This window comes from Elaeis guineensis, chromosome 14 (genome assembly GCF_000442705.2).
Source record: "Elaeis guineensis isolate ETL-2024a chromosome 14, EG11, whole genome shotgun sequence".
NCBI classification, from domain to species: domain Eukaryota; kingdom Viridiplantae; phylum Streptophyta; class Magnoliopsida; order Arecales; family Arecaceae; genus Elaeis; species Elaeis guineensis.
The window spans coordinates 64,894,835-65,039,013 of NC_026006.2; the positions used below are offsets into that span (position 1 = coordinate 64,894,835).

General features: G+C 40.0%; 6 protein-coding genes and 2 long non-coding RNA genes across 11 annotated transcripts; 6 read left to right on the forward strand and 2 right to left on the reverse strand.

Moving 5' to 3' along the window:
- Positions 1-9,438: 9,438 nt before the first annotated feature.
- Positions 9,439-24,592, forward strand: LOC105057357 (acyl-coenzyme A oxidase 4, peroxisomal). 2 transcript variants are annotated; one of them, XM_073248929.1, is made up of 12 exons: positions 9,439-9,458; positions 18,533-18,639; positions 20,066-20,143; positions 20,218-20,341; positions 20,467-20,540; positions 20,617-20,676; positions 20,826-20,935; positions 21,137-21,296; positions 22,194-22,270; positions 22,336-22,507; positions 22,597-22,689; positions 24,196-24,592. In XM_073248929.1, the coding sequence occupies exons 2-12, from the start codon at positions 18,607-18,609 to the stop codon at positions 24,325-24,327; spliced, it is 1,113 nt and encodes a 370-aa protein (XP_073105030.1). In that variant the 5' UTR covers positions 9,439-9,458; positions 18,533-18,606; the 3' UTR covers positions 24,328-24,592. The 2 variants fall into 2 exon arrangements, with proteins under 2 accessions (XP_073105030.1, XP_073105029.1); XM_073248928.1 differs by lacking the exon at positions 9,439-9,458 and adding an exon at positions 16,661-16,759.
- A 3,747-nt stretch (positions 24,593-28,339) lies between these two features.
- Positions 28,340-45,419, forward strand: LOC105057102 (arginine--tRNA ligase, cytoplasmic). Of its 2 annotated transcripts, none has more exons than XM_010939558.4 (18): positions 28,340-28,475; positions 28,789-28,908; positions 31,182-31,318; positions 31,562-31,637; positions 31,795-31,896; positions 31,987-32,202; positions 33,065-33,145; positions 35,363-35,446; positions 35,643-35,747; positions 37,372-37,550; positions 39,278-39,362; positions 39,626-39,827; positions 40,032-40,101; positions 40,559-40,628; positions 41,289-41,378; positions 41,510-41,578; positions 44,220-44,318; positions 45,146-45,419. In XM_010939558.4, the coding sequence occupies exons 2-18, from the start codon at positions 28,855-28,857 to the stop codon at positions 45,254-45,256; spliced, it is 1,830 nt and encodes a 609-aa protein (XP_010937860.1). In that variant the 5' UTR covers positions 28,340-28,475; positions 28,789-28,854; the 3' UTR covers positions 45,257-45,419. The 2 variants fall into 2 exon arrangements, with proteins under 2 accessions (XP_010937860.1, XP_010937859.1); XM_010939557.4 differs by having other exon boundaries at positions 28,346-28,475; positions 28,793-28,908.
- A 44-nt stretch (positions 45,420-45,463) lies between these two features.
- Positions 45,464-45,826, forward strand: LOC140853593 (uncharacterized). Its single transcript, XR_012136671.1, has 2 exons — positions 45,464-45,604; positions 45,706-45,826. It is a non-coding gene; the product is annotated as an uncharacterized lncRNA (long non-coding RNA).
- A 1,466-nt stretch (positions 45,827-47,292) lies between these two features.
- On the forward strand, positions 47,293-50,085 carry LOC105057100 (omega-3 fatty acid desaturase, chloroplastic). Its single transcript, XM_010939556.4, has 8 exons — positions 47,293-47,972; positions 48,072-48,161; positions 48,285-48,351; positions 48,451-48,543; positions 48,638-48,823; positions 48,926-49,006; positions 49,422-49,559; positions 49,665-50,085. Exons 1-8 carry the CDS (start codon positions 47,473-47,475, stop codon positions 49,830-49,832), a joined length of 1,323 nt encoding a protein of 440 aa, XP_010937858.1. The 5' UTR covers positions 47,293-47,472; the 3' UTR covers positions 49,833-50,085.
- A 14,417-nt stretch (positions 50,086-64,502) lies between these two features.
- LOC105057099 (uncharacterized) lies at positions 64,503-66,288 on the forward strand. The gene is made up of 2 exons (XM_010939554.4): positions 64,503-65,703; positions 65,791-66,288. Exons 1-2 carry the CDS (start codon positions 64,518-64,520, stop codon positions 66,147-66,149), a joined length of 1,545 nt encoding a protein of 514 aa, XP_010937856.2. The 5' UTR covers positions 64,503-64,517; the 3' UTR covers positions 66,150-66,288.
- A 2,895-nt stretch (positions 66,289-69,183) lies between these two features.
- Positions 69,184-71,780, reverse strand: LOC105057098 (zinc finger CCCH domain-containing protein 33). The gene has a single exon (XM_073248880.1). It carries the CDS (start codon positions 71,641-71,643, stop codon positions 69,601-69,603), a length of 2,043 nt encoding a protein of 680 aa, XP_073104981.1. The 5' UTR covers positions 71,644-71,780; the 3' UTR covers positions 69,184-69,600.
- Positions 71,781-114,073: 42,293 nt separating this feature from the next.
- On the reverse strand, positions 114,074-115,223 carry LOC105057097 (trihelix transcription factor GT-3b). The gene is made up of 2 exons (XM_010939552.4): positions 114,802-115,223; positions 114,074-114,706 (listed from the first exon to the last, which is right to left on the reverse strand). The coding sequence occupies exons 1-2, from the start codon at positions 115,096-115,098 to the stop codon at positions 114,200-114,202; spliced, it is 804 nt and encodes a 267-aa protein (XP_010937854.1). The 5' UTR covers positions 115,099-115,223; the 3' UTR covers positions 114,074-114,199.
- A 10,825-nt stretch (positions 115,224-126,048) lies between these two features.
- On the forward strand, positions 126,049-130,064 carry LOC105057096 (uncharacterized). 2 transcript variants are annotated; one of them, XR_012136924.1, is made up of 2 exons: positions 126,049-127,072; positions 129,314-130,064. It is a non-coding gene; the product is annotated as an uncharacterized lncRNA (long non-coding RNA). The 2 variants fall into 2 exon arrangements; XR_012136923.1 differs by having other exon boundaries at positions 129,655-130,064.
- The last annotated feature ends 14,115 nt before the right edge of the window (positions 130,065-144,179 follow it).

Below are 144,179 nucleotides of genomic sequence, written 5' to 3' on the forward strand. Positions count from 1 at the left end.
AAAATATAACACAAATAACATGAAGTAATTTTCGTAATCTTACCAAAAGATGTACAGTAGAACTCTCGCCCTCGTATCCAGAAACTGCATACTGAGACTGTCCAATGACTCGCACCGTAATGCTAAAAAACCAAGCCATGTAGTCATCAGTATATGAACGGCCTCTCAAAATAGGATCACCATGAACAATGTGATCTCGACGTGCATCCCAAATATCGATGTACTGTGCATGTCTGATACGCCAGTCGATACGAGCTCTCCCTCGTCGATCAATATGATGAAGTCCCTGGCTGGTATCAAACTGCTCTGGGATGCCCTGAGTCTGACCAAACTGCCGCAGGACACGATCGGAAAGATGCCACTCTACCACATCAAAACAAATAAGTGGCACCCTAACAGTCCATATGTCGTGTCCAACTGTACACATCTGCGGCAGTATAGCCAATATCCCATCTGTATATGGCTCCCACAAAAACTGATATAATATAGTTAAAATAAAAAAAATTAATAAAAAATTATAATAATTATGAATACTGTAAATTGATATTTGTAAAAAATTTAAAATTTATCCGTCTAGATGTATCAACTAATGTATCCAACTGGCACCTATAAACCCGTGCCACTCTTGTCGATACGTGATGAACGTTGAATGCAACGTTCCATCTGTTTCACAATGTACTAATATTAAATAAATTTAAAATAATAAAATTTAAATAAAAAAATAATATTTCGATACCTGTATCCTAATGGTCCGTCTAGTCTGAATGGAACATCAGGATCCTGCTGCTCTGATGGCATCTCGAGCAACTGTCGTCGTAATGGACTGATAGTCGGCATACGCTCCCATACCCAAATCTGCAAAATTTAAAAATTAAATAAATGATATATCGAATGTAAAATATAATTAAATATTAAAAATTAAAAATTTTAATTCACGTACCTGTAATAATACAAGATAACCGCCAATCTCGCTCTGATCAGCATAGGAACCCCGACACATAGCTCGGTATAGACAAGCTAGTACTCACTGCCCCAACTGAGTCGACGAGCGAAGTCTAAATCCTCTAATAATGGCAAAAACATCAACTTCATCTTATTCGATGAAGTATCAGGTAACAGGACACCACCTAACAATCGCAGCACCTGACCCCTAACATACTGCTGCACCATCTCCTCTGGTGCATCATCCGCAATATGAAAATGACGATAACGATCATCCAAACACTCAATCCTGAGTCGTGAATGATCGAAAAAATGTGCGTCGGGCTCAAACCCTAACAATCGCAAGCACAAAGCCTGCCACTCCGGAATGGTAAGTGTGGATCAACTCCGGTAACTGGATCTCCATCAACTGGTAGTCCAGTAAGGATGCTGACATCCTGTAAACTGATGGTCGCCTCACCAAATGGAAGATGAAATGTGTGTGTCTCTGGACGCCATCTCTCAAGCAAAGCAGTAATAAGACCAACGTCCATCTGTATACGACGATCCGATATACTCCATAAAATCTCAGATATCGTAAATAATCTAACACTCTATCTGGGATGTCCTCTGTCCTCCAGAAATCTGCATCGGATCGTCGTAGACGAAGATGTCTGGACTCCTGCAATAAAATATAATAATTAGATAAGTACATGATTTTTAAAATAAAAATTTAAAGAGTAAATAAGATTGTAATGCTTACGCCGCCATCTAAAATAGTCTGTGATCGATGGTGCTCCTGCAATGTAAGAATGCTGCTGTCTCGGGGACCGGGATATCGTGGATCGTAAGCCATAATACGCTGTCTCAAGCAATATTATCACAGATGTATTAAAAAAATAAGACAATATATTTTAATTTTTTTTTAAATACAATATTATCACACAATACAACTTAAACACAAAATTCAGTTCATCCAACATATTAAACACGAAAATTCAAATACAATCCCACAGTAATTCATAAAACAATGACAACAATAAATTGTCGAAGCTTTCAATTTCTTCCACTGCTTGAAGTTGAAGTATGTTGAAATATCCTAGGACAGCGACGACGATCATGACCCTGTTCCCTACAAATACCACAGTGGTTCTTATTTCTTATTTGCCTATCATCCATCTCATTTGTAGTCTCGTTGACTTTGGTCTACCTTTCTGCTTCGGTCTCAAACGATGATGATCAGGCATACATTTGAACATACGTGTATGCATCCAATAATCTTCATGTGGTAGTGGATTGAAATTACCGCTCCAAGCATTCATGTATGCTGTAATTGTATATGCATCATCCACAAAAGCACTAAAATGTACAGCAATTTCTTGACACACAGCTAAAACATGTGAACATGGATATTTGTACGTGCTCCACTTTCACAAGAACATTTTCTTTCAGCTAATGTAACAGTATGAGAATTTCTCCACCTCGTAATCCTCCGCTTGCTCTTCTCGTAAGCACTTCATATATACCTCTTTGAAGGTTGAATGCTGTTACTCGGTGCTGGTTAGCCTTAACTTGATCTTCAGCAATTTTAATTGCAACATGAGGAGTAAAAAGATTATTTTGATTCTCCTCTACATATCTCAAGGCTTGGGCATGCCTCGTATTGAAATATTTGACAAGACGATAAAATGTCAGTTGAACACAAGCTGTAATTGGCACATTTCTAGCTCCTCGTAAAACACTGTTAAAAACTCCGACAAATTTGTAGTTAAAACACCATAGCGTAGGCCATCATCATGTGCCAATGTCCACTTCTCCTTTTCTATCTCGGACAACCAGCTCCAAGCTTCTTCATTCACTGTTCTAATCCTACCCATGATAAAATTAAATTTACGAACTTGATGAGCACTTCCTGCTTGCCATACTGCTCTTTTCAGCTGCACATTTTTAAAATGAGTGTTGAAATTACTGCAGATATGTCTTAAACAGTATCGATGATAAGACGTGGTGGACTCCATCCAATAGACTCATCTGCGATGGATTTAATATACCTGGATGCCTGTCAGAAATTAAGCATATTCCATTTCTATCTTTAACGATATGTGTTCTGAGCTGGAAAAGAAACCAACTCCAACTTGCAGTCGTTTCCTCATCGACAATTGCATATGCTAATGGAAATATCCATTCTCTGCATCAATGCCTGTTGCAATTAACATCTTACCTTTAAATTTTCATACAAGTGCGTGCCATCAATGCTAATTACAGGACGGCAGTGCATAAAACCCTGAATAGATGGTTCGAAAGCCCAAAAAATATAATTTAAAACACGAACATTGGAATTCACAGCTTAAAAAAATTCATGAAACAACTGTACCAGGATTTGCATATTGAAGTGCAGCCATATAATAAGGTAATTTAGCATAAGATGGCTCCCATTCTCCATAAATATCAACCAATGCCTTATGCTTTCCACACCATGCTTTCCTGTATGATACTGTATATTGAAATTGATCATTAACGGCTGCCACTATAGCTTCAACTTTAACACCGGGATCTTTCTCAACAATATGTCGGACTAATGTGCTAATCATCTTTCCACTGACATGTTTGTGGTCTCGACTCAATCCCGTAAACAAACAAGTATGAGGACCCTCATATTTTGTGATTTAAAAATATCCATGTTTTTTCAACAATGCAGCACGAAGCCTCCATTTACAATGCTGAACATTATCTGATGATGCGCATCGTACGGACCATAATTTCGAATACGACTGAACTACATTGTATGTCCGATGCTTCATAATGTGATAAAGATCAACAGCTCTCCTTAATCATCTTTACTCTCAAACATTAAACCTTTAGAAAATTCAGTCATCGAAGAGTCCCAAAATTGATTGTCAGAATTCAATCTTCGACCAGCACTAACACAACCACCATCATCTAAATTTATATCATTAAAATATTATGGAGGTTCGTGCAAACGAGATTGAGATTCTTCACATTAATATTAGCTTGAACATCTTCATCATCATTCTCATCATCATCATCATCATCATTACTGCTACTGTCCTCATCCATCCAACTGTCTTCATCTTCATTTTCATCTGACTCAAAATCCAGACTATCAGAATTTATTCCACCGACTACCCAATCATCATTTCCTATATGAGTGTCGTCTCCCGCACTTACCACTACTTGTACCAAAGGAGAAGTCATCATAGCAGAAGACACAGGAGAAGTCACCACAGCACTTGGAATAATTGGACAGCTAGGACCGGCAGTAGTGGAATGTTGTTCTGCAAAACCGGCCTCAACACTATCGGTTTGTATCATAGGAGTTACGAAAGGTGAGGAAGGCCCAACATTATTATCCGCTTGAGTTAAAAACCGACTATGATATCCAAAGCTTGGTACATCTTCTTTTTCAATATATAATTCTAAAAATCGACATTCTGAATATTTCAAAGGAAAAGTCAGCATTTCTTCGACATCATCATCATCATCAATTGGAACCAAGATATATTTACTCTGCATTAACTGTCCCGACATATTAGGAGATCTCCATTTCAATTTTATTTCATATTTTTCTTTGTCTACAGGAATACTGCTGTATAAATGATCCAATAATTCTTGACGTGATAATGATGAAGATATTCTAATCATCCGATTTGCAGGGTGACTATACTGCACACCAGTTTGATCATTCTGTATCATGCCATCATAATACAATAAAACACGAACTCGTGTACTGGCCATTTTCTCAAAAAAATCTACAATAAAATCAAGATAAAAATATTTAATATTATTAATTATTTTATCATTACAAAAGATTTACATGATACATGCATCATATCATCAACAAATAGGTACAGATAGATCCTATCCCATTCGAAATTGCATTAATTCTATAGATTAATTACATTAATCAAACGATACGCAAAAAGGACCGAAAGAAATTTCGGCAGCATTTCTCCTTAGTTCTCCCCACACGACTCAAAATGTGTGAGGAAAACTAAAGAAAAATACTGTCCGAAATTTTTCTCGAACCCTCCGCATATCATTTGAATAATGTAATTATCTATAGAATTAAATGCAATTCCCAAACTGTCCAAATTGGACAATCAATTGACCAATGTATGTATTTTACGATATCCATATAAAAATATATATTTCATATATATTTTATATGGATAACATAGAATATTATACATTGATCAATTGACGGGTCTACATTTTCATGAAATGCAATATATTTAAAAATTTAAAATACAACTGGATCTAATTAGATAAAGATAAAAATAAAAATAAATTAATGAGATAAAAAAAAACGAGCGTCGGAACTCGTGGGCCCCACCGTCATCACAGCCCATCGCATCGAAGCCATCGCCATGCGGGGCCCACCGTCAGGCATGCGGCCCGACCAACCGTCTGGCCACCGTCGAGATGCGGGGCCCACCGCCGGGAGAGGCGGGGGCTGAGGACTGCCGTCGGGGCGCGGGCCCACCATCGGGATGCGGGGCTCGCCGTCGGGAAGCGCGGCCCGCCGCCGGCCGTCTGTGGCCGGCGGCCAAGGAGAAGGGAGAGAGAGGAAGAGAGAGAGGAGGGGGCCGGGGGCCAAGGACGGGACGCGGGACCCACCGTCGGGGCGCGCGGCCCGCCGCCGGCCGTCTGTGGCCTGCGGCCAAGGAGAAGGGAGAGAGAGAGGAAGAGAGAGAGAGAGGAAGAGAGAGAGGAGGGGGCCGGGGGCCACCGCCGGGACGCTGGACCCGCCACCGGGACGTGCTGCCCGCCGCCGGGACGCGCGGCCCGCCACTGGCCACAGACGGCCGGCGGCCAAGGAGAAGGGAAAGAGAGAGGAAGAGAGAGAGAGAGAGGAAGAGAGAGAGGAGGGGGCCGGGGGCCACCGTCGGGACGCGCGGCCCGCCGCCGGCCGTCTGGGCCGGCGGCCAAGGAGAAGAGAGAGAGAGGAAGAGAGAGAGAGAGGAGGGGGCCGGGGCCACCGTCGGGACGCGCGGCCCGCCGCCGGCCGACTGTGGGCGGCGGCCAAGGAGAAGGGAGAGAGAGAGGAAGATGAAGAGAGAGAGGAGGGGGCCGGGGGCCACCGTCGGGATGCGGGACCTGCCGCCGGGACGCGCGGCCCGCCGTCGGCCGTCTGTGGCCGGCGGCCAAGGAGAAGGGAGAGAGAGAGGAAGAGAGAGAGGAGGGGGCCGGGGGCCACCATCGGGATGCGGGACCCGCCGCCGGGGCGCGGCCCTCCGCCGGCCGTCTGTGGCCGGCGGCCACGGAGAAGGGAGAGAGAGAGGAAGAGAGAGAGAGAGGAAGAGAGAGAGGAGGGGGCCGGGGGCCACCGCTGGGACGCGGGACCCGCCGCCGGGACGCGCGGCCCGCCGCCGGCCGTCTGTGGCCGGCGGCCAAGGAGAAGGGAGAGAGAGAGAGAGGAAGAGAGAGAGGAGGGGCCGGGGGCCACCGCCGGGACGCGGGACCCGCCGCCGGGGCGCGCGGCCCGCCGTCGGCCGTCTGTGGCCGGCGGCCACGGAGAAGGGAGAGAGAGAGGAAGAGAGAGAGAGGAAGAGAGAGAGGAGGGGGTCGGGGGCCACCGTCGGGACGCGGGACCCGCCGCCGGGACGCGGGACCCGCCGCCGGGACGCGCGGCCCGCCACCGGCATGAGAAAAAAAGAGAGAGGGGAAGAGGGAGAGAGAAAGAGGAAGAGGGAGAGAGAGGGGAGAAGAGCTCACCGCCGCCGAGACCTCGCCGCCGTGCTGCCGGAGAGACGCCGGAGAAGATCGAGAAGGAGAAGAGAGAAGGGAGAAGGGAAGAGGGAGAAGGGAGAAGGAGGGGAGAAGGAAGAAGAGGGGAAAAAGGGTGTGGGAGGGGAAAACGCCATTCTCTATGGCGTTTTCTCCTTTTTTTTTATTTCTTTAATTATGTATTTGTAATCTTTTAATAAATAAATTAAATTAAATAATAAAAATAATAATTTAAATGATAATTTTTAATTTAAATTTAAATTAAATATCTTTAAAATTAATAATTACAATTCCTATTTTATTATTTTTTTATAATACTTTTTTTTATTTATTTTAAAATAGTTATCTTTTGAAATTATAATTTCAGTTTTCTTCCATTTTTTTCTTTTTAGCATTCTATTACGTATTCTTTTCTTTTAATTAAAAAAATATTATTTTTTTAAAGTTCAATTTACAAAATTTTTTTTCACATTTTTTCTCATTTTTTCTCATTTTTTAACTTTACACTGTATTTATTTTTTGATCAAAATTTAATTCAAATTAAATTTTAAATTTTCCTCCCATTTTTTTTCTTTATTTAAAATATTTTTTAAATAATAATGTTTAAATTAATTTAGTTATTTAAAATATTATTTTAAATTTCAATTATAATTTTAATTCTTATTTCTTAAAATTAAAAATTATAAACTTTGTTCTTCAATTACAATTATAATTTCTATTTTTTTTCAATTCTTTATCTTTTTATGAAATTTTTTTAAGATATTTTTAAATTTTATTTGAAATTTTTTTTAATTAAATTAATTTTAATTTTATAAATTACATTTAAAAAATATTTTTATTTCAATTAAACTTTAAATTTTTTTTTAATTTTTAATTTATAATTTTTATTTTTTGTGACTTTTTAAAAATTTTCACTTTTTAACTTTTTAACTTTTCCTCATTTTTTTAAACTTTTTAATGTATTTCTTTTTTTATCAAAATTTAATTCAAATCTAATTTTTTTAAGTCACATTTATAAAATACTCTAAAAAAAGAATTGTAATTAATTTAATTTTATTTTATTCTTTTATGATATATTTTTTCTAATCTAATTTAAAATTTTTATAATTTTAAATTTTAATTTTAATTTTTTTTTATTTTTATCTTTTTGATATTCTATTACGTATTTTTTTCTTTTATTTATAATATTTTTTAAAAATTTATATTTAAATTAATTTAGTTATTTAAAATATAATTTTTAATTTCATTTACAATTATAATTCTTATTTCTTAAAATTAAAAATTATAAAGTTTGTTATTCAATTACAATTATAATTTCTATTTTTTTTCAATTCTTTATATTTTTATAAAAAATTTTTAGCCTATTTTTCAAATTTTTTTGAATCTTTTTTAAATTAATTATTTTTTATTTGAGAAAGTAATTTGAAATAATATTTTAATTTCAATTAATCTTTAAAATTTTATTTTTTTAATTTTTACATTATAATTCTTTTTTTTTATTTTTTAAAAATTTAAAAATTTATAATTTTTTTAAAAATTTTTAGGACAAGTATTTCGAATGATGTTTTTAAATTAAATTTCAAATTTTTATTTCTTTCATATTTTTTTCTCTTTTTTTATTTTCTATGATAATTTTTTTTTTATTTCTTAAGATTTTTTTTGACATCTTTTAAAAAATATTTTAAATAAACATTCTAAATTAATTTTTTTAATGAATTACAAATTCAAATCTTTATATTTTAAATTTCAATCAAAATTACAATTTTAATTTATTAATTAATTTCAAATTTTAAAAAATCAATTTTCTCATTTTTTCACAATTTTTTCCCTTTTTTTTGTGAAAAATTTGAAAACGCCATTTTGAATGGCGTTTTTAAAAACGCCATTCAAAATGGCATTTTTAAAGACGCCATTCCAAATGGCGTTTCTTCTTTTTTTTTTTTTTTTTTTGGGACGATGCCACCGTGGAAATGGGGGGTGACGTGGAAGGGGAAAAAATGTCATTTTGAATGGCGTTTTTCTCTTCTGCATTAGTTTGGTAAATAAGTTTCGTTTTGATATATTTTGGTATTTAAGTTTTTTTTTTATATTATTCTGGAAAAGAGCTCCAGTATTATTGGTATCAGCATTAATAATGGGAATTTCTGTAGGAAGAATTGTTCAAAGTTCTCTGTTCTCCGGTGATATTAATCAAATTGGTATAAATGATGGTAGTTTCTACTCAATCGTCATTAAAATTAATTACATAGAATTTTAATTATTAAAATTTTTTATTAATTAGAATTTATTATGTAACTATAATATATTTATAAATAATAAAATATATATATATATATATATACGTGCGCGCATGCGCGTGTGTGTTGCGTGGGGTTGATAATAATAGCATCCATGTTTAATGGCGGGAGTTTCTTCGTCAAGATTTAATTGATGTAAATTTTTTTTTTTATCAGATAAATACTGATTTTAATGATAAGAATTTTTATTTGATTATTAGTAAAATTAATTACTTATTATGTAATAAAAATTTATTTATTTAAATTTTTATTTATTATAATTTATTTTATTATTATATTATGTTTTAAATATAATTTAAAAAAGAAATCAGAAGCTGTGCATCTGATATTTATTATTACAAAGTGGAAAGTGCCATGTACTAATTGATTTGACAATCTTTGGATAAAGTTGAAGCTTTAAAAAAAAAAAAAAATCGACCAGGTCTAAGTAAAGCCGTGCCCGAGGCCGTTGACACGTAAACTAGATCTCGGCCACCTCGACTCCAAACCAAGGTCAGGAGTACTTTACTTTCATACGAAGCATTCCTCAGTTCATTCCATGATGCTTTAGCCTTCATTTTCGATTTTGCTTGTGATTTTGATCCGATACTGTAAATAATTTAGTCGGCAGGTACAGATCATTTAATAGGGAAGTGGCAGTTACAGTTGGGTCTATGAGAGTTTTGTACTTTAGAACTGTAATAGTACGTTAAATAAGTAATTCGGGGAAGTCTTTGTCTAAGGAGACGGGCTTAATGGGTTTTTGGGGGGAAAAAAACGTGCAAAAGAATCGATTTTTATCGAAGACAAAGTTTCTTCCTGTGGGAAACATCATTGCAATAATAATAATAATAATAATAATAATAAACAGCGGCAACTTGTCGTTGCTCTTCAGGTCAAAGCAAAGCTAACCCTACTTTTGGTTGGGATCATGAGAGGGAGGATGGATGGTCTCCATCCTCTCCTTGGTTCAAAAAGTTCTAAATGATTTGAGGAACCATTTGTATACTTATGTTCTGGTTTATCAAGTGCTAAGATGGATTTCACCAAAACATGGGTAAAGATGATTGATAAGGAAAGGAGAATTCTTGTTGGAACACATAGTGGGATGTGGTGTTACGGTTGCTGGAGCAAGTTAAAGGGGAAGTCCTGTGGTGAAAGTCTGAAGCAGGACTGCAAGTTTCTTATCTGAGGTTTATTAATGAAAGGTTCAAACTGATTATGAAAGGGATTGCATTGGCACTAGGTATCTTTGGTTTCTGAGAACTGCTTGATTTCTTTTGATAAAAGTGAAATAGGTGATTGAGTCATGTCTACCATTTGACATTCAAAGGAATGCTATAGAGTTGGCAGTTGTACTTGTTAGAGAGGGGACAAAAAGGAGAAAATAACAGAAACATCTCTACCTCAAACATATATCTGCATATTTTCAAATTTAGGGAAATTTCCCTCTCATTGTTTATCTAAATTCAATTTAACCTTAGTTAGCTCCCCTCTCACTGCTATATGTTGGGGATATGCTGCAACTGGGACTCAGAGGAAGACTGGTAAACCTTCATGACCTGTGGACGAACTGGAGATCGAAGAGTTATCAAAAATTACACAAGAGAGCTGGAGATATGCTTCTCGCTGCTATATGTTGGGAAATATGGTGCGAGAGGAACGCACGCCTGTTCTTAAATAGGAAAGGTTCTATGGTCTCCACCGTCCAAAATAATTTGGCTTCCTTTCAGTGTTGGAAACATCTCTGTAACAGCAAAAGACAGAAACTGCATCAGAGTCTATGGCAAAGGCTTTATTCTTTGATGTGCCAATCCTCCTGAACCCATCCCTTGCAGTTCAAGGTGTGCACTACGTGGCCAAAGTTTTCAGATCTCTATAGCATCAGAAGGAAGACGGATCCTCTGGTTCTTGCTAATATCTGAACAGGGTTAAGAGTGCTGGTCTGTGAAGACCGTTCTTCTGCTTCTCATTTGTCTGGGAAGGTTACAATGTCTAGACACAGGAAATTACAGGATGCTGATGACCTTGTTTGCACCTCCGGGTCTTTCAGATGTTTTTTTTTGTTGTTTCCTGTTCATCAATGTAGTACCTCTCCTCACTTCTTGTTAGCCTGAATTAGCTCCCATCTCCTATCATAGGGACAACTTTTTATAAATTTATTCTCGAGATACAGACATGTTGGGTGGATGTCTGGTCTAGACACCATCTTCCAAGACCTTTTCAGTACCACGCGATGCAGCAGGAAGAAAGAAGAAATAAAACAAAACAATCACAATACATGGATCAGCCACAAAAGGGCTCGCCTCCACGGGGCATGCAAACTTCACTATGAAAAAGAAATTTTACAAGAGGAGACCTCACCCTCAACCTTTGTACACCCAATTCTCTCTCACTAGAAGTTCCCCTCACAAAAGCTCTCTTTATCTTGGAAGACCCCCTGAACCTCTGAAGTGGCTAGCGTCTGCTGTCCAGGAGCCCTGCTCCTTCTCTCACAGCAGCCTCACGCCTCTCGCTCTTCTTTCGGGTTTCTCCGTACGGTGTTTGCGGCTTCCTCAGCTAAAAATCAGAGCACCGTCCTCTCTCTGTTACCGATCAGCCCTATTTAAAGGGCTTAAATCCTGATTAGAGATGGATTAGGAGTCCCAAATAAAGCCAAATAACTCCTGGACCGTCGGATCAAGATCGAGACGTCTCTGGGCCCTCCGATCCTGCTCCGATTCATGGAATAGTGTCATGGACCGCGAGTAACGCCCACGCGGTCCACAGGTCCAGTTGTGGACCGCCCGGTCCACGGTGGATCGGGGCCCAAGGCCCAGGTAGGGCGCTTGGGCCTGGGCCGCACGCCTGGCTGGGCCGCGCGCCCGGCTGGGCCACCCGCCCGCCTGGGCCGCGGGCCTAGGTCACGCGTCCCGCGAGCCACCGCCGGCCACCGATGGTCCTCCGCTGTCTCGGGTCTCGTGCTGACTTCAAAAGCTCGTATCTCCTCCATCCGAGCTCCGTTTCGGGTGATCTTGATCTCGTTGGACTCCATTTTTCACCACGAATCACGCTGTAAGCTCAATATGGGCTGAATCTCGAGGCATCAAATCCTAACAATCTTCATCTCGACTCGATATTCAGCCTCCTCCAAACTCCGAGAGCTTCTGGATCTCCTCGCCCCCATGCCCTGGGACAATCGCCTGCTGATCATGGATGGGCAAACATGAGAGTCGAGCCAGGCTGCTCGATCCCATCTCTGTTGTATGCTGTGCTCCTCCTGACCTGAGACCTGCTCGAGGCATCGTCCTGCGGCAATAGGAATCTCACCTTGTGACATCGCATCTCATCCTCCCGAGTCTCTTGTCTCGTGCCCGATCCGCTTCTTGGAGCTCTAACTCGCTCTGGACTCCGTCTGACTCCCGAAGCTCCACCTCGCACTGGACTCCCCATCAGGTAATAATGTCCTCTGCTCCCCTTCTTCTCCTCCAGCACAATCCTATCGCCGCGTAGCACCCTCAGGATTCCTCCACCAGCTACCGTCCTGTAGCCTCTCGAATCTAGTCTGCTATGTGAAATAAGATTCCGTCTGAAATCGGGTATGTATCGGACCTCCCCCAATCTCCTCACTGCACCGTCATATATCCTCCAGCTGACCGTCCCAATGCCTCTGATCGCACAGCTCGTTCCATCCGACAGATATACAGTGTCCTCACTGTTCTCCATGGAGTCAAACTGCTCCTCTCTGCAACATACATGATAGGAGCATGCAGAATCTAATATCCACTATTGAAAAAAAGTAGATACCTCATCAGATATCTCCAGGACATCTCCATCTGAATCGCTGTCGGCCGTCGCTACAGCAGCCACCGTCCGATTTTTGAGTAAAGGACAATCTCTGGCTAGATGCCTCAACTCCTCACACCGGTAACACCTGATTTTGCTCAAGTCTCTCCTGGACTTGGACCGCCCTTTTTGCGATCTTCTGTCGCTCCGTCTACCGCCTCCTGTTCCTCTAGAAGCCACCAAAGCTGAGCTACCGCCACCTGAGCTCGAAGCTGGGTTCTCCCTTCTGAGAACCTCATTTTAGAGTATCACTGCGGTGACCTCGTCTATCTTGATGGTGCTCTTCCCTACTAGAAGAGCAGTTCGTACGAAGGGAGAAGCGACGCCAGTAAAACCAGTGCCCTGGTCTTCTCCTCAACATTCTTGCCAACGCTGAGTAGGTTGGTGAGGATCTTCTGGAAGTGGATTAGATGCTCCTGCACGCTCTGTCCCTCAGTTATCCGCAGTTGGTAGAACTGTCTTCAGAAGAAAAGAGTGTTGGTGAGAGACTTCGCCATACACAACTCCTCGAGCTTCGACCACAGCACCATCGAAAAAGTCTCGCTCAGCACATGGATCACCACCTCATCCGTCAGGTACATGCGGATGATACTCACCGCCTGCATCTGTAGCCGTTTTCAATCCTGCACCTCTATGATGGTCGGCTTCTCATCGCACAAGAGAGCATCGATCAATCTCTGTTGGATGAGTACGTCCTTCATCTTTGCCTGCCACAAAGAGAAATTTCTCTTACCATCAAACTTGTTGATCTCCATCTTGATTGTTCTTGTCTTCTCCATCTTCAGTTTTGCTCACCACCGCTGCAATCTGCGCCCTTGTACTGTCTTACTCTGATACCACTTGTTGGATGGATGTCTGGCCTGGACACCACCTTCCAAGACCTTTTCAGTACCACGCGATGCAGCAGGAAGAAAAAAGAAACAAAACAAAACAATCAAAATACATGGATCAGCCACAAAAGGACTTGCCTCCATGGGGTATGCAAACTTCACTATGAAAAAAAAAATTTACAAAAGGAGACCTCACCCTCAACCCTTGTACACCCAATTCTCTCTCACTAGAAGTTTTCCTCACAAAAGCTCTCTCTCTCTTGGAAGATCTCCTGAACCCCTGAAGCGCCTGGCGTCCGCTGTCCAGGAGCCCTGCTCCTTCTCTCACAGCAGCCTCATTTCTCTCGCTCTTCTCTCGAGTTCCTCCGTATGGTGTTTGCGGCTTCCTCAGCTAAAAATCAGAGCACCGTCCTCTCTCTGTTACCAATCAGTCCTATTTAAAGGGCTTAAACCCTGATTAGAGATGGATTATGAGTCTTAAACAAAGCCAAATAACCTCTGGACCGTCGGATCAAGATCGGGACATCTCTGGGCCCTCCGATCGTGCTCCGGTCTATGGAATAGTGCCGTGGACCGTAAGAAACGCGTGGAAAATGCCCATGCGGTCCACAGGTCCAGCCGTGGATCGCCCGGTCCACGGTGGACTGGGGCACAGGGCCCAGGCAGGGCGCTTGGGCCTGGGCCGGCCTGTGCCCGCCTGGGTTGCGGGCCTGGGTCACGCATCCCGCGCGTCGCCGCCGCAGGCCCGCCTGCGGCCGCGCCGCTGCCGCCCGCCGCCGGCCGCCGGCGGTCCTCCGCCGCCTCGGATCTCATGCCGACTTCAAAAGCTCGTATCTCCTCCATCCGAGCTCCGTTTCGGATGATCTTGATCTCATTGGACTCCATTTTTCATCGCGAATCACGCTGTGGGCTCAATGTGGGCTGAATCTCGAGGCGTCAAATTCTAACAAGACAAATGTGAGAAGCTGCTTGATGCCCATGGTTATTGTTACAGTCCGGTCAGCCAAGCTCGTAAGGAAGGACTGTCTCCCGGTATGCGCCTATAGCCCATGTCGGACACAAGATGGCCCCACCCGCCTATGAGGTATTGTCTGCTTTGGGTGTCTCCGTAGGGTCCTCGCACGGTTTTATCCCCGTGTGCCACTTTGCGGGCCAAAAGGTGCCTCACAAGGGGCTGGAGGGTTTCATAAGTCTTATAAGGCGAGGTGGCCTGACTGAACAGTCGATGTGAGACTAAATAGTTTGCTCCCCCTTCGCAACAGTGGATACCCCAATCAAGAGACCGAGCCTGTTAGGGGGAGACCTGTATGGACCACCACTGTTGCAGTTTGGTCAGCCAAGCTCATAAGGAATGACCGGCTCTCAGGATGCGCTCATAGCCTGTGTCGGGCGTAAGGCGGCCCCACCCGTCTGTGAGGTATTATCCACTTTAGGCGTCCCCGTAGGGTCTCTGTACGGCTTTCTCCGTGGGTCGTTTTGCAGACCAAAAGGCGCCTCACAAGGGACTTGAGGGTTTCACAAGCCTTATAAGGCGAGGTGGCCTGATTGAACAGCTGATGTGGGACTAAATAGTCCGCTCCATCTTCACAACAGTGGCTCTCCCAGTCAGGAGATTGAGCCTATTGGGGGAAGACCTGTATGGGCTACTAGTGTTGCGGTCTGGTCAGCCAGACTCATAAGGAAGGACCGGCTCCCGAGATGCGCTCGTAGCCTGTGTTGAGTGTAAAGTGGCCCCACTTGTCTGTGAGGTATTGCTAGCTTTGGACGTTCTCGTAGGATCCCGCACGGCTTTGTCCCTGTGGGCTGCTTTGCGGGCCAAAAGGCACCTCACAAGGGGCTGGAGGGTTTCACAAGATTTATAAGACGAGGTGGCCTGACTGAACAGCCGATGTGGGACTAAATAGTCCGCTCTCCCTCCACAATAGTGGTCCCCCCCAGTCAGGGGATCGAGCCTGTTGGGGAGAGACCTGTATGTGCCATTAGTGTTGCGGTCCGGTCAGCCAGGCTTATAAGAAAGGGCCGGCTCTTGAGATGCGCTCATAGCCCGTATCCAGCATAAGACGGCCCCATCCGTCTGTGAGATATTGTCCGTTTTGGGCGTCCCCATAGGGTCCTTGCACGATTTTATCCTCGTGGGCCGTTTTGGGAGCCAAAAGCACCTCACAAGAGGCTGGAGGGTTTCACAAGCCTTATAAGGCGAGATGGCCTGACTGAACAGTCGATGTGGGACTAAATAGTCCGCTCCCCCTCTGCAACAGTGGCCCCTCAAGTCAGAAGACCGAATCTGTTGGGGAGAGACCTGCATGGGCCACCAAAAATTGTTGCGGAGAGGGAGCGGACTATTTAGTCCCACATCAGCTGTTCAATCAGGCCACCTCGCCTTATAAGGCTTGTGAAACCCTCCCGCCCCTTGTGAGGCGCCTTTTGGCCCACAAAGCGGCCTATGGGGACAAAGCCGTGTGGGGACCTTACGGGGATGCCCAAAAAGGACAATACCTCATAGGCGGGTGGAGCCGTCTTACATCCGATATGGGCTATAGGCGCGTCTCGGGAGCCAGTCCTTTCTTATGAGCCTGGTTGACTGGACCGCAACACTGATAACCCATGCAGGTCTCCCCGCAACAGGCTCGGTCCCCTGATTGGGAGGGCCACAGGCAGGTGGGGCCGCCTTATGTCCAACACGGGCTATGGACGCATCCCGAGAGCCAGTCCTTCCTTATGAACCTGGCTGACCGGATCGCAATAGTTATCGTGTGTGCAAACATCAAGTGATTCCTGTGCGTGGTCATGAACATGACCTCTTCAATCATTTGATAGAAAATGTTATACATCATGCATGCTACATTGTGTTAGATTTTAGAACATCATAGCTAGCTGCTATGTGATTGCTTTATTTGCTATCACTATGTTTCTTTTTGTGGAAAGGTCAAATCCATGATGCTCAGTTTGGCAGTAGAATTATGATATTTTTGCATGATATAAATATTTGAATGATCAAGCTACTGATCCATGTATGATCGGTCACATAAAGAGTTTTTTCAACTCAAACATCAGGTAATTGTTCCAAGGAAGTTACAAGTTCACGTATTGGATTGCCAGCACTAGACATATCTGCTGCATTTCCTCAGGCAACACCTGCATCAATTTTTCCTCCGTCAGGTCAGATTTGTAATTATCAATAGCTTACACTAATTACTGAAAATTAAGATCTGCTACATCATCAACACAAAATAATTGATGCATGGGCTTTGGCATGACTCTCATTCTGCTATTCAATATTTCTTTGTGAATCCTACATGCAAGTTAAGTCCTATATCTTAAGATGCTCACATGAAATTCAAAAGGCATTTCATGGCGAAGGTCAAAAGTTGAATCTTTTTTGTGAATATCTTTACCCAATGAAATGGTAGGCGTAGGGGCCTTTTCTTTCTTTTTTTTTTTTTTTTTGTGTGTGTGTGTGTGTACCTATAATATTCTCTGCTGCTTCTTGCAATGTTTCAGACTATTGATGAAGATTCCATGAGATTTAATAATGCATCAACGGATTATTGACAATTGCATGTTGGGGTCCATTGCATTATTTAGCTGATCCATTAAAAAGGGGCTCTCTGTATTCTGTTATATATTTGTACAAACTCTTATCTGTATGTAAAATGCAATTTGAGCCTTCAACTCATTTGAGAGGGATGGAGGGGGAATTGAAAGAGGCTGCATAACCTGCACCACCAAGATTCCCAAATTACTTGAGATCACCTTCAGAAAAGAACTAGTTATCCTATGTATGCATACTGTTGGAGATCCCAAATTAAATACCATACTATGACCTGTCCTAAACATCCGATTTTGGTTGGAATAAACTCCTATTAAATTGGACCAACTGTTTGTTGTGATTGGATCTGAAACAGATTAAATTTATTAAAAAAATTGCCCATCACCCTGCTTAAATGGACTTTCATCCAATAAGTTCAGATAGGCACCAAAAAGCAGTATCTGTTTTGGTCTCATATTCAGTTCAGAATATATATATATATATATATATATATATATATTGGCCTATGTCTCCTTTTGGACAAAACCTGTGACCATGAATCATAATTGTCTACCTTCAATCAGTGACTTATTTTTCATGAAAGTTGATGTGGTTCGACCAAATCACAACCCACATTGCTGCTGTCTCTCGTTCTGTTACAGCTGTAATCCAAGTGAGACTTACATAATATGGGAGTTGGGAAAAATCAAAATCTTGCAATATTTTACCCCTTGGATTACATATGGCGACATACTAACCATGCTGATATAGTAATACCAACCTCCAATTTTTGCAGTAGAATGTGATAGCAGACATTATCCTCCTTATGAGAGACTAATTTCAATAATCAGCATATAGAATTTTCCCTCGCATAAATAGTCTGCTAGGTTTCATGATGGAGATCATTCTTTCCCAGAGTTGCCGGCCTAAAATCAGGCATTAGTTCATAGATGGTTGATGTCAAGAGGTAATAGCATGAGGTCGTCAAATTCAATACTCATTTAACAACCCATAAACTGAACTCATATATATGAGATAAGGACTGCTAAGTTAGGATTCTTATTATGCATTTTCCTGTTTTCCTTTGTAATATTTTCCTGTTTGCCTTATATTGGGGAATGATATAAGAATCGAAGGTCAACAAAATAAAATAAGTACTATACTAAAATACATTGATCTCAATGATTTTACAATAATTTATAGACCTATGTGACTTTTGATGCCATGCAAGATGTTTTGGATGACTTTACACTATACTAGATCACATGGGACAGCCACTATTCTGTACCTTATTTATCACTTATAAACTTCTCAATTGTAAATATATTTTCATCAACATTTAGTGCGCCACTTTCTTATTTAACTTCATGCTAACATATTGAGTTTTCATTCTGTTATTGCAGGATCAGATTATTACCAATTTGATGATTTGTTGAGTCCTAAAGAAAAGGCTTTGCGAAGAAAAGTCCGAGAGGTCATGGAAAAAGAAGTAGCTCCCATAATGGCACAAGTAGTTCTCTTCTTTTCACGCATTTTTCTCAATACCAAATGCTTTTTTCCTAGGACACCATTTATCTTAACTTATATGCTGGAGATATTTCAATTTCTAATGTTTTCTTCCTTCATCAAGGCTATTGTTTTCACACTATCTACATACGTGCATATGCACATGGATTTGAATGTCATCCATACAAACCTGCTTTTCTGAATCCTTATGTAGTACCTCATGGCAGTATTATTATTATTATTACTATTTTTGTTTCTGTAAAATAATATGCTCAAATCATGTGCATTATTTGAAATATAATTATAGCATGGTTCAATGTTTTTGAAACTTCTTTGTTTGGCCTATGAACTTTTAAGAACAGTTAAAAAGTGATTCTATCAGGTTATTTCATTCCATAAATAACTGAAGCCACCTAATTGAAGGAATTTCCATTATCCCAAGTATCATAGCCATTCCCATGGAAAATCTGCAAAAAAAGGATTAAAAAAAAAAAAATCCAGCACTCTAAACTACCTGAAGCTGTTAGCACGTCAACTTTTGACTGTCATTTCAATAACCTTGCTGCTTCAAACATCAAACAGGAAAAAGATTGCGATATACTGTTTTGCAAGATCACTGAATTCAGCTTGTGGATATGTAGTGATGCATCAACAATCATATTTTGCTGATATTGATTGCTTTTTTTCCTTCCTCATCCAACTAAGGCAGTCAACAGGTTGTGAACATAATTTTCTTATAAACATTCATTTAGTCCACGAGTTAGAAAATTATAATGATATCTTCTAGAAGAGCTTAAAAGATCAGTAGGAGACCAAGAATGACACTGATGACTGCGATGAAAAGATGCTGCCAAGTTTAGTTGAGAAAAGATGCTGCCAAGTTTAGTTGAGAATTCTTGAATTGGGTGCAGCTGGTTGGGAGTTTAATTCTTTCGACATATATTATTTTGCTCAGTTTAGTTTTATCTTGTAAAGGAGAAGGGTGTTTCACTCTGTTAAGTTATATCATGAGGGTTTTATAGTTTATATGTGAAGCTTATGTAATACTTCTCTCTCTTTTTTTTTTCAGCTATGCACAATAAACACAAACATAAGTTATGTAGTCTAGGCATGCTTCTTCCTACACCTAAAATTTGCCTGCCTTTTCACTTCATTAGAACTTTGCTTAAATTAGTTTTTTGAATGGAGCTCTTGATGTATTATGCATATTAAAGTAACCATAGTTGCCACTTTGACACCTTTCTGCAAGCTTCAGTTTCAGGTAATGCAGACTAGATCAAACTGTGAGTGCTAGTTTGCTTTTGTTGTTTGCTATATTAGTATTTCTTGCTTATTTGTTTATCTCAATATCTAAGCTCTTCAATGTAATACACCTGTATCTGGAGTTGGTGCTTCCATATTTGTGATTGGTGCAAACATTGTTACTTCAGTACTGGGAGAAGGCAGAGTTTCCTTTTCATGTAATTCCTAAGCTTGCTACCTTGAGTGTTGCTGGAGGAACTATAAAGGTACTGTTCCATGTTCATCCTAGACCAAGGTTTAAAACTGTGCAAAGAGGCATTTTAGACATTGTTCTCAACAGGGCTATGGATGCCCGGGGCTCTCTATTACTGGAAGTGCTCTTGCAATGGCAGAAATTGCCAGAGTAGATGCAAGCTGTTCAACCTTTATTTTGGCGCATTCTTCCTTGGCCATGCTTACAATTGGTAAAAATCCCAGTTGATATGTCCAGATTTTATGGCCATTTGTTAATTTCATGAGAATGCTGAGGAACAGATTTTTGAAAACTAAGTTTTGCCTTTGATATCTTGTTCCTTCCTGTCAAGAATAGCACTGTGTGGGTCAGAGGCACAAAAGCAGAAATACTTACCATCATTAGCTCAGTTGCATACTGTTGCTTGCTGGGTAAGTGTAAAATGCATATTTGATATGTTCAGTGAGAATCATTATGGTTTTTCATTAATCAAGTTATATATCACAGGCTTTGACTGAGCCAGACTATGGAAGTGATGCAAGCTCTCTGAAAACCATTGCAACAAAGGTTCGATACTTAAGTATTATATTGACTAGTTATACCATCTTATACCACATTCGATCATTTACTCAATACTTGCAAATTGCGTTCATTCCTTACGTGTTCAGTTTCAATTGCTTAGTATTTATGGTATGTCAATTATTGTGGTGGAACAGGTTGCAGGAGGTTGGATAATAGATGGCCCAAAGCGTTGGATAGCAAACAGTACTTTCGCTGATGTTTTCCTTGTTTTCGCTAGAAACATAAGCACAAACCAGATAAATGGGTAAATTTTGTACCATACTTTCTCTATATTTTTAAGTGCATATGAGTGCATTTGCAGTGAAAAAAAGGAGCTTTTGAATTAGTGTTTATGCAAAAAATTTTGGAGTGCAAACTCATTATCCTGGTATTGAGGAACTGAAACACTTTAAGATGCCAGATTTGTTTTAGTGAAATGTTTACAGCTTTTTTTTATTGCTTCCAGGTTCATTGTGAAGAAAGATGCTCCTGGATTGAGGGCCACAAAAATTGAAAATAAAATTGGTCTGAGGATTGTTCAGAATGGTGACATTCTCTTTAAGAAAGTTTTTGTTCCTGATGAAGACAGGTTGCCAGGTGTTAATTCTTTCCAGGATACAGCCAAGGTATTCTGGCACATGATTTATCTTTTGGCTTGTTTTGGTTGATCAATAAATGGTATGAAGAAAGACTGAATATCTTAACACCCCTCAGAAAATATGGACCTAAATCGAGTGGAATGGAGGAAAAGGATTCATGTAGCCATCCCTGACTAGTTAGGAGATGAGGAATGGTTAGGTATTATGATTTAATTTATATCTGAACTGAAAAGAAATTCTTGTTCTTCATATACTCATTAAAAAAAAACCTATTTGCTTCTCCTGCATTACTCATTATTTTTTATACATATAACTGAGGCCTTATTCAGAGCTTTTAGGTGATAGGCAATAAGCTTTGATCCCTGAGTCGATTGAAGCAGCAGATTTGCCTTTTGTAACAAATCTGGGTGGAGTTGAGTTCTTTGCCGGCTCTTTTCCCATCTCATGGAGTGAGATTTGGTAGTCATAGGGCATGCTTTAAGACAAATCGGATTCTGCGATCAACACTAAATGAAATATGAATGAGTTTTGCATGATGACTGATCAGAATCTGCTCTGACATACCAACATTCTTGTTTTCACTTTTTATCAAAATGATCTAAAGATTTGCATTCTAGGAAGGTGAACTTCATATGAATCATATCTAGAAAAAAGAGGCACGAGCTATGGAATATATGTCATGGAAAATCAAGAATTTAATAGGTGACGTATTTTATGATTTGAGCTGGTCAACATCAATGTTGTTTGTGCTGAAATTGCTTATCCCCACCTTGTCCTTACATAAAATTTTCTCTTGCTCTCCATGTATGTCACCTTTGTGCTCCTTTTTATATGCTATTTTGACCCAGAAATAGCAATTTTGCTTCCAGTATCCATACATAATTTTCACTACGTGGAGTGCTTATTTCTGCTTGCTTGAAGCAGGTCCTTTCTGTTTCACGTGTTATCGTTGCATGGCAACCTATTGGCATATCAATGGGCGTATTTGATATGTGCCACAGGTATAACAAATTCAATTCATATCTGCATATCTTGTATGCATGTTCTAAGAGATCAGATGACATAGGTACCTGAAAGAGAGGAAGCAATTTGGAGCTCCATTGGCGGCATTTCAGATTAACCAAGAGAAGCTTGTACGCATGCTGGGTAATATTCAAGCGATGCTTCTTGTTGGCTGGCGCTTATGCAAATTGTACGAATCGGGAAAGATGACTCCAGGTCATGCTAGCTTGGGAAAGGTTGTGTATGATCTAGGGACTTCTTTTTGCTTGTCATTTTTGTTAATAGAACCAATTTTCCATAGCAATCATGCACTTTTGTTCTTCAGGCATGGAATTCCTTGAAGGCAAGGGAGACTGTATCTCTTGGTCGAGAATTACTTGGTGGCAATGGAATCTTGGCTGATTTTCTAGTGGCAAAGGTACATCAGATTCTTGTCTATAGTTTTCTTCCCACCTTCCGATTCTGAATCTTATGTCATTATTGGTTCACACCAATTGATATAGCTTGTACTTTTTGTTCAGGGAAATTTAGTGCATGAAATGACTTGAGTTGAAGGAGAAATCAGGGAAAATTTTGAAAGAATATGTACAGCTTTCTGAAATCATGAAACCTTTTTAAAGTTATATAAACTGATCCATAATGCCTTTTTATCCCGTTATTCCCTTGTTCTAGGATAACATAATTTTTGGGAAACAAAAATATTCTAAATTAGATATAGTTATCTATATATTTTATTTCTTTTGAGGGATGTAATTTTTGATTGCAAAAATTTCATAACCAGTAAGTCTTGTCCCATTTACATAAATATCTTAATGATTTTTGCTCTCCATTTGCTCCTATGGAGTATTGGCATTCCATTTTAAAGATATGGTCTGGAATTATGTTTAGATACCTTCTTTTGTTTTCTGTTTAGTTCTTTAGGGGCAGTGCTCAATAAAATATGATGCTTTCATTTTTCTTTTACAAAAACAACTTAAAGGAACATAGTGTAGAAATTATACAGGGTGAATTTATTATGCTACATATCATTCTCCTTTGAAGGGATGATTCTTTATAAATCCATACCATGTGTCACTCATTATCAGATGATATGGACAGAGATAGGAATGGAGTTTTGTGACAAATGGACCAGTTGTATTGGCAGAATACAAGTCTAATTTAGATCGAGTGCATCATGTTCTAGTTAGTTTTTATTTGTATGAACTATGAAGTCCTGGCTTTCTCATCAACTCATAGAATCTTGCTATGCATGGTTTTTTATTGTCCTTTTGGTTGATTACACCTTCAGCAAAGCAGTTGAGAATAAATTCATGGGCAGGAATTTCACATGTGGAGGCTTTTCAAATCTATACATGGACTGCTCTTATAATTTTAGTTGGTTCCTAGCCATCTATCCAACAACATGTGGGCAACTCCTTTTGTTGCCACAACAATCTGGATCTTTCTTCCTTCAATGTCTATTGGAAGATAAAATTTCAGGGCTCGAATCCAAATTATGGATTTGATTCAGGTCTGTGAAGTCTGGTAAACATCTGCTTGCAGAGTTCCATGGATCTCCATGTGGTACCAAGCAATTTGATTTCTCAAATTCATTAGCAATAAGATTATGTCATTTCATCCGTAGAGCTCTATTTTTGCACCACTCTTGCTGTTAGCGTGATGTACGGATACGTCTGTGTCTGTGCTGCATTTTAGTCTTAATTTCAGGTTGGTGGTGAATTGAGCAAAATTAACAAGCCATGTAGTCTTTTATATGGAATCTTAAGTGCCTCAAGGAGAAAGTGATTCGTGAAAGTTTGTGTTCAACATTCGCTGTCTACAAATTGTTCTTTCATCGACACAGTTTCATTAACAACGATACAGCTTAGGTGCATGACATCTGAAGTCTGAACGTCATCTGACTCCCAGAATCTTGTCATTTCAGGCATTCTGTGATGCAGAGCCCGTTTTCTCATATGAAGGCACCTATGATATCAACTGTTTGGTGACAGGTAGAGAAATCACAGGGATTGCAAGCTTCAAACCTGCCGTGCTGGGAAAGGCAAGTCGCCTTTAATTTCAGTGGTATGAGCGCATACAAACCTTAATTTCAGTTAAATCCTGCGATCAGAGCATACTGGATATAATACAGGGTATGGTCTGTCGGACTGATGATGGTTTACTGAAGGTTTGAGGTGCAACTGGGTTCAACAACAACAGGATAATGTTGCCTGAATAGGCCAAAATCTATGTCATGTTTGAAGTTACAATGGATTATTCTGATATGTAAGACTGCTTATTTTAGACATATGCATCGAAAAAAGAACTTCGTATAACGTCCACGTACTGGTTTAATTAGAAGAATTTCTGCTCATTATTTCACTGAATCTTAAAAAAACATGGAATGCAAATTTGAGGTTGGATATATTGAAACAAATTTACACCATGTGTTAATAGTGGTGATTCTCCACAGGACAGCTCGCAAACTACCATTCTGCTAGGGACAGGGCTCCCCTACTGCATAATTATTTGGCCATGAAATGTAAATAAAGATCAAAATGGAGAGGATGGAATTGTTATCAGGACTTTTATACGGTGGACGAGTCACGGACGTGGATGTTATGGAATACCGAACAACATAAATATCCAGAATATCTGGATATGGCTAAATTTAGGTATGGAATCAAAGAACGTTGGCTATCTGTTTTAGCCCAAAGGAAGTTGAGCAATTAAAGTGTATAAATATTAACAAGTGTTGCTGTTTGCTCATCCTGTTATCCTCTGTTCACTTCAGATTTCAGCAGGAACTTAAATGCAAGTATTTAATTTTCCTTTTTGATCTTCTGGCATTTTAAATGATGGCTGGACTCTCTTTTTTGATCTTTTGTAGCTTGGATCTTCTTGCACTTTTTCTTTCCATACACATTCTGTAATTATTCTGTTCAATAAAAAGAGGGTGGCAGCTCACCTGCTTCTCTTTTCATCAAAAAAAAAAAAAAAAAAAAAAAAAAAAATCACTATTCTAACATCTCCCCATTTTTCTTTCACGTTTACCCCGCTCCGGACATTTCATTGATATCATTAAGTGTAACTTAACCATCAAAAAATTCAAAAGGTGATCAAACAAAATGCTATACAATTGACTATAATTCCTTATTTTACCGTACATAGACCAAATATTATTAAAATTAAAGCGTCCACTTCCTCTTTATTTCGTTTCACCAGCTCCTGGAACGCCCGCATGGAAGACCTCTTCCTCCATCCTTGCATCAGGCGGCAACCAGGGGCTCTGAGTTTATGGCTGCTCAAATGGACTTCCTACCTCCACCCCGCCCCACCCTGTGCTTGGGGTCGTGCTCTGGGTTCGCCCGTGGGTCGCTGTAGTCGTCGCCGCGAACTCTGAGAGACCGTCCCTCCCCTTCCGCTGTTCGCACCCCTTCCCCTGCGCAGCATTTTAACCAGAATCAAACACGTACGTCAAACACTTCCTGCGTCAAAATTAATTATGCTGCCCAGAAGATCCCACATTTGTTCTTGATGTGTGTGCCTGTCATCCATAACGCTGTCCTGACGATAAGACTCGATCGCCTACCACCATTCTCATGTGGCTAGCGTATGGCATAAAATCTTGATATGGTGTGGTTAATTCAGAAAAGAAGAAAAACCTGCTACCATCTTTATTGGAGGAACTCTTTACATAGTAATGTTTGGTAGTCAAAATGATATTTTTAAAATAAAAATATTAATATTTTAAAATATTTATTCATCATCTATATTTTAATTTTATATTTGATTGAAAATCCATGAGATTCATCAGAAATAAGATGATGTTATTCTCTAACGTAGAATAAAGTAAAATTTTTTGTAATGATGCAGATAGAATAAGCTATTTCATGATCCAATATGAAATAGTTTAAATCAGATAGTAGACAATAAGGTACAATTAACATATCTTTGATTGAAATTGCTAAATTTGTGAGTCCCATCATTATTTTATAGTATGTTTAAAAAATAAAATAAAATAAATTTTTATTTTATTTTATTTTTAATAATCAAACACTATCTAAAATAGTATGACCAACTATGATCTTGACGAGCAGGCTTCAGATCACGCCAGAGCAGCAAGGGATAGAAAAAAAAAAAAAAAAAAGAAGATGCCACTTACTTACCTGAAATCGGAATGGCGTTGCCTGCTAAAACAGCGAAGGCAAAGAAGAAGAAGAAGAAGAACCACAAAGTACGAAGGAAACAACGTAGCCCTGAATCCATCTTCCCACTTCGATGTCCACGATAGAAAGGAAGAGGTGGTGCACAATTTATAAAGGTACGGTAATGGGAACCACGTCGAAGCCACACGTCAATAGCGCATTAGAGGAAAAAGTTCACGGCATGGTACGTCCCCTTTTCCATCGGGCACGTACGTGCACCAAGGTCATCCATTTGGAGCCACTAATCGGTGGTCCACTGTACATCTCGTTTCGTCATTGACAGGATATCTTATCCAAAGATTTTAGTCGCAATCATAATATTCGAATTCGAGATCTCTACGTCCGGTGTGGCTGAGAACTGGAGCATTGCGTCCACTTTCTTCTAAACTCCTTGTTGCGTCCTGTTGTTTCTGGTCCAACGTATAATTAAAAAGTGATGCTTGAAAAATATCTGTGGATGACATGGGCTGCTCTCCACTTTGGAAGCTGGGGCTGTTACGAATCCATTTATGCCATTTATTGTAGTCATGCACGATCACTAACTAAAGTGGATTCTGATAGTTGTAAACCCATGCTACCCACCCATACTAGCGTGCTAATATTTTTAAGGCACTCGATATCATTGTCTAAAATATTATGTAATAAATTGATGAAACTTATCATGTTGTTTCTCAATCCAAAAGAAATTGCCTTGGAGACAACAAATTCATGCATGACCTCTGATATGGATTTTAAAATCTCCCTGACACGTTGCAATTCTAAACCTCCTCTCTGTGTTTATGGAATACTAGATCCTGGCAACATGCCACAAATATATGAGAACGATTTAGGATATTGAGCATAGAAGTTGAATGTTGCATGTCTTTTCTCTTCCCTCGGGTTGATAGCACTTCTCGAAAGGTCCTCAAATGTCCAATCTACATTTGAGGGAGTTCTCCTTATGTTATTAGTATTGATATTAAAAGTTAAAAAATAAAAATCAACCATAAGATCCTATAAGGCTAAGCATTGAATCTTTGTGTGAAGATTTTTTTTCCCCAATTATGTGTGGCTACAAACCAAAGATGTGTTCAATCCAAAGATATGCAAAAAATAATTATTGCACATTACAAAAGAACCAAAAAATATTAAAAGGTTCACTTCAGACTTTGCAGATATTGTTTTCCCTATCATTCTCAACTACAAGCGTATAGTTGCTTCAGACATATTTCTCCTTCACTAGTTTAAATGAAATTTATACACTGCAAGGCACAGGTAAAAAACTTAAATTTATATCTAGGATAGTTTGAATAATATATCCGAAGATATTCCATATTGTGATTACAAACCATTCCACCTACCATCATCAATATATGACTTCTAATAATTTATTATTTATCAAAAAAAATTATGAATAATTTTCTGTCGATGGTATTTATACGATGACCAGACAACCATTGTTGAGCCCCAGCACATCTCATCATTCCATTTGCTCTAAGGAATGGGTTTAACTTCAAATCGGTTTATTTCACCATTCAGCTTCCATAGTTTTTCTCCCTTTTTTTTTAAACATAATGATCGCTTCAAGCATCATAGCTAAAATCCAAATATTGAATTTAATTTGATTTTTATGAGATATCAGATTAATAGAACCTTAGCTACGTTTCAACACATGACTCACTTTCGATGCATCGACGTAAATTGTCCCTCGGTTGGTGGGCCGGGCTGCATTACCGTTCCATACGGATGGGCCGTTTCCGTCAATTAGTCCGCCTTATTAAAGTCTCAACCGGGCGTCTCAAAACCATTGGGCCCAGCGGGCGCTCGAACGTTACGGGCCACAAAACAATGGGAGGCCGTAGTAAGTTGGAAACCAAGAAAGACGAGAAACCTGATAAATAACGGAAACCCAAAAACCCTCCAGGATTAGGAGCGGTTAGGGTATATTTAACGATGACGGCACCATTCCACTCATCTTTCCCTTCCGCTTCCCGTTCCTTCCATTCTCTCCGCCGCCGCTGCCCCCACGCTCCCTCCGGTAAAAATGATTCTTTTTCCCGCTTTCCTCTCCTCTCCACCAAGAAAACACTCCTTCTTTTCCTCATCTTTTGCTGTCTTTTTTTCCTTGATCTTCTTGTTACTTCGCCCGCTTCTTGAGGAATTTTTTCGGAAATTAGAGGGAATGTGGATTTTTTGCTGAGTTAATTTTGGTCAGAATGCTTATTTTGGTGTCAATCTTACTTGGAGTGACGGGCGTTTGCTTCTCACTGTTGAATGCCCGAAATAAGATACAGATTGAATGGGTTTTGAGTTTTAATTGGATTCTTTTGGTCGTTTGTTTGTGGAACTAGACAGGTTACTACAGGGCGGCTTCTAAGAGATTTCTTGCAACAAAGAAGACGGAATTGCCATCAGCCATGAGCGGTGAGGCTACCAAATCTGCTCGTTTGGAAGGGCAAGCGGCAGAAGATGTGAGTGATTTGTGCTATCCGTGACTTACTTATGTTTCTTTTTCTTTTTCTTCTTCCGGTGGGCATTCGAGCTCAGATAATCCGATGGTGATGAAATTAGAAAACATGGATAACTGATAACTTATTTTGGTCTAGTTTAGAACTTTAAATTGGTAGCTTTCTACTTTTTTCGGAAGCAGTTTCTTTTGGACTCCTATTTTTTCTTTGTATGGGTTATTATTCGCCTGCAACTTTAGTTTCACTGGACAAAAGGAATCTACTTCAAATGTGATCAGTTCTTTCATCTAACAGCAAAAATGATAAACAAAATATGCTGGAAGACAAAGCCAATTCTGGGAAAAAGAAAATTTAAAAAAAAAATCAAGGTTGGTTGTTGGGGGGGGGGGGGGGGGGGAGTTATGAAGATGTTGTATCAAAACATAAAGCCCACCAGAAGATTGAAGCGTTCAGATAGCCGGTTGCAGCAACCCCTTTGCAAGAGATCTGGAATAAATTAGAACTTGTCAGCTTCGAACTGAATGATTTGGGGTTTGTGACCCTTCAATATTTTTTCTAATATTAACCGCCATGGATAAACCTTATGAGAGGGTACCTGCTACATGTTATCACAAGGTCTGATTTACATAGACAGAACACATTTCTGTTTCTGCAACACATAAAAACCACCAAAAGATTGAAGTGTTCAAATAGGCAGTTTTAGCAACTCCTTTTCAAGAAATCTGGAATAAATTAGAACTTGTCTGTTTCAAACTGAATGATTTTGGGACCCTTTAATATTTTTTTAATATTGACCACCGTGGATAAACCTTATTCAAGAGTACCTGCCACGTGTTATCTCAAGGTCTGATTTCTATCAATAGACCATTTTTCTGTTTCAAAGTGTTATTTTTCCCTATGTATTTATCTTTTTGCCCTTGTAATTTGCTTAAATTATTGTTGAAAGAAGAAGGAATCAAAGACTAGCTTGTCAAGGTAAGGAAATGATAAACACTCTTACTTAGATGAGTAAAAGAGAATTGAAAAAATCTTTGATAATTTGTTTAGCTAGGATGAAAACAATAAGCCTTTGTATAGTTGTGTGACTTGTGTCTCTAAATCTTAAGCAAGGAGAATCTCCTTTTGTGCCGTGAGCCTTTAATTTAGCTATAATAATTAATACAGATGAAATGTTGAGTTATGTCTACCTAATAATGGCTATAAATAGGTAAATCATAATCCTGGAATTGAACTTTTGATAAGTGAAGGATAGACAAACAGCCAGATATTATGAGAACTTGATTGAGAATTTTTGTTGTGCCACGAGGACTTGATAGACTCATGTATGAGTGAATTTGAGAAAAACGGCTCAGGCAAAAGCATTCACCATATTCTAGACAGCTAGTGCCAATTTTTCTTTTTACTAGCTAAAATCCTTGCTCAAGCTGTTCATTTCTTCTGCATCTGTTCAGGGACTAGATACCTCTCTCAAGGGAAAAGAAAGAAGAAAAAGAAAGCCAGCAAAACATGCTGGTGCATAGAGTTTTGAAGTTGCTTTGCAGTTAGCTTTTAGTTTCATTTTCCTGTTTGCTTTGAGAAAATAGCACATTATTAATCATTGTTAACTAGAGAGTAGATACTAATTGCATACCTATTGTTGTCAGTTATGTTAACTTGCTTTTAATTTTGTTTAATTTAATCTGATGGGGGCTGGTTTTAAGAATTCTCCATTCAAATTTCCAATCTACGAGCATGCCCTGGATTTATCTGTAGATTATGGATTTGGCAATATCAAGGCAAGATTTAAGTCACAATTGCAGAGTACAGGGTGTCACTCTGATTTGTTGATTAAAATTGCTGCTTGAAAGCATGAACACTGAGTGAACGATGCATATACCAGCATATGTAATTTTTCTATTTCTATTATTTGTCTGTTAGCTTGATTCTTTTCTTAGGGACTTTGGAAAGCAATGAACATTGGCTACTTGAAAGAATGAACGCTGAGTGAATGATGCACAATGCCAGCATATGTAATTTTTCTATTTCTATTTTTTGTCTGTTAGCTGGATTCTTTTCTTAGAGACTTTGCAAAGCGATGAACTTTGATTGCTTCTTATTGTCATCTGATGCTGAGTTTTGCATATAAAAGCTGTTAAATTCTTGATTAATGGGTCATGTAGGGAAACCTTGTAGATATTTGAAGTTCTTGAATTCATTTTGGAAGTACTTATGTAGACCACCTTTAAAGACCATGGCTTGCATTTATTTTCCACTTAGCTGGATCATGTATGTGACAGGGCGGAGATAGAGCTGGAAGTGTCAAACAGCAGCTGTCAAAATTATTCAAAGCATCCCTTAGTGCAACAGTCCCAGATGAGCCAAATATAGAGCCGTTGGTTGAAGTTTGCACAGCAAAGTTTGGTGACTATCAGTGGTACAGTTTTTAACCTTTGATCTTCACACCATTCAAGCTAAAGATATTCTCTTTTGATGTATCTGACAAAATATTTAATTAGAAAATGATTGAATTCACTGTTACTATACTAGTTATGATTAAAATTACTGCTCCATCATCGGTGGCATCATCACTGCAAGTAACATGGAATTTGTCAGTTTAATGCTTTGGGTTTACTTTTGATAAATAAATGATGGTAAATTGTTATTATCTCTGATGCAGTAATAATGCGATGGGCCTGTGGTCAAGAATAAAAGGAAAGTCAAAAGAATTCAGAAATCCCAATTCTGTTGGCCAGGTGCTTCATACATTGTTGAGCAGAATCGACATATGTGACTTATAAAATGATTATGTTTTATCATATGACTACAGCATAGCTTTTCTTTTTTCCCCTTTAATATTGGTGTTGGTTGTTCTGCTTTTGTTTCAGTTCTTTGTATATTATTTTTTTGCAGGCTCTTGCGAGAAATCTACCTCCATCAGATATTATTGAGTCCACCTCAGTTGCAGGACCTGGATTTGTGAATATAGTTTTGTCGGACAAATGGGTAGCTCAGGTTAGAAGGACAAAATTTGAAATAATCTGTACATATTTAGACCTTTATCTTTTATTATTTACCTTGATAAATCTAAATTTCTTGGTACAGAGTATACAAAAGATGTTGTTAAGTGGCATTGGGACATGGGCACCAATTCTATCAGTTCCCAAGGCAGTTGTGGACTTCTCATCACCAAATATTGCGAAGGAAATGCATGTGGGCCATTTAAGATCCACGATAATAGGTGATACTCTTTCTCGCATGTTGGAGTTCTCAAATGTTGAGGTTCTTCGACGAAACCATGTGGGTGACTGGGGTACACAGGTAAACCTTTTTAAGATTCAGTATGTTCATTCATGGAGATTAACTTGTTGTCTTTTAATTTGAAAAACATCTTTGATTAGTGGTCTTTTGCGTTGTCATCTTACTGACATCTCTCTCTGATGCAAATATATTTGTTCTGTGATGGTATCCATTTTGCACCAAAGGCTTAATCTTAAATCAGATTCTCATGTCTTTTGTTCTTCATGCTACGATTGTTTTGATTCCTTTTCTCTTACCTATAATAAATAAATTTTACTGCATATGCAAAATCAATTTGTATAAAGTATCTCCAGTTCAACAAGACCTTCCCCCTTGTTGTCAAACTGACCAGACTAATCATCAACACGAGACTGGATGTTATTGGATTCTTGCAATCCATCTCACCTTTTAATCTTTCCTTTTGTGTGTGTGTGTGTGTGTGTGTGTGTGTGTGTGTCTATATATAAAATCTTTATACTTTCATTGATAATCTTCTAAGTTGCTACTCATGGAATGGTAGGCTATGCTATCTTGTTGAAGACTTGGTTGGCATGTCTTGTGTGCATGCTGTTTAAGAACTGCAGGAAATATTAAAATACATGGCAAAATCAAGTGTTATTTTACATTTTGTAGCTTCTAGCATGTCATTTGGTTTTCTATATAATATTTGGAAACACATAGTTCCTTAAGTGTGATCACGAAATCAGCTATAAGTTTGAGATAGCTTCTTTACTTAACTTTGTCAGTAAGAAAACATGATTTATTTTTGCCATTTTGTCAACGTGATTTATGAATACCAGCATGCCACTCTTTAATTCATTTTCTAATCATAATTCTGAAATCATAATTGTTCTGATTGATTTGTCCATGTAATCTTCTACAGTTTGGCATGTTGATCGAACATTTATTTGATAAATTTCCAAACTGGGAGGAAGCTGGCGAGCAAGCCATTGGTGATCTCCAGGTGAGCTGGAAAATCATATGGATATAATAATAGTTTCACGTTCTGCAGGAAATTTTACTTTATATGGTTCTGGATATCTGATCATGCCTTAAAATCACATACTGCTGCAGACACCTGTATACTTTCTAAAGTACATCATCTATGAAATAGCTGTGATGCTTTTCATGGAATGCATGCTTTGGTTCAAATAGGAAAGTGATTTAGGATCTAGTTAGGAGGATGTAGAATGTTAAGCATGGTGGAACTGCATGAATTTTGTACTGCTTCCTTCTGATATTCAAGGTATTCTAATAAAAGCCACCAATAATGATAACCATATTGAGAAATTTCACTTCCAGTTCCATTGTTACTACACACTAATCTCATAATTTTTTGATACTTTAGTGGAGATTTTTAAATCATTTAAAGTTTATATGTATATTTAGTCTAATAATGATGTTAAAGAAAAATATAATCACATTCTTATGAGAAATTGAGATAAGTGAGATGTTCCTTTTTGCGAGAGAGAAAGACTTTATTTTTATTACAAAAATTCAAGTATTCTTACTGTTAGCGCTTCTCTCGAGACATCCTTCTGAGTTTTACGCCAACCATTGTGATTGCTATTTTAGCAGTGGGCTTTGATCTATATACGAGTGTTGTTTCTCCGCCCAAGCATATTAACATTCTAAGTAAATATTTATCAATATTTGGATTTGCTTAACTGATTTAACTAGTAGCTGAAAATATGGACAGTAAAACTACATATTATTGGCAATGTAGGTGTCACTCCTGTGATTTACCAACTTATATGTCTTACATGACATTTCTTAGCACCATGGCATTTATGACACATATGCAGTTAGAGAGCTGGTTCATCACATTTCTAGTTTGTAGAGCAATTCATCTCTGCATACATGTGAAATGGAAGAATAATAATTTGTGCCTGTCTTAATGCTGCATGGTTTCTAGATAAATTTAAATGCATCATTAGGGACAACAGACACTTTGTTCTTCAGCTAATTTCATTTTTATATTTTTGCTTCATTGGCCAAATTATATGGTATCACTTGCTGCTGTATATGTCCCGAATCTTAAGTTTTATGAATCTGTTATACCAAGCATTTTGATTGAGAAAATAACTTCTTTTGCTTCATACATAATTAGATTTATTAGGGTTATTTGGAAATGCTCCATCGAGTGATAAATATGAACTATATCTGATTCACCTAAGTTAATTGGTTGAAACTTTCTAATTTTATTTGTATGTGTTTGGGTGTTTATACTTCCTGATTATGCAGAGTATATTGAAAGCAACTTGTAGAGAAATTGGACCTTTGAAGATCCTTCCCCTCATACCGCCCTCTCCCCTCCCCTCCATGCCCCACAAAATGTTACAAATGATCTTGTGTTATCATCAAGGCTAGATACAGTAGATAATTGAAGCTGATTATGTGTATGCTGCCATACTTGGTCATTAAATGATGAACAAAGTCAGGGCTAATTGATGATTTTGGCACTTTCATTTATGGACTGATTTAGTGGCCAGTTGTTTAGAACAAGAGATACATAAAGAAATGGTATATAGCATCATCTTGGTTGAGACTCTTGTTATCTGCCCTACATAACATAATACCTTTCTGTTGTGCACAGTAGTAATATTTTATGACTGCACAATATGTATCACAGTTAACTTCGTCCAGTTTGCAAATGAGAGAGGTTGAGTGTAGAATGTCTGATTTGTTTTCTTTTCTACCTTCAATTGAGTTGTGTCAAATATTATTTGGTGCCCAAACTTTTTTTATAGTCTTGCTAGGTTAATTTTTGTGCATGCTAATTTTGATCCACCAGGTCCAAGTTTAGGTGCATAAAAGGTCAATAGTGGGTTGGTTTATTCATTTTGTAGTATTAGTGATGCCAAAGAGTTGGACCCACAAAATATTAACTCTTCTTATTTTGTGCTTCACAAAATATTGGAAAGAGATCCTTTCCTTTATTTTTTTTCCTTTGCACCACCTTTTTCTTGTAAAACTTGTTAGAGAAACAAAAAACTATGTAGCTAGTTTTAAAAGTCTACAATGATTAAGCAAACTGTTTGTTATACAAACATTGGCCCATATGTCTGGTTTTCATGACAGGATGCATACTCTACCGCTGTATCAATGTGCATTTTAAAAGTTTATATTTTAGAATCTTGATCTATGAATCCTCTGATTGTTCTTATCATTGGATGGTCAGGAATTCTATAAGGCATCAAAACGTAGGTTTGATGAAGATTCAACTTTCATGGAAAGAGCACAAAGAGCAGTGGTTCGATTGCAGGTGAACATTTTGCTTTTGTTGTGCGACATGATACTGCTTACCATATGAATTAGTAAGAAGGCATTGCATATTTCACAATTTGTTACATGAAGCTCTCTATTTTGAATTTTTCTTTGACAAAAAATATTATTCATTGAAGTTTGTTCCTTGTTCTATTGCAATTATCTTCTTGTTTGCTTGATCTGTTGTATCGCAGGGTGGGGAGGTCAGATATAGGGATGCTTGGCAAAAAATATGTGAAATAAGCAGGAAGGAATTTGACCTGGTGTATCAGCGCCTTGGGGTTCATTTGGAGGAAAAGGTATATTTATTTAGAAATGAACTACTTGTCTCATGGTCTGCCATACCATCTGGTAGGAGGCATACCATATCTACCACTACTGTATTAGTATGGTTTTCTGTATCGTATTGACATTTGGTATGCTATCTCATATTGTATTAAACCGCACATCGACTCTGTAATAGGATGTTACTGGTATGGAGTCTGGTACCGAGATTACAAACCTTGACTTGGCTTTATCTTTTGAGTGTATTTTGTTATTTAGGAATTTTTCATATCACACCCAGGATTTTATCAATATTACATATGACACCTCTTCTTATTCTTATTTTCACATCAACCCAGATAAACTTGTTTGTCGTTGCAAGAAACCCGTGGTTAGGTTAACTTTAACAGATGAATGGATGGCCATTTTCTACATCATTAGTGGAACTATTGCATATAAAATTTGAGTTTATCTGCATTAATTTGTGAATAGGGATAAGGGGAGATGTTATACCTAATCCTGATAAAATCTTGAGTGTAGTATGCACAAAAAAAAAAAAAAAAAAGGAGACACTCTTTTATTTAATGTTGCTTACCTTGAACTTAAGGAATTGTTTGTTTTTTTTTGGTGTAATTCTGGCTTGCTTTTGAAGTTTTGATAGTTGATTACGAAGAATATCAAAAGAATGGTTATTGATAATATGATTATTGGTTGTTGTGTATGAATGTTGATATTTATGAGTTCTTTGGAGTTTGGACCACATTTGTGCTTTTGGATTTGTACATGATTATTTGCATATAATCAATAGGTTTCTAATTGGAGCATATGTGACACTCAGGTGAAGAAGTTTGTGATCTTAAGATTTATGTTTAGGATGGACTTGCCATGTTGGAGGGGCCTTAGAGATATTTATTCAAAGGATGCCTTTTGTTTTTCAAAAATTACCTTGCCTTTTTGTGGAATTGTGAAGGAACATGCAGACCTGATGCATGAATTAAAAGGAATATTTAGTGCTACAAGAAACCAAGCCACTGATATAGGCTGAACTATTAATTGGAGTTTTTTAAGAGTACCAATTTCTTGATTTCCCACCTCTTGGATTTTGACATGTTTTGTCTTTTAGTCCACGCTCGTGATTGTTTTTGAATCTTATATTTTCTTTTGTTTTATTATATTGTGCTGGTGGCAAGCCTCATAAAAATGAAATTCATCATCATCAATATGGTAATATAATGTCCAGATGCTTGCTTAATTGATTAAATAAAATCAAAGATACATGGAGGCTCAAATAGAAATGGTGGTTTAATTTTCTCCTTCTGAAATCAGAAACATACTTGTTAAGTCTGGCATGAACATCGCTCTACCTTAATTGGCATGCCATTTACTTTTTCTGCCTGGATGTTCTGATACTACAAACAATACCCTTTACATGCACATTGCTTAATGTATTTCGCAATTGTTCCTCCCCATTCCCACAAACACTATTAAGGAGCTGAAATGAGTGTTATTTGACCCATTTACAAGCGCAGTCCTGTCGTTGATGTGTAAAAAGTTTAAATTCTTTTATGTCTCTGTTTTTCCAAGCTATGTTTCATTTGAATTATTTTTTTTCAGACTTGGACAATAAAGCAACATCTAAGATGTTAATTTTTTTTTCAGGGGGAAAGCTTTTATAATCCTTATATTCCAGGTGTTTTGGAGGAACTGTCTCATAAAGGGTTGATCGAGGAAAGTGATGGTGCGCGTGTGATATTTGTTGAAGGACATCAGATCCCTTTGATTGTTGTTAAGAGAGATGGAGGATACAACTATGCCTCAACTGATTTAGCTGCTCTTTGGTTAGTTTGTTTGAGAATCAGTTGCAATTGCTTTATGTTTGTACCTCTTCTTCTTATCTAGCCTAATAAATTATGGCTAGATGTTTGTTAGAATAATTTTTATAATTAAGATCAGAATATCAAACAAGTCAAAGAACAATGGATCATGTCCGTATCCATGAGCATTGTTATAAACACTTAATAAATTCTGTATTACCCATTAATGTTTGTTTAGTATACATCTTTTTGAGCATCATATGATTCCACTTAGTATTGTTAGGGCAGGTCTAGTAGCATACATCCTTGCAGTAGATTTTAATTTGTTCCAACACCTATTCCTTTGGTTGCATGGTAAATGAGCCTGGGGTTGTCTTCTTACAAACTTGAAGAAAATCTCAAAGATGTGTCATTAGAGGATGACTGCTTATTTGTGATTTTCTTTGATGAGTAATTTGGGTTTAAGCATTGTGGCTGTGTTTTCACCAAGTTAGACCATCACTTAGTTCCACTATGTTGCCACATAATTGTAATCACCTATTTGTAACAGTTGAAAGAAAATTGTTAAATTTAGCCTGACCTATATAGGGTTCTGAATGTTGTTTGGGAGATGATTTTATAATGGTATTGGTCATCAAATCCTTTATTGGCGCTAAATGTGTTCGTTGCCTGTCTCTATGGTGACTTGTGATCACTTTTTCTAGCCTCTGATAGTCACTAGCCACCAGTGGTCCTCAAGCTGATCTGAAGGGCTCTTAGGATTTCCTCTGCTGTCAAAAATTAGCATCATCATTGCTTCAGTTTCAATTTAGTTTCCCTGTACCCATTGGACATATCCTGTTGCGTTCTTGTCGTCCCATTTCTGTCAAATCTCACCACTCTTATCTAGCTCAAGTTATTCTAAAGATTTTTTTTCCTTGTCTCAAGGCTCCTATTTAGATTTTAATGTTTAATTATATTTTTAAATAGAAACAGTTGCACAAAATTGATTTGTATGATAACCTCTTTTGCTTTCAGATTGGGTTTTTTGTGCAGCCACCCCTTTGATGTCCATTTAGGATTTTTCCCCCCTCTGGATTTGGCCTTTGTGGGTGTTCATTCTTTTAGATATTTTGGTTGGTGAGTTTCTTTCTTTTTCTTATTTGCCCTTTTTGTTTTGTTTGGGGTGGGGGAGAGAAGGGTGAACTTTAAAATTGGTAGTTTACCAGTCATATCTTTTTTTCCAGTTATGTAATTGTCTTTAGTTTTTGTAGTATAGATGCATAGGTGTTTTTTGGTAATTGAAATGCATAGATGTTTAGCTCTTGGTGGTAATCCAGATTCTGGCACTATTTTTGGTTCCTATCATGGCAGAGAGTGCATGTCTCTATTTGTTGACTACTGTCTTTCTCGAATGACAGTTCTTGTGCGATATAACTTGTGGAGTACTTGTGATTGTTTTTTACCTTGTGCATCTGTTTGTTTGCCAGTTCATGTTAATTTCTGCCATATATTATTGTAACTTCTCTTACTGGATTGCTTTAATTCCTTGGTGAATTTCAATTGTGATTTGTCCATTTTACCTGAATTATCATGGACCGACATTTATTTGTATTGTTCTGATTCTCCATCTTTAATATGCTTTTGCATGAAAATGACAACTCTAATTTATGTCACACAACTTCCTAATTTTCTACTGATTCATGATGTGCATCTGAAGTTGTATATATGGTCAAGATGGCTCATTGATGTTGCTTTTTAACCTTTTGAAGGTATCGTCTTAACATTGAGAAAGCAAATTGGATGATATATGTAACAGATGTTGGTCAGTCACAGCACTTCGATATGCTTTTCAGTGTAAGTATTATGTACTACGTTCATTATTCTGTAGTCAGTGATAATATCCTTTTGTCCATCTTACTAATTTAATTCATCATCTTTTTATACTCCTCACTTGCAGCTTAGTACTGATAAGTAGCCTCAGTTAACTGTCTACTTTTAATGCTTAGCAGTGAACTTTAAGTTTCATTTTAGTTGTATAGTAATGATTATATTACTTTTTCCTGATAAGCTAAAATGAATGGTTGTCATGAGGCTTATGCTGTAGTCCTGTCTTTCAGGCTGCTAGACGAGCTGGTTGGCTTCCAGATTCCAATGGAAATTTGTATCCCAAAGTAAGTCATGTTGGGTTTGGTCTTGTTCTTGGATCAGATGGCAAGCGCTTTCGAACTCGCAGCTCAGAAGTTGTTCGATTAGTAGAGTTACTTGATGAAGCTAAAAGTCGCAGTAAAACTGAACTAAAGAAGCGTCTTGAGGAGAATGGTATTAAGATAGCCTGGCTTACTCTTTGGTTTGTTTTTTTGTGGCTTTGTTTTATGGATCCTCGCAAATCAGTTAGTTCTTTCCTGTATGAACCATCCTTTTCTTGGATGCTCAATTAAGAACAATGAAAGCATGTTAGGAATCTTCTAATTCTTTTACAAGTTATATATGAGTGTTATGTAACAATTCATTACCTTGGATCAGGTAAAATTGCAGATTGGACAGACGAGGAGCTTGAGAAAACTGCTGAAGCAATTGGCTATGGCGCTGTCAAGTATGCTCTCTATAACTTGTCTTTGCACATCTACCTTCAATTCTGGCAAAGGTTTTAGATTTTGCTACTCAATGTGTTTTCGCAGTTGTTGCATTTATACCCTGTTTAGTTTATGAATATGCACGTGATCTCTAAGCTTCGAACACATAATCTCAATAAAGCATCTTAAAAACTTCAGATGGTTGGCAAATTGCTTTGTTAATGTAAATATCACAGACCTATGTTTCAGTCATGATGCTAGATGTGGATTCTCCTTATTACCAATTTTTTGATATGAAAGGATATTTCTTTTTGGCTGGGAAAACGAGATTTAGAAACTAGTGTCTTTACCAGTTCTTTTTCAGCTGCCTACATTATTTTGGGTGGTGAGTAAAGTTTACCAGTCAGCACATCTTAATTCCTGTTGGTTTGAATTATCTTTACATGTTGATATTAGTGTAATTTCATCTTGAAACAGATATGCAGATCTGAAGAACAATCGGCTGACTAATTATACATTTAATTTTGATCAGATGCTAAATGATAAGGTACAGTTTTATCTCAGTATCTTTGATTATTTGGGCAGCTGTTAGATAACACTGAAATGGCATCGGATTTTTTTCCCCTCAACGTTCTTATCTGTGGATTGATGGCCATTATTTTTGATTCTTATTGGTGGTGGTTGTGTGCTCATTACATAGAACATCCAATGCATTTCAGTGTAAAATGTTCTATATACACTCACTTCCTGGGACGAAGCAGTTTGTGCATGTGTTGTCTTATGATCTTCTACACTAGAAACTGATGAAGATATGATGATATACTGAAACGCCATGCAGGCACAATCTCTCTCTCGCACAACCCCACAACCCCCCTCCCCCCCCCAAAAAAAAATAAGAAGAAAAAAGGAAAAAAGTGTCCCTCTCTCTCTTGCACGTGAGCTTATTGTCCAACATCCACCCAGAGTCGAGCTTACTGTCAAACGTCCACCCAGAGCCACACTCTTTTCTGTGGATTCCTGTACTACCATGAATTTGCTCTTGCTGCTTGATCTTATAAATAATTTGACTATTTCTTTGCTATTGTGTATTCCGATGAGTATATAATCCTTGGTTTATGAAGCAGATAACTATTAAATTTCATTGTTCTGGGAAATTACCTTCTTCTGTCTTGATTAATCCTTTACCTACGTATTCATCCTTGAACAGGGAAATACTGCTGTTTATCTCTTGTATGCACATGCACGTATTTGTTCCATTATAAGGAAATCTGGTAAAGATGTAGAAGAGCTAAAGAAAGTAAGTCTTCTGTTTAACTTGTGAAATAGTAACTATTGCTGCCCTCTCGTCCTTTAAAACTGTATTGGCAGATGGTTTTGATATGGTGTATATCTTGCAGATTTTTCTTATATGTTTACTGGTGCTTGCAGATGGGAAATATTGTGCTAGGTGAACCAGATGAACGCATCTTGGGACTTCATCTCATAAAATTTGCAGAGGTACAAATAGTGTGGACATGTGAATGGAATGATAAATTGTTTCGCAGTCCCTATAGTTTCATCAGTACTTGTTGGCCTTTTACATGCCATTGTTTGTTATCTTTAAATGAGCCAAAATAGTTGGAAGAACCTTAAATTTTGACCTATTAAGTGCCTTCTCATATAATCGTAATATTTATGTTGTACATATTTTAAAGTTATTTTTCTTTTTTAGGTAATATTTTTTGTTGATGACATATTTAAAATATTGCATATCATTTTTATTTGAGCCATGAGGGACAGGTCTTGGTGCAACTGTAAGGTGGTGCCATTGACCTACATGTCATGGGCTTGAAACATAGAAATAGTCCCTCTACACGTAGGTTAGGCTGTGTACATCTGACCCGCTCTAGACCCTGATATGGCAGGAGCTTCATGCACTGGGACCTCCACTTTTTTTATTTGTATTTGAGCCATGCTAAGTAAACATAATTTTTGGCTCACATGATAGGTTCATAATTTTTGAAGCCATTGGAAATGTTTTCAAGTATTATTTAGGGCCAACGTAGTTTACAACCAAAAAGAAAAGGAGGTCAATTTTTATGGTCGCATTGAAGCAGAGGAATAGGTGGCTTTTAAGCCCTATATTGATTGGAGATATATCTTCTTGTCATGGGCAGGTGAAAAAAAATAGTCCGATTAAGCCACGAGTAGTATGAACAACTTAGGTAAGCAAAGGGGGTTCTATGACGGGTGAATTGTCCATAGTATGGTTGGGTGAAGATGAGCATAGACACTTAGGATGGCGAAATAACATCAGGCTTTGTTTTGTTATATGCAATGTTCTAGCCTCTGTTAGGCAATAATGATTAATAATTTGTGGCAAAAATTGATGCAATTGTACTTTGCATGATCGAGGGAATGGCATTGCCAGCTAAATTCTCTTCCAAGCAACTGAGACAACATTCATTTCTGTTGTTCTTGATGTTTTATCATACATATTTACAACTTGGTTCATGTCATAAAAACAACATATTTTATATGTTTTTATTGATTCTTTTTATAAAAAAACCAATCTTTTTGCTATGATAAAGAAAAGAAATATTTCAGTTTATTCTTATGATATTTTCAAAAATATGTTGTTTAAAATATTTAAAAATATCAATACATATAACATCGATATATAATTTTGCGTACAAATTCTATATAAAATATATAATTGTTGATCATTTCTATATTCTATGTTTTTATATATAAGAAATTATTTTTATTATATGAAGCCAGACTCCATGGCTCTCTGCCCTATGTTCTGCAAAGATAGGGATCTGAGTAGGAGTTGTATGCATATTTAAGCTTCAGATATAAGATCAAATTTCCCTTTATGGTCAATGATGTTTGGCACATGTGATGCACATAGTATGAAGATGGGCAGCTATTAATCTCATTGAAGAGCATGATAAACTGAAAACAATTTATCCATATGTATAGAGAGAAAAACATGTTTCAAAAGGCAGGCAGAATGGTCCAGTTTGTAGGTGTTCTGGAGGAGGAAATGTAGGGATCTTGTTTTGTCCCATCCCTTAAGGAAAAGAGATCTTGCTTCTAGCTTTCCACAATATTTGGTAAAAATCCAGATTACATGGTAGATTGTGCCAGCTTAAAATATCCCGTAGCCCAACCTGACCTAAATTAGCTTACATGGAATTCGATTGGGTTTGGTTAGAGAAATCCCAAGCAAAGGTTTGGCTGTATTGTGTTGGGTTAGCCTTCGATTCAACCCAACAGCACAAGTTGCAACCCTACTGAGGCCCGGTAACCACTTGTGGAGCTAGAAAGAACTTCAAATGGTATCTGTGTGGAAGTGAACTCTCATTTAAAAACATATACTCCATGCTGTTATTTGTACAAATTCTTCTATTGACCTAGTGACAATGTCTAATTCTTCAAGGCCTCTGGGGAGAAAGGAAAAATTATTGATTTCCCCCTTAAGCAAAGTGTGGGCACCACCTCTGCATAAAACAGAGCCATTTGTGTCAGATTGTGCATGTGAGACTAACATCAATGCAGTCAGGGTTGTTCTATAATGAGTATCAGTTCAGTTGTGTCTGTGTATGACAAACATATCGACTGTGCTAAATTTACCATCATGCAGTAGCTGGTGTCAGTTTGCTAAAATTTACACAGGAGTGTGAAAATTGAAAGATGCCATTGTCTCTTGCCATTTCTGAACTGTTAGAAATTATAGAATAGAAACAGTTCATGATTAGTGGAGTTCATAAATCACCTTTCTTTCAGTTGCCAATAACATGCACTCTTTTCCTTTCTAGTTGGAGCACAACATAAAATCTCCATTGTCTATTCATTATAGAGGGGATAAACATCTAATTTAATGTTTAAACAAAGGCTTTCTCATGAACTCTCTTAAAACCATTATCATGATTAACTCTTTTTTGAATTCCATTTTCTTATTACTGCTGGTATATATGATCGTTTAAATAGTGCTCCATATTTATTAAATGATACCATAATGTCCAAGTTTGATGTTGCAGTTATGGATTTAACCCATCATAATGTGCTTATTTAACTTGCTTCTTCAATGTTACATTTTTATGACTGTTGGATGATATTTCAGCTTCTGATGGTTGCAAATATGATATCGCAGGTTGTTGAGGAGGCTTGCACCAATCTTCTGCCAAATGTTTTGTGCGAGTACCTGTACAACTTATCTGAAAAATTCACAGGATTTTATAGCAGATGTCCGGTATGTTTTCTTCTTTCGCTGTTTCTGACATGCATGCAGTAATGATTCCAACTATTGTTTAGATTCACGCAATCCACTTCCCCTCAAGAATTAGAACATATTTGTTTATTTTTTAGATGAAATAGAAAAGGAAAGCTTCAGCTTTCCTGTCGCATTTGAACAAAGTCTTTCTTGTTGAATGTATGCAAAATAGGATGACCTCGGTATCTCTAAAATGGTGATACATCTATTCCTCTATCCAATGAAAGTATCCACCTCAGCATTTGTTTAGATGCAGCATTATGCTCGTGATCAAAATATCAGTGAAGATATTTTTAGGTGTGCGAGGACTACTTTGAGGTACAATGCTTTATCCATAAGCTATTTGTGGAAGGTACCATCCTCTTGTAGACCTTGACGATCTCTTAACAGACATGGAGTAGGAGTTTAACCGGATAGGAAGAAGGTGATCAACGGTAAGAATGCAACTTAAGCAGAGACAATGGTGGAGGCAATATAAGATTGATTGTAGCTGAAAGAAGATGGTAAAAACAGGGAGAAGTCATGAAGTTATCCATACAATCAGTGAGATTGATTCAGATTGTATTGTTGGATGGCCTAAAAAATATTAATTAAAATCGTTCTTTAGAATAATTTTATTTCCTATGACAGAAAGCATTCTGATAAAAAAAGTAAAGGGCATTAGGAGCTGATTCTATTGGAAAGGCCCTAGTTCACCCTGTGTTGTACTTGCGGGTAAAAAATGACACTCATTGTGCATGTTAAGAATTTTATTTGTTATGAACTAGTATTCTTTGTAATAGCTGAGTTGTTGTGGAAATTTGCAGGTGGTTGGTTCAGCAGAAGAAACAAGCAGATTGTTGTTATGTGAGGCAACGGCTGTGGTCATGAGGAAGTGTTTTTATCTTCTTGGAATTACACCTGTTTACAAGATATGACATTGCCTATTATCAGTTTTGTCAGTTAGACAAAGGTCTGAGTCCTTAATTTATTGACCCATGGGCTATACAATTTTTTTTTTTGTTGTAGCCATCCACAAGTGAGGGAAATTTTATACGAGATAACAAAGTATTTTATTATGGAAATTGCATTCATCTTGTAGTTGTGCAGTTCTATTGAAGTTTTACAAGGACTTGGCCCATTCCTTGTGTTTCTGGGGCGTTGCTACTATGTGCAGCTGGCAGCCGAAGAGAGTGCTTCCTTTCGTTTGTCTGTAAAAGTACTCGACGTGGAGCCCAGAGTAGTCTTGCTTTTGGAGTGACAACATGAGAGAGAGAGCACCATAGGTTAGAACTTTAAAATAAGGTTGTGGGCATTGTATGTGGAGCCGTCTGGTAGGGTATTGCAAGGGAAGCCTGTTAATGCCGGTTGCTTTGTGGTTTTGCAGGATGTAGGCAGCAGGATGTTTGTTCTTGGCCTGGTCTATAATCGTGAGGTAAAAAGCCTCAGTTTAAGTTTCAGGATGACATTTGTTCTTAAAAGAATCATCATTGTGCGTTTTTTTGTCTCGTTCACACTCCCCAAATGTGCTTGGCAGCCTCAGGGCTTGTGAATTAAATATGTTGCCAAGGATCATGCGTCGACTTCTTTGGTCAAAGCTTCTGCTTACACCTGTTATTAAGGCATCTATGGGAAAAAATTGTTGATGACGATGGGTGACAGAGATTGATGGTGGTGGTTGATGACGATGGAAATTGGTAATGCGTGGTGATAAAGATTGTCAATGATGATACTGGTAGAGAATATCACACTGGTGTGTGGTATTGGAGGCTGTAGATCGTGGTGCGTGAGGGTAGAAATTATAGATGGTAGTGGATAATGGTGAAAATTGTTCGTGATGGTAGGTAGTAATGAAGATCTTTGGTGGCAATGGGTGGTAGAAATAGGTGGTGATGGTGAGTACTAATAGAGATCATAAATAATGGTAGGCAACGGTAGAGATTGAGGAAGGGGTGATTGATGATATATAGCAGTGGAGATTGCCGATGGTAGTGGATGATGACGGACATTACCGGGAGTACTGAATGGTAGTGAGGTGGCCGCTTGGTGAAGGTGCTCTTTCCCATTTTTCTCTTCTAAGATATCTTCTTTCCTGCATTTTATTTTCATATATGTTATATGTTATCATCCCACTATCCTTCGTATTCTTAGATGGCCTGATGGGTGATATTTCGATCATAATAAATTCAGGATGGTTTTTTTTTTTTCCTAAATAAAAAAAAAACAACGTATGCAAAAAAAAAAAAAAAAAAAAAAAGGTGAGGAAATGATTGTTTTTATAAAAATACTCTTAGTTGAGCATTCTCCCGCCAACTGTCAAATCATTTTCCTGGACAACTTAGCTCTTGGTTCTGGAGTGCATGATGCCAGTATCCTATGTGGTGCTGTTTGTTTTGTTTTGTTTAATTAGTACGACAAGATGAGGAATTTTTTTTCTTCCCACTAACTATTTCAAGCTACACGAGTACACTCTGGTTCTCCAGTCACCCTCGAGCCAGATCCAAAGCAGCCATCTTCACCTCATTATTTATGCCGCTTCGCTACATCGTACATCGCAGAAAAGAAATATTTCGTAGTCCGTCGGCGTCTCCGCGCGAATCTCCTCTTCACAACAATAAGCATTTGGTAGTCCCCTGGCGGTCCACGATCGCCGGAAAGCGCACGGAAATGAAGCGACCAAAATCTCACAGTACCCCTCCTCAAATCACCAAGAAACACCCGAAACGGACTCCGTCCCCAGTTTCGGACTCACGTGCGAAGCGTATGGCTTAAAGGACCAAAATCCATGGGGCTGGGGCGGCCGTTTCGCACGTGTCGGCGGTGCTGGGGAACGAGATTTAGCTCGTGCACGCACTTCTCCGTCATCTCCCCCTCCATTCCAATGCGCAAAGACTTATCTTATCATTTGATCATAAATCCACGAATCCGAAATCTCTCCTCCTCCCCTGCAACTTGTCACAGAGAGAGAGAGAGAGAGGCAAACGAGAGGCTCTCGGAAAAGAAGGACAAGTGGCCTCGAGAGTCGAGATTCTCATCTCCTCTCCTCCGAGCATTCTCCTTTGCCTCTTAAAAGCCGCGACGGGAAACACACTCAAACTCTGGGAAGGAAGGCACGGGAAGAGGGAAAGGAGCGTTTTTTATTTAGTTTTTTTGGATGGCGAGTTGGGTTCTATCTGAATGCCGTGGTATAAGACCGCTCCCGGCGGATAACGCCCGACCCAAATCCAGGCTCCAGCCACCGCGGCGGAGCCTCCCCTGTCCGCCTCCCCGCGGCGTGGATTTCCACCGTTCGATCTGCCTCCAAGGTCGGGCATTCCACCGGGACTGGGCGTGGAGGGTGAGTTCGCCGCTGAGGGTGGCGACGGTGGAGGAGGAGAGGGAAGGAGGGGTGGTAAATGGGAATGAGAAAGAGGAGCCGGAGTTCGATCCCGCGATGCCACCAACGTTCGGGCTGGCGGAGATCCGGGCGGCCATCCCCAAGCACTGCTGGGTGAAGGACCCTTGGAGATCTATGAGCTATGTGGTGCGGGATGTGGTCGTTGTGTTTGGGCTCGCGGCCGCCGCCGCCTTCCTCAATAACTGGATGGGGTGGCCCCTCTATTGGGTGGCTCAGGGCACCATGTTCTGGGCACTCTTCGTTCTTGGCCATGATTGGTGTGGATTTCTGTCACCAAGATCGCATTTTTAGTCTTTTTCCCTGAAACATGAAGCCAAATTAGTTTTGTTTTCGTATAAAGATCGAATCTTTTGCAGTGGGCACGGTAGCTTTTCAACCAATCCGAAGCTGAACAGTGTGGTTGGGCATTTGCTCCATTCGTCCATTCTCGTGCCTTACCATGGCTGGTATGTCCCCCATTTCCAATCCAATCTATAGAAGGCAGTTGGATTCCATCGAATCAGAAGAAATTGCTTCTTGTCCCTATGGCTGTCTTATTAATGTTGGATTAATACTGCTAAATTCTGCAGGAGGATTAGTCACAGGACTCATCACCAGAACCATGGGCATGTCGAGAACGACGAGTCGTGGCACCCTGTCAGTGGCTTGCTCCTACTTTGTCTTTTTAGAATGATTGCTGTTTTCCTCAAACATTTTAATTGATGATGGGTTTTTATCGCTTTGGATTATTTGCAGTTACCTGAGAAGTTATATAGGAGTCTGGAATCTGCAACTCGGATTCTGCGTTTCACAGTGCCTTTCCCAATGCTTGCGTATCCCTTGTACCTGGTCAGCACCCACACAGCCACACTTCAATGGGATAGACTTTGGACACTGAGGATTTCAGTTTAGCTAAATTCTTAATCTATATGTCCATTTACAGTGGAAAAGGAGTCCAGGGAAGACAGGTTCACACTTCCATCCAGATAGTGATCTATTTGTTCCAAATGAGAGGAAGGATGTGTTAACATCAACTGCTTGCTGGTCAGCAATGGTGGCGATGCTTGCAGGATTAACATGGAAATTTGGCCTTGTTCCAATGATTAAACTGTATGGAATTCCTTATTTGGTAGGTCTATTACCTCTTTTAATTATGTCTAATGTTAATGAAAGCATTCACGGATTTGTTGGTTGTGAATTTTGTAACAATTAATTGTGGTTTTGGATGCAGACTTTCGTTATGTGGTTGGATTTTGTGACATATTTGCATCATCATGGGCATGATGAGAAACTTCCCTGGTATCGCGGAAAGGTGTAAAATCATATATATGTCCTCCTTTCTAATGTGCATCTATCAATCATCAGCCATTAAAAAAAAAAAAAAAACCAACTGTAACCATCTGTAGTATACTACTGCATGAAATTCGTTTCTACACTTTCACATGGAAATAGCATTTTTTTTTAAAAAAAAAAAATGTTTTTAGGGCTTTTGCATTGCTTGTTTCTGTCAATTTGTTCCAAGCAAACTAATTCAAGCACTACAGATAAAACCATTGTTTTGTTATACACAGAAGATAAGTTAGTCTCCAATCCTAGTATATCTAGAAGACATGTTAGGCTGCCAAAGTTCTGATACTAGTTTGTGGGTGAATTTTTGTGCTGGGCTTCTTCATTCCTGCCTGCACATATGTTTATGAGGTAAAGAATTCGCTGTTCTTCTCCTCTAGGAATGGAGTTATCTCCGTGGAGGGCTGACAACACTAGATCGGGATTATGGATGGATCAACAACATCCACCATGATATTGGGACTCATGTGATCCATCACCTCTTCCCGCAGATACCACATTACCATCTAGTGGAAGCTGTGAGTAACACTGACTTTTTTTACCTCTTCTTCCACATTCTGCAGAAAGATGAATGAGAAAAATGCTACTTGTAATTACTCATAAACCTGGCATTGATGTATCAGACTGAGGCAGCAAAGCCGGTGCTCGGAAAGTACTACAGAGAGCCTGAGAAATCTGCTCCTTTGCCATTTCACCTATTTGGCATCCTAGCAAAGAGCTTGAGACATGATCACTATGTTGGTGATACTGGAGATGTTGTCTACTATCAGACCGACGGTCAAATGAAATAGTTTTCAACTGAAGTCAAGTTGAAACTTGGTTGACTGGCAAGGGAAGACAGCTGATACTCTCTCCAGCATTCCTCAAAGCCGGAATTTTTGTGCCCGGCTTCCACCTATTATCCATTCTTTTCTCTTCCAAGTAAAAGGGAAGAGATTGGGAAATTTGTCCTCAGTTGAATCTTTTATGATATATATCAAACACGAATTTGTATTTGTTAAGTTGCTTGGAAATATCATCATGTGGCAAAGCTTTTTCTTTTTCTTTTCGATGATAATCAGCAAAGCAAAGCTATAATTGTTTGATGTGAAACTTTCAAAGCAAAGAGGAAAGGGGGGTGAATGATGAGATGAGGCTTCTGTTGATTGAGTCTGATATGCTCCTAACCTCTTGTTTCTTGAGAGCGAGGAATTCCACTCCACTCATTTTCTGATCCCTACTTGACAGTATTCTCTTGAAGCTGATGGTTGACCAAACAAGTGGTAAAAGGAAGCATCAGTTTCCATCCATCTCTCTCAAGGGGCAAAGGTGGAACTGTTCTGATGATATCTTGATGAAAATAAACTTGTATTTGATTACTGATGTAATCTTGATCAGACTTGATGGACCAACTGGTGGGAAAAATAGCTACGGACATCAAAACCCTGTATGGTTCGTATGTTTTAACCAAATAACCTATTGGCTTTTACTCCAAAAAAAAAAAAAAAACTTATTGGCTGCTTCGTTGAGCTTTATCGCAACCTTTGTTTCTTTCTTTTTTTTTTTTTGGTAATTTCGGGCCAAGTCCTTAGGGAGTTAGATCTGATAGAAATGAACTTTTAACGGCAGAATTCATTTACAATAAATTCATGGTGACTTAAAAGTCTTTTGTATGTCAGCAGTAACTTTATTGATCAGTATAACAAAATGAAAGGGAGAGAAAAGTTACGGGGAAAATAAAATTAGAAGGAGAAGAATTATAGAAAATTTAGAGTCTAGACATCCTTGGCTTTAACTGTAACATCACGTTCTGCTGACGGAGGTGAAGTTACAAAAATAGGTTTACATGATTTATTTATGAACTTTGGGTAACGTCATTTGTCTTTTTTGGAGGGGGAATCACAACCAGCACATCCATTGTGAGTGCGAAGATGCCCTTAAGAATGGGGATTCATGATTTGACGCAAAGTTGGTTTCTCTGAACGATGATGCGACGCTTCTTATGAAAAAAAAAAAGGATCATGCGACCTTCTACAAAATTTCGAGGTGTGGAATCTAAAAACGGTTTGCGAGAAAAATTGTGTGACAGTTAACGTGTCCATGAGCTGCTGACAAATAAGTTTAAACCGGGCTCATGGTGTTACTGAACATAGAATTTTTTTAAAAATAAAATAAAAAAATATTTTATTATCATCCTCATCATCGCAATCATTATTATAATTATAATTATTATTATTATCATTATTGCCGTAAATCCACAGTGAGATCATCGGCTGCGAATCGAGATGGTATGCCTAATTATTGGATGGCGGGAAATCTACAAAATCAAATCTGTTTGTCGGAAGTTGTCCGACGGAAGATCCTTCAATGTCAAAGTCAGCTGGAGATGTGGAACAGGACAAAAGATCAAAATACGAGAGCAGAATGTTTAGCGATCAGAAAATTCTTATCTTAGTCTTCCTGCTGACTACTTTATATAAGATAGAAAATATTGTACACTACAAAAAATTAGATTATTAGTGACGACTAAAAGCCGTTGTTAATAATAAAAATGCTGTTGCTAATAGTATTAACAACAAACCCCATCGTTAAAAAATGTAACACTGAAGCTATGTATTAGCAACGACAATCTCACGGTCGCTAATAATGCCTATTAGAGATGGCTTTAGTGACGGCATTCTGTCGCTTATAATATTTTTTCAAATTTTAATTAAAAAATTAAAAAAAATTATTAGCAATGTATTTTGGTCTCTAATAGGCCATTATTAATAAGGTCTTTAACGACAGGGCTGCCATCGCTAATAGTACCTTTAGCGGCGGAGCTGCCGTCGCAACAGCCGTCGCTAATAAATTTTTTAAATTTTTTTAATAATTTTAAATATTAAAATTTGTTATAATTTAATTAAAAATAATATATATTTATGGATATTATAACAACTAACAATTAATTATCACTATCATAAATAAAAATTAATATTATATATTATATTAAAATTAAATTGTATAAATAATACTACTCAAATATCAAATATATTACATCAAAGCTGAAAAAAAAATCAACGGATATCCTCCTCTTCCTCCTGCTCCTGTACGTCCTCTACAGCAACAGGTGGATAAGACTTAGATATCCCAGCATCTTGTAATAAAAAAAATAAAATATTATTAATAATATAAAAATTTAATTAATTAAAACTGTAAAACTAAAGTAATTGATACGCATCAAGTCTAAATTTTTACTGAGAGATATATTTATATAAATGATACGATTCTCAAATGGATTATTTCTAGATATTCCATTCGATGATACGGAGCTATAGATACCCTCAGCTAGTATTTCATCAGACGGTTAAATTGAATTTTGTCCTTCTGGGTACTATCTCCCTCCCGCTTGAAGCCTAAACTAGCACGGAGGGATATATTTCAATATACTCTTCTAATTTTTGAATGGATTATTTGTACACGTTTTATGTGATGATACGGAGCTATAGATACCTCCGGTCCATCCATCGGATCGTTAGATTAAATTTTAACTCCCTGGGTATCCCTCCCTTCTGCCTTAAGCCTAAACCGGTAGGGAGGGATATATTTCGGTATACTCCTCTGATTCTCAAATAAATTTTTTCTACACGACCCATTCGATGATATGGACATATCTATGCCTCTATCCTATCCATCGAATGGGTATATTGACTTTTAACCCTTAGGTTTCCTTCTTCCGACTCAAGCTTAACTATGTGAAGTTTCTAAATATAAAAATTTAAGACAAGTAAACAAATTTATTAATACTGCTTAACTTACCTACTGTAATGGCTGTGATAACGAGCTCAGCTGATCGCGTAGATATGGATCTCAGAGAATCTTAACCACCATGTCGCAGATGACATTTCAGAAGCTTTGTGGTCGCTAGTGAAAAAGCCTCTGTATGACCTCCTCAACATGTGCATCACCCCACGTCTGAATCATTGAGGCATGAGAGGAGGACGTCGAAGACTAGCGAGCCATTGCAGGGTCGAAGCTATGTCCGAACTCTATGACCCAGCTTCTAGTAACCCTTCGATGGCCCTGAGCCATCCTTCGAGGTCAAGGAGGGGTTGAGAGGATGGGCCCTCATCGTGCCGTGCTATGACGTACTCCGCATAATCCGTCTATGTGGTGTAAAAATTCATTAGTGCTAATATACATATCACTACATATAAAAAATTAATAAATAATCTTTGAATTACTATGATTCTTTTGGTCCTAGAATCTAAGTAATCATCGATCTTCCTAGACTGATGTATGGCCTCCCACAACTACAGCTACCGTATCTATAATAAATAAAGAAATCAAGTTAATAAAAACTAACATATGACCAACTAATTATGAGATTAATATAAGTTGAAAATTTTTACCAATCTGTCTGTAATGACATGTGTGCCAATATAACCATTGGTATACTTGATCGGATTCTGTTGGGCGGCCCGATTCTGTCGGGACCTCTGTCGTCTATTGGAGTACTCCTCACTACTCCACTGATCACAGAGACCTTTCAAATATTCCCTCGCATCTAGTGATCCATGAAAGACTTTCAGTTCGATGGTGACTCAAAATTGAAGAACTCAATCACAGACTGCCTGAGATGGTATAGCCCATCATAGAGCAGATGTGTGGTGACCTCTTCGAAGGTCCGACGGTCAGCCTCTTCATCCTGAGGAGTCTCAAATTGGTAGTATGACTGCAAATAAAGGATGTTGTGTATCAATAATAGAATACAAACATACCATAAATTTAAAAATTAAATACTTTTGACTTATTAGGAATATCTCCCATACAGCGTCATGAGCTAGCCCTCGACGGCCAACTGGAGAACTCATTTACTGACCCCGGCATCAATCGTCGGACGATCCCGATAACGACATGAGACGTCCCAGGCTCCCTAAATATCCTACAAAATTGATTTTGAATAATAAATATTAATTTTAAAATGATAAAAAGTTTTTAAAAATATTGCTCGAGGATCTAGTACTTACGTGCAGCTCTGAATATATACTAGCTCTTTATCCTCCGATCGAGTCGGAGATGCCACGAGCCGGGTGGATTCTCTACCACGATGTTGAGGCTCAGAGCTGGCCACTGCTCTATGTGACTGTGGGGTTAATGGTGACATCATCCGAACCAAAGAGTAGCAAAAGATCATAAAGAATATTATATCAGATAGTAAAAAATAAAATAACCTAATGGAGAATTTCTAGTGTTAGATTTTAACTCATGGTGCGGGTGTTGTAAAACCATATGAGCTGCTTGCATGAGAGCTCTCTCCTCTGGAGCTCTATTCTTTGGTGCTCTCTTCTTAGCTAGCATGGCTCTATTCTCTAGGAGTGCTCATCCTGTAATCTCTGAAAATAAAAATAAATAGGTTCTCGGATTAATTATACAAATATGCCAAGCAATATAATAATTAAAAAGATGCAAGATAAGTATGAAAAGCAAATAAAATAATTAAAATTATTCAAAAACGGCTCTATCTATCCTGGGGCCGACTCCTGCTGCGTGCCAATCTTTTTCAGTGTGCCAGAGTTGACTTCTTTGTCCTTGAGATCGACTTCTTCCTTCCTTGAGGTCGACTACTCATCTTTCTCTTTAGATGTTTAGTACCCTTTAGATTCTTCTTCCAATTCCTCATCTTCAGATTTTTCTTCTACTTCTTTCTTTTCTTCATCTTTTTGAATAGGATGCTCCTTAAAAACAAACTTAGTATGATTTACCTCCTCATGTTGGCCATCATATAGGAGAATTTTTGGAGCATCCAACTTTGCATCTATTAAATATTGATGAACTCTTAATGTTTCATCCTTTTGAAAGTATTCTGGTAAATAGGTCTCTTCTTCTTCTTCAAGCTCATAATGAATGACTCGAGATATAACTTTACATACAGTCCACCAATCTTTTCTTCCTCTCTTCCTTGATGGAATAGGAGTATAATACACTTGAACAGCTTGTTGAGCTAGCATAAAGGGGTCGTCCCGTGCATGCAGACTTGGGGTGTGCCAAACGACTAGGCCGCATGAGTATATTAGTATGGCATCCAGGCAAATCTCACCTTGAAGGTTTCAAAGTACCGAGCGACATTGCAAATAAGGTTAGAAACGGGTCGGATCGGGCTACACCCCTCCTTGAGCCCAACTCAAAATTTTTTTCGAGCTTTGAGCCGGATCTAGGGTCTAAAATCCAATCATCGAGCTGCTCCGACCACTGTCAGAGTAGATGAGCGGGCTAAAGTCGGTCTGATGGTGGTCCGACCTCGAATCTCTGCTATCGAAGGTAGTAGGGCTACTCTCATTGAAGAGCTTCCTAAAGCAGTTTCACCTTTCGAGAATAATATTAATTTAAATAATATTATTAATATTTAAATATTATTAATATTTAAATTAATAATATTTAAATTTAAATATTATTAAATTAAATAAATAATATTTAAATTTAAATATTATTAAATTAAATAAATCAGATAAATCTAAATTTAAATATTTAAATTTTAAAGAGGAGGCAACAGGGTGCGCGACGGCTTCATTGCCGTTGCTGTCGCTGTCGCCACCGCTAATGCTCACCAAACAGGGAAGATTGGGGCACGGGTCCGGCGGTGCAGCTGGGGAAAAAGGGGGGAGGCCGTCCAAGTTCGACGGTGCGTCGCTCTGGCGATGCGATTGGGGAAGAAGATGGGAGGTGGGGGAAGAAGGGGGAGGTGGTGCACGACGAATCCGACGATGGGGAGGGTCGATCTAGCAGGGCACGATGGTGGGGGAACATGGAGGGAGGTCAAGAAGAAGGGGGAGGTCGGGGCGGTGGGATGGTGGCTTTGGGAGGCTGTCGGGAAGAAGGGGGAGCTTGGGGATGCGGGCTCGAGACTACATGATCCGATGGGGGGATGCCAGGTCCGAGGTGGCTCCGATGATGCAGGGGCTGGGGAGAGGAGTTCGAGGGCTTCGACGATGGGGCAGAAGAAAATGAAGATCAGAGGTGGGGGAGGATAGAGGAGGTGGGGGCCGATAGAATCGAGCCCATTGCAGACCTAGGGGATTTTTAGGACATATTATTAGCGATGATTAAATTACGTCGCTAAAGTCATTGCTAATAATAATTTAATTTTATAGCGACAGCATTCCATCGCTAATAACCGAAAATGCCATCGCTAATAAGTCTAATGATTTTAACGATGAGTATGATTTCTGTCGTAAATATCAGTCGATAAAACAGCTATTAGCAACAGCTTTTTTACTGTCGCTAATAGCTATCGCTAATAATCTTTTTTTTGTAGTGGTTACTATGTAACTTATGTTTGTTAGAATTCAAGATGAGGGACTTATTATCTTTAGTGGATAGTTACTTCATTAATCATCATTAAAATCGAGTAATGGGTCATTAGTGGACGATTATTGCATCCCATGACCCCAAGATCATGGATAGTTAGTACCTGTGCCGAATAACTGTTGCTTGACTGCTATTTTTTCGGGATCAAAATAGTTGGTAAAAAATCAATAAAGTTGTTAACCGGATAACGATAGTCGCATGCCAAACTTAGTCGTTGAAAACCGACTAAATCCTAGTCGACCATAGTCGATTGAACTTTGAATTGGATTGTCGGCTTATATAAAATTTGGCATGGTCCTCTTAATCGGTTGCACGCTCAGTCGATGGAGAGATGAGGATTTACACTTAATTGGTTGATAGACTAGGATTTACCCCAATTATTATTATTATTATTATTATTATTATTATTATTATTGAAAGAGAGATCAAAATTAGATGCCTGACATTTATTAGAAAATATAAACTATTTACATTAGAGGTAGGGATGGTAATTTTAGCCGATCCATCGAGTATCCAACCAGAATGGGATGAGTGTTATCCGATCCGATCAGAACCTAAAGTAGGTATGGGTTCTAGAAAAAATACTCATGGTGGGCTTGGATCAAATATGAGTAATGGTATATCCTGTCCCGAATGCGATCCAATATAACTTTAATATATATATCTTTTTTTCAAAATTATAAAAATTTTATATTATTTATATGTACCTAATCCGATATGGTTCAATCATTTTTATCTATTCGAGCTGATCCGACTCACATCTTTAATTGATTCGACTCGATTCGATTTGGGGTGCTACGAGATGGGTATGGATATAGGGTTTTTACTTATAGGGCAGATATAAGCATGGGCCAACCCAACCCAAACTCGACCCATTGCCATCCCTAATCAGAGGTGAACAATAGATGAGAGCAGGGAATTTAGGAAGATATCAGCACCAAATAGATGTAGAAATTTGCAAGCACAATGCCCAGCATCATGATTACTATTAGTCCACCCTGTGGTGTATCTAAGTCCGCAAGATCATCCTGATTACTATCATAATGAAACAAGCTGGCCGGCTTAGTACCACTGCAGCTACTAATTGCAAGATCAGATCCTGCAGTGTTTAGCGAACATCAAGTTTGATTATCCGAGTCCTCTTACAAACAGAACATAGCTTGGATGGGTACCAGCAGTAATGCGACAGCAACTTGAGGGAGAATTTCTTAAAAGGCAGGATATTTCAGTTGCGTCAAAGAAAATCTCTATGCATCAGGTAATTGTGAAGGGATATTCTTTATTTTGTCCCAGAATTTGGTAAATTCTAGGAGGAGGTTCTGACCACACAAAACTGACCAATCATTGAATAGAGTATGGCTTCTTGCTGTTGCTGATTGAATTGAACCACATTTGTTAAGGAAGATTCTTTCATTTATTTCTTTCCAACAACTTCAAATCATTGCGACAAAAATAACGTTAGAATCATGGATTGGGTAGATTTAGGAGGGCATTTATGCCTCTACAGGTCTTCGAAAGCTGATTGCACGAGAGGTACTCCAAAAGATAAGCAAACTGTTCTACCAATCGAAAAAAAAAAAGAGGATAAGCAAGCTGTCTTCCAGATGATGGAGAAAACGATGGCATGTTGAGGAGATGATCCACATATTCATATGGATGATTTGCAAAGACAAATCCATCCAAATGTTTACATGTCTTTCTCCCAAGGTTATCTCTAGTGTTTAGCCTTTTTTCCCTTTTTCCCACCGCAACCACAAAAAAACCTTATCTTTAAAGGGGTGGCGAGGTTCGAAAGTGAGCTAGCAAACCAGCATTTCATACCCTCTGGTATTGAGCCGGTGGAAGGAGGATGCAGTGGCAACTAACTTTTTGCTATTAAACTTCACATTAGCTGATCTGAATTTTGGTTGAGAGTATGCTAATGAAGGGCTGGTGAAGGTACTTCAATGAACAATCTAGGCCATGGAAGAAGCTTATTCAGGATGTCTACTATAAAAAGTCCACCCCAAGTCTTACCTCCATATCAAACTACAGACATTTTTTAGCCATCTGAAGCGCCAAAAGAATAGTTTTTTTTTTTTGGTTACAAGTGGGTGCTTACACTAATATAGTATGGGTGCATCCCATAAGATCAAAAAATAAAATATTCTGTAGGGCCCGTAGACAGACCTGATCCTGACATCAGGTCCAGTTGTCGGTATGCTCCGCCACGTAGGAAGCAATCAGTCGGTGGTGCTGTTTGCCTCCTGATAGACATGCTGAGCTGACGCCGCCATGCAGTCACGAACACATAGCCGAACGTCTCGGAGGAGCGGATAGTCATCCATGTGCATCATCTCATCTTGGATCCAGCCAATCATGATTGTAGAGTCACCCTCAATGATAATTCACTTTGCCCGCAACTCCTGCAGAGTACAGATGATGTCTGCCCAGACGGCATGGAGCTCCGCTCTTGAAACAATGGGTTCAAAGAAATGCATACCTCCTGCTGCAAGCAATCTAGCATCTAACCCTCGGATAACAAATCCTGTGCGACCCTTAAAGTTCGAGTTGAAAAATAGGAGACAAATAAAATTTTGAAATGATTCAATGAATAGCTCATTAAAAAATATATTTCCAATACTATACTCAACCTCGGCAAGAAAGAAAGCAACAATGGCAGATCTCCTCCCATTGTGCAGCACCAAAATGATAGTAATCTTATTTTGAACCAAAGGAAAGTTGAAGAATGAAGCCAGTTATCAAGAATTTTGCAAAATTATAACAACTCAGGACCTCACCCAAAAAGATTAGTCGGAAGGTATTCTATTGGTTCCTTGACTTCATATAAATATTCAAGATCGTCTCAATGAATAACCAATATAAGACTAAATATATGTTCGCACAGATTCTCATATACTCCTTCATTTAAACCCAAATATTTTCATCGGGTTAAGGATCTAAATTTATATTTTTATTCATAAATACTACAATTGGCCTGTGGTCGGTCCCAGTAAACCCGTACTGCAGTATCTCCTAGTCTATATAGATTATAGATTGAGTCGGGTCTAATACCATTTTGTAATAATCTAGGACCTCACTAAAAAAAACTGCTGAAAGATATTTTTTGGATTCTTTAACCCTATATAAACATCTCAGATCTTTCCAACGAACAATAGATGTGGGACTAAATATACACCTACATGATTCTCACAATAATATATCTCTAAATGATGATCATGATTGTATAATATGGAACTGGAATACATCCAAAGGTTTCTCAATTAGAGATAGCTATAGATTTTTCAGGCATGCAGGAATTATTTCATAGTTTATTTTAGTTGATTGGCATCTATCACTGTCAGAGAAAACTAAAGTATTCAACTGATTAGCCTTCCACAACAAAATCTTAACAAAAGCAAATATGAAGAAAAAAAAATAGTGTCACTCGATACCATGCACAATGTGCAGAGTAGATGAAACCATAGATCATATATTCTTCACTTGTGCTTACATGAGGATGATATGGCATCAAATCCAGAGATGTTTATGAATAAGGGCTCTCCTAGTTACATTGACTCAAATATGGAGCTCCTGGAGAACATGGGAACATGCCTTAAAACTGGATGAATGGGATTGCTTTCTCGCGGTTTTGACGTGGTCAATCTGAAAGGAAAGAAACAATAGAACTTTTAGATGGTAAGCTACCTCACCATGGAATATATTGGAGAAGGCAACCTTTCTACTTGAAAGCTGGACAGCAGTTTATCACGGAAAGCTGAAGTTGGAGAACTTAAAACTCATCCAGGCTCTCAAGGATTAACTATCACAAACATTATCTAAACAAAGAATCTTTCGAGTGCCATCTCCACTGAGCTGCAGTGCGAACTCAGTCACACCACTTCTAATTTTTTGTAGATAGCATCCTTGAATAACAGTTGATCTTCGGATTTTCGAGGAATTTTACTTATGTTGGGAAGAAATAGTTTCTTCCAGCATGAACCCCACGAAGGCCAGCAAATACCTCTACTGATTTACTTGTTTTACTACTATATAAATCATGGTGGTTGCTTTCAACCTCCCAGTCTTTCAAAAAAATTTTGGTTGAGAGTGACTGAGTTCAATAGAGCATGAAGCTGGTTATATTCTTCTTGTATGACCATGATCGGTGGCTGTGGCTTTTGAAATCTCCAAATCAATATTCTAGAATTGAGAAAATCACTCTTGTGCTTGCACAACAGTCTTCTTTTCAGATTAAAAAAAAAAAAAAAAGAAATTGGAAAAATCAGCAACCAGTCCATATTTCTTCCGGTTTACACTATAGCAACCCGCCCATTTTTCACTCTCTCTTTTTATAACTTTTATCTTTTATCATTATATTTTTCAATTTTTAATGGTTTAAAACTTTTAAATTACACAAATGGCAGGCAGCTCAGCTTTTCATTTCAGCTGTTCAGAATTCGATTGCGGGAAAAACTAGCATTTTCCAATCCTGAGCGCTGCACCTCTTCCTCTTGCGGCTAAGACTTCCCCTTTCTCCAATGATTAAGCATGATGCAAGCAGGTAGCACCCCAAATCCAATGACAATTTTATTGATGTGAATATTTTAAAAGAAAAATTACAGCAATGAAGAACAGTAGCGATGTTACCAAACAAAAAAAAAAAAGAAAAAAGAAAAAAGAAAAAAAGTAGCGACAACCCTCAAGGCTCTCGTAGGAAGAAATTTCAGGTGGCTGGCCCTGTGACTGTGATGCAAGTATTGCCTGTGAGGTTGATTCCCTTTGTTTACACCAAAAATGTTCTTTTATAAACATGCTTGGACCTGCATGGAATATGACATAGATACATCACAAGCATGTGCTAAAGCAAGTTTTATTATAGTAAATTGGAAGACAAAGGTAACGTGTCATTGTAGTAAACTTTTTCAAAGTTAAAAAAATAGCTTGAGATAGGTTAGGTGTAGCAATATTACTTTGATCATTTGTAAAGTGACAGATTGTTAGAGACTTTAACCCATAACCTTTCCTCGGTATCTGCAGAAACACCATAATTAGTTCTAAATCAGTCACTTGAGCAAATCATTTGAGTTCGCCATTAGAAGATTTTTTTTCACCTTCTAGATTTAAATTCAAAATAATCATGACACGCGATTTGAAATCTTTGGAAAGGATTTGCATCGAAATTATTAATAAATCTAAATTCAAATATAAACCTTACTCTTAAGGCAAAATGGTTCACAAACAGGAGAGCTGTACGAAGACCAAACCACCCAACACCAAAAACCCCCTGCTTCATAACACCCATAATGTGAAGAAAAGGCAGAAAATGTGGCATACAAGAAGTAAATCCAGCAATTACATACCAGAACTATGCGCCTAAGACTGTTCATTTTTCATTACTTTGCTCCATGGCTGAAGTCTTTTATTTTTCTTTAAGTAGAATCTAAGTATTCTCAAAAAAAATGTACGGAATGTAATCTAAATAGCATTGCATATATAGATGCAAGCTCACCTGACTGTTTCTCCCTACTCCCAGATAACATCATCCATATCTTATTTTTTGTCCCGAACATCTTACCAGAGGGGACCATCTGCTAATCTAACCCAAAACCAGGCCTGGGGCGAGATACATATGATGAGGCTGACAAGTCGGGCCTGTCTTACAATTAAAGCCCGACTTAGTTTCACCCAACGGTAAATTCTTCGTACACCGCCCGCTGCACAGAAAATCCGGCATGGAGCATATCATCTTGCCCGATTGAGCCACGTAGCCATCAATTTTCAATGCATATTTAATTTTCGTAGTTCTACATTTTCGTTTGAAATTTTGAATGATGAAAATACTTATTTTTTTTTTAAAAAAAATTGACATTTTATTTGATAGGAATATGTTCGTCATTTAAAAATTTTATAAATTTTTTAATGATGAAAATGTTCTTCTCTTTTTATGACATCTCGTAAAAAAATTATAACATCCTATCCAGAAAATCATAATTTCGATGCAGGATGCCATTATTTTTTTAGAAAAGAAGGAGCATTTTCGTCATTTAAAATTTCAAACGAAAAAATAGAACTAGCATTTTCGTCATTCAAAATTTCAAACGAAAAAGTAGAACTATGGACGTTAAATTCATATTAAAAAGCAGTGGCTACGTGGTCCAATCGGACGTGATGGTGTGCTCCACGTCAGATTTTCTATACCGCAGGTGGTGCACAAAGAATTTTTCTTCACTCGATAAAGGGAATGAGATTCGTGCAAACATGAATGAGGCCCAACAAGAATCTTATCCAGCCCAACAAAAAAGGCTAAATTGGGCCAGGGCCTGGCACGACCCTTCCAGGTCCATCGACAAAACTGTCGTCTTCCATATTACATATCGGTTGTTGTAACCCGTTGCCCTTTACACAGGCCCAAATCGGTGCATTGATCTAGCACTTGCATCAATATCACATTTATTACTGGTTTCGGGTAACCTTTGAAAAACCAAAATTCTTTCAAAAAAAAAAAAAAACTTCTCCAGTTGTTCGGGCAATGAGAAAAGTAAACAAAGATAAGAATAAAATTTCCAAACTTAATTACGTAAATTTTTCCTCTTCTTTGGAAGTGGCAGTGTCTTATTCCCTAGCACCTCATCCACAATGAAATCAGCTGCCGCAATTGTAGGAACGGATGGCAGCAAGTCTCCGGTGGACCATGTATCAGCTTCCAGGGATCCCACAAATCATTGTTTCGCTCAAATACTGGATGGTGCATACTTTTTATGAGATGGGAATGTCGGCCTAGTGCTCAGATTATGGTGGCTTATGGGCTGTCCACATCTTCTCAGCCCCCGTGGCCACGGGGGTTTGGTTCCATGGCATGCTCCGGCCCAGAATCCGATGGAAACACGGAAGCCTCGTACGCATGCTGTGAAGCCAACCATTCAGTGGGTTGGTCGGTGAGAATATATAGATAAGAACAGGTCACACTCCACACACCTCATGCAAGGGTTGGTTCATGAAACTGGAGAGTTCCTGATCAAGGGCCACTTGCTTAAGCTCTCTTCTGAACAATAGGCATGGTAATGGTTGCAAAACCAAAAGCAATATGATAAATATATCACAAAGGGGTTCGTAATATTAGCTTTGGTGTTGTTATTAACCGAAGTTGATGCACCATTTAGTATGTAATGTTGACAGAAATATAATATGGGGTTGTTATTGTTTAACAAATTAATCTAATTGGGGCAATATAAGAATTGAAAAGTTAGACAGTATTTTTGCTTTTCTACAATGTTAAAATTAAGATATATTGAATGTTTCTGACAAGACCTACTTCAGAATTATGTGCAACAACCATTTTCAAAATTAACAAAATAAAAAGGAGAATTTGATAAAAACCAGGTTCTCCATAATGATTAAATAGTTTTCCCATTCTCCTATTACAATATTTTTCTTTTCACCAAAGGTTTCATCCATGCTGACTCTACCAAATCGCCACTTCTCTACCATAGTTGATCATGTACATCTCACAAGCAAGATACTCATTATCTATAGTAAGATTTAGTTATGGGTACACTATTCATGCATTGCGTTAAGATTCCAACATATGAGGAACAATAAAAGGATGTAGATGTGTCTGACTAGCCTATTCGGGAATCTCCATCACTAATCTGAGCGATGGGCACGACCAGTATGGAGTGCAATATCATATTGTCCCTCTTCTTAAGATCAAGATATCTAACCTTGACCAGTAAATGGAATTTTCCTTTCTCATAAATTTTCACAATGTTCTCATAAATTTTCCTTTTCCATTGTGTGGTGCTAGCTGTTTGCAAGGATGCGTACGCTACACATACCATCAGTGAAAAATTCTCCACGTGCCCCCATTTCCATCCACAGAAAAAAAAAAAAAAAAAAAACCACTAAAACCCACAAGTTTCACGGTGACCCAGCACCATAAGTTTTGGTGACATCAGCCGAGTAAACAACGAGGCTCCCGTCGGTGACTGGTAAACTATTCAATTCATGAGTCGGTTCGGTGCTTTGACTGTACCACCACCAATGGGAGGCCCCCACCATTTCCACAAAAGTCAGAGACATCGGCTGGTGCCAGGCCCTTCTTTTTTGGATTCTTTCCCCTTTTTTGCCCCCAACCCAAATGTGAAACGGTGGACCAGATGGCAAGATAAATGGGAGACCAATGGGCCCCATACCTCAACCACTTTTCACACCACGAACAGAGACCACCACGGCACCGTCTCCTTCCCACCACCATTTTTCTGTTCAAAAACAGAGCCATCTCCTTCCCCTGCCTTTCCACCCACTCACATGTCGCCCTCTCCTTTTGCTCCCCTGCCTCACCCACCTCTTTCCCAAGTCAAATTCCACTCCAAATTCTCACTCTTTATCCATCATCAACTGATGCTAAATTCCACACACCCATCATTCCTCTGCCCCTTCTCCAAATTCCTCTCCTCATGAAGATCTCTTCCTCCTTCTACTTACCCTCAAATGACGCCGCTGCTGATGGCTGCTCTTCAGGAATTCTTCGTCGCTTTCTTTGCGGAAGTCTCCATAGAAACGATTGCAGAGAGAGCGAACAAAGCCATGGGATTAATGCTGCTTTTGGCCAAGAGTGGAAGGTGGAGCAGGAGACAATGCCGAGTCCTGGCATCGTGGCGCGCTTAATGGGCCTGGAGTCGATGCCAGTGTATCCATGTGCTGCTTCTGAGTTGGTGGCGAGAAGCCGGTCTACAAACTCGCTCGAGAGCTGGCCTGGGTTTCTTTCCAAGAGGAGCCATAGCCCGCAGTTCAAGACATTACAGTCTTTTCATGAAACACCGACGTACTTGAAGCAGGAGAACGACGATTTCTTGCTTCTGAGCTTCATGTCTGATGATAGAGAAGAGGCCATGGCATCCAATGGAATGAGAACTAGGATGGATTTTCGAGAAATGAAGGAAAAGAAAAAGGGTGGGCACAAGGCCAGAGTAGTGGAAAAGAAGAGCAGAACAGAGAGAAGAATCAGAGAAAAGAAGAACAAAAACAAGACAGTCGAGCAGCAGCACGGTCACAAGGAGAACTTGCCCGAGAGGAAACATGGTGAAGTTAAGGACTCGGCAGTCCGCCGTTCTCGAAAGAAGGATGTTCATAGTAAAGGCTGCCAAGGTACCAAAGCTGCGGATTCCATTCAGTCCATAGAACAAAGAGAAATGCCAATTATGTTGGACAGGTCCAACCTTAAAGAGAAGCTAGAAAATGCTCGAGGGAAAGTGGAACTGGAGTGCAGCTCTCAGAATTCCAGTCCTGTTTCAGTTTTGGATCTCGCATACATCGATTGTGACTACCGCAACAACACCAATTCTCCATCTACTGGTACTGTTATATTGCATGGTGAAATTAATATAGTTTCTAAAGTATAGTTTTTTTGTTAATTGTGGCTCGAATCTTTATATGATGCAGAAGAACAGAAGCAACCAATACGGCAGAGCTCAAGAAGAAAGCTGCCACCGAACTATGAGAATGTCAACTGCTCGACTCCAAACATTGGCCTTGTTACATTCTCCAGGGATGGAGGAATGAGTTCTCTTGATGAGGAAAGCAAGAGATCGAGGAATCAAGAACAGGCTTGTCCAGATTTTTCAGACATTTTGGGAAAGATTTGCAGGCTAGCGGAGGAGGATCTCAAGAACTCTACATGGATTTCAAAGGAAACTTCGAGAGCACAACATTTTGGAGAAATTGCAGCGGATCTTGGGGTAGAGATACTTGATCTACTTCTCTACGAGGCAGTATGCGAATTACCTAACTGCATTGCATAACGAAATTGTAGATAAGACTTCTTTTTTGCCCTGCATATTTCTTCCATGAACATGCGAACTAATGTAGAAGAGTTCATAGTCGAAGTCACAATCTCCAATTATCGTATCTTATTCAAAAGGACTGAGTTATTTATTTGCATACCTGATAAACATGACTGCCAGAGCAAAATGAATATGGTAGGTTAGAATCACACAAGCAAAAACAAAAAATCTCTTTGCTTGGTAGCAGGATACTTTGGTTCCCAACATTAGACTGGATCTGCTGCTCTCTGTCAACATTCCAATCCAGAATATTTTCCAGGGCTGTCACTGCTTGTGTATGTATATCTCCTAAGTGTATAATTTGAACACTAGGACCTCAATCAACAGTCTCGGTAAAAAAAAATTGGCTTCAAGTAGAACAACATAATGCTATCTATCTATCTATCTGTCTCTGTGTTTGGGTATTCATAGATGGATCGATGGAGGGAAAAAGGTTAAAATTTTTGTATAGAATACTATCACTGATAAAATCTGTAGCATGGCATTTGGAATCCATATCTTATGGAAGCCCAGGTTTGGATGCCTGATCATTTGAAAAACAATTATGAAGAGACGTGTAGCATTAGAAACATGATTGCAGTAGGTCAGGACATATAAAGGTCATGTCTTCCACACCCAATAGAGGTCTCGTGACCATGGCACAAATGTTTTTGTGTATGCGGTTCATCACATATAGTTGTCAGTTTGCAGTATGTACTGATGCGGATATATCAAACCAGTTGCAGGCTAAACAGAAGTATGAAGAGGACGTTGCAAAGGTTCAACAAGATGAGGTCAATCATCTAAATCCATATGAGAAAGATCTTTGGATGTGACATCCTATTGACAATGGTCAGTTTCTTTCATGCTTAGTAATTAATAGCCTCTTAAAAGAGGAAGGAAATCCCAAAAAAAAGCTACAGATCGGGTAAGCCATTACTCGTGCCTGTCCAATACGTGTCGCAGAGAGATAGAATTAAATAAGATGGGTTAGATAGATCATAACAAGTAAAGCTATATTTTTTAAAAAAATATATAAATAAATTATTTTGGCCTTGAAAAACAATTGTGAAAAGATGTATGTATTCGAATTGGATTTGGGATGGATCCTACCATTTACCTGCATTCATCCCAAAATTATTGTAGATTGGGTAAAATTCATCTTATTAAGATCAGGTTGGATCAAATATCCAGTGGGACAACATAAATTACCACTCTTAGAAAATTCTAATATCATAAAAGAAAAGTAAAGGTGCTAAATTTCTTTGCCTAGTTTGGAGCATATCCTAAAATCATAAAAGTAAAGATACTTTCGATGCCTTGGATTCATATCTGGGACGTAGATTTAAGATGGCCGAGCTATACTCATACTGAGCTGAGGTATTTCTATATTTAGCCATCTTCATGTCAAGTTGAGACTTCACTTGATTTCTACTCATTACGTGATCCACTCTGATATTTCAATGGCCTTTTGACTCATATGGCAACCACCTATATTATGTAGAAAAGGCCAAGAACAATAAATATCCTCACGTGGAGAGCATATGAAGGCTAAAATCCTCAATACTCTCGGCTCCTAAGTGATAGTCCATGCAATTAACAAATAGAATTCTCATGTATCATGAGGTGACATCACTGACCCAATTTAAGAAAACTAAAAGATTAAACATGATCTTTGAAAATATTCAATGAGGGCAAAAAAGATATTTAAATCTCATAATCCCATAGAAGCAGATAAGGGTTAGAACATCTTGCCCACAACAATACGTCCAACAACCCAACAACATCGGAATCGCACGTTTCTACGGTTGTTGGGCCATATCCTTTATAAATAACTAAAGTCTCAAGGACCCAGTTAAGTAACTCCTCTCAGAGAATCAGTTATTGCTTTTATTGTTCTTTGGTTCCTGATTTGAGCGTCGGAGGTTCTTTACCGAAGCGAAAACGTTCGGTCTGAATTTTATTTTGTAGGTCACTCTAGCACCATTGTGTAAGACTCAGTTGCTTGTCTTCCGATCTCAGCCAAAACAAGCAGCAATAGAATCTATAAAATTGGATAATATATAATTTTTGGGTCGGTGCCGATTTAAGAAATGGTCAGTGCCATAATCAAGATCTTGACAACCATGATAAAGATGTTTAAAAATTATTGCCAGTTCCAACAAATGGTTTGAATACATACAATTCAATTTAGCTATGTATTTGAATGTATCCAGCTCAATTTAGTAATCAAAACATACGATAAAGATATTTTGGGCTTTCTCCGACAATGAATCTTGTATCTTAAGCAAGGAGTAACATGACCCAATCCAAGACGATTTTTATTCTGGTAACATGTAGTCACGGTAACTCTTTTCACCTACTACATTACCTGTGATGAACTGGGGGCTCTGTCCAAAACAATCAAAGGCAATAAGGTACGAAGAATATGACAAAACAGAAAGTGACCACATAAGATACGGAACAACAAAAGATTATGATTTCGGATCATGGAGCAACATTTTCTTCCCATGAAAGAAGCAATTTCCTTGTAAAACCCCGTCCCAAAAAAAGCAATTTCCAAACTCCACTATAGAAAGGAATATATTTCCACTTTAGCAGCAATAAGAAATGGTAGATGGAGCCCGCTCAAATTGCTCGAGCATACCGAGGACCCACAGAAAGTGGATTATAGCATCTCGGACAGAGGAAAATGCAGCACCGTTGAGCCAAAACCACCTTACTTTGACGCAATTATTGAACCAAACCATATCGACCCTAATCATAATAAAAAAAATCTTTGGAGATCCATGTTATCAGATATCCTACGAACCGCTACATCGGCTTCATGATCTGCGCTACAAAAATTTCGTCGTTCTTTAAAAGCCATGGGATCCATTAATTGAGAACGCAAAAGAAGATCAATCAGAAAGCTACAATATTAACCTTATGACAAATGGTAGTGTTGCCAAAACCAAAAAGCTCACGAAAAGAATCTGATTAACGGATTCTTGATCCATAAAGAAAGCTCAAATAAAAGAAACTTTGTAATATTAAGCGAGTTTTCGCAACTGATACATCAATTCAATGCAGATACAGGACTCGGGGATGATATGATTCAATGGTCTATTAGCAGAAGACCGTCATAATAATAATAATAATAACTTACTACAACTCTTTGTTTATTCTTTTCTTCATAAACTTCCGATAACCCATCTGCTACCTATATACATCCATCCATTTAAGCTAAGCTATATATATATATATATATATATATATATAAATGAAAGAACTATGCGGACAGCATCTGATCAGCTCAGATACCCTTCGGGCTTCTTGCCATCTAGACAAGACAGACGCTGCTAGGACTATAATTGATTCAAAAAATATAAGGAACGAAGGAAGAAAAGAACTTCTTGTCAGATCAATGATGAGTATTGGTTGATGGCGTTTAAGCCATAATCTTCTCCTCCCAAGGAGAGAAGAGCTCCGATCCATGGAAGTCGCCTCCACCACCGTTGAGTTTGTACCCCTTCCGCTGCTGTTCCAGGCCACGCCGGCCAATTGGTGCTGCCGGTCCATCCTTAACCAGTGACTGCACCCAAGATAGGTCCGGCTCATCCAAGCCCCCCGGCACTGCAGTCGCCGGGGCTGCTCCTCCAAAGCCGCTTCCGCCCTGATTGTTTCGGAAGTTCAAAGATGCCGACTTCCTCAGCTTGTTCAGCTCCTCCCCTTGAATTCCCCAATCCAACTTCCCATCCGGCGAGCCCCAGTCGGAAAGACCCGATGAAACCACCGGCGCCGCTGCAGCGGTACTCATCGAAGAGAGGGTCGATTGGCGACTTGCCGTCGCTCCACGGTCAATGAAGCTCTGGCTCCGCTTTGCGAACGCTGAAGCCCTCGAGTTCATGATGGCCTTCGCCATCGAATGATCGAGCCCATATGATGAAGTGGCACTCACCGTTTGGGAAGAAGGCAAGTTGCCTCCATAGCCAGAAAGCAATTGAGACTGATGCCTCTGGACTCCACTGGGCGATTGGAATTGAGCTCCAGCCGAGGCCGAGGCAGCTGCCGCCTGTTTCAGAGAGAGACCCTGCAATTGAGATAGCAACGATGGGTCGAGAGAACCAAATAGTTCGTTATAATCCAATGGTCGAGAGGCAGCGGTAGCTGCGCCCAGGGAGTTAGGCGTCCAGGTGGCCCTGGGTGAGGCGGTGCTTGAGATCTCATCGATCAGCTTCTGCTGGTACTCTTCGAGCCCGAGCAAATCCAGGTCAAAACTCAAATCTCTGGCGTTCAGCGATGCCTTCAGTCTGCTGCTTGGCAGCTGCAGGGAGGGCGGCGTCATCAAGCCGCCCGGCTGACTCGTCCACACCGTCGCCCCGCCCAATCCCGACGAAGTGGAAGATGACATGGGCGATCCCGGCTGCTGCATCAACATCAAAGCCGTAGCCATGTCCAACGACGAAAGCCCCGGTGGTGACGATCTCGGAGAGGAGAGCACCATCCCCGCGACGGAGGCCGCCGAGGGGTTGACGGTCCGGAGTTCCTCCGGTTTGTGGGCGAAGAAGCAAACGCGGCGGTTGCAGCCGGTTTCGTCCTTGCAGAGACGGGTCCGATACTGGGCCGGGTGGAGCCAGCTTTCGAACACCCCATGGGCGTACTCGCACGCATCGCCGTTCCGGCATGAACTTTTTCGGAACTCCGGGCAGGGGACGCAGCTGTAAGGATATTTCCGAGGGTCGCGACGGCGGGCGTTCTCTCCCGGGTGGACGAAGGGACACTCGGTCCAGTCGTGGGAGTAGGCCCTGGAGCAAGGCTTGATCTTGAAGGTATACATCCGGAACTCGTCAGTGCTGTAGATCCCATTCTTGATATCGGGGAGAGTGAGATCGGGAGGATATTCTTTCTTCTCGCCGGTCTTCTCCGCTTCTTTTGCTCCTCCTGGAGAAGAAACCCTCGGAGAAGAGGGTTTGAGGACGCTTTCAAGGGATCGAGTGGAGGAGGAGCAGAAGTGGCGGGCGATGACGTCGCCGGGGCGGTTTCCAGCGGCATCGAGTAAATCTACGTCTGCGGAGGCGTCCATGAGCATCTTGACGACTTCGAGAGAAGAGGAGGAACCGCCGGAGGCGGCACAGTGGAGCGGGGTAGCGCCGTCCGACGGGGAGCGGCGAGATGCCTCGGTGGGACGGGCGGCAAGGATGTAGGAGAGCACGGTGGGACTGCCGTAGAGGGCGGCGATCATGAGTGGTGTCCTCTGTTCGAAGCCCATCGTCCGTCGGCCGGGGGAGCGGCAGTACCAGAGGGCGCTGAAGTCGAGGGGGAGGCCGTCATCCTCCACGGCGTGCTTGAAGGCGGGAAGGTCGTCGGAGGCCGAGAGCTCGAGGAGGACGGCGGCCTCTGGGTACTTCTTCGGGTCGCCGCCGGCGTTCATGTCGGCGGCGTCGGTGGAGAGAGACGGTGGCGGAGAGGGCTTCCGGGGGCCGCTGCACATATCTTCTTTCAGGACTCCAGAAAGAGAGAAAGAGAGTTTAGAGGGGAGGCGAAGAGAGGGAAGAGGAGGAGGAGGAGGCCGCGGGGTGTTTGGTCGACGAATGCGGCTTTTGTAGTCGAGGGGAGAGAATAAAATAAAGTGGATGGGAAAGAGATAAGGGAAATGGGGAAGAAGGTCGGCTCTCTCTTTCTCTCTCCCCTTTCTTTTTCTTTGGTGCGGGTCAAAAGGGCAACGCTCCCAAGCCACCTTCCTTCTCCCTTCCCTTGTCACCCGAATGAAATGCAAACTTCGGCAAAATGAAGTGCAAATGGAAATGAAATTTCAATTCCAGAACCTGAAACCACGGAGCTGTTTTCCTAACCTGGTTGCTGTCCCACTTAAAAAGGATCAACCCTCAAGAGTCTGGTCCCACCTCACTGTCTTCCTCTCAGGTTGCTGTCCTAACACCTGGTACACTTGATGGACGGACCTTAGACTGCTCCATTCAACATGATTCCATTTCCGATCCGAATGCTGACCCAAACCGTCTTCACTGTAATCAAACATGATTCAACCTTTTCGTAACTTGACCCAGCTAGCAGGTTTTTTTTTTCCCGCCAGAAGAACTTCAATAAATAATAACAAAGTAACTCATTACTCTTAAAAAATACATAATGATCCAACCCAAACATGATACAAATGACTTTAAGGAAGAAACTATACTCTCATAATGGAAGCTGGTTCTGAAGCTCTAATCTACCACTCCCGATAAAATTTTAGGAGAGCTGCTGCAGGAAGGAGGTGGGCCCCTGTCCCATAATGTCTGCAAATGGGAGACCGACACTTTTGCTTTCGCACTCGCCAGTGGTAAGAGGAGGTAGAAGTGGATCCGCCCGCCTACCCTTCAATCCAGTCCCATGTCTCCCATCCCTTCGGCTCCACCAAGCGGGGGCAAAAAAAAAAAAAAAAAGGACACGTGTCATTGCCACGACCGATTTGACCGGGGGTGGGTGCTCACGCGTCGCGCACTTCCCCACAAGGGTGACGTGTGAGGTTGTTGCGCGGTCAGCATTCCGCTCCGTTTCCAGCTATTACCGGATGAGCGTCAGGTTTCGCCAAACCGCCTTCACTATTTTAATTATTATTGTTATATTATTAATTAAATAATTAAATGCAACGCGCTCTGCTCTGCCCCCCTGGTACCTCGAATCTGGGTAACGTGGCAAAATATTATCTCTCCACGCGGATGGGGATCCGTCCACTCTCGGTTGGCTTACCATCCCCACTCAAGATGCCCAGTCTCCAAGACTGGCAAGGTTAGGAAAAGGAAAATGGCGTTTCCCGTTATGACAGATATCCGTAGAAGGTATACAGTCATAACAGCCATAATTTGTCCCGCAACGTGCTTGTACTTCATATTAAAATAATGATAGTCATAAAGGCATAATGAAAAATAAAAGAGAAAATATAAATATAATTTACTAATTTTCAAACCATCTTTCGATGCTTAATAAGTTTCATGTTTTAAGAAATAACTTTTGATTTAGAGAAACCTTATAAACATGAATTCGTTGTTTTACTGCTATATGTATTATAATCCCATTATATTGACTGTTATAACGGGCGTTACTTTACACATTGGTGTGAGTGGGGAACAAGGAGCGGGGTAGTAGCAGCGGAAGGTGACAGTAACCTGGTGGATGCGGCCGACTTCCCTTATGATGATGGACGCTGTGTACAAAACAAACGGTGGGGATGGGAGCGCATCGTGACCGTGGGGAGGGTATGGCTAATAATTGTCCTTCTGGCGGCCAAGTCAACGAAGGAAGAGATAATGTTTGCCATCTATTTCCCCACTGTCTCGATGTGACGCCACGTGGAGTCCAGTCACTATCGGTCAGTAAGATTCTTTTTTTTTTTTCTTGAGTTCAATGTCCGTTCGATTTCCTTCCTTACTTCCTTCGTGGAAAGGTCAAGGCAGTCATTTTCTTGCCTTTATTTCCGGGGTGTTGTGTTCGTCTGCACCGTAAGGGCCCGGACTGTTCCCTTTCACGCATTTTTTTTTAATTAATTTTTTTTTTTTAAACAAAAGATTGATCTTCTTACCAACCATTGGATCATGATTTATATAATTTTTAAAATCTTATAATTACTTCCTTGCATCATCAATACAGATCATGAAACAGTTGTTACTGTTGGGGGATACCCACCGACCGACCGACTGACGGCCCGACCGACGTAACGACTGACGACTCCGACGGACGACTCCGACCGACCGACCGACCGACGGCCGGATCGACCGATCGTCGGTCGGGGCGACCGACTGACGTATGCCATCACCGGCTAATTATCGGCTCACGACCGACTGAGGATATGTCGGGCGCACCTTTCCCCGACCGACTGAACCCAGAGGTCCGATGGCCGACTCACGAAAGGCTCGCCGACCAACGGAGGGGCCCGACACCATTCAGCTGGCCACCGACTTTGGGTCGGTCGGCTCCTCCAACCGCCGTACAGCCATCAGACCTTGTCAGCTCTGACACAGACGTGCGGCACGGCTACCCAGGGGCATTGTCCCGCCGAGGGCATTATCAACCCTGGTGATTTGACAGCCACACGGCGACATGACATTTTCACGGCGACCCTGACAGTCCACAGTGAGTTGACAGTTCCTCACTTGTCCGCACCATTAATGACGGCGCCATACCGTGCTCCACTATATAAACCGGGGAAGGCAACAGTGCAAGGGATCGATCCGCTCCGTCTCTCCCACCTCTCGACTCCCAAAAATGCAGGCTCGCTCCTCTCTCTCTCTCTCTCTCGATAAGAGCTCTCTGTCTGCATTTCACTGTTGCCCAGTCACCTCTCTGACTTGACCGTCGGAGGGTCCCCGTCGGAGCTGCCTCCGGTCAGTGCGGACTTCATTTTGCAGGTGTACGCTTTCCGGCGATCGGACGACGAGGCGATTGGCCGCAACAGATTGACGCGTCAGGTAGGGGAACAGCATGACAAAGACAAGAGCTCAACGATCGAGAATCACTGGGTCGGCAAGGCGTTCTTCCCACCGGGAAGAGGCCTCCCCGCCACCACCGGCGGCGGAGCCTAGTTCTCCGCGCCCCGCCGTGACCACGGAGGCCCAGATCGCGGCCATCATACGGCAAATGACCGTACTGACCGACGCAGTCAAAAGCCTCCAGCAGCAACCGACGGCCCGACCAATGCCCTCCAGGAGCAGCCGCCGCCGACCGCGCCGATCCCTGTCGCCTCCATGCGAGCGCCCCCAACAGCGCTTCCACGGAGAAGAGGAGGGACGACCATGGCGTGACGACCGACGGTCCCAGCGGCCCTCTCCTTCCCTGCTGGAACGGGCAAGGAAAGAGAAGCGGCCGCGCACACCGTCGGCCTCCCTCTCAGAATCTTTCGGAGACTCCACTCCTGGGGTCTCCCAGCATCGACGAGCGGACGACTACGAGCGACGGTTCGAGAAAATCGACCGCCGACTCACCCAGTTACAGATGGACGGCCAGAAGTCTTCGAACGACGTCGACTTCCAGACCGCCCAACCTCTCTCCCGACTGGTCCTCGACGAGCCGATTCCCAGTCGGTTCAAAATGCCGCACGTGGAGCCATACGACGGCTCCACCGACCCAGTCGACCATCTCGAGAGCTATAAAGCTCTCATGACGATCCAAGGGGCAACCGACGCTCTTTTTTGCATCGGCTTCCCCGCCACGCTCCGTAAGACTGCCGGGGCCTGATACTCCGATCTCCGATCGGGAAGTATCCACTCCTTCGGGCAGCTCGAGCACTCGTTCGTGGCCCATTTTAGCACCAGCCGAAGGCCGCCACGAACGTCAGACAGCCTTTTCTCCCTCAAGCAGGGAGAAAACGAGACACTCCGGCACTTCGTGGCACGATTCAACGCGGCCACGCTCGAGGTCCGGGACCTCAACGAAGACATGACTATCTCAGCCATGAAGCGGGGCCTGAGGGCGTCCCGATTTACCTATTCTCTGGATAAGACCCTCCCCCGGACTTACGCCGAGCTACTGGAGCGCGCATACAAGTATATGCGCGCGGACGAAGGAGCGTCCGACCGACGCTTGGCCGAGCCCAGAGGCCCGAAAGAGAAGCGGAGGAAGGGTCGGGAGCCCGCCGGACCCAGCAGGCCCCCGTCCAATAGTCGGGTCTCGTCACCCCGACGAATCCAAAAGTCACCCCGGTAACAGACTCCGAGGCCGGCGCGCCCCAGGTACGACTCCTACACTCCTCTCTCCGCTCCCCGTGCGCAGATCCTGATGGAGATCGAGGGGGAGGAATACCTGCGACGGCCTCCGCCTTTGAAGGCAAAAGGCCTCGACCGACGGAAGTACTGCCGATTTCATCGAAGCCACGGCCACGATACCGAGCGGTGCATCCAGCTGAAGGATGAGATTGAAGCTCTCATCCGTCGGGGGTACCTCGGCAAATTCCGGAAGGGTCCGCCGACCCAACCAGTTGTCGATCGACGCCCCTAGCCGACTGAAGAGCCGGCAACCAACCAGCCGACGGCCGGAGTCATCAACATGATCTCCAAGCGGCTGGGCGTGGGGACATCTGCAGGAGGGGAGCCGACGAAAAAGCCGCGCCCGGACGACGTAATCACCTTTACAGAAGACGACGTTCGGGGCATCCAAACTCTCCACGACGATGCTGTTGTTGTGTCGGCGACAATAGCGAATTATGATGTAAAATAAATTTTTGTTGATAATGGAAGTTCGACAAATATTTTGTTTTACTCGACCTTCTCCCGAATGTGACTGTCAACTGACCGACTCAAGAGGGTCCCCATGCCCTTGATCGGCTTTGCCGGAGACGCCGTCACGACAGAAGGAGAAATCACCCTGCCCGTGATGGTCGGCACCGAACCACGGCAAAGCACGGTCTCCCTCACTTTCACGGTCGTCCAAGTTCCTTCGGCCTACAACGCCATACTTGGACGACCCGGACTGAACGCCCTCAAGGCGATCGTCTCGACGTACCATCTCCTTGTTCGGTTTCCGACCAAAAATGGAATCGGGGAGATGCGTGGAGATCAACAGCTCGCCCGACGATGCTTCCAAATCTTCGCTCAAAGCGACGAGTCGAAAGGATCTCTGACGATCGACAAGCTGGACCAACGGGAGGAGGAAGAACGAGGTTCGCCGGCCGAGCAGCTCGAGGCGATCCCGATAGGAGAAAATCCCGACAGGAAAGTTTGGGTCGGGTCTCAATTGTCCGACACCGAACGACGCCGACTGACGGAGCTGCTGACGGCCGATGCCGACATATTTGCTTGGTCGGCAGCAGATATGTCGGGCATCCCCCCAGAAACAATAACTCACCGACTCAACATCGACCCGACGATGAGGCCGGTGAGGCAGAAGAAAAGGTCCTTCGCCCCAGAAAGGCAGAGAGCCATCGACGAAGAAGTGGACAAGCTACTCGAAGCAGGCTTCATCCGAGAATCCACGTATCCCGATTGGCTCACCAATGTTGTCATGATCAAAAAAGCCAACGGAAAGTGGAGGATCTGCATCGACTACACCGACCTGAACCGAGCCTGCCCGAAGGATAGCTTCCCACTTTCGAAGATCGACCAGCTGGTGGATGCGACGTCCGGATTTCGACTGCTCAGCTTCATGGACGCCTTCACCGGGTACAACCAGATCCGGATGGCGCCTGAAGAAGAGGAGCACACCGCGTTCGTAACTCCCAAGGGCCTCTACTGTTATCGGGTGATGCCCTTCGAACTGAAGAACGCCGGCGCCACCTACCAGCGACTCGTCAATAAGGTCTTCAAAGACCAGATTGGGCGCAACGTGGAGGTATACGTGGACGACATGCTGGTGAAAAGCACGCAGATCCCGGACCATGTTCAGGATCTCAAGGAGACTTTTCGCACCCTTCGACGACATCGAATGAAGCTCAACCCGACCAAATGTGCTTTTGGGGTGACCTCAGGGAAGTTCCTCGGATTTCTCGTTTCTCAGAGAGGGATCGAGGCCAACCCTGAGAAAATAAAGGCAATCCTCGACATGCGTCATCCGAACACCAAGAAGGAGGTCCAACAGCTGAACGGAAAAATTATCGCTCTTAGCCGATTCTTTTCCCGATCAGCTGAAAGGTGCCTCCCGTTCTTCAAAACTCTGCGCCACGCGAATGGTTTTTCTTGGTCGGATGAGTACCAGCAGGCCTTCGAAGACCTGAAGAAGTACTTGGCTTCCCCACCGTTGCTCGTGAAGCCGCAGGTCGGGGAGACCTTGTATCTCTATTTGGCCACATCTTCCGAGGCGATCAGTTCGGTGCTCGTTCGGGAAAATGAGTGCCGAACTCATCAGCCCATCTATTACACCAGCAAGGTGCTCCACGGTGCCGAAGCCAGATACTCGGAGACAGAAAAGATGATTTTTGCCCTGACCGTCTCCGCGCAACGACTTCGACCATACTTCCAGGCCCACGCCATAGTGGTACTCACCAACCAGCCCCTGAGGGCAATTCTGCGCCGACCCGACACGTCCGGACGACTCGCGAAGTGGGCGATGAAGCTTAGCGAGTTCGACATTCAGTACCGACCGAGGCCTGCCCTGAAGGCTCAGGTCTTGGCCGACTTCATCGCCGAGTGCCCGACAACCGACCAAGGGTCGGGAGCTGAAGACCCAGGACAAGATGCGGTCTCTGAGCCAGACCCGATCTCCACCTGGGTACTCCACATCGACGGAGCCTCAAACGCTCAGGGAAGCGGGGCCGGGGTCCTGCTCACGAATTCGGATGGGGTGGTCACCGAGTACGCCCTCCGGTTCGACTTCAAGGCCTCCAACAATCAAGCCGAATATGAGGTACTCCTCGCTGGCTTGAGGATGGCGAAGGAGCTGGGCATCGACAGCCTCCGGACATTCTCCGACTCTCAACTGATCGTGGGGCAGGTCAAGGGCGAATTCGAGGCGCGAGATCCGACCATGATCAAGTACCTTCAGAAAGTGAAGGACCTCATGGCGCGCCTCGAGTATTTTGAAATTTTCCACATCCCTAGGTCGGAGAACGCCCGTGCCGACGCACTCTCCAGATTGACAACATCGGCCTACGACTCTTTGGGTCGGACGCTCGTGGAGAACCTCCAGCAGCCGAGCATCGATCGGGTCAAAGAAGTACAGCAGCTAACGTCCGAACCAAGTTGGATGGACCCGATCGTCCGGTACCTGACCGACGGGATCAGTCCCGAAGATCCCGCGGAGGCCAAGCGACTCCGATGGTCGGCCTCGCAATATGTGATCATGGACGGCCGACTCTACAAAAGGTCATTTTCCCTCCCTTTACTCAGGTGTTTGGTGCCGACCGACGCCGACTACGCTCTCCGAGAGGTTCACGAAGGAATTTGCGGGAACCACTTGGGGGGCAAGTCCCTAGCCTTCAAGGTCCTGCGACAAGGCTACTACTGGCCTACCATGAAGAGGGATGCGGCAGAGTTGGTCCGGAGATGCGAGCCATGTCAAAAATACGCGAACATCCAACACCAACCGACCAGCCAAATTGCCCCTATTGTCGCTCCATGGCCCTTCGCCCAGTGGGGGGTCGACATTCTCGGTCCATTCTCACCAGCGTCGGGCCAGAGGAAGTTCATCGTTGTCGCCATCGACTACTTCACCAAGTGGATCGAGGCCGAGCCCTTGGCGCAGATCACCGAGCGGAAGATGGAGGACTTTATCCAAAAATCCATCATCTTCAGGTTCGGATTGCCGCACACCATCATCACCGACAACGGACGGCAATTCGACAACCAGGACTTCAGAGACTTCTGCGTCAGGTTCCACATCAGGCACCGACTGACTTTGGTCGGGCACCCCCAGTCCAACGGTGAGGTTGAGGTGACCAACCGGATCTTGCTCCATGGACTCAAGACCCGACTGAATGAAGCCAAAGGTCTCTGGGTCGACGAGCTGGGCTCCGTTCTGTGGGCTTACCGAACGACCCTCCGCGTCCCGATCGGGGAGTCGCCGTTCAGCTTGGCCTACGGGACAGAGGCTATGATCCCGTTCGAGATTGGCCTACCATCTTCAAGGGTCGAGCAGTATCAGGAGCCGGACAACTCCGAGGGTCGGAGGGCCGACCTAGACCTCCTCCCCGAACTACGAGATGAGGCACAAATTCGAATGGCTTCATACCGACAGAGGGTCACCCGGTATTACAACGCCAAGGTCAGGCCAAAGCTCTTCAGGCCTGGTGACTTGGTCTTGAGGAAGACGGAGGTCTCGAAGCCCTTGGATCAGGGGAAGTTGGCTCCAAATTGGGAAGGATCCTACAAGGTTGCAGACACCTACGGGTCGAGAGCCTATCGGCTGGAGACCCTTGAAGGGAGGCCCATTTCCCGGACCTGGAACGCCGACAACCTGAAGCTGTATTGCCAGTGAATTTTGTAATTCGGTAGTCGGAATACAAATTCAGTTTGAAATCTCAGAGTCTTAACTCTTCGACTAACGATCGACGCTCGCCAAAGCCCCAACGTATCGACATGGACCTAGCATCCACCTAAAATCGACGACCTCATCGTCGGTAACTCATCGGACCCTCACAAGGGCCGAAGAATCCTTATGGACGGGAGTCGACACTCCTTCGACAATCGACGAGACATCGGACCCTTACAAGGACCGATGCATCTACAATGACGGGAGCTGGCGCTCCTTCTACGGTCGAACTCTCGGGCCAGACCATCGGCTAACACGCCGATCGGGCCCCGACCAAGAAAAGGCGAAATGCCTACGCGACCGATGTCGCGACTCCCGACCGAGCCACGGCCGGTCGAAGGATATTCGGCTTGCCACCGTCTATCACACGACGCGACCTTAGTCGCATCTACGACTTACCGACCGAGCCACAGTCGGTCGGAGGATATGCGGCTTACCACCGTATATCACAAGGCACGGAGGTGTACCCGACACAAGGGTATCGGGGCCCGACTTATCGTCGCTCTCCGACTGGATGCGCCGGACGACTTCCAACCGAACAAGTCAGACAGGACCCGACTGCCGAACCGTAGTCACGGTCGGTCGGATCCCGACTCGACTGACGCCCGACCGAAGATCTCGACCATCAAAGTCTGATCTGAAATCGGGACTTACTCTACCTTCGTGGCTCCCGACTTAACATATGCGCCCGATGATCAGCATTGACTATCAGAAGCCGATCTAAAGGCGGGATCTACCTTACCTTCGGGTCGGCACAAGTTGCCAAACGTCCTAACCGACCTATGGCAGTTAGCGACTTATTTTAAGTTAGCAACTCACATGGGCATTCGACATTACAAACAAAAGGAGAAAGTGAAAAAGTTTCATTCAAAACTGAAAGAGAATTACAAAGTCGGGTCGATGCCCGATTACAAGTACTTCAAGAAAAAAGAAAAACAAAAACAGAGGTAGTCGGCAGGGCCCGACCATCTGTCTTAGTCGATCTCCTCGACCGACGGTGGATCGGGGATGACCGGCGTGTCGGCCATAAGCGGCGCTGGGTCGGCGGTTGAAGGAGGGGCTTCGGTCGGCGAGGGGATATCGGTCGGTGCCACCTGCTCCGGGATGGCTTCCTCCGCCACGACGATGCCTCCCAACGGCTGGTCGGCTATATCCTCGGTTCCTTCCTCCTCGGCTACCGACGGGACGACGGTGCTGACGTCCAGCTCCGGGTACAAGGCATGGACGGCGTCCCGACCGTCCTCGAACCCTACCCGGTATGAGGCGAAGCCCGACTCGAGCATCTCCTCCCGATATTGGTCGGAGGCCCGGAAGTCTTCCACCGCCCGATCGACCGACTCTTTCGTCGACCTTGCCTCGTCCTCCGCACGGGCGAGCGACTCCCTCGCCGACTCCGCCTCAGCCTTCGCCATTTCGGCGTCGATCTGGGCGATTGATAGCTCCTCTTCGGCTTCGACGAGCTTCTCCAGGCTGACCCGAAGTTGCTCGCGCTCCCCTTGGAGTTCGGCGGCGGCACCGTCCCGTTCGCGCCGAAGACGACGCACGGCCCGACCCTTATGTCTGGCCTCCTTCTTGGCCGACCGAAGTTCGGACCCAAGCCGGGAGACCTCGTCAACTAACTTGGCCTCCCGGTCGGCCGACTGCTGAAGGTGGTCGGCCAACATCGCCCTCTCGGCTTCGGCCGCCGCCGACCTCTCCTTGTAGGCGGCCCGGACGTTGTCGAACCTTCGGTACCCGGCCTCCAGTTCCGACATCGTGAAGATCAGCTGTCGATGGAAAAGACTTCGTCAGGATCACATAACAAGGAAAATTTTCTAAGGGAAAGAGAAGGCGACAGGAACCTCACCTCCACCATGGTTGGGTAGAACCGCGATAGCATCTCGGTCACCTCCCGAGACCTCAGCAACTTTACGTTGGCTGGGAGGAGGATCCCCTGACACAACCACCTCGCAAGGTTGTGGTCGGCCAACGCCGACGCTCCTTCGGGGTAATGTGCGCTGGGAGGCGCAGATCGGCTCCCCGACCTTGTCTCGTCTGCGGGCTCCATCGGAGCTTTCCCCCGATCAGCTGCCCCGACCGACGGGACCGACAGCGAGAGGACGCTTGAGTTCGACCCGGCGCCCCCCGTTGCGCCAACGGACGCCGCCGGACGATGTTCGGTTTCCCGAACGTCATCCGGCTCCACCCGCACCGGCGAAGCCGTCGATGTTCCCTCGGCCGCCTCCTCAGCCGGCCTCTCCTCCGTGTGAGCAGTCGGAGCCACGAGGGCTATTACGGGCTCCGACTGGTCGGTCGCCGACGCCTCGACGGTCGGCGCCGCTGGAGCAGGTTTCTTCGGGGGGCGCGAAGGACCGGCCCCCGATGCTGGCCTCTTCCTTGTTGCGAACCACCGAATCTCGACGTCTGTCGGCCGCATCCTTGGAGGTGTCCCTGCAATACCGACAAAAATGTTAAAGACCGGACCAAGAGCCGAATGAAAAGAAAGACCGGGGGATCGGACGATACCTATTCGGGGGACCAGAATCAAGCCGGCATCATAGAGAGCTTGTTCGGTAACAAGCTTTCTCTGCTTCAGGACCGACATGTCTTTCAGTCGGTGGAAGTCCTCCCGGTCGTCCGCCTCCACCCGACTGTTGTCGTTGGCTTCGGTTCGGGGCACACCCCAGCGGGAAGGGAAGCCCCAAGGAGATGAGGAAGAAACAAAAAAGAATTGGTTCTTCCACCCATGAATGGATGATGGAAGACCGATGATGAAGGCAAGACCCTTTCGGGGGTTGAAGAGCCACCACCCTCGGGCTTTAGGGTGGGGTCGGAGCACAAAGAATGCCCGGAAGAGTGAAACGCGAGGGTTGGTCGGCAAGAGCTGACACAACAGCGCGAAGGAGATGATGAGACGGACGGAGTTCGGCGCCAGTTGCGCCGGACAGAGTCTGTAATAATCTAATAAATTCCGGACGAACTCCGGAATTGGAAGCCGAAGACCCGCGCGAAGGTCTTCAACATACAGCGCCAGATCGTCGGACGGAGGGCTGTTAACCCGACCGTCGGCCCCTGGAGCGGAGAGCTGAAACTGCTCCGGGATGCAATATTGCTCCCGAAGCCGATCGACATTCGGCCCCGAAAGCGAGGAGACCTCTTCTTCCGTAGCCGATCAGGAGTCGTCGGTCGGGTTCCCCGACTGAGCTCCCTGAGTCGGATTCTTGGCCATTGCACCGGAACCGGATGAAGAAGAAGAAGAAAGAGAAGAAGGGGAAGAAGAAGAAGAGGGGACCACGAACCAGATGAATCCCTCCGGAAGCAAGAAAGCTCTGCCCGCGACGACTGAGAAATCGCCCGGACAGAGTTTCTCCAGCAAAATGGCAAGTGTGGGTCATGGGTCCGGGAGGTCCTATATATATAGGGCCGACCGACGGCCGAGATACTTCCGCTCCGACCGAAGGCCCACAGATGCACGACGCGTGGCGCCCGTCGGCTGGCGGAGGATTCGGCGTGCCCCGTCCCGGGACGGCCGCACCGCCCACATTAAATGCGGGGGGCGCCGACCAACTACCCTCGACACGCGGCACGCGGGGGCGCGGTTCCGCATTTATGCGCCCGCACCGATTCGCATTCCCGATGGGATGCCTGACTGCGGCCCACACTCCCACGATCGGCGTCGAATATCCGATCGTCTGACGCCGTATCGTCCGGCGTCCGATCTTCTGACACCGACGTAACGTCTGACGACGATAAGATGCGACGTCTGACACCTGACGCCGACGTGACTTCTGACACCGACTAGACGTCCGGATCGCTTGGCATTTATGAGGCGTCTGACATCGGATCAGCCGGCGGTACGGTCGGACCTACGCAAACGACAAATCCACTCCCAGTCGTCCGGGATTGCTGCCCGAACGAAAGCATCGGCCAGCTCACCACCCGACTTAGGAGTGGAGGGAGGCAACTGTTGGGGGATACCCACCGACCGACCGACTGGCGGCCCGACCGACGTAACGACTGACGACTCCGACGGACGACTCCGACCGACCGACGGCCGGATCGACCGATCGTCGGTCGGGGCGACCGACTGACGGATGCCATCACCGGCTAATTATCGGCTCACGACCGACTGAGGATACGTCGGGCGCACCTTTCCCCGACCGACTGAACCCAGAGGTCCGATGGCCGACTCACGAAAGGCTCGCCGACCAACGGAGGGGCTCGACACCATTCAGCTGGCCACCGACTTTGGGTCGGTCGGCTCCTCCAACCGCCGTACAGCCGTCAGACCTTGTCAGCTCTGACACAGACGTGCGGCACGGCTACCCAGGGGCATTGTCCCGCCAAGGGCATTGTCAACCCTGGTGATTTGACAGCCACCCGGCGACATGACATTTTCACGGCGACCCTGACAGTCCACAGTGAGTTGACAGTTCCTCACTTGTCCGTGCCATTAATGACGGCGCCATACCGTGCTCCACTATATAAACCGGGGAAGGCAACAGTGCAAGGGATCGATCCGCTCCGTCTCTCCCACCTCTCGACTCCCAAAAATGCAGGCTCGCTCCTCTCTCTCTTTCTCTCTCTCTCTCGATAAGAGCTCTCTGTCTGTATTTCACTGTTGCCCAGTCACCTCTCTGACTTGACCGTCGGAGGGTCCCCGCCGGAGCTGCCTCCGGTCAGTGCGGACTTCATTTTGCAGGTGCACGCTTCCCGACGATCGGACGACGAGGCGATTGGCCGCAACAGTTATATTTTGAAAACTATCCAAAATGCAATCCATGTCACGAAAAAAGATTAACCATTCCATACACTATCTAAGAATGGAAGGAGTTCGTTTGAAATTCTATCAACCCACGCCCACTCAGTCGCTTGCGTCCGGACCAAAATGGCTTTAGGCAACATTCTTAGATATGGATCAATATATAAAGTTACATATAAAATTCAGTGAAGCATTGAATTTTGATTGTATTCTTATTGTCTAGGTTTCATTATCCATTGTGTTATCAACGATTTTTTTGATTGTCTTTGAAGGATGGATGAGCGTGATATTTTTCCTATAGATTATAGGATAAAACAACCAATCACTTTATTATGTGTTTACACTAATGAATAAAGTTCATTGAAGATTAGTAGTATAATTAATAACGTGAAAATTATTTAGCTCATGGCCGATACATTTTCATCAAATCCAGCTTAGTTATCGATAGATTGAAAAGGTATGGCATTTTTTGAATCTCTTTTGATTCAAAATTTTGGTGCAACATGTATCCTTCTTCCGTCGTAGAATACACATATAGAATTAAGCATAGATATTGTAAATAATCAATTCTAAAAAAAATCTCTTGATGATTATACATGATTAGGAAAAATAACTTTTTTGACACTTCTTTTTTACTTAAGTTGTTTATAGCGGGACCAATGACACTCCATAAAAATAAATATCACATTTTTACAATATTACTAGAGAAAGAGCATGTAAGTTGGCCACAAAAATATGATTTGATGTACAAAATATTGATTTCTATTGGCATACTAGTTTTAAATATAATAGATATAAAGAAAGAGAGACCAAAGAAAAGGTCTCCAATGTTACCAAAAAAAAAAGCGGAAAAGATCTCCAATGAAACAAAAATTTATGGAAGAGTTAGTTGTAACTCCAAGAAATTCAAAGCATGTTGATGCCATCACAATTTTTTTTTTTAAAAAAAAATTATCATATCAAAATAGTTAAAAATTGATACTATAAACTATTAATTTTTTTAAAACTAAAATTAATATGAAAGCGAGAAATGTTTAACTACAATGATTTGACTACGATAAAACATTAAGGAAAACCTATTCAATCATACTTTATTAACAATAGCTTTTCATTGCAGTAATAGAATTGGTCAATATTGTCACTTCTGTTACATGGATTTCTATAGCCACATTCTCATACAACAAATATAAAAATATTAGCAATTTAGACATAGATCAGAACATGTAAAGAAAGAATGTAATAATTAAATATACCAGAGAAGTGAAGAAGTTTTCTTGTCCCGTAAATTGCACCTTCCACTTTCCAATCACATTGTTCTTCAACACCGTGCCGGCAATTGCGCATGAAACAACAAAAGTTATGCTCGACCAGTCATCCCATCAGATGTATTTTTTATTTGTTTATTTACCTTTGGTCCTTGAGTGATTTGTTTTTCTTTTAAGCTGTACGGAGGAGAAAAGCTACCCACCCCATTTTATTTATTAAATACATATAAGTGCATACGGTGGTAAGATAGTAGATTGCACTACACAAGATTGGCTGTCCTTGGGTGATTGTTATTATGACCTTTGTATTAGATCAATATATCCTACCATGGTAGGTATAGTTTGCCACCCGCATTTGCTCAACTGAATCTCTGTCACGGCATCATCCAAACCACTTCCCAATCTATGAGGTAGAAATCTTAAGCCTGCACTTTTTTCTTAGAAAGATGGCATGATTATATAGCCCTAGAATAAATACATCTATTTGCATCCATACATAAAATATTACCGAACTGAAGTAGAATGGACTTGGCTGACTTCCAGAAAATGGGGCTTGAATGGTTAGCTACCCATTATGTTGTCTTGTTTCCATCCTGGTAAATATGAGTAGTCCTAAATGTGCTCAAAGTGGCAATCATCCTCCTCAAATCCTCCAGTATAGGGGGAGAAACATCAGGATGCATCAACAATTTAGATGTACCGGTATTTAAGGTGGGGTCTCAAGCCATGCGAACTGATTACTGGCGCTTGTTTGTTTCTCAAGTATATGAATGGACTGCTAATATCAATGCAAATAATTTTGTTATGGGATTAGTTGTTATATTATTGTTCTTTACACGTATATGAACACCTTGGATGTCGAGATTCTTAGTTAATAGTTAAGGTGGGGTCTTTAGCCACGCAAACTGATTATACATTGTATTTACAACTCATCTCAACAATTTAGTGGACGGATGTGCAAAAGCACCACAAGAATTAGGCTTGATAGAATCAGAATAAAAGAGGACTACGTGATTTTTATTAAATTAGATACGAGTTCGGCTTTAATAAATTTTACCAAGTGTGAAGGTATGGGCCAAACGAGGAGAGTTTGGTCATGGTGTTGATAAGCTTGCCTAAGGCTCAAAACTTGCCCATAATTAATTACAATATACTGGAGTAGACTAAGTGGCCGAAACAGTCTTCCAGATATTCTCAAATATAAAATGTATATTGCAAGTTAAAATAAAGGAGACGGCTAATATAAGTTATGATCGATAAAATATGGTTATTAGCCTGACAATTGGTGTAGGGTAACCATGTTGATGAATCGTATGTAGTAAAGAATAACTAATATCGATTATCAAAATCGTCACAAGTAGAGACTAGACAAGTTATAACTGTTAAAATGTATATTTATTTGTATAAATAAGTGAAAATAATACTCTATGATATAATTAAATCAATATATTTTATTTTATTTTATTTTATCATAATTTTTACCTCAAAAGTTATAATTTAGATTTTTATTATTATAGTCTAGCATGATAACTCTATTCCTATCCACGTTCATTTTTTTCGAATGATAGTATGATAGTGGATAAGAATTTTCATAGATCAAATATCTGAACACATTATTCTCTATCTCCCTTTCGGTTATCATCACCTTAATTTCTAACTGATGTGATATTGATGGCACATTTGTGCATATGTATCCTTATCATTTGGCTTATTATCATTATTTTATGATATATCCAAATAAAATTTCATTAATAAATTATAAAATTTTACTACGATGCTTTTTTATAATATTTTATTATAAAAAATATTATAAATATTACACATTATAATTTTATATATTTTATTTTTTTTAAAAAAATTAATATTTTATTATTTTTTTCTTCTTTCTTTCGTGCGGCTCTGTCAATCCACTTTTACTTCTCTACACTCACCCCCCTTCCCAATGCCACCGCAACTTCTCTGAGCGGTCCTCCACCCCCGGCTCCTCTCCCTCGCCTCGTGCCGTAGCTCCTCCTCCCTTTGCTTTTCCGTGCCCAACCCCTTTTTCCAATGCCACTGCGGCTGCTCCGAACGATCCTTCACCTATGGCTCCATCCCCCACCTACTGCCCGTAGTTCCTCCATTTCTCTCCATCAACAACTTCTTCGTGCCCATCCACGGCTCATCCGCCTGCGGTCCCCTCTCCTTCGCCCTTGGTGCCAGTCAGATCTACGCCCTCGGTCCACAAACCACCCCACCCTCCCCCTTGCCCAGCTGCGCGTGCCTGTGTCCCCCTCCCCCAATCTTCCCTTCGACATCGGGCTTGTCCACCCCCCATGTGCTCGTGGATCCTCCCCTCCCCATCGTAGTCACCACCCCCCAAGTCGCTTGCGGCTTTCTCCGTGTGACCACCCTTCGGCCATCTGAGGGTTGTCCGCCCCCCACCCACTTGGGGTCACCAACACCACCCAGCCCCACTCCCCACATACCACACACCCCCCTCCCCCCCGGCACCCAGCGTAAGTGTCTGTAGCTCCTCTACTCTCTATCCACACACCCACTGCCTACAGCTCCTCTGTCTTTGCTGGTTGAAAAAATTTTTTTTTTAAAAAAAATTAATTTAATTATGAAACATGCTATTAATTTAATATTAAAATATTTTTAATTTTTAAATATTTATCACATCAGTCATGTATATGTGTATTTTAATCGATTGAAATATGAATGATTCATATTTAATTCAATAATCAAAAATATATAAATAATAAAAAATTAAAATATTTTTTAAAATATCATAGTAAAAATTTAGATCCTACGATACATCTAGCTGGAATGAAAAGGGCACCAAACATCAGGGTAGCCCCATCTTATCTGCTAATCGGTGCACAAGTGGTTGAGCCACTCCTTAACTCCGTGATGGATTTCAAACAAATGGTCGGTTAGACTTACGTAAGCCCACCCATCAACATTTAACCGTAGGCAGTGAGAAAGAAAAAGATGTGGATTATCTGCTGCGTGACGTATGTCATGCTCGATCGTACTGTTCATTGTATCGTACGGTGTACAGCAGTGGATTTATGAATAGGCCTTTTTTTTTTTTTTTTTTTTTTTGAGGGCAAATACATGCAGGAGAGTGAAATCCAGAGACGGAAGTGGTATGGAAACATTGTGTCTAACTTCAAAATTTGAGCTTAAAGACAGCGCTCCTAAACCTGGAAATTGATTCTAGAATGTTGAGTACACTTGTATAGTAGGGCCTAAACGTAAGCTATTTCGTACCATCGTATTCCCCACTAAATGCATCAAAATCATGTGGGAGTCATTGATGAGTATGCAATGTGGGATCTTTGGGCACCTATATACTCCTCATTAATTTATAGTACCAATTTTGTCGCAGTCAATCTCCTACTGTATCTATTATCAGTGAAGAGTATCTACAAAATAAAGTTCACACTGATTGAAATTATATCCGATAAAAATCCTTCGATGCTTAAATCAGTAAAGAGTGATGAATAGTAGATGAATATTCAAAGTGACAGAGTTTTAGCTCTCAAGAGACCTTACCAAATGCTATTCATTTACCTCCTTTTATAGACGAGTAGTTGGTAATCGTCTGTAATGGTTCGACACGTGGATCCCACTTGTTTTGAATTATGTAATCATGGGATGGGTGGTTATACCCGTCACTGATCATATTTTGGCCATTATGGGCTTTCTGCACTGGCAGTTTCTGGTAGGCCGACTATATATTGATAATCAAAATATGTCGATCGTATGTCAATAGTTGTGGAAGTCTAAATGAGCATCGATCGATAACTCCAATATGTCGACGGTCATCGGTCTGAAATCAATCGAGTTGTCATAATTGAAGTTTGTTGATGGCTGAGGATAGCCGACTGTTGGTCGGTAGGTCGGCAAGTCAATTGATAGTCAGCAATTTGTGCTTATGAGGCCAATTAAGAGTCGAAATTGAGGAGTTGGCTGAATTATCCCAACAGTTGCCCCTCACTTCCAAGTCCAAGGTAGTCTGACATGTGGATTGTACATGGTCTGACATGTTAGACGAAGGGAGTTGCCACGTATTGTCTCGAGCCCCGATTTGATTGCAGATATTAATGATTTTTTCGAAAATCGAAGGATTTCCAGTTATTTTATCATTTTGATAATTGTGAGATTATTATTGGGGTGTTACTTCGAGAAGATAATTCGGCGTTCGACGAATCTGGACGATTTAATTCTGACTAGTCAATTTCGACCATGTGTCCAGATGTCATTGGCTCTATGCCGTTCATGCGGATAGTGGTGAGGTGGCGTGATCTGAAGATAAGTGCATTGAACTGTCCGATCAATGGTCGGTTTTAATATAGCCACATGTCAAAATCTGAGGAGTCCTGATTTGAATAACTTCATTTGGACCGTTGAGAGGTCATATATATATAAAGTCACTTTCATTTGGACTTTCTACTTTTACATTCGTCATTTTCTTTTGCAACAGGAGGTTCTGTCCCCAGGTGCTAAGAGCTTTCCCCATTCGAAGGAAATGTCATTTTCTAGTTCTCTAGGTTGAGTTCTTGTTTCTCTCTTCTAGGTTTTTTCTTCTCTTCTTCTTCTAGATTCTTTCATTTTCAACAGCAAATAGGGATAAGAAGGCGAAGGCCTCAACTTCTTGAGATAATTGGTCAAAGAATCTGACCGACGATTCTCCTTCAGGTCCAAAGATGGAAGTCTCTTCCTTGTCCGGGCCCAATATCGAATGGCTCCAAAAATAGTATCGTATCTCGGAGCAATATTAGCTCTTTGCCCTTGGTCTGGATGGTCGGGTGAACTCTCCTTCTCCGGGTCAGATTGTATTTTATACCGAAGACCTTTGGGTCAGTCTTTGATTTTTGATTTCGAAGTTTATCCGAAATCTTTTTGATTATTATCGTCTTTGTCCTACTCAGCTGGCTCTGAACTCTATTCGGCTAATTATCAGCCTTGCTCTGTTGTATCATCTTATCCCGACCAATCCTCGTCCTTCTCTTTTTCGAGCTTTCTTCATCCTCCATCCTCACCCAAAAGTCAAGGGTTGGTAGTTTTTCAATCCAAGGAAGGGTCTTTCTTTTATTTTGATCTTCCATCATCCATTCATGGATGGAATAATCAATTTTTCTTTGTTTCTTCTTCGTCTCTCTAGGGTTTTCCTTCATGCTGGGGCGATCCGAGAACTGGCCCCAATGAGCATTGTCGGATTGACATCATCGATCGGGAAGATTTTCTCCGACTTAAAGATATGAAAGTCCCAGCACAATGAGAGCTGATGACAGAGCAGGCTCTCTATGATACTGGACTTAGTTCGGTAACCTCTTTAGGTATAGCATAATCGATCGCTTTATTTTTTGTTTGCTTCTGAACTTTGTACTGAACTTTATCTTTTGATTGCAGCTATGCAGTCGACAGTATGTGTCTCAGCTATCGACATCCGTTTTCATGCTGCTAAGAAGAGAGCAGCGACTGACGCTGGACCGTCCCAACCATCGAAGAGAAGTCAGGGTAAATTTGAGTCAGTACCGATGAGAGAATCTGACTTCCTGTCGATGGTAGCTCCCGACATCAAGCCAGTTGGAGTATTATCGGCTTCGACAATGCTTCTTCCAATTGAAGTACTGTTGATCAGAGTTGAGATGGCAAGAGATGAAGATGCCGCACTAAAACCATCAGTGACATCATCTATGGGGGTTCGGACCAAATCTGCGACTGAACCAAAATTATCTACTGCTGCACAAGCCATTCCGCAAGTGGCACGATCTCGGATGTAGCCGAGCATCGATTTTGTGGTAGTTTCAAGCGAACGACCATCGACTGCGGAGTGAGAAAAGTCGGTGGCTACCTCTACCGACAATTGGTCATCGACGGGTCTCATCACTCTTTTTGATATTCGGATCTCGATCGAGGAGCCGACTTTGGCCAACCCGATATTGGTCAAACGACTCATCGAGGTAGCTCGTCTCGCGATAGACAAAGAGAGTAGAAAAGATCGGACGGTGTCCGAAATATTTTCTTTTTTTACCTGACGATGCTTGAGGTAAGTTGACAATATTTTTCTCTCTCTCTTTTTTTTTGACTTGACTTGTCTTTCTTTTTAGCTGGCACACGATATGTATGCTTTAGAGAGTGGATATCAAAAGTTCGTCGAGCTTCGTCGGGCATGGATGGACAAAATGGCAGCTGTCAACACCGAGAAAGCTACTGTCGTTGAACAACTTCAAGCAACAGCTAAATTGGAGAAGGTGCTCCAGAAAGAAATCTTTCGTGTGACGGTCGAACTACAGTCCTCTAAAGCCAAATTAGGGGCAACTCAACAGAGCATCGCATCTCTTGAATCTCGGGTCAAAAGCAAAAAGCATTCAATCAATCGACTTCGGAGAGAGAAAGATGGATGCATAGAAGAGCTTGAGGTGGAGCATGGAAGGCATCGAGCCACTATGGAGAGGTTGGCATTGGCCGATGCAGAATCGATCTCCACCAAGGAAGAACATGAATCGACAAAAGATGCTCTGAGTCTAGCCATTGAGAATTTCAAAGAATCACAAGAATTCAAGGATAAAATTTTCGAGGGCAGATTCGCCTCCTATTGTGTCGGATATGAGGACGGCAGAGATGCAGTTAAAAAATTATATTCGAACTTGCATCTGAGCAGCATCATGTCCTTTAGTTCGAGAGAAGATGTTGCTGAGGAGACTACCATGCTGAATGAAGGAGATGCACTGACTGTATCAGAACCTGCTCCAACCATCGAAGTTGTATCGGAGCAAGGTGAAAAAGAAGCTGATTGGTGATCGGTGTAATATTTTTTCTTTTTTTTTATAATCGGACAAAGTCTAATTTGTTGTCGGACCTTGGGTCCAATTTTGTAATCTCTTCTTCAATGAATGAAAAGAAACTTTCTAAATATGGAATCCCTTTTTAAACTTATACTGTCAATGTCATGAAATAATAGTCGGATTACCGATCATCCATCGATGAATTGAATGTTGATTAATAATAGTAGTAGAGTTTGTCTACTAGTCGGGCATCAACCGACTTAGCTTGTATACTTTTTAGGTATTTGATAAACTGTGATAAGTCGAATATTCTTTGACTGACCGTAGTCAAATCGGTATATTTTTTACTGGATCGAGGTCGAGTCGGTATAATATTTTGCTTAGCTAAAGCTAAGTCGGTATGAGTAGTCATTCAACTTAAATCAATTTTTATAATAAAAAATCAAAATATAGTCGGTACAAGCTGATCGATTATTTATCGATTCAATATCGTCGTTCGACTTAAGTCAGTTTTTACCATGAAAATTGAGATACAGTCGGTACAAGTTAACTGATTACTTGTCGGTCTAATGTCATTTTGTAGATAACTTATAGTTGATTGAAGATTTCAAGAGTTAGAACCTCAATGTTTCATTCTGAATAGTATACATGTGAATAATTTTATTGATAGTATATCTTCAAATTATCAGCATTTCAAGTATGAAGAATAGTTATTCCATCGAGAGTTTCTAGCCGATATACATTCGGTCAAAGTATCTCAGTTACTCTGTAGGGTCCTTTTCAGTTTGGAGATAATTTTTTTTGATCAAGAGATTTTGAAACTTTTGCTTTTCTTAGAACCAGATCTCTTTGATGAAAGATATTCGGCTTGACTTTTGCATTGTAATACCAGACTACTCTTTGCCGATATGCTGCCATCCAAACTTGAGCAAGCTATCGGACTTTCGAAAGCAAGTCTAGATCGGCTCTCCAATATTCTGAATTGCTTGGCTCATTATATTGTTCCACTCTTACTGATGGTAATTCGATCTCAAGTGGAATCATCACCTCCGTTCTATAGGCTGGGTTAAATGATGATTCTCCTATCGATATATGAGGAGTTGTCTAATATGTCCATAAGATCGGATATAATTTTTCCATCCAAAGACCTTTAGCTTCATTCAGTTTGATCTTGAGACCATGTAGGATTATTCAATTTGTTACTTCCACTTCACCATGGGAATATGGATGGCCGACTGATGTGAGCTTATGCGTAATATAAAATTTGCATAAAATTTTTTAAAATTTTGATTGTCGAATTATCGACTATTGTCAGTGATGATGGTATGTGGTAGACCGAATCTATATATGATTGATTTTTGAATGAAGTCTTCCATCTTACTTTCAGTGATTTGTGTCAAGAGTTCAGCTTCTACCAATTTGGTGAAGTAATCAATGGCAACAACTATAAATTTTTTCTGATCAGATGCCGATAGGTAAAGACCAAGTATGTCGATTCTCCATTATACGAAGGATCGTGGTGTAATAATTGATGTCAGTTAGCTGACCGATTGATGTTGTATGTTAGCATACTTCTGGCATGGTTCACATCTTCGAACGAGTTCAGCTGCATCTTTCTTCATGGTGGACCTATAATATCCTTATCGCAAGACTTTATAAGCTAATAATTTATCCCTCAAGTGATTTTCATAAATTCCTTCATAAACTTCTTGGAGTGCATGGTCGACATCCGCTGATCTCAAACACTTTAGTAAGAAAAGAGCGAATGATCTTTTATAAAGTTGTCCATTCAACAAAATATATTGTGAGGCCATCCACCGTAGTCGTTTGGCTTCTGAAGGATTTGTAAGTAGAGTTTCATCAGTCAAATACTAGATGATCGGATCCATCCAGCTTGGCTCGTTATTGATTTGCAGCACTTCTTCAACTTTGTCAATGCTCGATGGTTCGAGATATTCGATAAATATCTGATCAAGCATGCTGAATGAAGTAGTTGCGAGTCAGAAAAGTATGTTAGCTCAAGCATTTTTTATCTTGAAATATGAGAGATCTCAAAATATTTTAGAGTTGATATAAGATCTTTCACTTTTTGAAGGTACTTCATCATAATAGGGTCTTGGACTTCAAACTCGCCCTTGACTTGCTCGGTGATCAATTATGGGTCGGTGAAGATCTTTAAGTTATCAATATCAAGTTCTTTGATAATTTTTAAGCTGGCTAAAAGGGCTTCATACTCGGTTTGATTATTTGAAGCTTTAAAATTAAACCGATGGGCATATTTGGTTATAATTCCTTCGAAGTTTGTGAGGATGAGACCTGCTCCACTGTCTTGTGCGTTGGATGCTCCATCAATATGTAGCACCCACATCGATGCTAAGTCTTCCTCATAAGTTTTAATTTATTTCGATTTGTCGTTGGATCCATCCTTAAGATTATTGTCAGACATGGTGTACTCGGCGATAAAGTCGATCCAAACTTGTGCTTTCATTGACGTTCACGGGTGATATTGAATATCAAACTCACTGAGTTTTATTGTCCATTTCATCATTCAATCTGAAGTATTAGGTCGGTATAAAATTATCTTCAACGACTGATCTATCAAGACAACTATTGGATGTGTTTGAAAGTATGGACGAAATCATTGTGATGATATGATTAAAGTGTAGACCATCTTTTTCACTCTTGAATATCTTATTTCAGTATTATGAAGCACCTTGCTGATATAATAAATCGATCGTTGAATTCGATTTTGATCCTCTTAGATGAGTACTAAACTAACAGCCTCTATCAAAGTCGTCAGATAAAGATACAAAGTTTCTCCCACCTTCGATTTTGTAAGTAATGGTGAAGATGTCAAATATTTTTTCAGATCCTCAAAAGATTGTTGGCACTCATCTAACCATAAAAAGTCTTTTACTTGTTGCAAGATCTTGAAGAATGGTAGACATCTTTCTGCCGACCTTGAAATGAATTGGTTGAGTACGATGATCCTTCCAATGAGTTGTTGTATCTCTTTCTTGAAGCTTGGATACTTCATATTGATGATAGCTTTTATTTTCTTAGGATTAGCTTCAATTTTTCATTGCGATATGAGAAATTCAAAAATTTTTTTGAAAGTTACTCTAAATACACATTTAGTCGGATTCAATTTCATCTGATGTTATCGAAGTGTGTCGAAGGCTTCTTTCAAGTTTCGAACATAATCAGAAGTTTGAGGATTTTTCATCAGTATATCATCAACGTAGACTTCCATGTTATGCCCGATTTGTGGTTTGAACAGTTGGTTGACTAGCCATTGAAAAGTAGCTTCAGTATTCTTTAAACCAAACGGCATTATTTTGTAATAGTAGATGCCTTTGTTGATTATAAAGGTAGTGTATTCCTCATCTTTGGATGTCATTCGAATCTGATTGTAGCCTACGAAGATGTCTATAAAGCTCAAAAGATGATGTCCTGAAGTCGCATCAACTAATTGATCGATCTTTGGTAAGAAAAAACTATCTTTCGGATAAGCTTCATTTAAATTTGTGTAGTCGATGCAGATTCTTCATTTTCTATTAACTTTTCTTACCATCACTACATTAGTGAGCCAATTGGGATAATTAATTTTTCTGATGAAGCCAGCCGCAAGGAGCTTGTCGACTTCGTCATCGATGATCCTCTACCTTTTATGAGCAAAAAGATTTTTCTTCTGCCTCCCCGACCTAACTTTAGGATCAATGTTCAGTCGGTGGGTTATTACTTTTGGAGGAATTTTTGACATATCAGTTGCCGACCAAGCAAAAATATCAGTATTTGCTCTTAGTAGATTCACCAGTTGTTGTCATTTCGGATCAAACAATTGTGATCCAATTTGGATCATCTTCTTAGGATCTTTTTCTTTTAACGAGATAGAAATCAGTTGCTCGGCTGATTCATCCTTTTTTTCATTTTCTCTTTGATCCAACTTATCAACAGACAAAAAATCTTCAGATTGATTATTTTTTGTAGAGACCATGAAGCAACGTCGAGCAAGTTGCTGATTCCATACATTTCTCTGACTCCATTTTTTGTTAGAAATCAAACTAATAAATAGTATATTGAAACAACTGCTCTCAAGGTATTAAGTCCAGATCATCCAAGTATGGCAGTGCAAGCCGATGGAACTCGGATGATTGTGAATATCAGGAGAACAGTACTTTATTATGGATTTATTCTCACGATTAGTGGGAGAGTAATTTTTTCTTCCACGATAACTGCATCTCTAATAAAATCAACTAATGGCATTGAGACTTTTCTGAGCCGGTCAGTCGGTAGTTGCGTTTAGGAGAAAATTGAGTAAAAGATAACATCAGTAGAGCTTCCATTATCGACTAGAATTTTTTTTACATCATAGTTTGCTATCATCATCGAAATAACGATAGTATCATCATGGAGAGTTTGTATTCTCCGAACATCATCTTCTAAAAAAAAATTACATGATTAAGTTATTGTTTCTTTGCCGACTTCTTCGAAAGTTGCCCCCCAATCCTTCGGTCGCCCAGAGATCATGTTGATCACTCTCATCGTTGATCGATTGTTGATCATTTTTTTAGCTTGTGGTTAAGGCTGTTGGTCAGTGGGAGGTTGAGTTGAACGATCTTATCGAAATTTCTCGAGGTAGCCACATCGGATCAGGCTTTTATTTCATCCCTGTATTGGATACATTATTCGGTAACATGACCGTGATCATGATGAAACTGACAATACTTCTTATTGTCGTGATTTGGTGGTGCTTTCATTGGTGGGGACGTCAAAGATATTTCTTTCCTTCGATCTCCATTAAGATCTGTGCACGGAGAACAGAAAGAAAAGTATAGGAGTCATACCTGCTGTCATAGTTGTTCGGTCCTGGACTCCATCGATGGGGTGAAGCTCTCTTATTGATCATTAACCGATTTGATTCGGTCGGAACTTCATTTTTTTTGTTTCTTTTTTTGACCTTTTTCTTCTGTCTGGTGCCAGTTAGAAGCACCTTCATCCGCACGAATGTACTTGAATGCACACTCTAAGAGTTTAGCATGGATCTGGGAGAGAGTCTTATCCAGAGAGTTGATGAATCTGGATCTCTTTAAACCTCTCTTCATAGCTGAGATGGCCATATCTTCATTAAGATCCCTGACCTCAAGCATGGCTGTGTCGAAGCGAGCCATGAAATCTCTAAATGTCTCTGTCTCGTCTTGTTTGATTGAGAAGAGACTATCAGATGTCCGTGGCACCTTTTGGCTAGTACTGAAATAGATCATGAAGAAATACTCGAGTTGCTTGAAAAAATTTATGCTCTCCGACTGAAACCCAGAATACCAGGCTCGAGCAGCTTTTTGAATAGTTGTCGAAAACCTAATATATAGGAGGATGTTGGTTGCCCCCTGGATTATCATGAGAGTCTTATAGCTCTCCAAATGATCAATTAGATCGGTGAAGCCGTCATATAGCTCCATCAATTAGATGGATGTGAAAAAAAGATCTGTGGAGGAATACGGTGTCGTGCTAGGGTTAGTACCTCCCCCAGACTTATAGAGAAGAAGAAGAGGGAGAGAGAAAGAGAAAAGCTTGAAGAGAACTTAGGATTGGCTTGATTAGAAGAGAGAAAGAAAAGAGCTTTAATAGAGGAGAGAAGGAGGAGATGATCCCCATAAGGGGGCTGATGTCTTGAGAAAGGAGGGCTAGGGGTGTTATTTATAGAGTAGGGAGGCTAGGGTTTCATGAAAAGAGAGGTAAGAGCATGAATAAGGATCTTTGGATCTTCATATTGATTCTCCTCCATTGATCTTTAAGTTGTGTTCACACTAGAATAGGAGGTGGTTGCCTGGTTTACTCAAGTCTGATCCAATTTAAGTCTAATTTAAGCCATATGAACCCAAACTCTCAATTATCTGTAAAATAGTTTAGAGAGTATCAAATTTTAATAAAATAATATCGATTATTATAATATTTAATATCTCTAACGACTTAAATTAAGCATTCATCATGCCCTCCAACTTGAATTTTTACTCATCCTCGAGTAAAATAAATACATTAGCATTGTGCACCAAATTATCTTTGAATCGAAAGTTATCCTAGACATTTCTAACTGTAGTGGATATCCGGCTAGACCATTAATGAGGTACCTTATTGGATTATCAATTCGATCTAATTAATGATTGAGTATTAGCCATAAAAATTTTTAAAGATTTTCTTTCACCAACTTTCTACTCTACTCTTTAAGTCGTCTAACTTGATGTGAGTAGGGTTTGTTGTCCCCTTATTTTTTTCTTTTTTTTTTTACTTTGTAAAAATATTTACATGTACAGTCAGTGCAATGTCCTAACCCCTTAAGCTTTCTAATTGACTCTTGTAGCAAGCTTTAGGCTAATAACTCTCAAACTAGTTGATTTTAGGGCATTAGATGTAAAATATCTCTCAAGCTTACTAACTCGAGTCAAAAAGACTATGAGTTAAAAACTGACTATATAAGAGATTTCTTCACATTCTCACCTTTTGACGTGAACAACAATGCTTACTTAGACGAAGGAGCCTGATTACTTAGTGAGAAATGCTAAAAATCTTTTTTTTTTATTTTATCTTTTTTTGTAATAAAAAAAGATTTTTGCATACCTCGACCTTTCCACCATACCCCCATAAAGCAGATTCTTTATTGAGATGGTGGAAAGAGGGTTCTAGAATCACTCCAAAATTTAGTCTAGTTTAAATTCTCTCATTAATTTGGCATCCTGAATAATTTTTTTCTCAATATCTCTAAAATTATCTAGACCGTTAATCACTCATTGATTAGGATGTTTAGTTAACTTCAAATCGAGATAAAATTCAGATACACAAAACTAATTATTTCTGACCATACTCGAGGACCTAATTAAGTTAGTTATTCTCCCTTCAAATTAATTTTTATTGTCTCCAATGGAAGAAGAGAATCATAATAAAATATAACAAGAAAGGATACCACCTGAGTTTAATGTGCACATTCATTATTGAGAGATCCTTCATTGCTGGGTGCGGTGTATTCTTGATTTCAGCTGGTGTGAACATGGTTCTGCCCCCAATTTGGCTATTAGCATCACTTATCCATTCAATTATGGAGATTCAACTTGGCTAATTATTTTTTTTCGAGATTCTTACAAAATAAAAAAAATAAAAATATTGCATAAGCTGGGTTGCCTCCCAAAAAGCGTTAAGTTTAACATCTTCAGCCAGACACTATGAGGGAGTTCCTCCGATAACTAACTTGGGTACGTCCCTCAAAGAGTTAAAAGGACAAGGCCAATCAAGAGATCTTATCATGATAGCAGAAAAACGTCTGTAGAGTGTTCTATGATGATTAGCCCGAACCAATAGAATGTACTGGGCAAACATGCAATTTCAGGGACTAACAATATTCTCATAATTTTTCTGATGATTGAAAAGAGATTGTGTTTGTTGAACCGAGATTAGGATTGGTAGTTTAAGAGTTTCTTCAATTATAACCTGATCTACTCTAATCCCTATCGCAGATATAATATGTTTTGTCATCATCTCTTCTTAATCTATAGTATGGCACTTTTTTCAAATTAACACTAAATCTGTCTCCATATATCATTTTAACATTATAGAAAGATTTTGGAGATAGTTCTCAAAAGTAGTGTCAAAAATAGAGACATCACTCATAAAAATCTCAATATCATTATCTCTCATTTCCAAGATATCCCATCCAACAGCTTTTTTATGTACTTTTAGGATACCTACAAGTTGGACTTTCTGATTAGGGATCACTAGAAGGGTATCAGTGGGTACATCAGGAAGTGGCTTCAATTCTAGAGCAGGTGGTGATTCTAATAAAAAAGCTATTGAAAGATTAGGTGATGGCTCATATTTTTCAATCCAAAGTAGGATGGTTTCAGGATTGGGCGTATCGACTAGATCATTTATTTTTGTGATATATCCATCGACATCAAAATCGTCTACCTCAAAGTGAGCTAAACAGGGATCTAAAGAATCTTGAGAGAGAATTATAGGTGTAACTTTCTTTATTATGTTATTCATTTGTGGTCCTTGGAAAGTCTCAATTAATTCTATTTCATCAATTTGTCTATCCTTCTCATAAAAAGAAGTGGGTGATTCTAGGGCATTTGGAAAGGGGGCGATAGGTAAGTAGGATAATGATGGAATTGGTTTATCCCATCATTCGAATTTTTCTCTAGATATTCTTGTCTTAATCAAATTATCTGTATTGATCATTTTGGTTGTGTAGGGTTATTTTAGGATCATTTCATTTCGGAGAGTCATAATCGATTGTTCAAAAAAAAATATAGGGATATTAAAATTTTTAGTCAGGTATTGTCTCTCAGGATCACTCTCAGACTGACTAAGCAGCTCTTCTTCCTCCTCCCTACTGATTGTAATTACTCATTGATTGACTTGAATTTCTATTTCGACTAAGGATTGCATAGAGGAGTGAAGGAGCTGATTGGTGCTTTCAATCCTATCTAGTGCCTGCAGAACCTTCTCTTCAAATGATGGGCTATAGATAGTTGGAGAAGGTTGATATTGTGAATAGGACAAGTCGTAATAGGATGCTTCTACAAACATAGATCTTTGTATTATCGGGGTACCCACTGGGTGTGGTTTCCACAAAAAATTTGGTTGAACCCCCCAATCTGTATTGTAGTTGTTCAAGAATAGGTTATTTTCTGGTTTGTTGATCTTGATGAACTTGCTCATACCTAAACTCAAAAAATTGGTACACAGTTGGGCATTCAACTTGTTGTGCAGGAAGAAAAGATATAGAGAGAGTGTGTCTAATAGCTGGTAGGCAATCTAATTTATGAGACATTTCATCATCTCTACTGTAGAAATCCATATTCCTAGCACAAATCTACTTTATCGGATTATTCTTGATTGATTTCAAGAGATCTATGTCTCGATTAGAATAATCTCGTTCTATTTTTTTTCTTTTTTTTAAGAAAGAAAGAGAGAAGATGAAGAAGAGAAGAGGAAGAAAGAGAGAAGTTCTAAAGATGAGAATACTAAGGGAGTCCTAAACCTAGAGACGATAGATGCGAAGATTATTTTTAATTATTTTTAATTTTTTTATTTTTCAGATAAGTGATGCAATCAAATCAACTTTATCCTAGGGTTAACCTAGATCTAGACAGCTCCTAACTGTCAAGGTCACTTTTGAGCACTCCAAGTAAAAGGATAGCCACTCAATTGGCCAGATAAGTGTAAGGTTGGTGGGGTCCCTCCATTGCTTTTCTTAGACACCAACTGTGTTGGTCAGGTAAGCGAACGAAACCAATTAATGAACCATTTTTCTTCGGGACGTAATCTCTGAACCACTTTTGTAGACACCAGTTAAACTGACTAATCTGAATCCGGTCTAATTTTTAGGATTTTTTATCCTATTGAGCTCGAGAATCCTTAGGGGTCAACGTCTAATCAATTTTAAATTAGAGGTTTAGGTCAATGCAATTATAAGATGGTGGTTTGTGGGCCAAAGAAGGATGATGAAATCTCCACCTTATGTTGATTAGAGTTTTGCTCTTAAGATTTTTTATGAAAATATGCAATGTAAAAAGAAAAAGTGTCCAAACATGTTAAGTAGCTTTTAAGATTTAATTGGTTTATTTATATTAATCAAGTGTTATATGGTGTCTTTGTATTCTTTTTATATTATGTTATGTTTAAGCAAGAAGGAATAAGAGGTAAGTTTTAAATTAGGTTAATTAGGTATGAGAAGATCTAGTAAATCTACTTAAATAGAAAGTAAATAATGCTAAGATTAAAAGGCAAGTAGGTAGCCTACAAGTAAAACAACAAAGTAAATATATTTTTAGGATAATAAATTATTCAAAGCTATGGAAAGCAGTAAATTACTAGAAATAATGGACAATAATAAATAAGGCAACAACTACTCACTATGAAAATAAAATAATCTCACAGTTACGAATAAAAAGTAACTACGTAATCTAAATAAAAGATAAAGAATCTAATCTACTTAAGAAGTAGAAAATCACTAATTATATAAAGCAGTAAATTATTTTAACCTATAAAAAGCAGTAGATCACCAGGCTATAGAAATAGAATTTTTTTTATACATGCAAATAAAGAAATCTAGATATAAAATAGTAAATATATCTTATACGAAAAGTAATATGAGATAAAAAAAATTTTAAAAAAATAAATAGAAGATAATTAAGTAATTAAAATAAATTAACTAATAATAAAAGACAAACTAATAATCAGCAAAGTAAAGTATTGAAAGCAAGAGTACAAGAGAAGGAAATAATTAACTAAAAATATAAAGCAGTAAAGCATATAAGACAGTCAAGCAATCTAAAATAAGAAATAAAAATCTAAAAAGCAGTAAAATATTTTTATTATTATTTTATAATTTTTTTTGATTTTTTTTTCAAAACAATCGCATCAAGATCTTCGACAACGGTGTCAAAATTTGATGCGTATCGTAGTACACCAAAATTAATCCTACTCACTACTATGTAGATAAGGTGAGTTGGAATCGTATCCGCAGAAATCTTAGTTGATTATTTTAAAAATATAAAAAAATAATAATAAATTATAAAAAATTAAGAAAGAAGTATGAAAATTATAATTAAATTATTTTTTATTAATCAAATAAAGAAGCGTATATAAAGAAAAAAAATAAAATTACGATACAAGATAAATAAATCAAGTTGATCTTCTTGCTGCGTCCGATGGTGGATGTGTCTCCTTGAATCCTTCGTCTTCCTTCGTGCAGATAGCGGCAGGATGGTTGGAAGGCTTGGTCTAGGAACTCCAAGGAAGAAAGATTGATGGAAGCGGGTTTGTAGAAGAGAAAGGATAGCGGCACTAGGATTAGGACCTCTCCTAGATTTGATGGGATGTGGAAAAGAGATTTGTAGAGGAATATGGTGTTGTGCTAGGGTTAGTACCTCTCCTAGATTTATGAAAAAGAAGAAGACGGAGAGAGAAAGAGAGAAGCTTGAAGAGAATTTCGGGTTGGCTTGATTGGAAGAGAGAAAGGGAAGAGCTTTAATGGGGGAGAGAAGAAGGAGATGATCCCCACAAGGGGGTTGATGTCTCGAGAAAGGAGGGCTAGGGGTGCTATTTATAGAGTAAGGAGGCTAGGGTTTCATAAAAAGAGAAGTGGGAGTATGAATAAGAATCCTTGGATCTTCATATTGATTCTCCTCGATTGATCTTTAAGTCGTGTTCACACTGGAATATGAGCTGATTGCCTGGTTCACTCAAGTGTGATCCAATTTAAGTCTAATTTGAGTCATATGAATCCAAACTCCTAATTACCTGCAAAATGGACTCGAAAGCATCAAATTTTAATAAAATAACATCGATTATTATAATATGTAGTGCCTCTAGCAACTTAAATTAAGTATTCATCAGTGAGCACCGTGGAGGATGACGGCTGTGCTTGGATGGCACTGAAAGAGCCATCAGCTCTACTGGCAGTTCCTGCTGTTGCTATATCTATTATTGTTGGAGGCTGTGAACCACCTCCGTTAACACTTTCATTTGCTGTATTAGAGCATCAATTTGTGCATCCGTGGTGACCACAGGACGAAAAGAGCTGGGCTCTGCTAGTGAAGGTGGGGGAGGAAGATCTTTCCGACGGAAAGATTGCCTCACGAATCTTGTAGAATTTTGAGCTCTAGTCTTTGCCATGATCACTCATATTCTACCCCTACCTGGCCCTCCAATCTGTTGCGGCCAATCCTCTGTTGCGCCTGTTGTCGGTGAAGAGCACCTGCAAAATGAAGTCCACACTGACCGAAATTGTATCTGGCTGGGATACTTCGATGCTTAAGTCAGTGGGGAGTGGTGAACAGTAGATAAATATTTAAAGAGGCAAAGTTTCAGCTCTCAAGAGACCTTACCAAATGCTGTTCATTTATATCCTTTTATATACGAGTAGTTGGTAACCGTCTGTAACGATCAGATATGTGGATTTCGCTTGTTCCGATATTATATGATCGTGGGATAGATGGTTATACCTGCCACTGATCATGTTTTGGCCATTATACGCTTTCTATGCTGACAGGTTCTAGTAGGCCGGCTATATATCGGTAATCAAAATATGTCGATCGTATGTCGGTAGTTGTGGAAGTCCGAATGAGTATCGGTCGGTAATTCTGATATGCCGATAGTCGTCGGTCTGAAATTAATCGAGTTGTCATAATTGTAGTTTATTGATGGCTGAGGATAGTCGACTGTTGGTCGACAAACCGATTGATAGTCGGCAGTTTGTGCTTATTAGACAGATTGAAAGTCGGAATTGAGGAGGCAGCTGAATTATCCCAACAAATTCTTATACCACAAAGTAGTGGTACACGTAGCAAAGATTGAAGTGGTGTAGAATATCAGTACTCCTAACTAAAAAGTTCATCCAGCCTTTTTCTTAAGTAGCGTGGTGGTAATGTGCTAGCATCAGGGTGTGAATCTTAAACCCCACAAGAACAATCTTCCGAGAGGGTCCCAACCAACCGAACACTGTTAACATCCATCTAGCTTTCTTTTAATTTATATACCCCTATTAGGTTCGTCCAAATATTAAAATTAACCTAATATCAACATAAATTTTTAATTAATCATAGTATGTGTGCAATATAAATTTTCTTTAGATGAACTATGTTTGCACCTGACATTTAAATCTGACCAAAGCTCAACCTTAATTTTGGTCTAGATTCAACGCTTGATATACGTTCAACAAACGTCATGACTGGCCTAAAAGGCAATTACACTGCAAGTGCATGCAGTATATAACGTACCACTGTCCATCTGGAGCCATATTGCATACAATGGTAACCATTCCATGAATGTCTCTATTTAGCTTGAGGACAAGCACAATCAAGTTCTAAGTTAACAAATAGAACAATGCATTCAATGTCTTTTTTCTTTTTTGTGTGGATAAATTGGATAAATTAAACCAAATGAGTATAAATACATCGATGGAAATCAGTAAATAAAATATTTAACAAAATACTAGAAAGATATGTCATAGAATCCTATAAAGTTGAACTTGTATGATTAGACGCATAAGATGTCATTTAGTCAGTTGTACTATTAGCTTCTCTATAAATATAAGTAATCTCAAAAGTGAGCAATAATGCAAGAATCACTGGCATTCTAGGAGAAGGGGATGAAATCAGATTTCAGGAGCCAATGGATTTGAAAGCTATCTAGTAACCATCCAGAAGTCTCCTTTCAAATAAATATTGATCGTCTTTGATATTTGAATAGCATAAGATAGCTACGTGCAATTCCACCATTATAATAGCTGTATCAATAGATCTGAACACCATCTGTAACCACTAAAATGGTAGCACTTGCTAATGTAAAAGCCAGCTCCACCAGTAGCATGCATTCGATGTCTTCTAATGTTAAAGAGCTTTTTCATGGGCCGATTGGAAGTCTGAATCATATGTGATCATGGATGTTAAACTTTTTGATGCATTTCGTTCTCATAAAATTTTATGGTATTGTTATTATATCCATTTTGGGGGCTGATGCGGCACAAGCAACAAGATATCATAGTTTATGTATTTGCTTGATAAGCGGAAGCGAGATTGGTGATGCGTGTTGGATGTTTAGCGAGCTGATAACGCCATAGTTGGAAGCGTGCGAGCTAAAGAAAAGAAAAAAGATAATGTGATACACCAAACCAAAGGTTGACCGTTTAAGTTGATTGGTCGCCACGGCCGACTTCTAGATGGAAGGCTCAATCCAAATGAGGAAGAAGACAATCCTGACCTGGCGACAGACGGCAATGGATTGGGACCTGTGGATGCTCTAGATTCTGTCCAAGCTTACGAAGGCGAATTGAAGAAACTAAAAGTAAAAAGAAAACAAAAAAAATAAAAACATCTGCATCATAGATTGATTGACCATCATTTTATGTTCGTACTTCATTGTTTGGTCTTTTTACTCCTAACCTTTAATTGTGATGGTCATTTTAGTTTTTTTTTTTTTTTTTTTAAATTTTAGCCCGCAAGGAAAACAGGTCTGCTGCATGGAAAGATAACAATAGATTGAATTGGATTAGGTCATGTACTCATGTTTGACATAGACATATATAATTTTGACCATGTCTAACCTGATACAACATCAGTTTCGACTCTTGATCCATATCTACCCACGAATTAACCACACTACCAATCCGAACCATCTAACCAGTAACAGCATGAATTTACTTTTCATTTAACCCAAGTTCAATGATCTTATTAAATTCTGAGATGAAACAATCAGCCAGTAATATAGGAGATCAATACTTTTTAAAACATTTGACTGAAGGATATAAGCTGACTCGAAACCTGAACCCATGACTTGACTTGGGTCGGAACTTTGAGACATTCTTGACTTGTCTAAGCATCATAAGAAAAATTTAATCTGCACTTGACCGAAAAGCTCAAGCTTATGTTGAAATTTAGAACTAGGCTGTAGTTTAGTTGAAACCAAATAGTTAAGGCGTTGTTTGGCAGAGACACCAAGGATGCCAGGGTGAGAAAGTGGTTTGTTGTATGCTGAATCCTTCATAGTTGCTAAGGGGAGGAGCACATTGGTCGTAGCATGCTAGAGAATTAGTGATACGCCATGTCACACAAGTTAATTCGGATCCTCTTCAAGTTGGTTTATGTTGCAAAAGACTTCCCAATTCAGTCAACCACCGTCCATCTACTTTGGAAGGTCTCACTTACTTTTAGATGATCAAATAGATGCTGGGATGCATGTTAATCCATGTTGAAACATTCTATTACTATAAAAAATTATTGGTTAGAATGATTCTATCACGTATTTCTTGAATCATCCAATAAGAGACCAGCATACTATCTAAGAAACGGAACTTTTTTTTCATTCAAATAGTAAAAATTGACAGCTAGCCCATCATAGTAAACGGTAAAGCTTTTTTGTATTTAAAATTTTTAATCAAGTTTGGATAACATTGTAGGTTTTTTCATTAATAGATGACGTGCTGGCATATTATTGGATGGTTCAAAGTATACGTAGTAAAACTGTTCTAACCAATAATTTCTCTCGTTACTAGGACAGCTCAGAAGAAAGACTATTCGAATTTTAATGGGCACAAGATCATCAAGGGTTGATGGGCTTTTGAATGCCTGCCTTGAAGAGGTCTGCTGGGCTTCCATTGGAGACTTGGAGATAATGCATGGATCCATTGCATTATTAGGAGAATCACAATCTTGTATCAAGATAGCGTCCATATTTTAGAGTAGCTTTCGATGACTTAAAGGGCTTGTGGCTCGAGCCCAACGTACTGGGTAGAGTGCTCCAAGGTGGATCAGGGGGGTAAAAAGTGGATTCAAATGTTCATCGATCAGGCCCAATATTACATAGACGTAAGTGCAAAGATTTCACCATTATTAGTCTTCAAGTAATTCAATAGATTTAAGCATAGTTACCGAACAAAAAAGATTTGAGCATTAAATCATCACCTTTATGGATTGGTGATTGTCCATACGCCATAGTCCAAATCTTGGGATGCACCTGAACTAGGAGGATCATCAACTTAACAGGAGTGGTCACTAGCTACAGATGGACACCTCGTAGGTCTAAACTTAACATTAGAGAAAGTATGTGACCAGTGGGGCATGTAATGCTGCAAGCAGATATATACATTCATTGATGCACATGTAGAGCAATCCTAAAATATTCCACTTTATTGTTAATTTTATGTCAGTCTCATGGTCTGACTACAAATGTCAAAAAGGCTATTTCGATTAGGTTTTTTCCAAGACAAATGCCAAGATTGAGCCTGCTTAAAAGCCATGCTTGTCAAACAGGAGTTGCTTGTGAAATTTTGATTTCATATATAACTTGTGATCCTTGCTTCTTATCCAATTGTAAAAATTATAAATCAAGGATCAACAATCAACAATGACAATGTACTAGAACATATTATATTCTTCATATATCAAAATTAAATAGTTGATCTATGCCAACTTTCGATTAACTATTTCTTTAATTTGGTTTGGGACTATATTTCTCTTCAATAAAACTTCTTTTTTAAACATACAGCAATGGTCAGAAGCCTGAAACATCATTATGAAGGATTACCAACGTTATCATGGAGAATATAAGCTAGTTGTGGGACACCTAAAATACTATGCCACCCTCTCATGGACAAGTGAAAGTTTTGAGTATGATGAAGAGGAAACAACTTTGGAAACTCAACCTTAATAACTCAGGGCAAAATTTATTAGACAAGCATCTTGGCCATGCACCTTTCTTCCTTGGTCCCCAAGATCTCCTAGATATGCTGCTCAATTTTGTCTGTTGCTGTCCGAAACTAGGTGGTGTAATCCACCCAATAGCAAATATGTTGAGGAGAAAAACTTGGAGACAGGAACTAGAATAATCAAGTAAGACTATCTATATTGCAGAAAACAGTCGACCTACTATAGATTTAAGGCTTGCAACTGGTTCTGTTGAAGAAGGTATGGTCAAGCTAGAACTTCAGTCTTATATGCAGAAACTAAAATCTTTAATGTTCTTTTGATTTCATTTGTTAATTCAATCCTCCAGGTAGTATGCAAGACTGAAACATGCTTTGAAAGGTAAGAACAATGCTGTGATTTATATTACTGAATTCTTTGCTGTAATTTATATTAGTGAATGTTTTGCTACTTAGTGAAAACATCTCAAGATCTATCATTCAGTACTTGTTTATGGAAATCTTCTATTCAGTACTTGCAAGACCATAAAACCAATTATTCCTACAATATACGGTCCGTTGCAATATCTGTTCTATGGATGAACACTGGTGAATGGCACCATCAATCCTATATAATTAGGAAGATGTTCGCATGAAATATCATGTGTATGGCCAATGCTAGCTGCATAGTATCGTTTCCTGAGTTATCTCCAATGCTAGCTAAACATTTTCCTGATCACTCTCAACAAACTTGAAATTGTTAGGTCTTCTAAATTAGGTGAAGTGGCCAACATAATATGCCTGGAGAAAAATAAAGAATAAAAAACATGACAATTATTCATATTCACTCATGGAACTCATGTCCAAAACTGCGGAACTGGAAAGTTGGAAAGAATAAACTGCAATATTAAGAGAAGTCACCTGACATCTATGATTAATATTCGTTTTCTCATCTTTTGAGTATATATTGTAGCAAAGTGATACTTGCCACCACTAGTATTTGAACCCTAGTTCTCTTCAAAGGGCAAGTCCAGGATTTGAAGCAGTGAGCCCTTAGAAAAGAGGGGCCAACCAATTAACAGAAGGTTAATTGTTCCTTTATCCTTCAGTATATCAAATTTATTAAGCTAGTCTAGAGTAAATACATCTATGGGCATCATAATTGATTTTTGAATGGCCAGATCTAGAGCTTGTTTATAGACTCTGTCCGAGAGACTCTTTCTTCCTAAGATAGAGACACCATTTGCTCCATTCTTCTTTTTTCACATTCTTTTCTTATTTGGGTATTTGAAGGAAGTCTTTGGGTTAAGGTCCTAGTGATCGTGCTCATTAGAAGAGAATTAGATTGAGCCGAATTGTTCCACATCCTTTTCTTATTTGGGTATTTGAAGGAAGTCTTTGGATTAAGGTTCTAATGATCGTGCTCATTAGAAGAGAATTGGATTGAGCCAGATTATTGTACCCTAAAGATGAGATTGCCGCAAACTCTTAGATATATAGGGAGTAAATCATGTTCTTAAGATGATATTCTCATACGCTTGATCTAGACAAGCGCATTTCAATCTTCTATTTTATCTTAAATAATTTTTTTTTTTTATATAACACTATCTTAAAATTATATAAACAATATATCGATTATCCATTCAAGTTGATAATGCAGAGGGAATATTTGGAATGGTTGTCCATAGAATAGAACTATCTAGCCTGCAATACTATTAGTTTCTTTATGGATTTGTTTCACTTTATAAGACTATAGAGTTGCTCCCATTCTTCAACAACTCCATCTCAAATGATGGATATTGATATCCGAAGATTTTGATCTACAAAGCCACCTGATAATTGTCGGAATCTTCTCACAGGATGATATGAGAAGCCTTTAAAAGTTTAGCTACATATCACATATCTTCTAGTGCAGCACACAATTTTGCTATAGAAATTGTAGTGCTAAATAATCTGAAATATCTCCGTTTAACATACTACCATCAAAATTAACCTTAAAAAACCACGAGAATATTCGTGAGACTGCAAAATCTGCAACGAAAGAACCACAGTTTTTCCTACGTATCAAGGATATCCTTGAGGCAGTTATATTAATGTACTCTTATGCCTGACTGATTGCTTTCATGGGTATAATTTTTTTTTCAAAAGAAGAGGGCATATTTTTTTCCTCTTCTGAGAAAAAAAGCAAGATATTAGTTGAAAAGGCATTATTTATTCTTATAAAGTGTTGGCCTCAGTAATCTTTCTTCACCATTCGCACATAATTATCTTCATCCTAAACTAGACCATTTTTCCAGAAGAGTACCTGATACACAGCATGTGAAAAGACTAGCATTGTCGTTGCCCAATCACTCTGCACTGCTGAAATCTGAAAATCTCATCCTCATACAGAATGAATATGACCTCGTCTTGCTAGTGTTGATTCACGAGGCTATGGTCTATCCTTTGTCACTTTCATGATCCAATGATGACTATCATATGTATCTTGCCTACATGCACTGTCATGTGTCAGTCATGTACTCATTGTATCATTCTCCACCCTTAATCCCACCCCACCTATTAATGTTAAAGCGTTTTACGGTTCTCTTGTTAAAAATAGAGCTGACACTTTATTCTTAAAAAGAGAGTCCATAAAAATCATTGGAGCTGGCACTTTATTATTCTTAAAAAAAGAGTCGATAAAAATCATTACCTAAAGGAATTTATCAAACACATATAATTGACATGCATGTTTCCATCTTATATAGAAAAGAAAAGGAATTGTGTACACTTCCACCTTGTTCTAAACATAATGTAAGGGAAACGGTTCAGATATGTGAGTCAGCAAGGAAATGCAGACATACGTCATTGCTAAATAACTTTTCTCTCTTATATATGGACGAGCTATTGGTCTACATTTATTTCCTTGATTTTATGTATTAGTGATTCACACAGCTGAATAGTTCCTTAGTTCTGAATTTTTTTTTTTTCCAAAAATGTCCTAATTAAAATCATTACTCTAAATTCAGTCAGTGTTAACAAAAGCAGCAACAACAACAATTCATACCAAAACAAAACAACAACAATGATAACAACAGATGACAACAAACACTATAAATTATAAATAATAGCACAGAAGGACATATATCTATGATATTTGAAGTCTCATAACGTTGTAGATCTACTCATTGCTATCCACAAATTGCTTACATGGTTCCTTGTAATTATTAATGGCAAAAAATCTACTTGATTAATCAAGTAAAACGATATCCCCCACGAAATCTTCTCAGTATAAGCATGAGCAAGATACCTTTGACGATTATTATAACTCATGTTGATCAGCATCTTGCAATTTCAAATGTTGGCTCATATATCTGATATCAAGGTCTTCATGGATAAATTAAGAGAAAAAAGAAGTTGGAATCCATTATAGCCCATGTAATTTTATGCCTTTGTTGTTTAAACTTGCGTAACATTTGATCACTTGCACTTTTTGGTTTTTCCATCATTGTCTTATTTAGAAACTATAATATTTTGTCAATCAAATTAATCAAGTAGTATATCCTATATCCTGTACTTCTTAATACAAAATGATAATTTAAAATCTTAATCATTGTGCTTCCCTTCCAAGATTCATTTTTTGCTTAAGGATTTCCACAATATTTTACTCATTTAACCAAATGATATACATGCATGATCATTTGGTTCACTTCTTATTTCTAGTTACCTATTTGAATTTGCTCTTTACTACTATCAAGATTATCAATCGATGCAATCCCCACCAATACCACCATCTTTCATGCAACTGTATGTGAAATAGGAAGACAAATTTTACTAGACGAAACTTAACTTATAATATACTTCAGAAACAAATAGAAAAATTAGTTCTCTTGTATTTGGAAGTGTGTGTCCCACTCACAAACATATAAAATTATATGCTTATTATTTTGAATTAAAATCTTCTGCTGGTGCGTAGCTAGATATTTCAGCACTGAAAACCTATCCTTTCTTTGATCACTGAACTTGAAGACTATGTCATTTAGGTTTATATATTGAGGCACTTCGTCCCATATTCTCAAGTCAGTAGAAGTTGTGAGAGCTCCTAAACCTCATTTGGTTAACACTGCCGAATATATTCTGCACCTCACCATCGTTCTGTCCACATCTCATATTCTACTTTGTTCGCCTGCTAAGTTCTTAATTTATTTTAATCACAAGGTTTATACTACGCATGGGTTTACAGATGAATTGTCGGCTATCCTCCAACCAATTTATGAAACAACGTTCTCATACGTTTTCGATCCTATCTGAAAGAAATATTCTGAAAAAAAGAAAACAAGAATAAGATCTTCTCTTTAGAAAGAAATTTCAGCTTACAATAAGCTTTAGAAAAGTAAGAAGAATAAACAAAAATAACTTATCTAATGAACACGTATGTCATAAACAATGGCTACTTGTCCCTCACCCCCCCCCCCCCCCCTCCTCTCTCTCTCTCTCTCTCGCACTCACTCACTCACTCCATATGCATTATCTTAGATTTTCTTTTGGGAGATTTTTGGAGGTGTATATCAGCGATGCAATAATTTAGAGATTCGTATCATGTAATACTCCATTAATTGTTACTCGCCTTTACTAAAATTCTGAACATAAGGAGCAATGTTAAGAACATATACGAGCCGCTTTGGTTTGAGTAAAGAAAGCAGTGCTGTTAAAGAGATAACCCACCATAAAAGAAGATCATTATTTCTTTCCCCTTTTCAGGAGTCTTAAAGGTAAATGATTCAGTGGGAAGAAAAGCATTTGCATACTTCTACTAGATCATGGTACTGATACTCTCCTCTCATGGCGAGCAAAGCATCTCTCAAAGACGATCTTTTCTGAGCACATCTCTCAAAGATGGTCGAGTACATAGCCTCTTTCCCTTTTTTTTAATAAACCCTAACATCTTTACTAACCAAAGGCAGGAGAAACGAAAGAAAAAACAAAAGTAAATAGCAGCATAGATTCAAAATCAAAGGCCAAGTTCGAAGCGCAAACCTTTTAATTTGTTTCTCTTTTCCTTCCACGTTTCATTCCACGATCAAGACGGAAGCTAGCCCTATATTACTTAACAATGAGCTGCCCTAGCTAACAAAACTACAACCCTAACAAAACTACAACCCTTCTTTTCTTAGCTTCGCAAGAAGGGCGGTTACCAACGCATCCCGCCTTTCGGCCCGGGCCTCCTCCCTCTCTCGTCGCTGCTCCTCCCTCTCCCTCCACCTCGTTTCCATCACCCTCCTCTCCTCCTCCAAAGCCTCCATTGCTCTCCTCCACTCCTCTTCTTTAGCCCTCCTCTCCGCCTCCCTCGCCTCCGCCGCCTCTATCCATCGAGCTTCCATTTCCAGCTGCCGCCTCGCGAACTCCCTGAGAGCATTCTCCAACTCTCCTTCAGATCCCCTCTTCCTCTCCACCTTCCTCTTCTTCTTACTCTCCCCCAGCTTCTCCTCCTCCTGCTCCTCCTCCTCCGCCTCCCCCCACTCCTCTCCCTGGACTTGCACTCCCTTCCCTTTGTCTTTGCTCAAAGCCAGCAGTTTCTCCATCCTCTCCGAGAATATCATCCGCATCTCCTCGTAGAAGGGGAACTGCCTGCTGCTCTCCCCCTCCGTTGCCTCGCTCCCCTGCTCAAAACAAAGCCATATATGAGAAACAAAAGGAAAAAAGAAGGCTTCCACAAAAGAAAAAAAAGAAAGAGAAAGGCGATAACGGAGTTCACCTTGAAACGAGTGACGAGATTCTTCCACTTGGACTTGCACTGCTCCGGGGTGCGGTTGAAACCCTTGTGCTCCAGCCGCGCGGAGATGGCCTGCCACAAGGGCTTGTTGCGCTTGGTCTCCATGAAGGTCCCATCGAGCTCGGCCCGGATGGCCAAGAATTCCTTGGTCTCGTCGTGGCTCCATTGGGGGAACCGATCTCGGTCTCGGTCCCGATCTCGATCTCGATCTCTATCACCACTTTCTGGCGGTGGATTCACGTTGAGGTAATAAGGGCTGATAAGGTGGTGCAGCTCCATGGCTACCAGAATTGAGATAGATAAAGAGAAGGGAGAAGGGCTTAAAGAGAGCGAGACCTTGGAGGTGAAAGAGTGTGAACCGAGGGTGGTGGGGATGGTAATGAAGGGGATAGGGGAGGGGCTTGTGGGGAAGCGATAGATCCGTGTGTGTGCGTGAGAGAGAGAGAGAGAGAGAGAGGGGAAGAAGGTGGGGACGTGGAAGTCGTGGTCTCATTCTATCTGTCAACGCGGAAACCGTTCGCTTTCCCATTGCTTTGATCTGCGGCCTGGGTGTGAGCGCATGCGTCGGGGTGGCGTCACGCTTACGCCACGGTTGAATTCACCAAAGAAATTTCTACCGAGCGACCGTTCGACACACAATGTTTCGTTGTCAGACAATCTTCCAATCACTGCCGCGTAACAGATTAATCTCCGGGAGACATACCAATCTTCTTAATCCACGACGACATGGAACTTTTTTTGTGAATGATATGAGTGCCGTGTTAGCGATAGTTTTCGCCATGCCTTGGTTGCCAAGTATTTGTTGCGTGGATTCTGGAAATGCCGTTAGATATCTGGGGGTGGCAGGGGATTTCAACGCGTGGTTTCGACGGGTCTTGTAATTGTAGTAAATGGAGGATTTACGATTGGCGTTTGCTTTCTGATGGTAAGGACCGGTCCGCAAACGAACGGTACGTCGTATTCCTACCTTGCGCGTCTAGCACAACGCTTCCGCACCACGCCGAGGTCCAAGGAGAAATTATTGTGTACAGCAGTTCTATCATGTATATTTTACATCGTTTAATAACAGACCATCACATCATTTATTCATAAAAAATTATATTATTATTTAAATTTGATTAAAAATTCTAAATTAAAAAAAAAAATCATACATAATTATGATTCGTTAGTTAATAAGTTTTATTGTTTTGAGTTTCTTTTCTGAATCATGTTATGTTTTGTTATTGAATGGTATATATATATATATATATATGATAGAACATTTCTAGCTAATAACTTTTCCGTTGCACTAAATTAATTCTAGGTTTAATTATCATGGCAAGGATGATGCGTGGAAGGGTGTTGGGGCTTTAGCTGGACGCAGCTTGGTTGTGTTGGCCACGTCTTGTACTGATTCATATAATTCGTCTTGGATCTTGGGGCGTTTTGTGCGTTGAGGCTGATTTTTAAAGGTTTTATAGGTCTGGCTTGATATTAGCTGGCCGTTGGTCCTTCTCTTATGTGGCAACAGTTGCCGACACCCCGTATTGCTTCAAGGAACCTGGACAAATTGGAAGGATAGCTGGGTGTTGGAAAGCTAAGAAATCTACGCTATGAATGACTAGAACTTCATCATAGCTTGTACAACCCACACTATGTTGATTTTATTTAATGATTCATGTTTCACGACATGTGGGACTTTAAGAACCACCATCAATATGCAAATGCCAAATAAAGCAACCAAGGCTTGGTTGCAAGTGACTCGGGTATGAGTCTTGTCTCCTAACCGAGTAATTAACGGGTTGGTACTCACTTCCTTTCCTTTTAGGGACTGATATCGGCTAGGCTGAAATAAGAAAGTGCAAAAGATGAGAGGCCGAGGAGTCCGCTCGAGATCAACGGTGAAGAGATGGAGAGTCGGCTTGGGCGAAAAGAGGTTTAGGATTTTCAATTGAGAATTGATGCACGGGATAAACAGGGAGAGTTGAATTTTAACAATGCTTCGTGACTTTTTTTTTTTTTTTTTTTTTTTTTTTTTTTTTTTTTTTTTTTTTTTTGCTGCAAGTTGCCGATGCTTTGAAGCATCAGAAAATATTAATATTTATAAAAAACATCGGCAGATGAATATGGTGTTTAAAATTTTTCGATATTTTCTTCTAATATTGGCAATATTAAGTTAATAAACTATCTTTTTTATGTAGTGATTCGATTAAGATTAATTTAATATAAAAAATAAATTTAATATTAAATTATCATATTTGATGTTGTTGTGATTCTAGTAATATGGAGGGTACCAATAGTCTCACATCGATTGTGAATTAAGGAGGATTCACGTTTATAAGGAAGAAAAAATTCTTTCCACGTGAGGCACTTTTTAAAGGACAAAACCGCGAGGTCCATGGGCCAAAGCGGACAATACCTCACACAATGGACCGAGCCCTTATCTACAACAATAGCGCACCAGATAGAGGTCGAGGTCCATCTCAGCTGATTGTGGCGCTCCTCGGACTATACACATCGGAGTTTCCTTTGACTGGAAGGCTCTGTTGTGGTTCTAATAATATAGAGTCGGAGGGCACCAATAGTCCCACATCGGTTGTGAGTCAAGGGAGACTCGTGCTTATAAGGAGAAAAAAATTCTTCCCACGTAAGATGCCTTTTAAAAGGCAAAACCGTGAGGCCCATGGACCAGAGTGGACAATATCTCACGTGATGGGCCAAGCTCTTGTCTGCAACAATGGCACCCCAGATAGGGGTCAAAGTCCACCTCGACTGACTGTGGGACTCTTCGGACTATAGACTATACACATCGAAGTCCCCCTTGACTGGAGGGGCTCTGTTGTGGTTCTAATAATGTGGAGGGTACCAATAGTCTCACATCGGTTGTGAGTCAAGGGGACTCGCACTTATAAAGAAGAAAAAATCATTCCCACGTGAGGCATCTTTTAAAGGGCAAAATTGTGAGGCCCATGGGCCAGAGCAGACAATACCTCACGTGACGAATCAGGTCCTTATCTGCAACAGATGTGAAAAATGAAAGAGAGATGGTAAAAAAATTTAATGATTCTATATTTATTTTTCGAAGAGAGAAGATAAAATAAATTTCATATGAGGTTGATATTTGATAAATTCTCAAGTGATGGTAATCCATACTTGACAAAAATATCTTAATATATTTAATAAAAAGAGGTATAGAATAGAATATTGGTGACAATGAAAATATCGAAAAAGATAAAATTAAGAAAATAAAGTACATATATAATCATTAAATTTGTTTTGATATTTTTTTAAAATTATTTAATAAAAAATTTTTACAAAAGAATTAATGTACACATTGCATTATATAAAGGATTATGTGATTATAATTATTATTAGTATATGTAATTGATCCCGACCATGTGGCAAAATCAGAAGGAATCATCTAAAAATCATATTGATCGAGTCAACTTTTTGATCAGATTGATAGCATGCCGATCTGGTCAACCCACAGCTTTATTATGGGCCAATTTTAATTGATCCGGTTTAACTCTTGATTGAGTATCGTGATCAACTCAGCTTTTGCTCGATCTACCAAAGGATATTGGTCTAGGACCGATTTGCTGTAAGGGTCGTCCGTAAAAAACCAATCTTAACTAGAATAAAGATAATTATTCTTTAGCTTTGTTACAGTTGTCGTCCAACTCTATAATAATTGTCTTTCAACTATACTACAGCTAATCACCATGTGGGTGAACAACCCATGATCGTCTTATAACTGGCTATTTTGTTATAACAAACTAACAGCTTAACAAATTCTCCCAATAGTCTAATAGCTCAAGCAAGCTCCCTCTATATAAATAAGGGCAGGGTACTTTCCGAAAGGTAAGTTATAATTCAAAGAGCTGGGACTCTGCTGAATTTATTCTAATTCTCCCATTGAAGGGAATCAAAACCTCTCACTCTTTCTACTCGAAACCTCTTTCCTTGGCTTCGAATTCTCTATTTCCATCTATCTGTTCTCAAGACCCTGACTACTTAATCATCGAAGGATCCTAAATCGGAGGGTACATCATGATTTCAGGACTTCTTTTGCAAATCCATTCATGATCTATATCGGTCTGACCTTTAGCATCTCTCCAGCTCTCTTCAACATCGACCTCATCTTTTTTTCTCCGGAGCCCTACTACAACAATCATTATATAAAAATTAATTAGACACTACTACCAAATAAGGCTACGGTAGTGGTTGAAAATCGCTGCCGTAGCCGAAAAAATCGCTACTACTGTGATCGTTACTGTAGACTATGGCAACGATTTTTTGAGATACAGCAACAATTGTGTCAATCACTGCCATAGAAATGGTATGGCAGCGGTTTTGAAATCGTTGCTATAGTAACCACTACCATATAGATATGGTAGCGGTTGACAAACCGCCGCCTTAGTTAAATCTACAGCAGTGGTTATGCCAACCGCTGCTATAGATTCTACGATAGTAATTGCCAAATCGCAGCCGTAGCCTTTGACTTATCAAAATAGCTGATCAATAAAGGACGGTGGCCGGCTGATGGGAGGAGACGGCGGCGGTGACAGCCGGCAACTCGGACAGTGCAGACCCGCCGCAGCGGCGGCGGCAGCGGGCCCGAGGTGGCAGCGGTGGGCAGTGCCGCATAGCAACGGTGGGTGTGCGGGCGACGACGGCAGAGCTCTGGTCGAGAGAGATCGCAAAATATTTAAACCCTTAAGTCGTTATATACAAGTCATTCATATCTTCCACAACCAATGTGGGACTATATAATTCATATTTTGGACCTATCACAGCGGTTATAGATAATTGCTGCTATAGCAGTGGTTAAGTCAATCTATAGCAGCGGTTAGGTCAATCTATAGCAGCGGTTCATGATAACCACTGCCATAGGTTAAGATATAACAATGGTTAGTAAACCGCTATCATAAACCTATAGCAGCAGTTATTGCGCAACCAGTGCTAAAGAGACAGAATATAATTTTTTTCTATTTTTTTCTAAATATAATATAATTTTAAAATTTAAAGTCCATCTTCACCGTTCATTATCTAAATAATTATTGTTAGAGTATCGTCACAAAAGACTACCTCGATCCGATAGCCCTAGATATATCGATCATTAAAATTTGATTTCGACGGCTACGAACGACCACTTAATGATCTGATAGTTAGAGACCACTGATGAATCCAAAAATTTATAATGATGATCTCAATGATATTTATAGCATGCTATCAAAATTTTACTTCAATCAGACATCATTATCATAGTCAATTTAGCATGGGATGATTTCGATCATTAAATGAAAAATGACTGATCAAAAGACGAAACGATGTTCGATGAAGGTAATTTTTTAAATAAATGATCTTTGCTACTACTTTAATTATTTTTATGATGGTGATCGTCAAATTCAAACTGTGCATATATGAACAATTTAAAACTATATATCGCTTGCTACTCATTCTTAAATTCTTTAAGTTATTATACTTGTGCTTTTGTAAGATGTGCTCAAGTAGATTCTAACATATATGCACAGTTTGAATTATCTGATTACCACTATACAAATGATTAAAGTACTAACAAAGATCATTTATCAAGAAAATCACCTCAATCGAACATCGATTGGCCACGATCATTCATTTTTTATTTAACGGTCAAAATCATTTCGTATTAAATTGATCATGCTAAAGATATCCGATTAAAGTAAAATTTTGATAGTGTGTTACAAATATCACCAAGATCATCATCGTAAATTTTTGGATCCATCGATAGTCTCTATCTATCAGATCATCGTGCGGTCATTCATGGTCGACGAAATCAAATTTTAATAATCGATAAAGCTAGAGCTATCAGATCGAGGTTGTCTTTTGTGAAGATACTCTAACGATAATTATTTAGATAATAAAAGGTAAAGATGTACTTGAAATTCGATTTCACTCTTATAGGTTCATGTAATCATCCAAAATTATTTGTAAGTATCGACTAAATTTTTTTAAAACTCCAATTTGAGGGATAAAATAATTTTTTTTGTAAAATCATCATTGCATTCACGTAGATCTTAAAAAATTATATGAAATCAAAAAAAAATTGCCAGTATCTGACTTCTGGATTAAAAATTATGAGACGATGAAGTTTTTATCTACCGCAACGATTACAAATAACCATTGCTGTAGGTCCGACCTACGGTAGCGGTTATATGTAACCATTACGATAGATCCGACCTACGGTAGTGGTTCATAATAACCGCTATGATAGGTCAGACCTACAGCAGCGATTACCGTAATTGCTGCCGTAGATCCGACCTACTATAGCTGTTATTCGTAATCGCAGTCGCTAGTCGACCGTACCTACAGTAGTAGTTATTTGTAACCACTATGGTAGGTAAAATCTACGGCAATGGTTATTGTAACTGCTGCCGCAACGGCAGCGATTACCACTGTTGTAGGTTCTATGGTAGCGATTTTCGAAATCGTTGACGTATAACTGCTGTCATAATTCTTTTTTGTAGTAACGAGAGATGATAATATTATTCTAAATTAAAAAAATATTTTTTATTGATAGATATATTTGTAAATTTGATTAAATTTTTATATAGGATTATCTTCAATCAAATGTAGTAATTTTTTTTCAATATCATTTTTTAAAATAATTTTTTTATTAATCAAATATAATAAAAAATATTTTTTTATAATTATTTTTTGAGATAACTGATGTTTTGGTATAATCCAAACAAAGGGACCTTAGAGAGAGAGAGAGAGAGAGAGAGCATCAATATTGCTATGCATGTTTGAAAATGTACAATAAGAGCATCTAATGCCATCAAGTTTTGTTGATATCATATATAGAAATTGGTGGATCTAATTTGTAGATACGGCTTAGATGTTCAAAATAATTAGGAAGATGGAACAGTCCGCCAATCACCATATTGTGCGTAGGCAGCATGTTGGGCATGACGAAAGAAGAAGGGGATCAGAGAGGCAGGGATATTTAATTTACATGTGGCCTTTAGATAAAATAATTATTTTAAATTTTTCTTTATTTTTTGATGGACGCTGGCCCGAAGGCTTTATTAATATATATAAAGTAGATCTACAGACCTCGTTCGTCGTAGGAGAGGACAAAAACAGGAGCACAAACTCAGGAAAAAATTGAGGACCAAAAAAAATAAACAAGAGCTTACATATCCACAACCCATTCCAGACCCGTATCCCAGAAGTATTCGAATGAAATTCTGTGGACTTCAACCTATGTATGAGATGTGGAGAGGTGGTATAAGCTGAAGCAGTGATATATAATTAAGTTGTACCATAAATAAGTAATTGAAAAACCATATAAGAAGAGTAAAGAACTGCAGGATGGATGATAAAGGTGGAGTAGCTATATTAGGTGTGGTAGCACTATTTAAATATATGCAAAATATGTTAATCTTTTTTTTCTAATAAATCAGATTTATTGAATCAATCTAGTATAAAAGCAACCATATGAATTATAAAATAAAATATTAGAACATGTAACAGGAATATCAAATGAGGTTGTTGAAAATATAAATCCTGTGTGATTGGTCCCCGTCATCTAATTTGCAGCATTAATTATCTCTCCATAAACATACGCGACTTCAAATGATTGTAGGATTATCTTAAATTTCTAACAATTTTTTCGAAGCGGATGAAAATCAATCTCAAACGAAGTAGATTCAAATAATTATTTAATAATTATCATAAAATTTTATTGGATGGATGTCTGGTTAGGACACTACCTCCCAAGATCTTTTCGGTACTGTGCGATGCAGCAGAAAGAAAGAAGAAACAAAACAGAAAACAATCAAAATACGTGGATCAGCTATAAAAGAACTCGTCTCCACGGAACATGCAAATTTTACTATGAAAAAAAAATTTTATAGGAGGAGATCTCACTCTCAACCCTTATACACCCAATTTCTCCCTTATAGGAAGTTCTCTTTCACAGGAAGTTCTCCCCCTCTTGGAAGACCCCCCTGAACTCCTGAAGCGATTGTTGTCCGCTATCCAGAAGCCTGCTGCTCCTTCTTTCACAGCGTTATACGGTTCTCTCTCTTCACGGGCTCTCACAGGATTTTTCGCTGCGCCTCCACATGGGATCACGGACTTCTCCCGTGAAAAACCAAGCCTAAAGACCACCACACAGACCACTGTTCCTCTACAGGCCCTTTTAAAGGCCTTAAACCCAATTAGATTAGGTTTAGATCTCCTAAACTGGTCCAAACAAACCCCAGATCAAGCTCTAAACCGTCGGATCGTGACTGGAAGCCACTCGGACCGTCCAATCACACTCCGGTCCATGAAACAGTGCCGTGGACCGTGAGAAACGGATGGGAAACCAATCTGCGGTCCACGCGCGGGTCTGTGGACTGTCCGATCCATGGTGGACCGAGAAAACCAGATCCCAGCGGTGCCTGGCCCTGGGCCGGCCTGTGCGCTGGGCCTGGGCCATGCCCGCTCCGAGCGCCTGGGCCGGGGCCGTGCCCGCGCGCCCGCACCTAGGCCTGGTCGAGCCCTACGTGCCTGGCCTGTGTGCTGCCGCATGCTGGGCCACATCCCACCGCCTGCGGCCGCGCTATCGCCACTCCACCGGCCCGCCGCCTACCACCGACGGTCCTCCATCCCTTTGAGTTCCGTGCTGACTTTAAATGCGCGTATCTCGACTATTCACGGACTCCATTTGAGGTAATCTTGATATTGTTGGATTTTATTTTTTATTGCGCACCTCGTTATGGACTCAATATAGATCAAATTTCGAGACGTCAAATCTTAACAAATCTCCTTCAAAAATATATAAGTCACTTTCAGAAATTTCAAAGTATATGATAGACTTTCCGATGCAATTTGAAGTTTGGCTATGGGTACCGTAGTATCAAATTAATTGACCCCTCAAACCTCCACTAAAATTTCTTATGGCGACTCTAGCACCACCAAAATCTATTATAGTACACTACTATCAAATTAATCTTGGGGAAATCAGGATGGCAGTTCTCAAAAAAAAGTAAATCCTCCAAGAAGATGCAGGACCTGCAAATAGAGGGCCGCAGTTGTCTCCAACTGTCAAAATAGTTTGAAGGCATGAACAGTAATATATCCTTGCGCCTGTGTCGAAGCATGCATTAAAATTAATCTGGGATTCGGGATAATATTTTAAAAAAATCTAATTATTTTTTGTCTTCCAAATTTGATAAGCTAGATAAGACACGAAAATAGACCTGGAACGCTGGCACTACTTACCTGACCTTTTGACTGGTCTTTTTTATTTTATTTTCTTTTTTTTTTGCAAAAAAGGATGAATGCATTTTTAATAGCTTGTGCTTTCCAAAAGTGATATATCACGAAAATCTTGAAAGACATTGCATTAAAATCAATTGTGTAAAGACACCTGATGAGTGAATTTGGGCATTTTAGGATGTCAAATTTAATTATTTTTTTCCATTCAAAATAATATAAGTTAATGAAATTAATGGCGCAAGGCTCCTCCTTTTTCGTTTTTCCTAAATACATAATTAATATTCTATAAGTCAATAGTTGTAGAAAAATATAACTAGGATAAGAAAGATGCTAACTTTAGATTATGTATGGGATTCACTAAATTATATTAATGAATTAACTTAAGAACTCCACTAACCTGCTCCAAACTTTTCATGAGTAAATGATCAATATGTGTTCGAGTTTTGAATGATTTGCATAATGAATTACGTTTCCGAGGTGCATGAAGTCGGCCATCTTGTATTCGCTCTTGACGTAGAAGCCTATCATGATAAGAGAGAATCCTTTAATGCATGGTCCACTCATAGAGCTAATGACGCAGACCTAGGATTCCATTCTTTGTTGTGTACTCAATGTTTTGTGCTATATCTTAAACTAATATTGACTATGACTGAATTCAATGCATATATGTACAATTTCCTCAAAGATCCAAAGCTGATGTATTAGATGCCCAATCATAGCAGTATCTTTTTGATATTCCTAACATCCAACTGATATTTGAACGTCAAACTCAATATATTATAAAGGATTTCTCCTCCTCAAATAATTGTTGCTTGTAGATGGAAGACTCTTGTTGCTTCAGACGTTACGGAAACCACCTCCCACTCCCACATTATTGTTGTTTGGCATTTTCTAGCTTGAGTACCATAATTTTCAAAACCAAACTATATACTGATCTTATCATATTATTATGGAATCTGTTAACATCTCAAATCTAGTTTTAGCGATTATTTGAGTGTCACTATATTAATTCATGTTTTTAATATAAAAGCATCATATGGCCAGAAGAGAGTGGCCCATGCAAGTTGGTTGCCAGCGGATGACCTGATGAGGAGGGCACCATCCGATCTTATGCCAAAAGCACGACAAAATAATTCTGGACACACAAACTTACGTGTGGCCCAACCTTGAACAAAACATCAGCATATCAAATCATGTTTTAAGGAAGTCGGATCCAGTCAGAGAAGTCAAATAAGAAGGACGCGGTGCATACAGTGCACCATCCTAATCTGATATAAGCATCCAAAATCCCCTAAACGTAAATATCACGTTCGGTCCACGATTAATCCTAATTAATTTATGCTATAGTATCCCTTGATAACATAGACTATTAATTGAATCGATTTTGATATTATTTTATCATAAATTAAGATCTCATTTAAAAATATTAATAAAAAATTATTATTAAATTTTTTGATTCTCAATAAATATCTTGACTTTTTTTTGATAAATAATTTTAGAGGATCTTAGGTTGGATCCAAAACAACGTCACCACATGCATCCCGCTCATTATTTATTTTTGAATAAATTATAATAATTCTTTTTAAAATTTAAGATAATTATAAATTTTCCATCGAATATCTTAAAAATAAATATTTTACTATTTAACTTTTGTTACATGGTGTTTAACTCTTTACTAATATTTTTTGATTAAATAAACTAATAATCTTATTAACACCGCCGCAACTTAATCTATTTGAATCTTAAAATATTTTATATTTTTTATTTTAATAAATTTTTATTTATAAATTTTAAATTTATATATATATATATATATATAAAATATCAGATGAGACCAAGTAATTATTTCAAATCTTGAGGGGTATCAGAGATTCAGAATAATTTATTCTTTATTTTTTTCTAAACCTGGGAGAATGCACACGTTACAACGCCGGAGGCCAGCCCACAGAGATACCTTCCATGTCCCGCTAAAGCAGTAATCCAGCAAAACTTGGACCAGATGGTCGACCCCGTCTTCCAGATTCCGTTCGGCTCGCCCGGGTCTTCCCACAGATAATGCCACATAGGTAATGCTGCGGAGCACAAACGTTTTAAGATGCACCCACGGCCGGCGCCGGGGACTTAGGCCGCTTGGGTGGCCAAGACTAATGCGCCACGTGCAATCAGCAGTGCCGGGAGGGCATTTGGTATAACATTTTTGGGCCTCCTAGCATCCTTTCTGGGTGCCGTTCCCCATCGTTCCGTATTTCCGGCTATTCTTTTGCCAGTTCGGATCCTCTCAAGCTCCGCAAATCACGGCCTTCCGTATATTGTGGAACGGTCGTGATGCATCCGGACGATTCGAACTATTTGTTTTATTTATTACTCACCCTCGTCTCTTGCACGATGATCGACCTTTTTCTTTTTTCTGCTGTTAAATATAAAATAATGTTATTCTTCCGTGCAGCCTCTTCTTTTCTCCTTTTTGTCTTTTTGGGTACATCTTCTTTTCTCCTTTCTGGAATGGCATTGCCATTCTATGGAAAAATCCTCATGATTTGAAGTAAAAAAAGCCTCCCATCCCCAATCAAAACTCCAGCTTCACGGCGGCGTTAGACCACTGCTGCGGCCTGCGAGGACGTCAATTCCCAACTCCACCACACAGTGCCGCCGGCACCGGCGGCTTTCCCTAGCGCCTCATCGTCGTCCACCTCCGCCTACTCCGGCGGCGCCGACAACATCTAGGACAAGTACGTGGTAGACCGCGATCTGGGCCGCGGCGAGTTCGGGGTGACCTATCTGTGCGATGGACCGCGTTACCGCCGTCGACGTCAAGGACGTCCACCGCGGGGTCGCCATCATGCGCCTCCTCCCCAAGAACGCCAGCGGCTGTGACCCTGACGACTGTTGAGGTCGTGCGGCGCTGCTGCGGGCGAGGGGTGATCTGCCGCGACCTCAAGCTGGAGGACATTCTATTTGCCGACAAGGAGGAGAAATTGTCCGCTAAAGGCCATCGATTTCGGGTTGCCGGTCTTCCTCAACCGCGGTGAGTGTTTTATTGCTTTCGAGTCTGATGATTTCGCTTGAATTATGTTTGGTAGTGAGGAATTTTATGGTTTTTTAAAAAAATTCGATTTTGGGAGCTGCATTATATAATGTGAAGTCAATGCCTGCTCCTAATAGAACCGAATGTGGGGAATTTCTTAATCGTTTGTACATTGGGAAGGAGATGCCAATGGAATTAGTAACAATAAGGTCCAAAATATTCTGAGGATAGCTGAGGATGCCGAGGTGGATGTGTGGAAAAACTAGGAAGGATTGAGCCTAGAGTTATAATTGGCTACATTAAAGCAGAGATAGGGCTCGCAACAAATGAGGTAATGGTATTGGCAATTATGACTAAGATATTTGAAAACCTTGGAAGGGAGAGTGACATGCACTAAATATCCAAGGCTCTGAAAAGATGTGGAGAATGCCTCAGCCAATCACTTGTATATATTTTGTGAGAAAAGGCTCCAAAAATGCTGGTATAGCTCAAGAATGTAGCTCTTAGTAAGAATTGCTGGTAAAAGAGCGATTCATGAAGGTCGCACAATACTACATTCACGTCTTCTGGGTTATGATTATTGATTGTGGGCCTTTTCTGGATGTTCACAAAAAAAAAAAAATCAAACCACATAACATTGTGGACTCAAACCAATCCATGGTGGATATCATATTAAACTGCTTGGTTTAGTCACTGACATGTGGTGAGCCTGACACAGAAAATTATGGAGGTTGCTTGGCTGTGAAAGCATTAAAAATCCAGTCTTATACATATTCAGGCATGCATATAATACCACACACACACATACAGAGAGAGAGAGAGAGAGAGAGAGAGAGAGAGAGAGAGAGAGAGAGAGAGCAGCCAGTTAATCCATATTCACATGTTTCTAAACAAAAACAGGGTAATATTGTCATTCAGCACATTCATTAAGTATATCATCAACAGTCCACATGTTGGAGTTCTTTGATGACACTTTATGCATTTTTAAATAATTGCAGCAGCCTAATTTTTTTAAGCATCATGCCACAATAGATCAAGGAGCAATTTGATCATAATCCTGCTTTGTGCAAACTTCACCAAGATTCCTAATTTGTACCATAAGAAATGACACAGAAAAAATAATTCTGGACACTTCAATGTTTAAGATTGTTGGAGTTCTAGCACTTTTGCACTTGGATGCAATCATAATGCAGCACAAGCACAGGTTCCTTTGGGTACGAAGGTGGTGCTATGCTTACATTGGTTGGAAGCAACATCATCTGACATAGACATGGTGCACGATACTAAAGTGCATTTAGTGCTAGGCAGAGTACTTCAACTGTCATCTATTTGATGTGAGAAAGCATATTAATATGTAGTGCCTAGAATTTTGATAAAGCTTTACACTGTTAAATATCTGCTATAGAAGAACATATTGCTGTCTAGCTTGTCTAATAGTGAACACATATTGTTGTATGATTATGTCTTTGTATTGTATAGATGTGTGCTTGAATGTGTGGCTTTGGTATGTTCAAGTTTCGTTAACTTAGGAATACTTAGAAAGTTGATGCTCATGATTCCTTTACTCATTTATTTTAAGTAAGACTCTATTTAATTAGAGGTAACAACATAATTAGAACGAATCTGAAAAGGTCTGAAGTGCAAATAAGCATTCCTTGACATGCATTTTTCTGCATCTCAAAGTGCTAAAAAAATGGATAGTTAATCTAATCAAATCCGGTTCTACATTTTTACTTGTCTGTGTTGGTTTTTCTATCTGTCAAACTTCATTAAATTCAATCTTAGTGGCATTAGTTTCTTCCATGAGGAACTTCTTTTCTAAAAAAGCTGTTCTATTGCTGACGAACACATTTTGTTCTTCAGTATGGTAGAAGTAATATATCCTAGACTCTTTAGGGTATCCTATAAATAAGTACTTATCAGTCTGAGATCCAAGCTTATCGGTCTGCAAACTTTTGACATAAACCGAACAACACTAAACCCTAAGGTGAGAGAATATCGACCTACGTCTAGTCCATATCTCATATGGTATTTTTGTGACTGATTTGCTCGGAACGTTGTTCAAAACATACTACGTAGTCTCAAGAGCATAATCCTAAAAAGAGATCGGCAGACTCGCAAACTCTGTCATGGACAGAACCATGTCTAACAGAGTTCGATTCCCAACTTCTTTATACAGAGTGTTCTTAGTTTAAAAACCTAGTGTGTCTTTTCCCTTCGCATTTGCTTTTTAACTCATAGGTGAAAGTTTCTCTGAAATTGCCGGAAGTCCATGCTATGTGGCTCCTGAAGTATTGAAGCACAATTATGGACCAGAATAGATATGTGGGTTGCTGGGGCTATTCTCTATATTTTGTTATGTGGAGTTCTCCCTTTTGGGCCGGTAATATTCTTTGCCTGCTATATCATTGTAAAGAGGCACTTTTAGTACCACATGTTTTGAAAAGACGAGATTATATGCAGTACTTTTTTTTTTTTTAATTTTCTAATGTACATTTACCGTCTTCTGAACAAGTATATTTATGGACTCTGAGCCATTCTTCGTGGACTTATTAAGTGTGAACCCTGGCCAAATGTTTCAGAAAGTACCAAGGATCTGGCCCAGCATAGTTGGAGCCTGACCCAAAACATAGGCCAACTGCAGAACAAGTGCTTGTACCATGAATTGATTTCAAGCATGCCGCATATTGAAGCTGTTTGCTAGCTTTCTGGAGGACATCGATAAATTTGGATTGCCAATAAATGTTCCTCTTAGAGATGTTGTCAGGTCAAACATTAATACATTCAAAATGATAGCTCTTCGGGTTGGTGAAGTTTCACCTTCTGGGTCCCCATAATATTAGTTTTCTTTCTTCTCCCTGCCCTTCTTTCTTGTTCTCACAGCTGTGGTGTAAATATCTATATATTTGGTGTCAATGATTGTTGCTGAAGGTTGAAAACATCAAAGAAATGTTTTAAGATAATCGACATGGATCATGATGGCATTGTTTCTTGTGATGAACTAAAAACTGACCTTGCAAAATCTAACTCTGAGCTTGCAGAGTCTAAAGTGCAGATGCTCGTTGAAGCTGTAAGTTTACTTCTGGCTATGCATGTATTACTTCAATCTTTCTCAGTTAGACCTATCCCCTGTATTTGTTGGCTGGATTCTAAACCTGCTAATATAATACCTTACGGTTAAAAAGAGTGCGGCAACAAGATGTTTGTTTGAAAATTATACATCTTAAGGCTTCTGAAATATTTAAAATACGTATCCTTGTGTGTAGCTTTATTTGGAAAAAGCAGTTAAAATGACAAATGACGTAGCTGTGTTGACCCCCTTTCCAATATGCTGATAATGGCAAATTGTTTTCTTTGATGTGATGAAATATAGTTGTGTTATTTTGCTTGTGACAGTTTTTTGTGGAATGGAGGGAACAACTTCTAAGAGTAGTTTATTTGTACCATAAATGGTACTAAAAGGAAATAAAGTCACTAAAAGAAATTTAAATATCAAAATGGATATGTTGAATTTCTGTGTTTCAAATGCCCACCTTTTCCTTTGAAACCTTAAATGACTTCCATCAGAGTAACATGATATCTCTTTTATTTTTATTTTTTTCCCTTTTTTTATTTTTTTATTTTTATTTTTTTTTTTTTTTTTGTGTAGCGTTAGAAGATTAGTACTTTAAAGGAGATCTTTGGGTTTATGTGCACATCAAGTTCTTAATACCAACAGAAAACTTTAAATGGCCTCCCAAGAAAGTTGGGCCAAATTTCCTAGACTAACTTTTAGTGTGGTGTAAGAAGATTAGTGCTCTAAGAGGAGATCTGTGTGTGTTTGTGCACATCAAGCTCGTAAAAACTGACAAAATGTTCTGAAATCACACTAATGCCGATTAATTCATATTACCTGACACTCAGGCTAATCCATCCCATGTCCACTGTGCTAATTTCTTGCTCAAATCATCTCAATGACGATTACTACATAAAACCTGATACAGAGACGATTATATCCCATTCCCACTGATGCTAATTTCTAGATCAAATTGATACAGAAGTTACCCAAATATGTCTAGTATCTGCAAGTACCCGATGGTACTCAATCAACTGTACAAACAGGAAACTTACCACTTTTCAGTGTAGACTCTTTGGGGTTTGAGAATCCAAGATGAAACGTGTACTAAAGATCATGCGTTTACATGAATGCTAGTGTTTATAAATATAAATGCACAGTATGTACTGCATCAATGACTAGGATCTGTGAAACTTCCAGGATAAACTACTCTGAAGAAGCAACAGGGTGGGAAGGCAAAATGCCTATTTACACATTCTTTTTCCTTCTTGTTGGTTGGCGCACACTGAGCTATTGATGTTAAATGGGATGTAGAGCATGTAAAGCAAACATCATGAGCGAAAGTGAATTTTAGACAGAAAACATAGAAAAGAAGGTTTTCCCAAACAATGTTTCGCAAAAATATTAATGAACTATATTATAGGCTCAATTTCTTATTGTTTATGTCGGTGTAATTTAATGTTGACATTCTTCTTGACTTTGAAATGTTTACTCTTATTATCAGAATGAATTTCATGAAGCAAAATGTTTTAATTATTGCTATAGACTTAAAGCTTGCTAGAACATCCATTAAAACTTTCATGGCCATCATCTGCCTGAAAAGTGGTAGGAACATGCGATCCAAAAAAAAAAAATCAAATTTTATCTTAATTAAATTAATATGATTTGCATTCCTGATCCTATACCCCTTGTTCAATTTTGTTTCTGTTGTTACATAAATTTCCCCCCTTTTTTTCAAAAAACAAAAGCCCTTCCTACTATGTCATGCCTCCGACCCGAGATTTGAATCGAGGGTCATGGCAACCGCCGTATACTCATAGAAATTTTTTTCCATAAGTATGCAAGGCATCTCATCATGATATCTTAAACATAAAGTTAAATCATTTTTTTAAATTTTTAACAAATCAAACCTTAGTTCAAATAACAAATCAAAACTCAGTGTCCAAAAGAAAAACAATTGCCTGACAAAGTCAACACTAAAAAAATAAAAGTCTTGAATCAATTCTGAGAAAATCCTAAATCAATGAGCTAACTCCATCTCTAATCGCTCTCCCAACCAAAATCCCGCATCACGCTAATTTTCTGGATCTGTAAGAAAAACATAAAACTCATCCTGAGCTAAATAGCCCAGTAAGCAGTGTATACCTTTAACTGAATAAATCAGGCAAATAATACTATGCATATCGATTTACTAATAATAACAAATCAATATGTAATTTCATGAAATCATATTCATGCTATCAATCATATATAAAATTCAATTCATCATAATTTCAAATTTTGCTTTCCATCTTAAATTCATCAATTTCTTAAGTTCTTCTTACCAACCATGACTATGACCACATTATCCCTGTGGCAGGGTCATAATACCGCGTATCTGCTTGCGGTGGGCTGCAAATCATCTGGCAGCCAAGTCCTTTGAAACCGCTGGTCTCGCTGGCGGTTTGTCGCTGGTCTCTTTGGCGACATGTCGCTGGTCTCGCTGGCGACATAAACCCTCAGGTCAATCAATTGCCAACGTATATACCCCCATTGGCGAGGTCCTTAACACAGTCAGGTTGTCAATTTCATATTATCTTCCAATTCATATATTATTTTCAAAAATAAATGATATTCGAGTCAAATCAATCATATCATTCTTTGCGATCACACATCATCATAATAATTATTCAACAAATAACTTCAATCATAAATAATTTCTACAGTTAACTTTAATCATAAATAATTTCAATAATTATTTTAATAAATAATTTCAACTACAAGCATGCATAAATTTATTTAATTCAGAATTTAAAATTTACCAGATAAATTCAATAAAAATAAACACTACTTATCTCAAAAAAAAATCCAAACTAGGAATTCTAGGAATCTCGAAAATCCTTCTCTGAACCTGATACGTCAAATATCATATTTTTAATCAAAATTTCATCGAATTAAAAATAATTAAAATTGTTAAAATCTAATGTCCCCTCATGGATCAACTTGACGACAGCATCCAGAATTTTCGGACTAATCCATGGAAACCCTACTTATATTTCTTTTAATTATTATTATTATTATATTTATTATTTATTTATTTATTTATTTATTTATTTTATTAATTTCATAAATCTTAAAAATCTAAGAGAGAGAGAGAAAGTTTCTCTCTCCTTCTTTTTTTTTTCTTCTTCTTTTTCTTTTCTTTTCCTTTTTTTTCTTTTTCTTCTTTTTCTTCTTTTTCTTCTGTTCTTCTTCTCGGCTCCTTCCACGCCGGAACAGAGGACCGGCGTCCCCTCCTTTTGCTGGGCCATTCAGGCCGTGGCCGCTGCGGCGGAGACTGGCGGCAGAGGGAGGCCACTCCCCCGGTTACGGAGAAGCATGGCCGGCGGTCGATTGCGATCGCCGGCACCAGAAAATCCAAGGGAAAAGAGGCCAAAACAGGGGTCTCTTTTCCGACCAAAAATCGGCGACACCCGTCGCCGGCAGTCACGTGCAAAAGTACGGAAGAAAAGGAAAGGAAGAGAGGAAGGGGAGGAAGACTTACCTCGGCCTCCGGTGACCCCACCAGCGAGCAATCACGGCAAGAACAAAACGATGTCCGCGGCTCCGATCAGGAAAAACAGGGAGAAAGAGAGGGGAGAGGGCCGATGTTCGATTTCTAGGGAAATGGGAGGTCTTTTTATAGAGGGCCCTAGGACTTCGAGAGGTCCTAGGACTCCTGATTCGTCCGGGTCTCGCCGGAGAAAAAGACTCCTATCGGGAGTCTTCTTCCCGATTTTCCTCTATTTTTTTTTTTGGGTTTGGCTTGGGTCTCGACGGTATGGGCTTGGGCTTTGGGCTGTGACATTCTTCACCCCTAAAAAGAAATTTCGTCCTCGAAATTTTTCATACCTGTGGTCTCGAAGAGCTGGGGATATTTTTGCTTCATTTCTTCCTCTAGCTCCCAAATAGCTTCTCTTTCCGAATGTCGACTCCACTGTACCTTGACATAAGGAATGTTGCGACGTCTCAGCACCTGTTCTTTATGGTCCACGATCCGTATCGGATATTCTTCATATGATAGATCTTTTCTGGCTTGCACTGGTTCAAGTTCCACGATGTGACTTGGGTCTGGTAAATATTTCTTTAACATAGAAACATGAAAAACATTATGTACTCCTGCAAGTGAAGGTGGTAAGGCAAGTCTATAAGCCACCTCACCAATTCTTTCCAAAATCTTAAACGGACCCACATATCTAGGATTCAATTTGCCACGAATGCCAAATCTTAAGATTCCTTTTGAAGGAGATACTTTGAGAAATACATGATCCCCAACTTGAAATTTTAATTTCCGTCTCCTGTTATCTGCATAACTTTTCTGTCTGCTTTGTGCTGCCCGAAGTCGTTCTTTAATTAATTGAATCTTCTCGACCGCTTATTGAACAAGTTCAGGATCCAATATTCTTCGCTCACCAACATCATCCCAGTGAATCGGTGATCGACATCTTCTACCATATAAAGCTTCATAAGGTGCCATACCAATACTAGCCTGATAACTGTTATTGTAAGCGAACTCAATCAAAGGTAGATGCTCATCCCATGAACTTTTCATATCCAAAATACAGGTTCTCAACATATCTTCTAAGATCTGAATAGTTCTCTCTGACTGACCATCAGTCTGTGGATGAAAAGCTATACTGAAGTTCAATTTTGTTCCTAATGCCTTGTGTAAGCTCTTCCAAAATTGTGATACAAATCTGGTGTCTCGATCCGATACGATGGTCACTGAAATTCTATGTAGCTTTACAATTTCTTTCATATATAACTTTGCTAGTCTTTCCAAAGTAAATCCAACTCTAATTGGTAAAAAGTGTGCAGACTTTGTCAATCGGTTCACAATCACCCAGGCTGCATCATTTTTACTTGGAGTCTTAGGTAGTCCAGTTACAAAATCCATAGTGATATGTTACCACTTCCATACTGGAATATCAAGAGGTTGAAGTAGTCCCGCAGGTCTCTGATGTTCAGCTTTAACTTGTTGACACACCAAACATTGAGCCACGAATTGAACGATCTCTCTCTTCATATTATTCCACCAGTACATTTCCTTTAAGTCTCTATACATCTTAGTACCTTCCGGATGAACTGTATAACCGGTCTGATGTGCCTCCTGAAGTATTTTTTGCTTGAGTACTGAATCATTGGGTACGCAAATCCTGTTTTTGAACCTCAACGAACTATCTTCATGTATCTTTAATTCAGATTGAATACCAGCTTCCACTAAATTTCTTATTTTCATTAGTTGTGGATCATCATTCTGGACAACTGTAATTCTTTCAATGAGTGTTAACTGAACCCTCATGTTGGCTAACCGTACTGTTGAGTCATATATTCGGATGTCTAATTTTAATTTTTTTATATCCTCCAATAATTGACATTGATGTGTGATTAAAATCGTCAAATTTCTCACAGATTTTTTACTAAAGGCATCAACAACAACATTAGCTTTTCCGAGATGATAATGGATTGTTAAATCATAATCTTTCAATAGTTCTAACCACCTTCTCTGTCTCATGTTTAATTCTTTCTGCGTAAAAATATACTTCAAACTCTTATGATCAGTAAACACTTCACACTGCGCACCGTATAAGTGATGTCTCCAAATTTTTAGGGCAAAAATCACTGCAGCTAATTCCAAATCATGTGTCGGATAATTCTGTTCATATGGTTTCAATTGTCTTGAGGCGTAGGCCACTACCTTACCATGTTGCATCAATACACAGTCGAGTCCCTTTTTAGATGCATCACTATATATTGTAAATCCTTCATCTCCTGTTGGCATAGTAAGGATAGGGACTGAAACTAACCGTTGTTTTAACTCTTGAAAACTCTGTTCACAATCTTCGGTCCACTCAAATTTAATCTCTTTTTGAGTAAGACGAGTCAAAGGTGCAGCTATGCGGGAGAATCCTTCTACAAATCGTCTGTAATATCCTGTCATTCCCAGAAAACTTCGAATCTTGAAAATATTTGTAGGTCTGTTCCACTGCATCACAGCTTCTACTTTTGCTGGATCCACAGAAATTTTATCTTTAGATACGATGTGTCCTAAAAAAACTATTTTGTCCAGCCAAAATTCATACTTCTTAAATTTGGCATAAAGCTTTTTTTTCCTCAATATTTGTAGTACACACCGTAAATATTCTTCATGCTCCAATTTGCTTCTTGAATAGATCAAGATATCGTCAATAAATATGACAACAAACTTATCAAGATAGGATCTGAATATTCTATTCATTAAATCAATAAAGGCTGCTGGAGCATTGGTTAACCCAAAAGGCATCACTAGAAATTCATAATGTCCATAACGAGTTCTAAATGCAGTCTTTGGTATGTCCTCTGTTTTGATTTTTAACTGATGATATCCTGAACGAAGATCAATTTTAGAAAAGACTTGTGCACCTTGCAACTGATCAAATAAATCATCGATTCGAGATAGAGGATACTTATTTCTGATAGTATTCTTATTCAACTCTCTATAGTCGATACAAAGTCTCATACTACCATCCTTCTTCTTCACAAATAAGACTGGAGCTCCCCAAGGAGATACACTAGGCCTTATAAAACTTTTATCCAATAAATCCTGTAATTGGTCTTTTAACTCCTTCAACTCCATAGGGGCCATTCTGTAAGGAGCTTTAGAAATCAGACTGGTATTGGATGCCAACTCAATGGTAAATTCGATTTCTCTGTCTGGTGGTAGTCCGACTAAATCATCAATGAATACATCCGAAAATTATTTACGATAGGAATATCCTGTAACTTCAATTCATCATGTTCTTTATTTTTTATTGATACTAGGTAACCTCTACATCCCTTTCTTAGCATCTGTCTAGCTTGCACAAATGAAATAATATGTGGAGGGGTGGTTCCTGTACTTCCATCAAAACTGAAAGTTAATTCTTCCGGTATGTGAAAGTTCACTCTCTTTCCATGACAATCCACAGAGGCATGATAAGTAGCCAGCCAATCTATTCCTAGAATGATATCCAAATCATGCATATCCAGGACCACCAAATCTGTCGGTAATTCTCTTTCTCCTATTCTGATACTACATGACTTGCACACACTTTCGGTACTCAGAATACCATCTACTGGTGTCTCAACATATAATTTGATTTTCATAGGTTCACATACTATATCATATTGTCTAATAAAAGTAGTGGATATAAAGGAGTGTGTAGCACCAGAATCAAACAAAATTGAAGCATGAATACCAGATACAGGAATGATACCTGTCACCACAGTATTGAAGGCCTGAGCATCCTGTTGTGTGGGTGCATAGATCCTTCCTTGAGTTTTCGGCCTTTGACCTCCGTCCTTTGTTTGTGTGGATCTATTTTCATCCATCTGAGGGCAATCTACAATCTTGTGTCCTTTCTGTCCACATCTAAAACACGAACCAGTATTCCATGGGCAATTAGAAGACTCATGCTCTCTTTGGCCACATCTCGAACATCTAGCTGCCTCATTCTCACGATTCTTATCAATTGCTGGCTTCTTTGCTAGACCCTTATTGTTCTGATTTCGTCCTTGAGTTCCACCAAACCTATTTCTCTTCTTCTGATTCCGTTCTCTCTCCGCATAAGCTTCATTAACTTCTCTCTCAATTATTAGAGCTTTGTTCACGACTGAGGCATAAGTAGTTAACTCATAGGGTACAACTTGTTTTCTAATTTCTATCTTCAGTCTCATTTCAAATTTATGTACTCTATCTTGTTCAATCTCAACTAATCTTGGAACAAACTTGGCTAACTCCATGAATTTAGCTTCATATTCTGCAACGGATCTGTTCTCCTGTTTCAGATGAATGAACTCCTGCTCTTTCTGTATTCTGACACTTCGGAGAAAATACTTGTCAAAGAATTCATTTCGGAATCTCTCCCAAGTGAGTGGTATCCTATCATGCTCATATTTTTGTTCCAGTATATGCCACCAGTTGTATGCCTCGCCTTGTAATAGATATGCTGTGAAGCGGATCTTCTCTTCATCGTGGCATTCTTGCACGGCGAATGCCTTCTCCATTTCCATAATCCAGTTATCTGCTTCCAGTGGCTCAATGGTCCCTTTGAAGGCTGGAGGGGCTAGCTTCTTAAATTCGACGATATTGTTTCTCTGCATCGGATGTTCTCCATGTCCAGATGTCGGTGAAAAATACTGACATGGCTGTGCATGTTATTATTGAAGCAACTGTTGCTGTGTTTGAACTACTCCGATCAGAGTTTGCATTAGTTGAGTCATATTCGGCTCCTCCTGTACTGTCGGAGTATTATCGGTAGGATCAAGGATTCCCTCCTGCTGAGTTGTGCCGCTATTTAATTGGAGAGTGTTATCTCCAAGTGGATTTGATGTCCCTCCTACCGCTCCTTGAGTATTCTTCGTTCGTCGTGGAGGCATATTGACCTATGATAAATTTGAGATGATAACTTATCCTTAATAAGGTTATAACTTACTTGTGACAGGTCAAATCATAATCATCATAACTAACCTTTCAATTTCCTAATATCTACCCATCACTCACTCACTCTATTCTACATGTCTCTATCTATCTACTTATGCTCTGATACCATAATAGTTGTCAAGCCCCCGATCCGAGATTTGAATCGAGGGTCATGGCAATCGCCGCATACTCATAGAAAATTTTTCCCATAAGTATGCAAGGCATCTCATCATGATATCTTAAACATAAAATTAAATCATTTTTTTAAATTTTTAACAAATCAGACCTTAGTTCAAATAACAAATCAAAACTCAGTGTCCAAAAAAAAAATAATTGTCTGACAAAGTCAACACTAAAAAAATAAAAGTCTTGAATCAATTCTGAGAAAATCCTAAATCAATGAGCTAACTCCATCTCTAATCGCTCTCCCAACCGAAATCCCACATCACGCTAATTTTCTGGATCTGTAAGAAAAACATAAAACTCATCATGAGCCAAATAGCCCAATAAGCAGTGTATACCTTTAACTGAATAAATCAGACAAATAATACTATGCATATCAATTTACTAATAATAACAAATCAATATGTAATTTCATGAAATCATATTCATACTATCAATCATATATAAAATTCAATTCATCATAATTTCAAATTTTGCTTTCCATCTTAAATTCATCAATTTCTTAAGTTTTTCTTACCAACCATGACTATGACCACATTATCCCTGTGGCAGGATCATAATACCGCGTATCTGCTTGGGTGGGCTGCGAATCATCTGGCAGCCAAGTCCTTTGGAACCGCTGGTCTCGCTGGCGGTTTGTCGCTGGTCTCTCTGGCGACATGTCGCTGGTCTCGCTGGCGACATAAACCCTCAGGACAATCAATTGCCAACGTATATGCCCCCATTGGTGGGGTCCTTAACACAATCAGGTTGTCAATTTCATATTATCTTCCAATTCATATATTATTTACAAAAATAAATGATATTCGAGTCAAATCAATCATATCATTCTTTGCGATCATACATCATCATAATAATTATTCAACAAATAACTTCAATCATAAATAATTTCTACAGTTAACTTTAATCATAAATAATTTCAACAATTATTTCAATAAATAATTTCAATCACAAGCATGCATAAATTTATTTAATTCAGAATTTATAATTTACCAGATAAATTCAATAAAAGTAAATACTACTTACCTCAAAAGAAAATCTAAACTAAAAATTCTAGGAATCTCGAAAATCCTTCTCTGAACCTGATACGTCAAATATCATATTTTTAATCAAAATTTTATCGAATTAAAAATAATTAAAATTGTTAAAATCTAATGTCCCCTCATGGATCAACTTGACGACAGCATACAGAATTTTCGGACTAATCCATGGAAACCCTACTTATATTTCTTTTAATTATTATTATTATTATATTTATTTTATTTATTTATTTATTTATTTATTTATTTATTTTATTAATTCCATAAATCTTAAAAATCTAAGAGAGAGAGAGAGAGAAAGTTTCTCTCTCCTTCTTTTTTTTTTCTTCTTCTTTTTCTTTTCTTTTCTTTTCTTTTCTTTTTCTTTTCTTTTCTTTTTTTTTCTTTTTCTTCTTTTTCTTCTTTTTCTTCTGTTCTTCTTCCCGGCTCCTTCCACGCCGGAACAGAGGACCGGCATCCCCTCCTTTTGCCGGACCATTCAGGCCACGGCCACCGCGGCGGAGACCGGCGACAGAGGGAGGCCACTCCCCCGGTTACGGAGAAGCATGGCGGGCGGTCGATTGCGATCGCCGGCGCCGGAAAATCCAAGGGAAAAGAGGCCAAAACAGGGGTCTCTTTCCTGACCAAAAATCGACGACACCTGTCGCCGGCAGTCACGTGCAAAGGTACGGGAGGAAAGGGAAGGAAGAGAAGAAGGGGAGGAAGACTTACCTCGGCCTCCGGTGACCCCACCGGCGAGCAATCATGGCAAGAACAAAACGGTGTCCGCGGCTCCGATCGGGAAAAACAGGGAGAAAGAGAGGGAAAGAGGGCCGATGTTCGGTTTTTAGGAAAAGGGGAGGTCTTTTTATAGAGGGTCCTAAGACTTCGAGAGGTCCTAGGACTCCCGATTCGCTCGGGTCTCGCTGAAGAAGAAGACTCCTATCGGGAGTCTTCTTTCCGATTTTTTCTCTATTTTTTTTTGGCTTGGCTTGGGTCTCGACGGTGTGGGCTTGGGCTTTGGGCTATGACATACTATATTCTGCTTTGTGAATAAACAGTCTATGCTCCTTTACACTCTCATCTCAGTTGATAAACAGGGCATACTTCGTAGCATAGCAAATGTCTCTCCTTTTTTCTTTGAAAGTTCAGAGACTTGTAAATCTTATTGTAACTGGTCGAACTCGGAACCAATCATCTTTTTGTACAATCTCTTCCTTAAATTAATAAAAATTGGGTGGCTTCCTTCTAAGCCTCCCTTATCATCTAGAATAATAATATTGTCAATGACCATTATTCAGTCTTTTCTCATGTAAAATCACAAAGTTCCTTTTTTTCAGTAATGTGCTGCCCATCACATTCAATAGTATTTTGAGGAGAAAAGATATGGGAAGCGAGCAACAAAATGCTGATACAAATGTCTGAAAACCAAAGAATATATCCAGAAGAAATAATTGATATCAGCGGATTAGCCAAGCATTGCCATTATCATCATTTTCAGCCCTGGTCACCCTCCCAGCTTGTAGGCTGTTCCCTGGAGCATTTGGTGAATTGATTTGTAAACTTTGGAGCTAAATGCCCTGTCTAACTGCATAGGCAGAAGATCCATTACCAGATATATACTGGATTTAGATGTGGTTGCTGAGATACTGGATTTGGATGTGATTGCTGATCTGATGTCCATATGGGCCAAGGGAAACCAGTTGGCGGATTAAGTCCTTCGTTGGCAAACCCTGATTCCTTGCTATGTGCTATGTGACGCCAAATTTGGAGAGTCCATGCAAAAGAATATTTCCCCCATTTATAGAAAATTTCCTCATATTCCTCCTTTCTTTCTTGCCAGATATTAATCTACAACATTTTCTTGGCTTGCCCACAATTTTTGCATGATTGTCCATGTCAAATGCATTGGACCTATCTGACTAATCTATACATAACTAGAATCCTCAATACCAAAATTTTTATCCTGATATCATTTGAAGCTGATCGAAGCATTGTTGGGAGAATTCTTTACAGCATCTTGTTTATGATCATGCTGGGAAAAGATTTAGCAAGATTCATTTTGGAAGTATCTGATAACAACATATAGCAAGATTCATTTTGGATTTAAAATCAAGATTAACTCTTCAAGCCTTCTAATTATGGCAACCGGCTGGAGTCCATCATGACCTGTGGCTCAGGTTGAGATGCTGTCTGTCCTTGATCTTTTCCCTTTTTGTGCTCGTAATTTTCAAACTATTACTTTATGAATCCATAAACCTTGTCATTGATTGGAGCCGCACCTGATCATCCTTGAAAGATCTCAACAGCATATTGAGCAAAACAATCCTAGTCATTCAGTTCGGTGCAATTCATCCCTGTAACCTGAATGCAACAATCCGAGGTCCTATTCAAGTTATAATCATAAAGATAATGCTGAATCTAGGTGGTCTTTAAGATGTTACTGATATGCCGTTCTGGAAGCTCTCTAGCTCCTGGGTTAAAAGTGAAAATTAGTGTTTGGCTGCCTCCTTGGTTGCGTCCTCCATAAGAGTAGGGTCACAGGGTCTTTATTTTATGACTTCATTGAAGCAAAAAGGTACCTACTTCATTCCCTTAGTACCTGTTTGATTCCCTTTCCTGAAGGCTTCTCTCAGCGTTTCCAACATGTTCACCTACGAGAAGGAAGGATACAAAGTGACCCAACGAACAATCAGACATGGTCATAGTAGCTCATGTGCGTAATATAGCTGACAGACAATTGTTGTATCATAAACCTCTCTTTGAGTGAAAGTGTAGACATGGAAGAGAGTTAGGTCCTACGTTCATGGGACCATTTGATGTTCTAATGCAAGGTCAATCCTTGGATCTGCATGGATAATTGTGAAAAGTGCAGCTTTTCATGCATTACTGTGATTTGTACTTCACATGGATCCCAATGGATCTTGATTACTCTGGGTCGTGGAGCATCCCATTATAAGAAAGTAAGAGCAGCTAAAGAAGCTTTGAGAGATGCCAAACCGCAGGGTCCTAAGGATGATCAAATTCCGGGAGAGGTTTGATTCTGGCATTCTCAGTTTGATTGTGAGATCGACGTAGAATTATTATTATTATTATTATTATTATTGTAAAAGGAGGAAGTGAAAAACTTACCTCAAATTTGTTAGAGTAGAAAACTATGTACAAGAAGAAGGGGGATGAAAGAATGTACATGGAGCCTCCAAACAAGGAGTGCGAGATCAAGGATCAGCCATCAAAGATGAAAGGTGTGGAGGGTGTCGCGGTAAATCTCCTGTTGCGTCTGTCATCGGTGAAGAGTACTTGCAAAATGAAGTCCACACTGACCGAAATTGTGTCCGATGGAGACCTTCCGATGCTTAAGTCAGTAGAAAGTGGTGAACAGCAGATGAAGAATATTTGAAATGATAAAGTTTCAGCTCAGAATTATCTTATCAATGCTGTTCATTTACCTCTCTTTTGTAGGTAATTCAGACGTAACCGTCGAACACTTGGTCCCACCTTTTATGGTACTAAAGGGCAATTACGCCAATTATCAGACCATAATAATGGAGTTAATGGGCTGTTTATGTCCATTAATAATCGTGACACGTAGTTGATAACTGTTTATAATGGTTAGCTATGTAGGTTCTACACATTCAGACATTATGTGATTGTGGGAAGATAAGCCAATTATATATCGGTAGTCGGGAAGATCCGAATGAGCATCGGTCGGTAACTCTAATATGCCGATAGTCATCAGTCGGATATTAACTGAGCTATCGTGATTATCCATCGATAGTTGAAAATAGCCGACCATCAGTCGGTCAACTGATTGTCAGTCGGCATATTATGTTTATGAGGTCGATCTACAGTCAGAATCGGGGTCGGTTGAATTGTCTCAACAATTGCCCCCTACTCTCAAGTCCAAGGTGGCCTGACGTGCATATTATCATGTAGTCTATCATGTTGGACGAAGGGAGTTATCACGTCATGTGCTACTTCAAGATCCGATACGGCTGCTGGCATTAATGATTTTTGAAATACGAGATGTCTCTAGCTATTTTATTATTTCGATAACTGTGAGATCTTCATTGGGATGTCGTTTCGAGAAGATAATTCGACACCCGAAGAATTCGAACGATTTGAGTAGATCTTGGCCACATGTCCAAATATTATTGGCTCTAAGCTGTTCACGCAGATAATGGTGAGGTGGCATGATCTGGAAGTAGGTGCGTCGAACCGTTCGATCAATGGTCGATCTCGATGTCGCCACGTGTCGATATCTGAACAGATCCAGATTTGACTAATTTCATCCAGACCGTTGAGAGGTTCTATATATAAAGTTGCTTTCATCTGAATTTTATCTTTGTATTTGTTGCTTTCCTCTGCAAGAGTGTTCTGCTGCACCAGAGT

What these genes read in the sequence shown, in the direction of transcription:
- LOC105057357 (XM_073248929.1), top strand. Translation starts at nt 18,607, where the DNA reads ATGGAAAAAGAAGTAGCTCCCATAATGGCACAA. An exon ending in TTGCTGGAGGAACTATAAAG is followed by an intron (nt 20,144 to 20,217) that starts GTACTGTTCCAT and finishes TGTTCTCAACAG; the next exon opens with GGCTATGGATGCCCGGGGCT. An exon ending in TGCATACTGTTGCTTGCTGG is followed by an intron (nt 20,541 to 20,616) that starts GTAAGTGTAAAA and finishes TATATATCACAG; the next exon opens with GCTTTGACTGAGCCAGACTA.
- LOC105057102 (XM_010939557.4), top strand. Translation starts at nt 28,391, where the DNA reads ATGACGGCACCATTCCACTCATCTTTCCCTTCCGCTTCCCGTTCCTTC. An exon ending in AAGGGCAAGCGGCAGAAGAT is followed by an intron (nt 28,909 to 31,181) that starts GTGAGTGATTTG and finishes TGTATGTGACAG; the next exon opens with GGCGGAGATAGAGCTGGAAG. An exon ending in ACTTCGATATGCTTTTCAGT is followed by an intron (nt 39,363 to 39,625) that starts GTAAGTATTATG and finishes CCTGTCTTTCAG; the next exon opens with GCTGCTAGACGAGCTGGTTG.
- LOC105057100 (XM_010939556.4), top strand. Translation starts at nt 47,473, where the DNA reads ATGGCGAGTTGGGTTCTATCTGAATGCCGTGGTATAAGACCGCTCCCG. An exon ending in CTCGTGCCTTACCATGGCTG is followed by an intron (nt 48,162 to 48,284) that starts GTATGTCCCCCA and finishes TAAATTCTGCAG; the next exon opens with GAGGATTAGTCACAGGACTC. An exon ending in TGTATGGAATTCCTTATTTG is followed by an intron (nt 48,824 to 48,925) that starts GTAGGTCTATTA and finishes TTTTGGATGCAG; the next exon opens with ACTTTCGTTATGTGGTTGGA.
- LOC105057099 (XM_010939554.4), top strand. Translation starts at nt 64,518, where the DNA reads ATGGGAGACCAATGGGCCCCATACCTCAACCACTTTTCACACCACGAA. An exon ending in CACCAATTCTCCATCTACTG is followed by an intron (nt 65,704 to 65,790) that starts GTACTGTTATAT and finishes TATATGATGCAG; the next exon opens with AAGAACAGAAGCAACCAATA.
- LOC105057098 (XM_073248880.1), bottom strand. Translation starts at nt 71,643, where the DNA reads ATGTGCAGCGGCCCCCGGAAGCCCTCTCCGCCACCGTCTCTCTCCACC.
- LOC105057097 (XM_010939552.4), bottom strand. Translation starts at nt 115,098, where the DNA reads ATGGAGCTGCACCACCTTATCAGCCCTTATTACCTCAACGTGAATCCA. An exon ending in ATCTCGTCACTCGTTTCAAG is followed by an intron (nt 114,707 to 114,801) that starts GTGAACTCCGTT and finishes TGTTTTGAGCAG; the next exon opens with GGGAGCGAGGCAACGGAGGG.